Raw genomic sequence first — 144,179 nt, forward strand, 5'->3', positions numbered from 1 at the left:
CTAAATAATAATCGGTATGTACTAAGATGGTGAAGGACTGGTCTGCCATGCTGTTTTGTAATGTGTGTGTGTGTATGCGCGCGCAAACGGCAAGGTTTAGGGAGGGTGGAGCGCGCCACAACGCAGGATTCTAGACGATTCCAGGGTAAGGGATAGTTTAGACGCAAATACACACAACAATTCTTAGTCAGTACAGCTACAGTTCCTGGGTTAATTGGACAAGCTATCCTGTGCCTTTTTACCCAGGACAAATCAGAACCCCTCGTGTTTTCTGTGAATTCTCAATCACGTTGTAATCACGGCAGCTGTTTTTCATCCAGAAAAGCAGTGAGGTCTCACCCAAAATGCTTATCAGGCTTTTGACTCCTTGCCAAAATAGCTGTAAGGGTCGTGCAATGTTTAGCCCCTGGGAGAGGCAGAGCCAGGGCAGGAGGAGGACAGTCTTACTGTACTGGACTGTAACTCTACTAACCCTGCTCTCTGTCCTGCCACGTGCTACACTACAGTATTATACTCAAGTAGCTTCCATTTTTCCATGTCTGCTTTTTGTCTTCTCCATGCTGCTTTCACGCTAGCTGCCGTGGTATGCTAAAGAGTTAATACTCTCTGTCTGTGAGCCATGGCTGGCTGCAGAATGTGATCCAGACAGACTGTTGCAGCTTGACGAGAGAGAGAGAGAGAGAGCTACAGTACTGTACTGTACTGTACCAGATAAGGTTAATCATTTAACCTGCTCTCAGGACTTTTGCATATTTCAAAGGTCCTTAGGCAGGGCAGTCCACTCTGAGTGTTTGTATGTTGTCTTTTCTCGTTTACTTCTTTTTCTGTTATTTTCTGTAGCTGATTGTCGGGTGTAGAGAGTGCTAGTATGCACTGCGTCTGCGCACTGCCGGAGGAGTGCATTTCTGTGTCATTCTTCCTCCTCTACCCCCTCCCACCCTTGACTGCTTTCCGCCCTCCCACTCTCCCCCCGTCTCTCTCTCTCTCTCTCTCTCTTTCCCTCTTGGTCTCGGTCTTCCACCCTCCTTTCTCCCTCCTCCCTCTCTCAAGTGCATATACAGTTCCTTGCCGTGTTGGATGTGTGATGAAAAAGTGTCTGGCTCTCGTGCTCCGCCGCACCTCCTATTTCATCATCAGTCGAGCTTTTCTCTCCTTCACTCTGCGCTTGCTGCCTCGTCTCTTCTATCGCTCGCTCCCCTATTTTCAGCTCCAGCCGCACGCAAGGGGGAGACTCGAGCTCTGTGGGGAGAAAAAAATAAAAAAGGTCTGCTGCTATTTCTACAGTCAGGGCCTCCCCACAGCCCGCCCTTCCACAGAGGGAGAATTATTTATTTTTTTACTACTAGCTGGATTTTAACCCTCTGCCTCCAAATATCAGCACAGCGGCTCTGCAAAAACCTGACAAGTAGGTTTTTTGGGGCCTTTTCGTAGTTTTGTGCGCAGATTTTTGTGTCAGTTTGGATCGTGGTGCTATTTCTTCTATTTGGCTGTTATGTTTTCATCTGCATTGATACCCAGAGTTTTATATTTTTCTGTGAAAGAATTCGGTGGTGTTTATTTTCAATATCTTCTAATTTTTGTCGTCGTTTGGTCGAGTTTGTATCTCGCCACGTGATGGGCCTTCCTCCTGAAGCTGTGTGCGTATGGGCGCCATTCCTACTGGGTAAGCCCTCTCTCTTTTTCACGCTCTTCCTTCTAGTGACTGTCTGTGGATGACAAGCAGGAGAACGTGTCCAGTCGCTGAGCGTGTTGCACATCTTGCGTGTTAAAGACGTGCCCTTCGTGAGCGCAATCAATTCTCTCGCCTGGAAGTACTGCACCTCCCTCTTCTTCCACACTCTCACAGTTTCTCTCCCTCTTGCTCCCTCTCTTTCCCTCCCTCGTTCTCTCGTTCTCTTTCTCTGTCTCTCTCTCTCTCTCTGTCTCTCTCACTGGCTCTTTTTCCTGACAGGGGAGTGAGTGCTGTGCTGGGCTGGAGCTCTTTCTGGGACAGGTGCCAATTCCAAACAAAAGACATGAAAAGGCAATGACAGAAAAATGCAGCGATTGAATTTTGAAAAATGTTGCAGTGAAAACATAAGAAGTGATCATGCATGTCATTTCACGCCGCCGATGCATGCTTGTGTTAAGTATTAAAACTGATTTCAGGGGCTGAGACAGCTTGGATACGGAGGTTTGAATACACTTTGTCTGGTAGTGAAGGCATTCGAGTTGGGAAGACGGAGAGAGGGAAGAGAGGAGAGGAGGAGGGGGGTTCCTTTTTTCCAGACTGCTGAATTATTCATGTAGGCAGCCATGGCTGTGACTGGACTGGTTGTGCTATTTGCATGCATCAGACATGCTGTTTGTCTGTTTGCTAACATTCCTCATTCAAAGACTTGTTAACTAGCAGAGGGGTTTAGCTGGAGCCTTCCAGACAGCCTCATGGCCTCCTTTTGTTGCAGGCCCCGCCAGGCCTGGGCCCAGCCTACGGCAGCCAGGCGAGGTAGCAGCAGCCCAGGCTGGGCTACGAGGGGGACTGCCTGGGGAGTCACTGGGCCTGCGTTCCTCTCTGCCTGCCTGGCTGGCTTGCTGCTCTGCCAGAGCTGCATGGGACACAGAGGCTGATGGCTTTCTGTTCTCCTTAACAGAGATGTGGATCCCGCGGGGAAATAAGAGAGGAAGAGAGAAGCTGCTCAGAATTTCACCCCCGGATTCGGAACGTCTTCGGAATCGCCTCTACTGCAGAATATCTGTAAGTAATACCTGTTTCTTTATGTGTGTGCTTGAGAGTCTGTGAGTGTGTGAGTGTGAGTGTGAGTGTGAGTGTGAGTGTGAGTGTGAGTGTGTGTGTGTGTGTGTGTGTGTGTGTGTGAGTGTGAGTGATTGAGTGTATTCATTGCGTACATGTGTTGAATTGCGTATAGGATCAACATTGTTTATTAAACTCATTGTACAAAATAATGGACTTCATACATTTTAGTTGATTTTTTTATTTTGATGCATGTGCTGAAGCAAAAACCGCAATCGGAATCCATTGCATATAGTCGTGCATTGCACAAAGGTACTACTTTATGTCGGTTATGAAAGCATTTTTTCCATGGCAAATTACCATGTATTACTACTCACACTCAAAAAGTATAATACTGTGACCTCTGCACAAAATCTAGTAGTTATTTAATAATATTGCAAATATGTTTTTCTTAAAACCAAAGGTATCCGTTAATGGTCCATTGATTACTGCCAAGTTAATCTGATTTCGTGGTAATCACGGGGTCTATGGAAGGCCACGTTTGTGGAGATATTTCATGTGAGTGATGCGGTTTTGGGTTAGGTGACAATGTGTGTGGAGTGATACATTGTGGCACCCAATTTGTTCAATAATGTTATCTTTCTCAATGACTCATCTGTCAGTTAAGGCTGGGTTGGAATTATGATTTATTTACAGGTGTATCTGTTGTTCGTTAAAGTCTTGATTTAAATTGATATGATTTTTTATTTTGCATGAGTTATTTTGAGCAACAGGAGAAGGCACGTGTGTGTGTGTGGCTCCTGTTCCTCTATTATACCCCTTATATATACAGCAGCATAGCATGCATTTTTGTACATACCTACATTTGCAATATATGATTGCAATTATAATACAATTAGTAAAAAGTAATGTCCCTGCAATGCACAGATATTTCCGTCTGATAAATTATACTCTGCTCATTGTTCTTTACAGATCTACAAAAACTCATATTGAAGCAACTTCTAATTTACACTTACACAAATATATTCAGTGTGTCAGGGTCTGCTCATTATAATATAAGATTTTGTTATACATTTAGCTACGTCAAAATAAATGAGAATGTAATTATTTAGCAATAATAATAATTCAGACTAGATATTATGTGTTGCTGGCACAAAAATGTATTTCAGCAGATGACATTCAATACCCATCTTTTCCACAATACCCTTAAATTGTATCACTATAACGCTTGTGAATATTTCACTTAATTGTCTCATGGACAATCAAACTGAGTATACAAGCTTTTCACTCAATTATGTGAAATGCCTATCTGTGAGGTTTTGAGCAATTTGTCATGGTTTTCATGAACATGAGGAATTAGGCTACATTGGATGTTGCACTTGCTCTATTGTTTTGTGTGTTCTTTGATTGATAAACAAATCTTGCAGTGCATTGCCAATAACAACACATGCCTAGGCTACTTAAGATTCTGCATTTTAAAAAGCATAGGCCTACTCAAATTATGGGCGGAAGGCCTTTACTGAGAGGCTTCGTCTAGTAGTTTGTATTCAGTCCATTACGTACATGGATATTCATGGTCACAAAGGTAGGCCTAATTTAGCCAATGATATACTGTATGTCCCCACTTGCTTACCTTCAAAAGTACATGAATTTGACTGGCAGTTGAGTGCGCCACCCCACCCCTAAGGCCTTTTTGGCGGGGATGGCTGTCTTCCTGGGGTAGCTAGCTCCGTTGCATGTGGAGGGGCAGATGGCAGGGTCATAAGTGTTTGCAGTATTTTCTCTCTCTCTCTCTCTGTAACATTATACATGCCCAAGCATAGCTGGACAGCCCTTCACATACTGTGGATACTGTACACCCAGATACAGACAATTATTTGGGTGGACTAAGCATACGAATGTGTGCTTGTACACCACACACACACACACACACACACACACACACACACAAACGCTCATGCACACACATACACACACAGACCGTTAAAACGTGTAAAGATGCAATCGAGTGACTGAAAATGTACGAATGATTATTTTCTGTCCATTTCTAATAATTAATCATTGAATAAATGGTGTTAAACTACTGTATCTTTCCTTATTTAATTACTGTGTGTAAGCAGACCACTTACTCATTGTGTTGCAAATAGAATACCGCAGGTTTAAAATAGGACAAGTCTGTGAATTTGAACTTGAACTTAAATTTGTACTTGACCTTGCATTTTCTCTGGGTTTGCTTTCCTGTCCATTGAGGTTGGTTCTATAGATGCCATAGCATTTCAACATAATATCTGTATTGGCAGTGAAACCAAACGTAGATGTAGTTTGTGTTATTTTGTGGGTTGTAACAGTCTGGGAAATCAGGTAATAGGATTATATATGACATATTATTTTCAAAGGCCCCAACTTCGATAATTGGTTTTGATTATTATCACACACATAATAGGCCTACTGTGTTATATTTTCATTACAAAGAGTTATTTTGTCGAAATTGTATATAAATTGATTACTCATTGATTATTGATTGCAAGGTGCTTTGAAAGTATAGTAATAGGTAGCCATTTCCTTCTTTTTTTGAAAGAAGAGTTGTGTCTTATATACTGTCCTGTAAAGTTCAATTTGATGATGTAACATGTTGTGTACCGTCATTCAAATACAAGGCAAATATACACATCCAATGCAGCTTAAACGTATGCTGCTCGAATGCAAAGTGCTGCTATCTGTACAGTGGTGCTAAACGTTATAACTAAAAAACTATACAGACAATGTCGGTAGACGTGATCCTCGTTGGAAATAAAAAATGTGTCAATGCGTGTATTTAATTGCATAATTACTAGGGCTGTCAGAGTTAATCAGTTAACTCAAGTTCACTTTTTGTAATTTTAGTGCAGTATTTTTTTATCACGATTAATTGCGTTGTCTGAAAGTGTTCAAAATACACTGAATACATCCATAATACATGATCTATACAGCTAACAACAATGCCATGTCAAAACAAGTTGACTTTGAGGTTAAAGAAAGTGTGCTTTATCAATTTAACTGATTTTGCTTACCATTACTTTGGACAAAATCAAGATGTCAATATTCTTGTAATGCTTTCTGAACAAATTCTGAATTTGCGATTAATCGCGATTAATCACAGCAAATCCTGCGATTAACTAGATTTTAAAAAAACGGCCTTAATGATGACACAATGCACACACATTAGGAATGACTGTACTGAGTGCAATGACCATCAAAGACTATTTGATCCCGTAAAACATACAGTATATTCTTATCCCCTTTTGTTAATATATTGTGTGTTTAATTTTTATACATTTGGGGGAATTAAATAGGTCAATGCTGTTTCACAGAATTGTGAAATATAAATTAGGTGTGTGTGTGTGTGTGTGTGTGTGTGTATGTGTGTGTCATTAATTTCATGTTATTTATTTAACCAGGATAGTCCACTCAGTAACACTTGCCACTGTTTTCCAGGGCGTCCTGGGTTCCATAGAGTCAGTGTGTGTGTGTGTGTATCTGATGCTACTTTATTCATGGTAATTACAGTAATAGATATTGTTGATAATCACAGTATGTTAGCAGTTTATAGACTTTGTTATACTATATTAAATTATCTCATCATCTGGACTCGACTGAAATTCATCTGGACTGAGTTTCTCTTCTGAGTAGTTAGAACGAGTGTGATCAACCCAATTCACCCGTACGGTACATTCTAGACAAATATAATGTATAACTGTTAATAATTCACAGTCATCACAATTCATCTTGTCTATCATTAATCAGATATGTATATGTCTCTGTTCAAATTAAAATATGTCTTTAGCAGTCTCAGGGTTCGGAAATGTAGCCTACTGCATATTGGTTCTCACATTTCAGCTAATAATCTTTCATTGTTGCCTATAGTCTGTAATTCATACTCAATGTAGTTGTCAGCATAAAATCATTAATTCTCAGTTCATTCAATAGATTGTAGTGGAGGAATGAGATTAGCATCTTGTTTGGCATTGCAAGCTTAGTGCAATGTGTACATTGATACTTCATGTAATTAATAGGAATACTGTACAATTGTAATTCATATATCATACGACGGTGGGAAACATAATTCATTTCAGCACATAACGTTTTGATTATAGAGAAATATGTATTATTGGAAAAATATGTTTGGCCTGAACAAATTGGATTGATGATCCATGATTGGAGAAAAAAAGTTAAAATAGATTTAATCCTGTGCTTACAGTAGACCTACATTTTCTCCACAGTAACTAGGTTTCAGCATATGATGTGTATTTTTACCCAAAAGGTCTTTTGAGGCTCTGTGTGGTTTGACTCATGTGGCACATTGTTCAATGTACTCTTACCAATGCTACTCATACTGAAAATGAATCACCCACCAGCACAACATAACTGTGAACCAACAGTACTTTGTTTCATTTGTTAAATGGAGAAATTGTTATTTAGAATCATTTGATTTATATTAATTAGAGATGTTGTAGTATTATTGTGATTTCCATCCAATATTTTTCTGTTCTGATGTTAAGCACAGATCTGAGGATGGTGGCTATCACTGAACCAAAATGCCCACCAGAAATTCAATTTCTCCAATTAGGAAGCTAGAAATGATTATACTGGTTCAACCAGCCATTATTCCTATGACATTTAGTGCACTGTGTGTTTTTTATAATGTTTTATTGCATCTGGTTGATCAGAGGACCAGTAGGCCTAAATACAATGCAGTGTTGTGTCATTTTCAATCTAGGCTTGAATTATTTCAATAATTTTCTCTTATGTAATGCACTCTATCTATTAGATTAGCCAAAACAATCACATCACATTTTGAGTTATGTACAGTACCAGTCAAAAGTTTAGACACACCTACTCATTCCAGGGTTTTTCTGAATGTTTACTATTTTCTACATTGTAGAATAATAGTGAAGACATCAAAACTATGAAATAACACATATGGAATCATATAGTAACCAAAAAAGTGTTAAACAAATTAAAATATATGTTATATTTGAGATTCTTTGAAGTAGCCACCCTTTGCCTTGATGACAGCTTTGCACGCTCTTGGCATTCTCTCAACCAGCTTCATGAGGGAGTCACCTGGAATGCATTTCAATTCAAAGGTGTGCCTTATTCAAAGTTAATTTGTGGAATTTCTTTCCTTCTTAATGCGTTTGAGCCAATCAGTTGTGTTGTGACAAGGTAGGGTTGGTATACAGAACATAGCCCTATTTGGTAAAATACCAAGTCCATATTATGGCAAGAACCGCTCAAATAAGCAAAGAGAAACGACAGTCCATCATTACTTTAAGACATGAAGTTAAGTCAATCTGGAAAATTTCAAGAACTTTTAAAGTTTCTTCAAGTGCAGTCGCAAAAACCATCAAGCGCTATGATGAAACTGGCTCTCATGAGGACCGCCACAGGAAAGGTAGACCCAGAGTTACCTCTGCTGCAGAGGATAAGTTCATTAGAGTTAACTGCACCTCAGATTGCAGCCCAAATAAATGCTTCACAGAGTTCAAGTAACAGACACATCTCAACATCAACTGTTCATGGTCGAATTGCTGCAAAGAGACCACTACTAAAGGACACCAATAATAAGAAGAGACTTGCTTGGGCCAAGAAATACGAGCAATGGACATTAGACCGGTGGAAATCTGTCCTTTTGTCTGATGTGTCAAAATGTCAGATTTTTGGTTCCTGTGAGACACAGAGTAGGTGAACAGATGATCTCCGCATGTGTGGTTCCCACCGTGAAGCATGGAGGAGGAGGTGTTATGGTGTGGGTGACTTTGCTGGTGACACTGTTGGTGATTTATTTAGAATTCAAGGCACACTTAACCAGCATGGCTATCACAGCATTCTGCAGCCAAACGCCATCCCATCTGGTTTGTGCTTAGTGGGACTATCATTTGTTTTTCAACAGGACAATGACCCAAAACACCTCCAGGCTGTGTAAGGGCTATTTGACCAAGAAGGAGCGTGATGGAGTACTGCATCAGATGACCTGGCCTCCACAATCACCCGACCTCAACCCAATTGAGATGGTTTGGGATGAGTTGGACCGCAGAGCGAAGGAAAAGCAGCCAACAAGTGCTCAGCATATGTGGGAACTCCTTCAAGACTGTTGGAAAAGCATTCCAGGTGAAGCTGGTAGACAGAATGCCAAGAGTGTGCAAAGCTGTCATTACTACATGATTCCATATGAGTTATTACATAGTTTTGATGTCTTCACTATTATTCTACAATGTAGAAAATAGTAAAAATTAAGAAAACCCTTGAATGAGTAGGTGTGTCCAAACTTTAGACTGGTATTGTATATAAAACAATGTATTATATTGACCATTACATTTTTATATTTTTGTCATTAGCAGACGCTCTTATCTTATTCATCTTAAAATAGCTAGGGGGGATAACCACATATCACAGTCATAGTAAGTACATTTTTCCTCAATAAAGTAGCTATCAGCAAAGTCAAAGCTAGTAAAAAAAAAAGTAAGACATGCTGTGCTGGATAGACCTATTTAGGTTTTGGCTAGCTGTTGTAAGCTTTTTACAACGTTGGCAAAGTCCTTTGCACCTATGTGACTGTTTCCTCAACTGAATATGAGATGTAGGTCTACAGTATTTTACTTTGCAGGTTTTGTGACGATACTTAGGCCTAGATATTAAGACTGTAATTATCTTGAGAAGAGATAGTCATATACTGTACATACAGTGGCTTGCGAAAGTATTCACCCCCCTTGACATTTTTCCTATTTTGTTGCCTTACAACCTGGAATTATTTGTTGGGGGGTTTGTATCATTTGATTTACACAACATGCCTACCACTTTTAAGATGCCAAATATTTTTTTCTTGTGAAACAAACAAGAAATAAGACAAAAAAACAGAAATCTTGAGCGTGCATAACTATTGACCCCCCAAAGTCAATCCTTTGTAGAGCCACCTTTTGCAGCAATTACAGCTGCAAGTCTCTTAGGGTATGTCTCTATAAGCTTGGCACATCTAGCCACTGGGATTTTTGCCCATTCTTCAAGGCAAAACTGCTCCAGCTCCTTCAAGTTGCTTGGGTTCCGCTGGTGTACAGCAATCTTTAAGGCATACCACAGATTCTCAATTGGATTGAGATCTGGGCGTTGACTAGGCCATTCCAAGACATTTAAATGTTTCCCCTTAAACCACTCGAGTGTTGCTTTAGCAGTATGCTTAGGGTCATTGTCCTGCTGGAAGGTGAACCTCTGTCCCAGTCTCAAATCTCTGGAAGACTGAAACAGGTTTCCCTCAAGAATTTCCCTGTATTTAGCGCCATCCATCATTCCTTCAATTCTGACCAGTTTCCCAGTCCCTGCCGATGAAAAACATCCCCACAGCATGATGTTGCCACCACCATGCTTCACTGTGGGGATGGTGTTCTCAGGGTGATGAGAGGTGTTGGGTTTGCGCCAGACATAGCGTTTCCCTTGATGGCCAAAAAGCTCAATTTTAGTTTCATATGACCAGAGTACCTTCTTCCATATGTTTGGGGAGTCTCCCATATGGCTCTTGGCGAACACCAAACGTGTTTGCATATTTCTTTCTTTAAGCAATGGATTTTTTCTGGCTCTCTTCCGTAAAGCCCAGCTCTGTGGAGTGTATGGCTTAAAGTGGTCCTATGGACAGATACTCAAATCTCCGCTGTGGAGCTTTGCAGCTCCCTCAGGGTTATCTTTGGTCTCTTTGTTGCCTCTCTGATTAATGACCTCCTTGCCTGGTCGGTGAGTTTTGGTGGGCGGCCCTCTCTTGGCAGGTTTGTTGTGGTGCCATATTCTTTCCATTTTTTAATAATGGATTTAATGGTGCTCCGTGGGATGTTCAAAGTTTCTGATATGTTTTTATACCCTAACCCGGATCTGTACTTCTCCACAACTTTGTCACCTGACCTGTTTGGAGAGCTCCTTGGTCTTCATTGTGCCGCTTGCTTGGTGGTGCCCCTTGCTTAGTGGTGTTGCAGACCCTGGGGCCTTTCAGAACAGGTGTATATATACTGAGATCATGTGACACTTAGATTGCACACGGGTGGACTTTATTTAACTAATTATGTGACTTCTGAAGGTAATTGGTTGCACCAGATCTTATTTAGGGGTTTCCTAGCAAATGTGGTGAATATATATGCACACACCACTTTTCCGTTATTTATTTTTTAGAATTCTTTGAAACAGCTCAAACAAGTCCCAACTAGCTACATGGATTCTGATTTTCAACTCTTACTATTATGACAGTTAGTTGGTAGGAGGAACAACCATGGTACTTAGACCTGCATGTACTGACCCGTAAGTCACAAGGGAAGACCAGTATTTAGCTATATGTACAGAATACCTTCAGAAGGTATTCACACCCATTGACTTTTTCCACATTATGTTGTGTTACAGCCTGAATTTAAAATTGATTAAATTGAGATTTTTTTGTCACTGGCCTATACACAATACCCCATAATGTCAAAGTGGAAATATGTTTTTCAATTTTTTTTGCTAATTAATTACAAATGAAAAGCTGAAATGTCTTTAGTCAATAAGTATTCAACCAGTTTGTTATCGCAAGCCTAAATAAGTTCAGGAGTTAAAATTATCTTAACAAGTCATATAATTAGTTGCAATAATAGTGTTTAAAAATATTTTTGAATGACTACCTCATCTCTGTACTCCACATATACAATTATCTGTAAGGTAGTCGAGCAGTGAATTTCAAACACAGATTCAACCACAAAGACCAGGGATGTTTTCCAATGCCTCACAAAGAAGGGCACCTATTATTAGATGGGTAAAACAGACATTGAATATCACTTTGAGCATGGTGAAGTTATTAATTACACTTTGGAAGGTGTGTCAATACACCCAGTCACTACAAAGATACAGGCGTCCTTCCTAACTCAGTTGCTGGAGAGGAAGGAAACCGCTCAGGAATTTCACCATGAGGCCAATGGTGACTTTAAAACAGTTGTAGTTACTCCACAATACTAACCTAATTGACAGAGTGAAAAGAAGGAAGCCTGTACAGAATTTAAAAACATGTAACCTGTTTGCAACAAGGCTATAAAGTAATACTGCTAAAAATGTGGCAAAGAAATTAACTTTATGTCTTGAATACAAAGTGTTATGTTTGGGGCAAATCCAATACAACACATCACTGAGTACCAATCTCCATATTTTCAAGCATAGTGGTGGCTGCATCATTACATTTTAGTAATTTAGCAGACCCTCTTATCCAGAGCGACTTACAGTTAGTGAGTGCATACATTTTCATACTGGCCCCCCGTGGGAAACAAACCCACAACCCTGGCGTTGCAAGCGCCATGCTCTACCAACTGAGCTACAGGGGACTACCATGTGATGTGTATGCTTGTAACCATTAAGGATAAAAAGAAACAGAATGGAGCTAAGAACATGCAAAATCCTAGAGGAAAACCGGTTCATTCTGCTTTCCACCAGACACTGGGAGATTAATTCACCTTTCAGCAGGACAATAACCTAAAACACAAGGCCAAATCTACACTGCAGTTGCTTACCAAGAAGACAGTAAATGTTCCTGAGTGGCCGAGTTACAGTTTTGACTTAAATCTACTTGAAAATCTATGGCAAGACCTGAAAATGGTTGTCTAGCAATGATCAACAACCAATTTGACAGAGCTTGAAGAATTTTGATAATACTAATGGGTCAATGTTGCACAATCTAGGTGTGGAAAGCTCTTAGAGACTTACCGAGAAAGACTCACAGCTGTAATCGCTGCCTAAGGTGCTTATAGAAAGTATTGACTCAGGGGTGTGTTTTCACTTTGTCATTATTGGGTGTTGTGTGTAGATGGGTAAAAAAAAAAAATATTTCATCCATTTTGAATTCCAAAAGTGGAATAAATCAAGGGGTATGAATACTTTCTGAAGGCACTGTGTATACACAGAATCCAGCCGTCAACAGTGTTCCTTAGGGCTGACCCCAATTAGTCGACTGGTCGATTGTTTGGTCGTTAGGCTGTTGGTCGACAGAGGTTGTTTTAGTCGAGCAGAAACAAATATATATATATTTACGTCCATCTCAGTGAACTAATCCATTGCGGAGGCCTATACGAAAAGACAATTTATGCTTGATTCGAAAATGTGGTCGGAGGCTCCATATCGAGGGTGTGATGCAATTGCGGAGCCTCCAGAAGCATGCAGAGGCCAAATCCAGCTCTGTACCGCATCGCCATGCGCTTCCCAAATTCTGTATAGGTCCACATTGACATGATTGGTTGACGGTAGGTGGGGGGGGCAGTACATCCTGTACAAACACAAACAAACTCACTTCCTTGACAACAGCTTTGCACTGCTCTGCTAAGCGCAAGAAGTATGAATGCCTTGACTTCTGCTGAGGCCATTATTGCCCTGACTTCTGCTGAGGCCATATCACCGTAAATGCTGCATGGCCAATGCAGAAGTCTGATTGACCATGCGCCCAGATGCACAATGCACTTCTCTCTCCAGAATGCGCTCTTTCCCGACAATTTGTGCACATTCATTGTTTCATAACTTCATTGTGTGAATTGTTTGCGTTTGATTGTTAGTGTATATCAATTCCCCATTACATATAATCACCAGTAGTACATTTACTGTTAATTCCTATAATTTCTAATCTACAATGTTTGTTATTTTGGTTACGGTCATTTCTTTTAATGCATTCAATATTGTCTGAGTGAACACATTGTTTGCAGAGTGCACAAACTATGCTACACTTCTGAGAAACAACTTTTAGTTTATTTAATTCCATTTAAGAGTTCTGTCAATTTAGTCATTGTCTTTTGTTTGGAGCGCTCCTGTCAATGTTGAGTAAGGATGCGCATGCATAGAAGTAGGCCTATAGGCTACCTGGCCTGCGCGCAAATGTAGGCATATAAATGTTCCCATTTGGGGATCTGATAGTACTTCTGATTGGCTTAACGCACCACCACTAATGTCCTGTGGAGCTTCTCAAAGTAATGTTTTCTTCACCTCAAACAGCAAGCAAACGAAGTCTGTTTTTACATCCATTGAGAATTACAATAGTTCCTCAATGTATTTGAAAAATCTTTCCAGCTCTCTGGCTTTCGATAACCACTCAGAGTGAAAGGGAAAAATGTAATGCTCTGATCCAGTGGAAACGTCATAAAAGAGGCTTCTTATCAGTGCTTGACTTGAGCTGAAATAGGTTACGGTACTCATTTTGGGTGCTGGTACTCTTTATATTTAGGTGCAGGAGCTCCACAATACTTTTGAGCTAATATTCTATAAGAGGAACAGGAGCTCAAGCAGTAGAACATTTGAGGTGCCGGTACTCAGCTCCAGTGAGCTCCTGCCCAAGTCAAGCACTGCTTCTTATCCCTTGCGTAAATAACCTACAGCTGTGTCTGTCCCGACACGGGAAACTCTGAGGGCCCAGAATATTTTATACAATGTTGTTCGCTAGCGCAAGCTTCAGGCCAGACCCAAGTTAATAGTTGACACAATGTTTCAAGTTCGTTGCAGACAGGCCATGTGTAGGATATTTATTTTTATCAAAATATGTTCTACCTGCAGACTGCAATGTTTTTATTTGTTGGCTTTATGTAGGCTATTTTTACATAGTTGGCAATGGCAATATAAGTTACTTTTTAGTTTTGTATCATTTTCATTTAGATTTGGATAGAATTTAGATTAACCACATGACAATGATTTTGAGATATGAAGACGTTATTATAAATTAAATAAAACTGTTTCACGAAAATGTGCATATGAAAACCATAACTGGCACGCAAATAGGTAGAAATGGTAAGATAAATTGGTATTCCACATGAGAAAGGTTGCCGCCGACTCGTGTAGCCTATTACCGGCAACTTCAGGAGAGTAATGGCAGAATCTGCGAAAGCCAGCAGGAGCGGGAGGAGAATAGTTGGGTCAGGCTAAGTTTTTTTTCTTCTGGTTATCTAGATCTCTGGCGACCTCTTCAGGCATCAAACCATAATCTTAAAGCGTCAGACAAGCTCAATGCATATAGTTGATTTTATTAAAACATATATATATATGGAAAAATACATATTAATAAATGTTGAGCAATTGATTGGTCGAAAGAACAGACGACTTTCGGTCGACCAAGATTTGTTTTTGTCGGGGACAGCCCTAGAGTTCCTAAATGTATGTGTATAGATGTAAACAAACTAATGTCCTTTGTTTGTTTGTTTTCAGAACCCTTTATATTTTATTTGTCATACAATTCTAGAGTTCAATTATACTCTCCCATGTGAATGAATTAAATGAACTTGAATTTGGCATGTTTAAGGCTGGGCTCAGTTATAGATTGTGTAGTCTAGCTCGCCAGGCTTACAGCACTGAGGCTGAAGGAGACTAGAGTGGGTAACAATGGCCACTAAAGGTCCTCTAGTCTCTGTGTAAAGCAGGATTATATGCAATACACTGGGGCCAGAGAAGGCAGAAGCAGAAACTGTGTAGAGACCCCCTCAGACCCCCTAGCCCTGCCTCTCCTCTCCTCACACATGGAAGCCATTAGCCCATTACGCCGCTGACCACTGAGGATTGGGGGCCATTTTATTCTCTCTGCATTTATCGGGATGTCAGCAGGCACGTCACATGCGATTTATCCATGAAACCACACAAGCTCCGCTGAGACGCTGAGCACAGTAATAATGACATAATATTGGACTGGGGGAGAGTTTGGGGGATGATGTCGATTTTCCTCCTCTAATGCTATAAGTCCCCCATGTAGGCCCTTTTGTCTCAACTTTGACCTGCACTCAATCAGTATACCTCAGCAGACCTCATGGACAAGGCCAAATGAGCGACACAAATCACCAGCAAAATAAACTTGTGTGCACTTTTGTGTCTTGCATTTGGGCTAGTTCCAGGTACTAGTTAGTCATGTTTTAGATAGTTTGTAATGGGTAGTGTACCACGTCTAAAGGGCCCCCTAGTACTGTATGCATCGTTTGGATGGATACATGTTTTATGTACCTGCCAGGCTGAGCGATATTCCAGATAGCATTCGGGCTGAGAGCCTCTACTAGTTTTTCTTCCAGCACTCATATATTCCCTCCCTTTTTTGGCCTCAGTCATCACCATGGTGATTTTGTCATAGAAAAATTGCAGACTCTGCAGAAGTGTAAAGTTAGAGGTAGGCTACTGGAGCAGAGTGTCAGAAGACTTTTCCAGAAATCTCCCACTTGCTATTTTATCCTCTCCAATCCCTCCTCTCCTCACCACCATTTTCTCAAACTAAAGACTGCCAGTAGAAGAGTGAATTGTTAAGCTTTTAGTTGTGTGTTAGATTTAGTACTTTTAGTCAGTGAATGTATCTGAAAATGTTATGGCTTGATTACATTGTTGTAACCATTTCTAGGTCTTGCAATTTGTTGGATGGTGATGTTGTTACATTTATGTCATTAATTGCAACAACAAAAAATATTTCATATTTTCAAAGTAAAACTTATTGTGGAAATGCATGTCGTCATATAACAAGTGAATACCCTCTCACACTGTCTAGGCAAAGAAAACCAATATGGACTTATGCTCTTACTTGGAGTTTGGAGAATACAATTAAAGTAGTTTGTTTCATGCTGTTAAGAGTTGGGCATCTTTGTAAAGCCTTTATAGCTCAAATGGTTGCGCTTTACTGTGCCATCCTACAGTGTGCTTGGTTCACCCACACAGCACAGGTACAGTGCATTCGGAAAGTATTTTTCCACATTTTGTTACGTTACAGCCTTATTCTAAAATGGATTAAATACAAAACAGAAATACGCTATTTTCATAAGTATTCAGACCCTTTGCTATGAGATTCTAAATTGAGCTCAGGTGCATCCTGTTTCCATTGATTATCCTTGAGATGTTTCTACAACTTGATTGGAGTCCACCTGTGGTAAATTCAATTAATTGGTCATGATTTGGAAAGGCACACACCTGTCTATAAAAGGTCCCACAGTTGACAGTGCATGTCAGAGCAAAAACCAAGCCATGAGGTCAAAGGATTTGTCCGTAGAGCTCCGAGACAGGATTGTGTCGAGGCACAGATCTGGAGAAGGGTACCAAAACATTTCTGCAGCATTGAAGGTCCCCAAGAACACAGTGGCCTCCATCATTCTTAAATGGAAGAAGTTTGGAACCACCAAGACTGTTCCTAGAGCTGGCCGCTCGGCCAAACTGAGCAATCAGGGTAGTGACCAAGAACCCGATGGTCGCTCTGACAGAGCTCTAGAGTTCCTCTGTGGAGATGGGAAAAACTTCCAGAAGGACAACCATCTCTGCAGCACTCCACCAATCAGGCCTTTATGGTAGAATGGCCAGACGGAAGCCACTCCTCAATAAAAGGCACATGACAGCCCACTTGGAGTTTGCCAAAAGGTACTAAAGACTCTCAGACCATGAGAAACAAGATTCTCTGGTCTGATGAAACCAAGATTGAACTCTTTGGCCTACGGTGAAGCATGGTGGTGGCAGCATCATGCTGTGGGGATGTTTTTCAGCGGCAGGGACTGGAAGACTAGTCAGGATCGAGGGAAAGATTAACGGAGCAAAGTACAGAGAGATCCTTGATGAAAACCTGCTCCAGAGCGCTCAGGACCTCAGACTGGGGAGAATGTTCACCTTCTAACAGGACAACGACCCTAAGCACACAGCCAAGACAACGCAGGAGTTGCTTCGGGACAAGTCTCTGAATGTCCTTGAGTGGCCCAGCCAGAGCCCGGACTTGAACCCGATCGAACATCTCTGGAGAGACCTGAAAATAGCTGTGCAGCAATGCTACCCATCCAACCTGACAGAGCTTGAGAGGATCTACATAGGAGAATGGGAGAAACTCCCCAAATACAGGTGTGCCAAGCTTGTAGCGTCATACCCAAGATGACTCGATGCTGAAATCGCTGCCAAAGGTACTTCAACAAAGTACTGAGTAAAGGGTCTGAATACTTATGTAAATGTGATATTTTATGTCTAAAAACCTGTTTTTGCTTTGTCATTAATGGGTATTGTGTGTAGAATGATGAGGGAAAAAAACAGTGAAATCAATTTTAGAATAAGGCTGTAACGTAACAAAATGTGGAAAAAGTCAAGGAGTATGAAAACTTTCCGAATGCACTGTATGTCCCCTGTCCTCTGCAGTCTGCACCTTCTTCTTCAAGCCCTTTGACTTGTCAACACAGTACAGTTCCCCTGCCTCTGCTCCGTCGTCACAGGAATTGGGTTACACACAGCAGGGCCATAAACATGTACTGGCATAGGGCCAGCTTGCCCTACTGTAATTACAAATGTTAGAAACAATATATAAAAGACCCCTGGCTGCCTCTGCAAGGCTACGTGCTCCAACTGCAATTCATGTCCTTGTACAGAATTATCACCCTTCACCAGCACGGCTAAGTGGAGGCTGGTAATTGGTGCTCCTCTCCTCCGGTCCAATAGGAACAGGCCATTACTTCTCTCCATGCTACCACCGGGATCCTCCTCTCCTTCTCTCTGCAATTTGTCGAGAGTTGACTAATGATGACTAACTAACTACCCCCGTCCTCCATCCTTTTCACCTCCACACACTCGCCATCACATGGGAGATCTGTAGGCACACTCACATACACACACACACATACACACACACACACACACATACATTCATATGCAGTGAGTGGGTGACATAACACTATACCAGGCTGTGGACACGCTGGGTCCATACTTACGAACTCTGAGTTAACCCTCTGCTTAAACCTTTTAGAGCAAATGGAGTTGCTGTTAGCTTTTCCCATAGGAAAACATGTAACAATTAGCCATCAAGCATGCACACTTATATTTTTGGGAACAAATAGCGCATCAACCAATGAAAGAAGTAGACGGTAGTAGCACACCAACCAATAAAATGAGGTGAAATTAGATTACTATTGGTTGTGGATAACTGGCTGGTTGTTGAGTTGTTCTCTAACAACTCCACAACCGCCTAGTTGTTCCATAATGTTCCATATACTCCCTTTAATATATAACTTGCGCTACAGAGAGAGATAGCAAATCCTCCATATTCAAAGTTTAGCTGTTCCCCAAGGTCTCAGACCAAGGGCTGGAAGATATATTTTCATGCATCCTTGACAAAATTTAAATGGCATGTTTTTGCATTCTTTACAAAATTCACAATTTTTGCCAATGGGTGCTTTTACGGAAAAAGATGTAGCACGATAATACAAAATGTACATACGTTTATATTCTTTTTTCGCTATGCAAAATAAAAGAGGCACAAGGTTTTGTCAGGTAATTTACCTTCATGGTTAAAACTGTCAGGTGGCATCCTCCATTACGGCGGTAAGCTTGGAAACTTTTGTATACCATGTGGGTCCAAGTCCCACTTGCGACAAACAAAATAAAGAATCTAGTCCTTGAGTCAAATAACGCATATGTGATGAAGTAGATCATAATAATAAAGCATATAAAACATTGTACATTTAAATATACACGTATATGTAATATGTAATATTATAAGTAGTGTGTCTAGGTAAAGAAAGAATCAGTTCATCTTTAAATCTTTAATCTTCATTTCCAAGATGTTAGCTGCACTTCCTTTCTTAACACACTACCACAATAAGTGTAACTTCTACAATTCAAAGCCTTGCAGCCAACTGCTGAAATTTAGGCACCTTACACTGTGAGCTACTTCACCAGTCCTTATAAGGCATTTCATATAGGTCATTTGATGAGCAAAATTGTGTTGTGTTGTTAGTGTTGGTGTTAGTGTTGGTGTTGTGGTTGCTTGGATTTTGTTTGTGCTTTTGCGGATTAATGTTTTGGTGTTGGTGATGACTGGATTTGCGGCAGAGGGAGTTGGCGTGTGTTCAATGTTCAACGGTAGGAGCAGAGAGGGTGTGGTGTGGTACATCCTCCACTAATGAGTTTCCTTGCCCAAGCGAGAACATGGGGAGAACGTGGGGCGAGCTTATTAGTCAACATAGTACAGAGACTGGAGGCCCTGGAACCATACTGATCTCTCTCTCTCTCTCTCTCTCTCTCTCTCTCTCTCTCTCTCTCTCTCTCTCTCTCTCTCTCTCTCTCTCTCTCTCTCTCTCTCTCTCTCTCTCTCTCTCTCTCTCTCTCTCTCTCTCTCTCTCTCTCTCTCTCTCTGTCTCTAGGCTGCATGACTGACTCAGACCTTGGCCGATGGCACAGGGCTTTTGGCCAATCAGAGAACCCCATGGTCAGACAGACGGATGGGCCTAGCAGTAAGTAACTTATTGTAAGCTATTTTATAATACAATTTGTCATATATCATATTGTATAGATTTGGATTTGTTTAGTATTTATGACTGCCTCATCTTAATTTGAAACAGCATTTTAGCAAGTGCAGGTGGCTAAAACACGCACACACACACACCACACACCGTACCTAATCTTCAGAATCCTTTGGGGCATAAAAAGTCCTGCCTCTAGCCAACCACCGCTATCTCTCTGCTGTGCCTGGAGCCGTTACAAAATGGTGTCCGCTCTCTGCCTCCAGCTCCCTCCAGCTCCCTGCAGCTCTCTCATCCATTTTGTGTGTCTGTGCCAAAGTAGTCAGGTAGCAGGATGAGAGAAGAGAGAGAGAAAGAGGAGAGAGAGGGAGTAAAAGTGAAGGGATAGGGTCGGCTAGAAGGGTCGTAGAGAAGAGGGCACTAGTCCAGAGATCATTGGGGGAGGGGGGGGGGGGGTGAGGTGTGTTAATGTACAGTGACAGGAAGGAATACAGAATCTGCTCTTTTCTTATTTGGAGGTTTAATTGTTGCCGACTGACTGACGGACTGACTGCATACAAACAACAGCCTTGCAGGCAGCGCCTCTGGACCCTTCCCAGCTCCTCTTCTCAAAGAGCTGACCTTGGGCAGACGCCATAAACTGTTATTTTCCATTGGCCCAAAATGTGATGCTGGCAAGGCCTGCAGCTGCACAAACCCCAGCCTCCTCCGTACCCCGCCCTGGCCCGACTCCCCAGCAAGCCTGTGCTTGGCCTGACCCGTAACACAACCTGCCTGGCCTGCTTACAGTGAATAAGAGCCGGAGCCGGGGACGCCCTAGCTCTATCCAATACCCCTAACCATTTCCCCAGCCCTAGCTCCAACCTCAGCCCCAGTTCCAGCCCTATGCCCCATGCCCCATCCTCAGCCAAGTCCCCAGCCCCAGCTCCAACCCTGACCCCAACCTCAGACCCACGCTAAGCCCCCAGCCTCCCATCCTTAGCCAGTACTGCCCGCGGCTCTGGAATTCTGCACATGCCAGGTATTTAATTACACAAACATAATAGTGTATAGATCCCATGCTGCCTAGCCCTAATACCACGGCTATAGGGATAAGGGAACCATACACACCACACCCCCTGATCTGAGAGAGGGCTTCAAAGATCCATGATCGTTAGCTATGCTAAGCTAACTGTGCATCATTCCTTTATTAGCAATGTTAGCAAACTCAGATGTTGCCCCCTTTTTAGCAATGTGGGAATCTATAGCCTATAGGCTACCAGTAGACCCACATAGACTCAACAGAAGCCTATGTTAGGCTGTAGAACACCGTTCAGACACACTATTTTTGGGGACAGACAGTCAACACCCCCATAGCTCAGTTCTTTAGTCTGATCTCTCTCTCTTTAATCTCCTTCCTCTAATCTGCCCATGTGCTCCAGTATTTGTGGTATGAATTATAAATTATATTGCATAACCGTGCCTGTTATAGCCTTATCTGTGTATCATCTACCCAGAGACATGCAGCATGAATACATTTCCCCATGCTTGCAGTCTAGACGAGACCTTGTGGAAACGATACTGTGAAGTTGCCTGGCCTCTGGTGGGCCTGCGTTTGTTTATGGTTATACAGAGCAGATGGCCACGCAACATGGTCACATATCTCACACTAACACTCACTGCCACTGCCACATGCACACACATCCAGCCACGCACACACCCACACGCACACTCACACACTCACAAGCCTGAGGAACAATCAAGATGGACTCGAGCGCTTTTTATTTGATCTCTGATCTCTCTTTCTATTCTCCCTTTATCAATGTGTTTTATGATTGTCCCGTATGACTCATAAGGATACTTTATGTGAGTAGCTAGCTAGCATTGACAACAATGGTTTACATGGCAGACCTTATCCTGCCAAGGGCTCGAACTGTAAAGTACAACAGCTAACTGTAGCTAACTGTATGTTAGCTAACTGTATGGTAGCTAACTGTCGGCTATAGTTAACAATAGCTAATTGTAGCTAACAGTACAAATCAAATCAAATCAAATCCAATTTTATTTGCCACATGCGCCGAATACAACAGGTGTAGACATTACCGTGAAATGCTTACTTACAGCCCTTAACCAACAATGCATTTATTTCTTCATAAAAAAGTTAAATAAAACAACAATAACAAAAAAAAGTGTTGAGAAAAAAAGAGCAGAAGTCAAATAAAATAACAGTAGGGAGGCTATATACCGGTGCAGAGTCAATGTGCGGGGGCACTGGCTAGTTGAGGTAGTTGAGGTAATATGTACATGTGGGTAGAGTTAAATAAATAATTAACAGAGTAGCAGCAGCGTAAAAAGATGGGGTGGGGGTGCAAATAGTCCGGGTAGCCATGATTAGCTGTTCAGGAGTCTTATGGCTTGGGGTTAGAAGCTGTTAAGAAGCCTTTTTGGACCTAGACTTGGCGCTCCGGTATCGCTTGCCGTGCGGTAGCAGAGAGAACAGTCTATGACTAGGGTGGCTGGAGTCTTTGACAATTTTGAGGCCCTTCCTCTGACACCACCTGGTATAGAGGTCCTGGATGGCAGGAAGCTTGGCCCCAGTGATGTACTGGGCCGTACGCACTACCCTCTGTAGTGCCTTGCGGTCGGAGGCCGAGCAGTTGCCATACCAGGCGGTGATGCAACCAGTCAGGATGCTCTCGATGGTGCAGCTGTATAACTTTTTGAGGATCTGAGGACCCATGCCAAATCTTTTCAGTCTCTTGAGAGGGAATAGGCTTTGTCGTGCCCTCTTCACGACTGTCTTGGTGTGTTTGGACCATGATAGTTCGTTGGTGATGTGGACGCCAAGGAACTTGAAGCTCTCAACCTGTAGGTAACTGTACAGTAGTAGCTAACTGTATCATAGTTAACTGTACAGTAGCTAACCATCCTAGCTGCTACTGTTAATGTATATACTGTAGCCCCCTGTTCTCCCACTCTCTCAGCCAGTTCAGAGCCAGGGAGAGCGAGCAGACGAGAGGTATGTGTCCCACCCTCTATTAATAGACCTACGACAGATGCAGCTCTGTGTAGACAGGGCGCTCCGTGGCAGGCGCTAGTCTCGTCAGAGGGCCAGGGGCTGGGGCACCGTCAGATCGAGGGGGGATAGGGGGGCAGCCGGAGTGGAGGGGTGGACGTGTCAGAACTGTTGACTTGTCTTAATGGGGGCCCTCCTGGTCACCAGGAAGATGCATGGCTCCATCAGCACTTCTGTTAGCATGGTGGCTAGTGGGTAGTAGTGGGACTGTGGCCTTTACTGAGACACAAAGGACAGAGGGGCGATAAGACTTGAGGAGAGAATAGAACAGGAGCCATAGAGCAGGTGGGCGGCAGAGTATTTTGGGTCATACTGCTGATCACACAGTCCCTTTACAGTAGTTAGCCTGGAGACTACAGTTATGGCTAGCCTTTCTGGCTTATTTTTGAGAGAGGACAAAATGCCATGTTTCTCTATGCTGTAGTATTGGGAAAATCGAATTTCTATCACGTGTGTGTGTATGTGTGTGTGTGTGTGTGTGTACACATTTTACTATACTCATGAGTACCAAAAGTCCTCACAAGAATAGTAAACCAACTAAAATTCAGAGAAGTGAGGATTTTGCCGGTCCTCACTTATAAAAAAGCTATTTTAGGCTTAGGGGTTAGGTTTAGGGTTAGGTTCAGGGTTAGGGTTGTGTTTGTGTGTATGTGTGTGTGTGATGAGAAGCAGCTGGTGAGGAAAGCTCCCTGCTCTGGGTGATCCCTGCTGCGTGCCCTGTCACTGCAATGACCGAGGCCATTTTCCTTCTCTAAAGATGAGGCTGGTGTTAGGTCAGCTAACTTTGGTTAATATGGCTTCCATACAGGCCATAATAACGTCTCTCTGGGTGTGAGGGACAGGATTTGCTATGCACTAGACGTCACTTATGTTTTTTCTAGTTATAACATGTACAGCTGAATATCACTCCACAGACAGACACACACATGCACAGCATACACACCAGGATGCCTCTCAAGGCCCATATCAGCACCAGAGGTTATAGGGAGGTTAGCTTGTCTGACTTTGACCAGAATCTCCCCCACCCCCTCCCAGCCATGTGTAACTGGACCTGGCCTGCCAACCTGCTCCCTGCTCTCTGCTCCGCCCTCTCTGAGACTGGTATGAATAGATGTCCCTTAACCCAGGGGGCCAAGAAGCCATGCTTCCCTTTTTAAAATCTCTGACGCGTCTGTCTGGATACCTCCTGTCTGCACCCGGCTACCTCTCTGGGCTACACACACACAGCGATAGACACACCCACACACGTACACATACACAGAAGCTCTGGCAGGGGGAGTGCAGACAGGGGTGTATGTTTGAGGAGAGTGTGTGTGTGTGTGTGTGTGTGTGTGTGTGTGTGTGTGTGTGTGTGTGTGTGTGTGTGTGTGTGTGTGTGTGTGTGTGTGTGTGTGTAGGTACTGTGTACAGTATGGAGGGCAGGCAGGTCTGTGAGCCTCTGTCTGTAGACAGCCACTGCTTAAGTTAAGTATAACTATAATAAATCTAAGATGTGTCAAATAAATGATATCCATCTCAGGGTTCCAGCTATGCATTTGGTTTGCTAACTTGCTAGCTAAGTGGCTAGATGTCAAGATCAAGCTTCTTGGTTACAGCAGAGACATTCAGTCTCCTTCTGGATCAAGATCCCTGTTGCCTAAATTGTTTTGTGCAGGGGTTTTTTAAACGAAATAGCGCCCCTTATGTGCACATTTAGTAATACCGTATACCCCAGTATGGTACAGAAATGGTATGACGGTATGAAAATCTGAACCGCGGGCGTGTGTGTTTGCGTCTCACTGGATGTTGTCAGCTGGTCCATGTTCAAAGCAATTCCTTTACCAACATAGTGTTCACTCTGGATCATTACTCTAGAGCCATCTGCCATATTAGAAGAGAGTGTCCAATCAGTAAGCCAATGTCAAGTGTCTTTACCTTGTGAACCCAGACCTCTCCTTCCAGTAAACATGTATTAAAGTGTGTGTGTATGTGTGTGTGTGTGTGTGTGTGTGTCCATGTGTCCGTGCGTCTGTGTGTGTGTGTGTGTACCTAGAAGCCAAGCCTCCAGTGATCCACTTACCAGAACAGTAAGCAAAGCTATGTTTAATAATGCAGGCAGTAGAATCCTCCTTACTACTGAGCAGACACAATGGTCCTCTCAAGACTTTCTGTACTGTACTATCCTGCTCCTAGGGGATATAGCAGCAGAGGAGCACTATCCAATGGGATTCTATGACTTAACAGCATGCACTGAGAAGTGAATGAAAGAATGTGTGTGTGTGCTTGGATGCATGCTTATGCATCAACACACCAATTGCATTTTATTTTCATTTCACCAGGCAGTTGATTGAGGAAAAACTCATTTACAACAATTACCTTGTTGTTGCATTCGGTTGCAAGAAGCCAAATATCTAGTTGAAGTTTTCCCCTTTCTACAAATAATAAATTTTTCCTCTTGGGTCCTTTCAGATGGAGCTACCTGACAAGCTGCTTAGAGCCTGATGGAGGAGGAGGGAGGGAGGGAGGAGGTGATAGGCCAGTGTTTTCCCCTCTCTCTCTCTCTGCGTGTTAGGGAGCAGGTGAGAAACATTACGTCTCTGCACGTGTGGTTCAGGATATTCACCACACTGTCTGTCTGTCCACCAGTGTTAACTCACTCCTCTTTGGGATATGCCTAGTTTACACCAGTTACCAGGAAGACATTTAGGACAGGTTTTCCAGATGCACATTAAGTCTAGTCCAGTACTCAATAGCTCTTTCAATTGAGATTCTCTATAAGGATGCTCTTGTCCTGGATTAGGCTTAATCTGTGTCTGGAAAGCTGTCCCAGTATCTCTGTGTCAGACTGGTTAGAGGTGAATGATTCTGTGATTGTGTGTTTATGATTTAATCCTAACCATTGTTCTGTGTCTACTGAGGTGTGTTGAAGCTGTCTTCCTCTGGTACGGGACCACACATGCCCCCTTGGCGACTGGGGTTCGAGCCCCGGCTCGGCCGACTGTCTGTAACCATCTCTGTCTGTCTCTCCCTTTGTACTTACATCTGTCCTGTCAAAAAAACTATAAATTACATTAGTGGATCCAAACTCTGATCTCCTTTTAAAAAATAAAACATGTTGTCTTCCTGACCTGGCTGACTGGGACCAAGGTACTGAAGTACCAGAGCAGACCGCCGGGTCTATGACGGTCCTTTGGGGTGAGGTAGTAGGTTGTATAGTTTTAGGGTCATACCCTTCCTGTCAGACAACTATACAATTTACTGTCTTTCCTGAAGTGGCTGTAATATCATCCATCATCTCCGCAGAGCACTTGTCACCTGGACCTCGATGGGAATATGTACTATGAACCAATTAAAGTTGATAACATGTTTGTAATGTCATTTATATGGAATCTATGTGTCATTTGGTTATGTTCTGGTATGGCTCTTTGTTCATTTCAATACTTTTGTTTGTATGATGTATTTATTATTTTGCAGTGAAAGTAATCTGCCTCTCTGATGTTCGCACGGGGTGAGGTAGTAGGTTGTGTGGTTTCAGGGTAGTGATTTTGCCCCATCAGGAGATAACTATACAACTTACTGCCTTCCCTGAAGGGCAGCAATACTACACCAGACAACAGCAGAGGGCGCTGTTGGCACCACATGATAATCTAGCACTGGAATGAGGTCATCTAACTTTTTATCAGCTACAGAGCTGACTGGAGCGTTTCAGGTAAAGTCTACTGACAATCTAGTATTACAATGTAGCTACCATGTTATTGGATAACTTTGAAATTGTATGTATTCAAATAAGTAATAAAAATATTATTTTATAAATGTCAACTGTCTGTACTTTGTTTAGTTTTTTGCTGTGTTTGGATTTAACAATAATATGAAACTCTTCAATGTTTATGTGCATCAAATGAGTATCGACCATGTGACTTGATGACAGTTTTCATTTACACATTATAGTCTACCTTTTATAGATATTCAATATTCCCCATATTTTTGGTGCTTGGATCCACATGCTGTGAGGACGTGGTTTGTCTATGATGACCCAGGCAAGTCGTGAACCTAAGACCAACCAGACGTAGTGCCATGCCACTGTCTCCCCTCCTGCCGCTGCAGCGTAATTCATGTCCCAACAGAAGATAGACAGTACTCTAGCTCCCTAGTCCTAGCCAACAACGCAGAGAGATGGAGTGTGTTTGCCAGTCAGTATCGGGCCAATATGGGTTTCAGACGTGCCTCACTGTCTAGGACTGCAGTCTGTCTGCTGTATCTCATAGCAAGGACAGATAGATTAATTATGCTGGCTGGTCCAGGTTCACACTGGGCCTTCACCTTAGTGCCTGGCCAGACCACGAGCAGCTCACAGGCAGATGGGTGTAGCCCTTTCCTGCGGTCAATGACCGAAAAGCACCCTCTTTGGTCTCATGGGTGGAATGTTATTCATATTGTTCATAATTTCATAATTGATAAATTATTTATTTATTTTAACAATGAAAATCTGGTGTTTCTATGTCAAACAGTTTTGTTATATTTCAGTCTTCTGTGATATATACAGTGGGGGAAAAAAGTATTTAGTCAGCCACCAATTGTGCAAGTTCTCCCACTTAAAAAGATGAGAGAGGCCTGTAATTGAGAAACAAAATTCCAGAAAATCACATTGTAGGATTTTTTATGAATTTATTTGCAAATTATGGTGGAAAATAAGTATTTGGTCAATAACAAAAGTTTCTCAATACTTTGTTATATACCCTTTGTTGGCAATGACACAGGTCAAACGTTTTCTGTAAGTCTTCACAAGGTTTTCACACACTGTTGCTGGCCCAATTTTGGCCCATTCCTCCATGCAGATCTCCTCTAGAGCAGTGATGTTTTGGGGCTGTCGCTGGGCAACACGGACTTTCAACTCCCTCCAAAGATTTTCTATGGGGTTGAGATCTGGAGACTGGCTAGGCCACTCCAGGACCTTGAAATGCTTCTTACGAAGCCACTCCTTCGTTGCCCGGGCGGTGTGTTTGGGATCATTGTCATGCTGAAAGACCCAGCCACGTTTCATCTTCAATGCCCTTGCTGATGGAAGGAGGTTTTCACTTAAAAATTCACGATACATGGCCCCATTCATTCTTTCCTTTACACGGATCAGTCATCCTGGTCCCTTTGCAGAAAAACAGCCCCAAAGCATGAAGTTTCCACCCCCATGCTTCACAGTAGGTATGGTGATCTTTGGATGCAACTCAGCATTCTTTGTCCTCCAAACACGACGATTTGAGTTTTTACCAAAAAGTTCTATTTTGGTTTCATCTGACCATATGACATTCTCCCAATCCTCTTCTGGATCATCCAAATGCACTCTAGCACACTTCAGACGGGCCTGGACATGTACTGGCTTAAGCAGGGGGACACATCTGGCGCAGCAGGATTTGAGTCCCTGGCGGCGTAGTGTGTTACTGATGGTAGGCTTTGTTACTTTGGTCCCAGCTCTCTGCAGGTCATTCACTAGGTCCCCCGTGTGGTTCTGGGATTTTTGCTCACAGTTCTTGTGATCATTTTGACCCCACGGGGTGAGATCTTGCGTGGAGCCTCAGATCGAGGGAGATTATCAGTGGTCTTGTATGTCTTCCATTTCCTAATAATTGCTCCCACAGTTGATTTCTTCAAACCAAGCTGCTTACCTATTGCAGATTCAGTCTTCCCAGCCTGTTGCAGGTCTACAATTTTGTTTCTGGTGTCCTTTGACAGCTCTTTGGTCTTGGCCATAGTGGAGTTTGGAGTGTGACTGTTTGAGGTTGTGGACAGGTGTCTTTTATACTGATAACAAGTTCAAACAGGTGCCATTAATACAGGTAACGAGTGGAGGACAGAGGAGCCTCTTAAAGAAGAAGTTACAGTTCTGTGAGAGCCAGAAATCTTGCTTGTTTGTAGGTGACCAAATACTTATTTTCCACCATAATTTGCAAATAAATTCATAAAAAATCCTACAATGTGATTTTCTGGATTTTGTTTTCTAAATTTGTCTGTCATAGTTGACGTGTACCTATGATGAAAATTACAGGCCTCTCTCATATTTTTAAGCGCGAAGAGCCTTGGCGTGACCCTGGACAACACCCTGTCGTTCTCCGCTAACATCAAGGCGGTGACCCGCTCCTGCAGGTTCATGCTCTACAACATTCGGAGAGTACGACCCTGCCTTACACAGGAAGCGGCACAGGTCCTAATCCAGGCACTTGTCATCTTCCGTCTGGATTACTGCAACTCGCTGTTGGCTGGCCTCCCTGCCTGTGCCATTAAACCCCTACAACTCATCCAGAATGCCGCAGCCCGTCTGGTGTTCAACCTTCCCAAGTTCTCTCACGTCACCCCCCCTCCTCCGCACACTCCACTGGCTTCCAGTTGAAGCTCGCATCCGTTACAAGACCATGGTGCTTGCCTATGGAGCAGTGAGGGAACGGCACCTCTGTACCTTCGGGCTCTGATCAGTCCCTACACCCAAACGAGGGCATTGCGTTCATCCACCTCTGGCCTGCTGGCTCCCCTTCCTCTGCGGAAGCATAGTTCCCGCTCAGCCCAGTCAAAACTGTTCGCTGCTCTGGCGCCCCAATGGTGGAACAAGCTCCCTCACGACGCCAGGACAGCGGAGTCACTCACCACCTTCCGGAGACATTTGAAACCCCACCTCTTTAAGGAATACCTGGGATAGGATAAAGTAATCCTTCTACCCCCCCAAAAAAAATTTTTGTAAAGTGGTTATCCCACTGGCTATAGGGTGAATGCACCAATTTGTGAGTCGCTCTGGATAAGAGCGTCTGCTAAATGACGTAAATGTGCCCTTGAGCAAGGCACTTAACCCTAATTGCTCCTGTAAGTCGCTCTGGATAAGAGCGTCTGCTAAATGACTAAAATGTAAATGTAAAATGTAAGTGGGAGAACTTGCACAATTGGTGGCTGACTAAATACTTTTTTTCCCCACTGTATACAGTACCAGTCAAACGTTTGGACACACCTACTCATTCCAGGGTTTTTCTTTATTTGTACTATTTTCTACATTGTAGAATAATAGTGAATACATCAAAACTATAAAATAACACATATGGAATCATGTAGTAACCAAAAAAGTGTTAAACAAATCAAAATATATTTTATATTTGATATTCTTCAAATAGCCACCCTTTTCCTTGATAACAGCTTTGCACACTCTTGGCATTCTCTCAACCAGCTTCATGAGGGAGTCACCTGGAATGCATTTCAATTAACAGGTGTGCCTTCTTTAAAGTTAATTTGTGGAATTTCTTTCCTTCTTAATGGGTTTGAGCCAATCAGATGTGTTGTGACAAGGTTGTGACAGAAGATAGCCCTATTTGGTAAAAGACCAGTCCATATTATGGCAAGAACAGCTCAAATAAGCAAAGAGAAATGACAGTCCATCATTACTTTAAGACATGAAGGTCAGTCAATATGGAACATTTCAAGAACTTTGAAAGTTTCTTCAAGTTGCAAAAACCATCAAGAGCTATGATGAAACTGGCTCTCATGAGGACTGCGACAGGAATGGAAGACCCAGAGTTCACTCTGCTGCAGAGGATAAGTTCATTAGAGTTACTAGCCTCAGAAATTGCAGCCCAAATAAATGCTTCACAGAGTTCAAGTCACAGACACATCTCAACATCAACTGTACAGAGGGGACTGTGTGAATCTGGCCTTCATGGTCTAATTGCTGCAAAGAAACCACTACTAAAGGACACCAATAAGAAGAAGAGATCTGCTTGGGCCAAGAAACACGAGCAATGGACATTAGACCGGTGGAAATTTGTCCTTTGGTCTGGTGTCCAAATTGGAGATTTTTGGTTCCAACCGCCGTGTCTTTGTGAGACGCGGTGTGGGTGAACGGATGTTCTCCGCATGTGTATTTCCCATCGTAAAGCATGGAGGAGGAGGTGTGATGGTGTGGGGGTGCTTTGCTGGTGACACTGTCTGTGATTTATTTAGAATTCAAGGCACACTTAACCAGCATGGCTACCACAGCATTCTGCAGCGATACGCCATCCCATCTAGTGGGACTATCATTTGTTTTTCAACAGGACAATGACCCAACACACCTCCAGGTTGTGTAAGGGCTATTTTACCAAGAAGGAGTACTGCATCAGATTACCTGGCCTCCACAATCCCCCGACCTCAACCCAATTGAGATGGTTTGGGATGAATCGGACGGCAGAGTGAAGGAAAAGCAGCCAACAAGTGCTAAGCATATGTTGGAACTCCTTCAAGACTGTTGGAAAAGCATTCCAGGTGAAGCTGGTGAGAGAATCCAAGAGTGTGCAAAGCTTTCATCAAGGCAAAGGGTGACTATTTGAAGATTCTCAAATATAACATATACTTTGATTTGTTTAACCCTTTTTTGTTTACTACATGATCCATATGTGTTATTTCATAGTTTTGTTGGCTTCACTATTATTCTACAATGTAGAAAATAGTAAACGAAAATAAAGAAAAACTCTTGAATGAGTACGTGTGTCCAAACATTTGACTGTTAGTGTATATATATAAAGTGTGATAATGGGATGCAAACTCAAAATTAAATACATATCAACTCTATATCTGACATGGTATAGGTGTCTTCTTTTTTTAAGCCCATAACCATATGTGTCTGGTGTATACTTTTGTTTCAAAGTAGATTTGTTTAAGAACAACTCACAATTCACTCTGTGACCCTGATTTAGCCCACTGCAGTAAAAGGTTTTAAACTGGGTGCCTGCTTCAGCAAAGCTCATCACAGCTCCTTGATACAGTATCTGAAATAAAAGCATCATAGTTAAGTATAATTTACCTCAACATACAGGACAATGCCATTTACATTGATATAAATACCAGTGTATACTCCATCCCCAACTGGTAAGTGTGTTTAGTTACTCAATCCTTCAGTGCATCTTATATTAGTATGGATCCTGCACCTCTTACCAGTCCTCCCACCGGCAACATATTGAATTGATGTGAGTCTTGGCCCTGGTGACAAAGGAGAGTGAGCTGAATACTAAGACACATGAGACAATGGCTCTGTTCACTCTGTCTCAGGGAGACACTCACCAGCCTGTTTCACTAAGCATCTAGACTACATTTTTAATTTCAAGTGGTGACTGCCTGTGGGATGAGGTCATATCAATCCTACAGTGACTGTGTCTTCATCTGCATCCTTAAATAAAGTCAATAAATGAGTGTCCTCTCGACACCTTCATCTGAAATATTACCATCCCCTATTATAAACACACTATTAGGTAGTCACATAATGTGCATGATTTGGATTAATTGTATTCCACTTTAATACTTGAAACACAATTTACTGGTATGAAAAAGATCTACTCCACCTTAGTGAAATGACCGCTTTGAATTCATAAAGGTGATTAGCTCGCCATCTAGTGCCTGCTTGTGCACAAGACACTTAACAATCAAACAAAACATATATACAGTGCTACTGTCCCTAGCTGCTAAAGGATGTCTCAGAACTATCTATTTTGCAGTTAAATAGGACACATTTGACACATTTCAGTCGATTGAATTTTGATGCACCGTGTGCATTTCAGCAGCAGGTGGGGGTAGAGGGCCATTTCACTCAGTACAGAGCCTTACTTTTTTTTTCAATGGCTTTGGTGCAATTTTCACAAGTATGTGGTACATTTTGTTGTACAACTCTTAGTACAAAACTCAAAACAAATAATCAAAAAGGCAGTTGTTTCAAAACTCTAAGCACATTTTCAATTGACTAAGTAGAACATACAAAATCACAGTCACTTTTTCACCAAACGTAATCAATGTTTCATTTAGAAATACATGTTTCACATGTTCATATCAAGTCATTTCCATTCCCAATGCAATGCTCACATTAATTTTTATATGATTTTCTTCTCATTTGTTAAAATACATTTTACTATTACTTAATCCGACAGCTCTTAATTGATAATCACTTAACCGTTTGATAAACCTATAGGTTTTTTACTGGTTTGTCTACTACTGATTTTGAGAACTACATAATAAAAATGTATGTTTGTAAAGTATAAACATATAAAGTATGGTATTTACTGTAATGTGCTATTATGACTATTATGATTTTACTTCACAGTAAGTTAAAAAATATCTGATATTGACATCAGAGATGTACTGTCTTTGCAAAAAAAACAGCATAGACCAGCATACATTTCAAGCTGGTCAGTGCCACCTAGAACACTTTAATTTATCCCAGTAGGTAAGGGAACTCTTTTCACGTTCCATTTAGAACCCTCTCATAAAGAACCCTCTGGTTCCAGTTAGAACCAGTGACGGGTTCTACAGTTATAGGATACTTCAGATGTGCTTATGGCACACACTGTAAAACATTTTCTGTGATTTGACAGTAAGTTACCGGCTACTGAGTTGAATAAAGGCGTTATTGTTGTAAAATGACTTGTTATTGTTTACCTCACTTTCACTGCACTTTGAAATGTAGGTGTGGGGCAATGTGCTGGGGTGGGGGCTCATCAGCATGTTTGGGGGCATTGTCTAAAATATGTTGTATTTGTGCCAACTGTTAGTGGAAGTGTTGTACCAGCTGATATGAGATTACTGTGGATTTCTCAGCAACTTCATGGTGGTTGGTCACTGGAGAATTTACTTTTCAATAATTTGCTATCAGCTTGCTGTAAGTAGTTATTGTGAAATTCACAGTGACTTACTGTTGCCCACTGACATGATGGTGTGGCAGGAAGGCCAGTCTACTGCCAATCTCGAGGTTGAGTCCAGGTGAGGCTGGGTCCCAAGTGTGCTCGCCACAAAGAATGCTTGAAGGTCCTGAACAGTAATTCTGATTCCCATGTAAAATAGCCTTTTGAGTGACTCAAATATCACCCATAACATTTTTGTATATATAGAACATAGAAATGCTCAAAATGCAAGAAAATGTACTTCTATTTTTCTCTCATGGTTAACTACCAGGAAGTTCAAAAAGACAGGCTGAGTGGGTGGGGAGCTTATATTCATGAGCTCGCCTTGACTGACAGCTCTTTGAAACACTTATGACAAGAAACTTGAATGCAGTGAGCAGTGTTGCAGTAAAATCATCTCAAGCAAACTTGGTGATACACAAAGCAACTCAAACAGCATTGAAATTGCATCAATGATATCAATTTCCCATTTAGCATGTCTCTTATGATGTGGTTCACAGCAGCACTGACGGATGTGTTGCATGACAACTGCGTCAGAGTTTTGAACAACCCTCCTCCCCCTTTTGTTCCATGCTGGCCGAAGACCTAGCTAGCCAGTAACTAGCTTACACCAGACACAAGTGAAAGGGGAAACATATAAGTATCTTTGCTATAGATGAATAGCGTAAACTTTAAATTATATTTACTGACACATAACAGTCAAATTGTGGCACCAGTAGTAGCTAGCTAGCTAGCTATATATGCCATGCCCCTCTGCAGACATGCCTTCTCCGATGTTGGTTACAAGGCGGTACTATTCAAATTAGGTAAGAGAATATCATGTTACCATTGGTGTATTAAAATTAGAGTTAGGGTGATGTCACCCTATCCCCTTAATAATCCCGCCTCTTGAATGCAAGTGTTAGACATGGGGGAGGGGACCAGTAACTTTATGATAAAACTTCACCAATGTAGACGCAACAACCATTTTTTATACATTGGTCATCATACTGTGATCTGGTTCCATCCAATTATTACCCAACTCCATGAGAAACAAGATTTTGACTGATAATGATCTGTAACAGTACAGCACCTAAATGTCACATACCAATACAAAGACTGCAAAACTGACAATGTTAAAAGAGGTGTGCTTAGCCTTGAACAACATAACCATCAACCATTTAAACTGGGACAACACTTCCACTGATGGTTGGCACAAATACACATATATTAGACCATGCCCCCAAATATGCTAATGAGCCCCACCAGTACATTGCCCCCACCTACATTTCAAAGCACAGTGATGATTGTATTTTAAGAAATATACCATTATACTAGATTATCCACATATGTACCCTAAAAAGAACTGACCAGTACCATGTCGGTCCTATGTGTTCCTCTGAAGGTGCCTTATATGTACATTTGACCTTTTCATACCCCAGGAAACAACACTGTACCTTAACCGTACCCTAATATTGAAAGTATGTGGATATACAGTACCAGTCAAAAGTTTCGACACACCTACTCATTCAAGGGTTTTTCTTTATTTTTTATTTTATTGTCTCACAAAGACACGGCGGTTGGAACTAAAAATCTAAATTTGGACTCCAGACCAAAGGACACATTTCCACCTGTCTAATGTCCATTGCTCGTGTTTCTTGGCCCAAGCAGGTCTCTTCTTATTATTGGTGTCCTTTAGCAGTGGTTTCTTTGCAGCAATTCGACCATGAAGGCCTGATTCACACAGTCACCTCTGAACAGTTGATGTTGAGATGTGTCTGTGACTTGAACTCTGTGAAGCATTTATTTGGGCTGCAATTTCTTAGGAGCAGTTAATTCTAATTAACTTATCCTCTGCAGCAGAGGAAACTCTGGGTCTTCCATTCCTGTGGTGGTCCTCATGCGAGCCAGTTTCATCATAGTGCTTGATGGTCTTTGTGACTGCACTTGAAGAAACTTTCAAAGTTCTTGAAATGTTCCGTATTGACTGACCTTCATGTCTTAATGTAATGATGGACTGTCATTTCTCTTTGCTTATTTGAGCTGTTCTTGCCATAATATGGACTTGGTCTTTTACCAAATAGGGCTGTCTTCTATATACCCCCCCTACCTTGTCACAACACAACTGATTGGCTCAAACCCATAAAGAAGGAAAGTAATTCCACAAATTAACTTTAAAGAAGGCACACCTGTTAATTGAAATGCATTCCAGGTGACTACCTCATGAAGCTGGTTGAGAGAATGCCAAGAGTGTGCAAAGCTGTCATCAAGGCAAAGGGTGGCTATTTGAAGAATCTCAAATATAAAATATATTTTGATTTGCTTAGCACTTTTTTGGTTACTACATGATTCCATATGTGTTATTTTATAGTGTTGATGTCTTCACTATTATTCTACAATGTAGAAAATAGTAACAATAAAGAAAAACCCTTGAATGAGTAGGTGTGTCCAAACCTTTGACTGGTAGTGTATGTTCTTGGTAATAAAGATGAACCTGGTGGCACTGCTGAAACATGAATGCACTTCTGCCCAAAATATTCAAATCCTCAAAGCATTTATGCACACTTTACATCAAGTGTCTCTGAGCACTGCTATTTTTACATTGGTGTTATCAGATAATCAGACAATATTGACTTGATTCTGGGCAACATTTAGCAAAGTGCAGAACTGTGGCCAATCTCTGCCATGCCCCCAGACCTGGTGGCATAGCAGGAAATTCAGGTCATTAGCAACCAAGAGGTTGGGAGTTCAAATCCCAATTGAGGTATAGCCTCAAATAATCAGCAGTATACTGTCCTTCTCAAGCAATAACACCTGTAAAAATTTTTAATTAAAGTTATTTACCTTACTTTCACTGCCTCTAGTGTACTGCAAAATTACAGGATTCTTTCAAAGGGATACTTCAGATGAACTCGTGGATACCATTTTTAACAGTGTAGCATTTCATGGTATAAAAGGAAAACATGGTGGAGAGAGAAAGAAAAGGACGGTTCTTCACAACCATCACAGCAGTAAAGAAGCCTTCCTGATATGCCCCCCAAAAATTGTGACGCATATCACCCTCACCCCTGACAAAGAACCCCTCAATAACGTTTTTGTGTGTGTGTATGCTAGTCCAGCATGGTCTAGCGTCGGTCAAGCTGGTCTGCAAAACCACGCCCAGCATTATCATATTTCCCAGCATGCTCTATTGCGTTTAGATATATTTTTTGTTTGTTTTAATATCTGTGTTTTTGCATGTACATTGAGTAATTAATTAATCAATAAATGTAGCTTGTGCTACACAAAGATAAATAACATACATTTTTCTAAACTAATCCAATCTTTCAGTTGAATTTATTGCACCCGTTATTGAAATGGTTGTTGCAGTTTAGATGGTTTACGTAGTCTCAGTTATTTATGTTACTTTTGTTGGCAGTCATTCTAATTGCAGCTTGTGGGGCAATAAAGGTTCCAATTGTTGTATGATCCACACAGTCTGGATTACAATAGAAATTTCACTATACTTTACAGACAGCTTAATGTGACTTCATGCTGGTCACTAGTGTCCCAAAGACTAGTCACCATCAAAAACACAACAAATGCTGGAAACTAAAGATGGGGAATCCAGGCTTCCTGAAGCCTTGAGGTTTTCCAACCAATTGTGTTGAAAATAGGTTCATTACTCAAGGCTTTGATCAACACAGTGTACACTAGTGGCACCTGCTGGTCAAAATAATTTAATGCAGCCAAATGATTATAGACGACGTCCCACACGCTGTAACGCGTGCGCAGGGTAGCCTTTTGTCTTCTACCAAACCAATACCAAACCGATACCAAACCAATACCAAACCAATACCAAACCAATACCAAACCGATACCAAACCAATACCAAACCAATACCAAACCAATACCAAACCGATACCAAACCAATACCAAACCAATACCAAACCAATACCAAACCAATACCAAACCGATCAGGTGGTTGTTTGACAAAACGAAGCTTCGGACGTCATTGATCACGTGCTTCTGATAAAATGATAAAGGCATTGGCACACTGCTTCGAAGTACACTGCTTAGCGATTTCGACGCATGCCTCGGAGCTCTGGCATCAAACGTAACATCACTAGCGAAAACAACGAAGGCTGGTCTGTGCTGTTTTTTTCAGCAGGGGAATGTAATGCATCCCCTATACAGTAAGCATGTATCCTAAATGAAGTTGCTGGGGTATTTTTGATGGGGGGTTTCACACTGCTTTAATACAATTGCATTGGCCAATACAGTATTGTAATATATTCCATTCATGTAGCAGGTGTTTCTATCCAAAGTTACCACAGTGGCAATCGAGCCCACCACTCTGGTGTTGTTAGTGCCATGTGCTTACTAACTGAGCCACACAGGACCACTACAGTACCTAAATACAATACAATACTGTAAAATACAATGCATCATTACAATACAGGGGGAAGGTGTATGATTGCCATCCCCTTGAGCGTGCCAACCTCCTTCAGGCTTGGATTCGCCATGCCAAAAGGTTTTTCCCCAGGTGCATGAACAATGAGGACATTTACTGTATCGATGAGAACCAAATGGCCAAATGCTCAAGACAGGCTTGATGCAAACTAGTGCCTGCTAAACGTTGTTTCTTTCATTCATTTCATTTATTTCATTTGATTACAATACACCTATGTTGTAATTATATCTGAACAATATATTTTTGCATCAATGATTGTGAACGATATCTTCAATCACACCTTTGATCACACTTTTTTTATGGGTACATTTTGATGGGTAGTGCAAGTGTATATTGCTTAATGTCAAAACAGTGTAATGTACTGTAATTTACAGTACTGTAGTATATGATGAATGGTGGCAATTATTGCTGTCAACAAAAGGAGTCTGCTCATACTGAACATTGATCATAAGGTTTATTCAGACCACAAGCTTCAGCATGAGTTTACAGACACGCGTGGTCCGGAGAGCAGTGGCGTCCAATTCTAATGTCTGCTCTGTCCTATCTTCTTCGTGTACCCCTATTTATAACCAATGCAACAAGATGGGCTCCCTCTGCTGGCCAGTTTACAATACACTTCCTGTCTATTATATGTTACCTTATACTAAATATTGCCTTTTGATACTAACATAACCAACATTCCATTTCGTCATGAAAAACATTTAACAAAGGCATAATCTTCAGATACGATAGTACTCTAGCATAGAACACTCAAAGGGCAATTTTGAAATGTATCTTGCAATTTTTGCTATTTGGTTGTTAAAACAACTAAATTGAGATGTCATTATGTTGTGTTTTGGTAATTAAATCAATGTTATCAATTCAAATCATCAAATCAAATTTTATTGGTCACATAAACATATTTAGCAGATGTTATTGCGGGTGTAGCGAAATGCTTGTAAATTGCAAAGTTGCTTTGGAGCCATACACCTGGGCGACCATGTCTATAGGCGCCATTTGCTGCTCATGGTATTTCACAGTAAACTTATGTTTTGGATCGATGGTTGTGTGATGAAAGATGTCTCCAAACAAAATGAATGCACAATAAAAGGTTTTGAATATAAGACCAGTTTGGAGTTTTGTACTAAGAGTTTTGAAGATTTTTATTTTATTTTTTATTTCACCTTTATTTAACAAGGTAAGCCAGTTGAGAACAAGTTCTCATTTACAACTGCGACCTGGCCAAGATAAAGCAAAGCAGTGCGATAAAAACAACAACACAGAGTTACATATGGGGTAAAACAAAACATAAACAACAGAAAATATATATACAGTGTGTGCAAATGTAGCAAGTTATGGAGGTAAGGCAATAAATAGGCTATAGTGCAAAATAATTACAATTAATATTAACACTGGAATGATAGATGTGCAAGAGATTATGTGCAAATAGAGATACTGGGGTGCAAATGAGCAAAAATGAATAACAATATGGGGATGAGGTAGTTGGGTGGGCTAATTTCAGATGGGCTGTGTACAGGTGCAGTGATCGGTAAGGTGCTCTGACAACTGATGCTTAAAGTTAGTGAGGGAGATAAGAGTCTCCAGCTTCAGAGATTTTTGCAATTCGTTCCAGTCATTGGCAGCAGAGAACTGGAAGGAATGGCGGCCAAAGGAGGTGTTGGCTTTGGGGATGACCAGTGAGATATACCTGCTGGAGCGCATACTACGGGTGGGTGTTGCTATGGTGACCAATGAGCTAAGATAAGGCGGGGATTTACCTAGCAGTGATTTATAGATGGCCTGGAGCCAGTGGGTTTGGCGACGAATATGTAGTGAGGACCAGCCAACAAGAGCGTACAGGTCACAGTGGTGGGTAGTATATGGGGCTTTGGTGACAAAACGGATGGCACTGTGATAGACTACATCCAATTTGCTGAGTAGAGTGTTGGAGGCTATTTTGTAAATGACATCGCCGAAGTCAAGGATCGGTAGGATAGTCAGTTTTACGAGGGCATGTTTGGCAGCATGAGTGAAGGAGGCTTTGTTGCGAAATAGGAAGCCGATTCTAGATTTAACTTTGGATTGGAGATTCTTAATGTGAGTCTGGAAGGAGAGTTTACAGTCTAACCAGAGACCTAGGTATTTGTAGTTGTCCACATACTCTAGGTCAGACCCGTCGAGAGTAGTGATTCTAGTCGGGTGGGCGGGTGCCAGCAGCGTTCGATTGAAGAGCATGCATTTAGTTTTACTAGTGTTTAAGAGCAGTTGGAGGCTACGGAAGGAGTGTTGTATGGCATTGAAGCTCGTTTGGAGGTTTGTTAACACAGTGTCCAATGAAGGGCCACAGATGTATACAAAATGGTGTCGTCTGCGTAGAGGTGGATCTGAGTGTCACCAGCAGCAAGAGCGACATCATTGATATACACGGAGAAAAGAGTCGGCCCAATAATTGAACCCTGTGGCACCCCCATAGAAGATTCACCACATACATGTGAAAATAGCACCAAAGCGATTGTTTAAAAAAAAAAGTATATACTGAACTACAATATAAATGCAACATGTGACAATTTCAAAGATTTTACTGAGTTACAGTTCATATAAGGAAATAAATCAATTTGAATAAATTCATTAGGCCCTAATCTATGGATTTCACATGACTGGGCAGGGGTGACCTTGGAGGGCATAGGCCCACCCACTTGGCAGGCAGGCCCAGCCAATCATAATGAGTTTTTCCCCACAATAGTGTTTTATTACAGACAGAAATACTCCTCAGCACACCTCTCAGACGATCCTGCAGGTGAAGAAACTGGATGTGGCGGTCCTGAGCTAGCGTGGTTACACATGGTCTGGGGTTGTGAGGCTGGTTGGACGTACTGACAAATTCTCTCTAATGAAGTTGGAGGAAGCTTATGGTAGAGAAATTAACATTAAATTCTCTGACAACAGCTCTGGTGGACATCACTGCACTCAGCCTGCCAATTGCATGCTCCCTCAAAACTTGAGACATCTGTGGCATTGTGTTGTGACAAAACTGCATGTTTTAAAGTGGCCTTTTATTGTCCCCAGCACAAGGTGCACATGTGTAATGATCATGCTGTTTAATCAGCTTCTTGATATGCCACACCTATCAGGTGGATGGATTATCTTGGCAAAGGAGAAATGCTCACTTACAGGGATGTAAACAAATGTATGCACAAAATATGAGCGAAATACGTTTTTTGTGCGTATGGAACATTTCTGGGATTTTTTATTTAAGCTAATAAAACATCAGACCAACACTTTACATGTTGCGTTTATATTTTTGTTCAGTGTAGGTCAGTAGTTCAGACAATGATATTTTATTGATATTGATTGATATTCTATGCGTTTGGAAGCATAAAGACATTACTCTGATATGTGAATAGTTTAAACTGTCATCAAAAGGATGACAATAAATAAGTGTGGGATTCAGTCTGACTCCAAAACACCCTGCCGTGGTTTGAGGGTACCTTTATGGTAAGCATATACAAGCAGGTTGTAAGCAAATATGTGTGCAAAAGGATACTAAAGTTGTACTATATCTCATCTCCTCATACAGAGGTATGATTCCATGAATTTGTGGTCAGGAAGAACTGATCACGATCAAATCACAATGCTTATTTTAATCGTCTACTTAAAATGTGGTCACAATCAGAATGTGGACAAGATCAGGATTAAAGATGCATTCCAGGTATAAATTCACAAAACTAGGTGAATGAAGTCGGCTTTAGTAAGTAGGTACATATGGTATATCACTATGGTTGTGCCATTTTGTCTAAAATGGGTGTCAATGGGTTGTTCCTCAATGAAGGAGCTGTGGGGAAACATTCTGTGTCCATTCCCAGATTCAGATTGTGAAACCAAACAAAGAGGTGCAGACAGAGAGACTGTAAATTCAATGGCTGGATACTCTTTTTTGACAACCCCTCTGAGATATGTTGAAAAAGTGTTGAAATGAGCTCTATCTTCTTAATGTTCCTTTCTTCACAGGGAAAAACCTCCAGTGCCATGGCTGGGGCCTTGGAGCCGCTCCAGGGAATGCAGAGAGCTGCCGATTACCGCTTGTCACAGGGCCCTGTGTGTGTGTGTGTGCACGTGCGTGCGTGCGTGCGTGCGTGTGTGTGCATGTGCGTTTAACTAGAAGTCCCCACAAGAATAGTAAACGAACAAAAATTTGACCAACTGGGGACGTTTTGTTAGTCCCCACGAGGTCAAATGCAATTTCTAGGGGGTTTAGGGTTAAGGTTAGGGTAAGAGTACGGGTTAAGTTTAGGGTTAGGGTTAGGGGTTAGGGAAAATAGGATTTTGATTGAGACTGAATTGTGTGTCCCCACAAGGTTAGCTGTACAAGACTGTGTGTGTGTGTGTGTATGTGTGTGTGTGTGTGTGTGTGTGTGTGTGTGTGTGTGTGTGTGTGTGTGGGTAGCACAGTATTTGGAGCACAGGGGTCTGGAGGGTACAAACTGGCCCCAGGGTAAGGGAAGAGGAGGAAGGTATCTGGGCCAGTAGCCAGGGTCTGATGGAGCAACACACAGCACTCTGCCAATGGCACAGTGTGATGGAGTCCAGACCGGGGACAGAACATGAGGAAACAGGCTGCAGGAGAAATGTAATCAGTGGAAGGGTTGTTGCACACTCAGCACCTGGCCAGGCCTGTACAAACCAAAATGGTCCATTAATGTTGAACTTACTGCAGCAATTTATTGGTGACCTTCATGGCTTGGCCCATTGTCAATATGAAAAGCAGAAAAAGCAATATATATATGTTTTCATATTCTCCTCAAGGTTTGAATGCATGCTCTGCTAAATCATCTAAACGGTGGGTAACTTAATACACCACGCTATGATGCGTTTGTCATTCCTCACAATGATATGGACTGGTTTTCGTACTTTCCACAGCAGTGTGGCCAAAGAATTTAAGCTACATGAAAACAATTATTTAGAATGAAGTGTTTTTAACATTTTATACAAGCTATTCCTTGACAAGGTCCTCCTGCCCTGGTATACCTGTTTTGTTTGGACAGTATTTTATGACCTTGTCATCAGGGTATGGACAAAAACTACCAAATTACAATGACAAAATACAATTACAAAATACCATAAAGATCAATGTATCAAAATAAACTGGAAAATAATTGTACTTTGAAATTGATTTAATTTAAATATATGTATTTTGTATTTTAAAATACAGAAATACATTTTCAAGTAGCAGGCCCGAACAGCAAAAACATTCTCAGTAACGGTTACAGAACCGTTTTACTTGCGATGACTGAGATATGTGTTGTTTATCTACTTTAGTGACTGTAAGTCACTCTGGATAAGAGTGTCTGATAAATTACAAATATGTAAATGTTTATGTGTAAATGAACATACCAAAATAAACTGCAAAGCACACTGGGTATTACACTGAACAAAAATATAAACGCAACGTGTAAAGTGTTGGTCCCATGTTTCATGAGCTGAAATAAAAGATCCCAGAAATGTCCCATATGCACAAAAAGCTTATTTCTCTAAAAGTTGTGCACAAATTTGTTTACATACCTGTTAGTGAGCATTTCTCCTTTGCCAAGATAATCCATCCACCTGACAGGTGTGGCATATCAAGAAGCTGATTAAACAGCATGATCATTACACAGGTGCACCTTGTGCTGGGGACAATAGAAGGCCACTCTAAAAATTTCGGTTTTGTCACACAGCACAATGCCACAGATGTCTCAAGTTTTGAGGGAGCGTGCAATTCGCATGCTGACTGCAGGAATGTCCACCAGAGCTGTTGCCAGAGAATGTAATGTTCATTTCTTTACCATAAACCACCTCCAACGTCGTTTTAGAAAATTTGGCAGTACGTCTCACCAGCCTCACAACCGCAGACCACGTGTATGGTATCTTGTGGGTGAGTGGTTTGCTGATGTCAATGTTGTGAACAGAGTGCCCAATGGTGGCGGTGGGGTTATGGTATGGGCAGGCATAAGCTACGGACAAGGAACACAATTGCATTTTATCTATGGCAATTTGAATGCACAGAGATACCATGACGAGATCCTGAGGCCCGTTGTCGTGACATTCATCCACCGCCATCACCTCATGCTTCAGCATGATAATGCACAACCCCATGTCGCAAGGATCTGTACACAATTCCTGGAAGCTGAAAATGTCCCAGTTCTTCCATTGCCTGCATACTCACCAGACATGTCCCCCATTGAGCAAGTTTGGGATGCTCTGGATCAATGTGTACAATAGCGTGTTCCAGTTCCCGCCAATATCCAGCAACTTCGCACAGCCATTGAAGAGGAGTGGGACAACATTCCACAGGCTACAATCAACAGCCTGGTCAACTCTATGCAAAGGAGATGTGTTGCGCTGCATGAGGCAAATGTTGGTCACACCAGATTCTGACTGGGTTTCTGATCCACGCCCCTACCTTTTTTTAAAGGTATCTGTGACCAACATATGCATATCTGTATTCCTAGTCATGTGAAATACATAGATTAGGACATAATTTATTTATTTCCTTATATGAATTTACTGATTTCCTTATATGAACTGTAAAATCTTAGAAATTGTTGCATGTTGTGTTTACATTTTTGTTCAGTATATTATTGGCCTTGTTTCGGGGTCATGGCTAGATGGGATACAGCTTAACCTAATTGTCCTAACCTGCTACGTCCTAAACATACTATGAAACGTCCATTTTGACAAAATATGTATCCCTTCTAGACAAAACCTTGTTTTCGGGGTGGAGCTTATTGGAATAATCCTCAGCATGCTTTGCAATTGTCAATTTTTACATACACATTTATATTTAGTTCACTTAGCAGATGCTCTTATCACACCATAGTGCCATCAGACTTCTGACACCAATGCAAGGTGAAAGGGGACCATAGTGAACTGCTAGATTTTTTAAAAATAGAAAGTATTTGGTATTTTTAAAATACAAGTTACAGCTCTCGGAAGTATCTTGTTACAAAATACATTGGAGTGCAGTTCATCCCAGTGTAATACAAATGACAAAATGCTCAGAAGTAATTTAAATACATATTTCGATGTGCCACTACAACGCGGTGAGGCTGACGCTAATCTCCAACAAGGAGGCTTCCGAGGACGGAGCCGCCAATCGCCGGGGAACAGCAGGAGCAGCAACAACAACTGCCAGACCAGAAACGATGACCAGACTGGAATTCAGCAGGGCAGTTCTCCAGAGAGGTATGGGCTTTGTGCCGTCTGACCTGAACTGCCTGGTGAAACCCCTAGCGCCACAAGAATCATTTGAAGGCAGTTTCAGGACACCCCAGTTACTAGAACCGTTTTGGTCAAAATTCAGAAAGTGCAAAGATTCAGCCCCATTTAACAAACTCTGAGCATACCCACTTTCCGACACAGAATCCAAGGTAGTTACAGTACAGTTTCAAAGGACTACGACATACAAGTTTGGTTAAGCAGGTTCGCCACCCTCAAGTCAGCGGCTAGGAGGGTCCTGGACGAAGACCCAGACCCAGAACTTTCCGCAGGCACCACACAACCAACCAACTAAGATGTCTCAAACGGCCCCCATACCTGTCACCACCCAACAGCACCCAACCCTGCCGGCCACTCCACCTTTGCACCCCCAACAAATCCCTTCCTTGCCACCTCCACGCCCTCCAAACCCCTGGTCAAAGGGGAGCCGGTTTCGAGAGAGGTCATACGACGGGAAGAACCCCTCACCAGTTCTAGTTCCAGTTCTTAGATGACGACGACCCAAACTGGACAAAAATGACCAAACGGAAAAGACCAGACAAACAACAGACCAACAAGAGACCAGCCCAGAAGACCACACCAGAACCCAAACCCGACAGCAGCAAACACGACCAGCCAAACCCCCTATCCCCTTCGACAAATCGTCTCCCCCTCCCAGACCCCTCATGATACCCACCCCCCATTACTTCCTCTGATTGCTACCCCTTACTGTCCCTGATTCCCCACTCTCACCACCAATGGCCCCAGACTCCCTTACCATACCCCCTTTTGCCCTTGACTCCTCCCCCCTGCTCCGTAATGACCCAGATCCACATCCCTTAGCCCTCCATGCCCCTGATCCCACACAGCAGTAAACCAGCCAGCCTCAGTCCAGACCCCTCGTACCCTCTGAACCACCTTTTGTTTGATTGGATGACCCTTTTTTATTTCTCTAATTTAGATTGATTACTTATTGTTTGAAGTTTTTATTATTTGGAATTTTTAATTAATTATGGATTTAATTTGACCTAATTTTATACTTTAATGAATTTTGGAATAACCAAATAAAATGTACCCTAAGTGCCTATGTACAGAGCCTTCGGAATGTATTCAGACCCCTTCACTTTTTCCACATTTTGTTACGTTACAGCCTTATTCTAAAATTGATAAAATAAAACAAGGTCCAATAGTTGACAGTGCATGTCAGAGCAAAAACCAAGCCAGGAGGTCAAAGGAATTGTCCATAGAGCGCCGAGACAGGATTGTGTCGAGGCACAGATCTGGGGAAGAGTACCAAAAAATGTCTGCTGCATTGAAGGTCCCCAAGAACAAAGTGGCCTCCATCATTCTTAAATGGAAGAAGTTTGGAACCACCAAGACTCTTCCTAGAGCTGGCCGCCCGGCCAAACTGAGCAATCGGGGGAGAAGGGCCTTGGTCAGGGAGGTGACCAAGAACCCGATGGTCACTCTGACAGAGCTCTAGAGTTCCTCTGTGGAGATTGGAGAACTTTCCAGAAAAACAACCATCTTTGCAGCACTCCACCAATCAGGCCTTTATGGTATAGTGGCTAGACGGAAGCCACTCCTCAGTAAAAGGCACATGACAGCCCGCTTGGAGTTTGCCAGAAGGTACTTAAAGACTCTCAGACCATGAGAAACAAGATTCTCTGGTCTGATGAAACCAAGGTTGAACTCTTTGGCCTGAATGCCAAGCGTCACGTCTGGAGGAAACCTGGAACCGGGACTGGTGTTGGATCTGCAGAGGAGAGGAAGGACAACCTGAGCAGCAAACAGACACACCTGGAAGCCCAAGACCCGGAGGTCAGTGATGGTACTCCCCTGTGGCCTACTCACTCCGGGCTTAGGACTAGAACTTTAGTCCTTCCTCCGCGCCACTTCTGGTGTGATGAAAACCTGCTCCAGAGCGCTCAGGACCTCAGACTGGGGTGAAGGTTCACCTTCCAAGGAGTGGCTTCGGGACAAGTCTCTGAATGTCCTTGCGTGGCCCAGCCAGAGCCTGATCGAACATCTCTGGCTGTGCAGCAATGTTCCCCATCCAACCTGACAGAGCTTGAGAGGATCTGCAAAGAAGAATGGGAGAAACTCCCCAAATACAGGTGTGCCAAGCTTGTAGTGTCATACCCAAAAAGACTCGAGGCTGTAATCGCTACCAAAGGTGCGTCAACAAAGTACTGAGTAAAGGGTCTGAATATTTATGTAAATGTAATATTTCAGTTTTTTATATATTAGCACAAATTTATAAAAACCTGTTTTTGCTTTGTCATTATGGGGTATTGTGTGTAAATTGATGAGGGAAAAATATATTCAATTTTAGAATAAGGCTGTAACGTAACAATGTGGAAAAGGTCAATGGGTCTGAATACTTTCCGAATGCACTGTATTTTCCCATGTTGGGGTAATTACTGCTACCAGAACTTCACAAGCAGAGTTCTGATAAACAACACCCTCACAGACCCATTTCCCATCAGATCCGGCGTACGCCAAGGCTGCCCCTTAACCCCTCTGCTGTACATCATCTACCTAGAGCCCTTGAACTCAACTTTGGACCTCGAAGTCATTTCAGCTGCATTTTTTCATTGTTCCCCTCTAATTAGGGACTGATTTAGACCTGGGACACCAGGTGTGTGCAATTAATTATCAGGTGAAACAGAAAAACGGAGACCAACAAGCTGCTTGGGGTCACCTTCCTGAGGGATGGAGATGGCTCCATCAGCTGGGAGGAGACCATCCGCCATGTCATGTTAAATTTGCATTTTAGATTAAAAGGTGTAATGTGCAAAAATATTGAAGAAAAGTTGGAACTTGTAGTGCACAAACTTAACATGATGAACATGAATGACATTTACTCTCATGAATAGCCAAAAATAACTATCTGAAAGCCCCCTATAGGCCACACCTTTGGATTACCCAAACATGGTTAATTTAACCATCAGTTTTTTATTCACTTACATGCTGGATGTCTTTTTTGATGTAATCCATAGGTTATTTTTAGGAGGTGTGGCCTATCAGGGGTGTTGCTTTCAAATAGGTATTTTTGGCCACCTGTGAGCATACATGTCATTCCTGTTCATCATGTGATGTTTGTACACTGCAACAGTTAAGTTCCCTTCAATGTTTTTGTATATTTCATCTTTTAAATGTCATGAGCATTCAAAATCATGTTTTTCTTTACTTTTGATGGTACTTGGATTAAACAAGCTCAGAGTATGAAAAATAAAGTTTGATCATAAAGTTAATGGTCCTCTCCCTTGTGTATTCAGGAGGCGGGATTAGTAAGGGCATAGGGTGACATCACCCTAACTCTCTCATTTTAATATGCCAATGGTAACATGATATTCTTCTACCTAATTTAAATAAATTACGCCTTGTAACCAACGTCGGAGAAGGTGTGTTTGCAGAAGGGTGTGATTTATATAGCTAGATAGCTACTCTACTGGTGCCAAGATTTGACTGTAAGGTGTCAGCAAATATAAATACAAGTTTACAGTTTTCATCTATGGCAAAGATACTTATATGTTTCCCTATTAATCTGTGTCTGGTGTTAGCTAGTTACTGGCTAGCTAGGTCTTCAGCCAGCATAGAACAAAAGGGGGGGGAGGGTCGTTCAAAACTCAGATTCAGTTGCCAAGTCAACACATCCATCAGTGCTGCTGTAAACTACATCACAAGCAACATGGCAGATGCTCACTGCATTCAAGTTGCTTTACATAGGTGTTTCCAAGAGCTGTCAGTTAAGGACACTCATGAATATAAGCCCCCTGCCCACTCAGCCTGTCTTTAATAACTTCCTAGTAGTCAGACATGAGAGGTAAAGTACTTTTTCTACAAAATGTAGCATTTCTATCCAAAACAAATATTTAGGGTGATATTTTTGTCACTCAAAAAGCTATGTTACATGGGAATCAGAATCACTGTTCGGTACCTTTAATATACAATTAATAACATTGTTTAAATATCATAACAAAGTGGTAACTATCCCAACATTTGGATACACTCAACTTGTGTAAGACTCATTAAGCTACAAAAGTGTCAGTGCTCACCCTTAACATGTGTTGACAATACAACAGAACAGATTACCCAGAATTACATTTACTCTCATGGGTGGTCTTCTGATCTGACGCTGTGGATCATAGCTCAATAACCCAACTAAAGCCTTGTTCACACTGCAGGCCTTAATGCTCAAACCAGTTATGTTTTTCAAATCCGTTTTGGACTACTGACTGTCCAAACAGCAAGTTACAAGTGACCAATTCGGATTTGTGTGTGTTCAGACAGCAGTAATTTGCTGACATGGCTACGCTAGTGATCATAGTAACAACAGGTGTGTGCGCAGTGGTGTAGGTTGATTGGTGGTGGTGCTTATGCTTCCTATCGCTCAGAAGTTATGTAGCAAGCTAAGGTGGCAACAATGCCTGCCATGGACGTTTCCCAGTTGCTTTGAATGTTCAAAATTATAGTGTACGAACACTTTTAAAGCCTCAAAGGATAAGATGATCCAACTTTCAAAATGAATCATTTTTGGCTAACCACAGCAGTTAACTAGCTAGCTAGGTAGCAGTTTAGCTTTCTAGCACATTCACTAATTTCTTTGTAAACAATTAACAAGATATTTAGCTACCACATGTTCTTGTCAAACTGTCAACAGAGTAGCTAGCAAGCAACAAGATATGTCAAACAACAGTCTAAAAGCCACTTGAGGTTAAATAAATCAGATTTGACCGTTCAGACACAAGTCACATGGCCAGGAATCAGATTTGTATCTGACTTCAAACCACCTACAAAGGTGGTTTGAAATGTGGCTTGAAATATCAGATTCCATGTGCTTTTTGGCTGTTCAAACTGAATGAAAAATAACAGATTCATGTCGGATATGCAAATAAATAGGATTTGAGTCACTTCAAACTGCCAATGTGAACAAGGGTTTCAAGTGACCCAACTGGCTGAGTCAAAAATAACCCATCATATTCTGAGTGTACTCTCTTGGGCCAGTGGTGAGCTGTGGAGGCAGAAGGGGGGCATGACACAGGATTCAGGGCACGTAGTAGGGGGCAAGTGAAGTGGAATGTGTGTGTGTGTTTATTTTGCTTTTATTTAACAGGTAAATCATTGAGAACACATCATCTTTTACAATAATGACCTGTGTGTTTATGTATGCGTGTGTTTATGTTTATAACATGGTAATACAGGTATATAAACATAAAAACATTGAGTAAATGTAGATATGAGGGCATAAAAGTAGAGCATAAAAGTTATTATAATGCCCATATTTAGTGTTATTAATGCTTCTGTGACATTCTTTCCTACTAAATTTACATAGGCAAACAGCGACTAGTGGACACAGTTGGATTATGCGGACTATTCTTGCCTTGCTCCCTCCTGTCATTTCATTGTTAGGGGGCGTCGTGATCAAGGATTAAAATATCTCAATTGCATACTTCTCGAGTCCTCTCTCCTCACCTCCTTCAAAACCTATTGGAGGAGAAGGTCAGAGAGGAGGGACATCTGGCTTTCTCATCCAATGGGTGTTGAGAAGGAGACGAGGCGCGAGGACGCTAGGATTATACAATTGAGATATTTTAATGAACTCTTTCTATTCGCTGAAATGATAGGTGTGTCAGGGGGGTGTGTGCTTCTTTTGCAGCGGCTGTCAGTTATTACGTCAGTTCCGGCGGGTGGATCGCGCTCTGTGTGCTGTGTTGTGGGGGATTTTGATAGCGACAGCGCTGTTTAGGAGACAAACAAGGACGTGTAGAAGGGGACTATTTTTCCCCTCCTTGTTCCTCCGGATCTCGCACTGACAGCTTCTCAACGCACCGAGATTTCTGACCGTATGGCGGCTTCAGATCGGGCTGTCCACTGTAAGGTAGATCAATTTGAGCGCTTTATGACTGCACATATTGATGTGAATTGCATTACTTCATGACTGATATCATATAATTCCTATATGGTTTTGACATTGAATTGAAATATTAAGATTCGAATTTGACTGTGTTCATCGACTGATGTTTTTGAGGGAATTTATCCCATTCATATATGTAGTTTCAGCAAAATAATATAAATATCTATGAATGGATAGTGTTGCAACAAGTTATCTGGGGCCATTGTTGTTGTATAATTATACGCCGGCACATATCGATACATGCTTTTTGTGATGTAAAGCTGTTCATAACTCCAGTAGTGAGTTACTACTATGAGTAATGTATATAAAACTGACCATGAGAGTTTTGTAACGTGAGTTTAGTGCATTCTTATACTCCAAGTTGCACATGCATGACATTGTTAAGTTATTTCTCCCACGCATAGCCTAAGCTACATGTTGCACTGCACACTCGTTGAATCAAAGTAACAAATGTTTGCTCTAGTGGAGCCTTACCGTATAATTGGAGCTTGAGAGATATGTTTTATTTTAGGATATGCATTTAACTTATAGAAAATGTTCAGGATGTTTCTCATTGCAGAATAACTCTGTAATAATTGTGTTCAGAATGAGTATAGTGTTATGTTGAGATAAAAAACATATGTTTTATTGTCACATACACCATTTAGCCTACACTTTGAAGTTAGTCTTGATATGTCAAATAGGGGTGAGAGGCGGTGTTGAGGACATAATCAGTGATAGAGCTAAAATATGTGTCTGGGAGGACAGTTGTTGGAGCGGCAGGTAGCCTAGAGGTTAGAGTATTGGGTTCGATACCCCATTCCGACAAGGTGAAAAATCTTGAGGAAGGTACATAACCCCAATTGCTCCAGGGTCACCGTTGATAATGACAGACCCTGACTGTGACCCCACATTCTGAGGGTGGCATTCAGTGCCAAATTGCACACTTCCTCTGTGAGTCTGAAACTTGACCCAAATCCTGCTGTACCTGTCCTAGTCCCCCAAGCTACAGGAATGCTGCCTGGGTTTTTCCACATCCAGGCTTGTTGAGATTTTAACCCATTTGTTGCCTTCTTTTAGTCATCCACCATTTTTCTGAATTTGGTACACATGGGTCACAGTATTCTCTGTAAGGCTTGGTAAGGATATACTGTTAGACATTTTGTAATTTTATCAGTAACTTGTATTAATCAACAGTATGATACTGTATAAACTGAATACAATAAATTACCGTAGAATGCACAAGACCTTTCTGTAGAATGCACAGTAAAATACCATAAATGTGTTTTACAGTATTAATTATGGTGCATTGTCAGAGACTCCCCTCCCACAATGCACCATAATTCATACTGTAAAACACATTTATGGTATTTTACTGTGCATTCTAGTGTTTACAGAAAGGTCTTGTGCATTCTACGGTAACCTACTGTATTCAGTTTAGGGAGACTGACATATTTTAAGGTGTGCCTTAAAGAAGCTATATTTGGGGAAAGGGGATACCTAGTCAGTTGCACAACTGAATGCATTCAACCAAATGTGTCCTCCACATTTAACCCAATCTCTGAATCAGAGAAGTGCGGGGGGCTGCCTTAATCGACACCCGGAAGCAGTTGTTCTTGGGGGCAGATTTTTCCACCTTGCCGGCTCAGGGATTCGAACCAGCGACCTTTCAGTTACTGTCTCAACGCTCTTAACCGCAAGGCTACCTGCCGCCCCGTATTTGTTGCAACCGTGAGTGAGAATGCTGTATCCCCACAGAATACGGTAATATACTGCATTTTTGGAGTGTCAAAAACATTTTGAACACTAGTGGGTGTGTGGTATTGTTGTTTCTTACTCATTAATATATTTTGAGGTGTGTCTTGTAAGCGGCTATATTTGTTTCACATGTTAGTGCGAATGCTGTACCAATTTAAGTGATGTGGTAGTGGTTCCCTAACAATTATGTGTATATAGGGGACAGATCAGGGTGGCAGCAAAAAAATTTAATAGTTATATATTATATACACTGCTCAAAAAAATAAAGGGAACACTTAAACAACACAATGTAACTCCAAGTCAATCACACTTCTGTGAAATCAAACTGTCCACTTAGGAAGCAACACTGATTGACAATAAATTTCACATGCTGTTGTGCAAATGGAATAGACAACAGGTGGAAATTATAGGCAATTAGCAAGACACCCCCAATAAAGAAGTGGTTCTGCAGGTGGTGACCACAGACCACTTCTCAGTTCCTATGCTTCCTGGCTGATGTTTTGGTCACTTTTGAATGCTGGCGGTGCTTTCACTCTAGTGGTAGCATGAGACGGAGTCTACAACCCACACAAGTGGCTCAGGTAGTGCAGCTCATCCAGGATGGCACATCAATGCGAGCTGTGGCAAGAAGATTTGCTCTGTCTGTCAGCGTAGTGTCCAGAGCATGGAGGCGCTACCAGGAGACAGGCCAGTACATCAGGAGATGTGGAGGAGGCCGTAGGAGGGCAACAACCCAGCAGCAGGACTGCTACCTCCGCCTTTGTGCAAGGAGGAGCAGGAGGAGCACTGCCAGAGCCCTGCAAAATGACTTCCAGCAGGCCACAAATGTGCATGTGTCTGCTCAAACGGTCAGAAACAGACTCCATGAGGGTGGTATGAGGGCCCGACGTCCACAGGTGGGGGTTGTGCTTACAGCCCAACACCGTGCAGGACGTTTGGCATTTGCCAGAGAACACCAAGATTGGCAAATTTGCCACTGGCGCCCTGTGCTCTTCACAGATGAAAGCAGGTTCACACTGTGCACATGTGACAGACGTGACAGAGTCTGGAGACGCCGTGGAGAACGTTCTGCTGCCTGCAACATCCTCCAGCATGACCGGTTTGGCGGTGGGGTGGGGGTGGCATTTCTTTGGGGGGCCGCACAGCCCTCCATGTGCTCGCCAGAGGTAGCCTGACTGCCATTAGGTACCGAGATGAGATCCTCAGACCCCTTGTGAGACCATATGCTGGTGCAGTTGGCCCTGGGTTCCTCCTAATGCAAGACAATGCTAGACCTCATGTGGCTGGAGTGTGTCAGCAGTTCCTGCAAGAGGAAGGCATTGATGCTATGGACTGGCCCGCCCGTTCCCCAGACCTGAATCCAATAGAGCACATCTGGGACATCATGTCTCGCTCCATCCACCAACGCCACGTTGCACCACAGACTGTCCAGGAGTTGGCGGATGCTTTAGTCCAGGTCTGGGAGGAGATCCCTCAGGAGACCATCCGCCACCTCATCAGGAGCATGCCCAGGCGTTGTAGGGAGGTCATACAGGCACGTGGAGGCCACACACACTACTGAGCCTCATTTTGACTTGTTTTAAGGACATTACATCAAAGTTGGATCAGCCTGTAGTGTGGTTTTCCACTTTAATTTTGAGGGTGACTCCAAATCCAGACCTCCATGGGTTGATACATTTGATTTCCATTGATCATTTTTGTGTGATTTTGTTGTCAGCACATTCAACTATGTAAAGGATAAAGTATTTAATAAGATTATTTCATTCATTCAGATCTAGGATGTGTTTAAGTGTTCACTTTATTTTTTTGAGCAGTGTAGTTTGGAGGGTTAAAACTATTAAATATCAAGGCATTAAACCTCTCTCTCAAAGCTTCTCTTATACCGAAACTATATCTCAATCCAAACTGGTTTTCCAGTAGGCTACTAAGAGAGGCACATCCAATGTTTAAAAGGGGTCTCTTTGCTGTCATGCGGATTAAAACAATCAATTTTACAGCATTGAAGGGCCCCAAGAAAAAGTGGCCTCCATCATTCTTAAATGGAAGAAGTTTGGAACCACCAAGACTCTTCCTAGAGCTGGCCGCCCAGCCAAACTGAGCAATCGGGGGAGAAGAGCCTTGGTCAGGGAGGTGACCAAGAACCCGATGGTCACTATGACAGAGCTCTAGAGTTCCTCTGTGGAGATGGGAGAACCTTCCAGAAGGACAACCATCTCTGCAACACTCCACCAATCAGGCCTTTATGGTAGAGTGGCCAGACGGAAGCCACTCCTCAGTAAAAGGGACATGACAGCCCGCTTGGAGTTTGCCAAAAGGCACCTAAAGACTCTCAGACCATGAGAAACAAGATTCTCTGGTCTGATGAAACCAAAATTGAACTGTTTGGCCTGAATGCCAAGCATCACGTCTGGAGGAAACCTGGCACCATCCCTACGGCGAAGCATGGTGGTGGCAGCATCATGACGTGATGATGTTTTTCAGCGGCAGGGACTGGGAGACTAGTCAGGATCGAGGCAAAGATGAATGGAGCAAAGTACACAGAGATCCTTGATGAAAACCTGCTCCAGACCACTCAGGACTTCAGACTGGGGCGAAGGTTCACCTTCCAATAGGACAACGACCCTAAGCACACAGCTAAGACAACGGAGGAGTGGCTTTGGGACAAGTCTCTGAATGTAATTGAGTGGCCCAGCCAGAGCCCGGACTTGAACCCAATCAAACTTCTCTGGAGAGACCTGAAATTAGCTGTGCAGCAACGCTCCCCATCCAACCTGACAGAGCTTGAGAGGATCTGCAGAGAGGAAGTGGAGAAACTCCCCAAATACAGGTGTGCCAAGCTTGTAGCATGATACCCAAGAAGACTCAAGGCTGTAATCACTGCCAAAGGGGCTTCAACAAAGTACTGAGTAAAGGGTCTGAATACTTAGGTAAATGTGATATTTCAGTTTATTGTTTTTATACATTTGCAAAAAATTATACAAACCTGATTTTGCTTTGTCATTATGAGGTATTGTGTGTAGATTGAGGGGAAAAAAACAATTTTAGCAATTTTATGTAATGTAACAAAATGTGGAAAAAGTCAAGGGCTGTGAATACTTTCAGAATGCACTGTAATATATTTTAGAATAAGGCTGTAACGTAACAATGTGGAAAAAGTCAAGGGGTCTGAATACTTTCCGAAGGCACTGTATATTATAGCAAATAATATGGCTAAACTCCAATGTACTGATAGAGGATAAACCCATTTTCTTTGACAGAATTTATAAGAAAGATATTGTGTTTATGAATGACATTGTAAACAATGATGGTAGAAATATATCATACAACCAATTAATCCATGTGTATGGAGATGTATGCTCAATACAAAATTATAACCAACTCATCGCAGCTCTGCCACAAAAATGGAAAAGGCAATTACTTAAAAGAGAAAGGAATGAACTAGTTTGTCTTCCACCAATTAAAAATCATAAATTGCTTAAAAGGACTAATATAAATTGTAAAAAAATCTGTTTCACTTATGGTCAAGAGGGTTTACAACTATGCTGCATACAATTCAAGATAGTTGGGAACAGATTTTTGATGTCCCAATACCATGGCATCGGGTTTATTAACTGATATACAAAACAACAACTGATGCATCAATTAGTTATTTTCAATATAAGCTATTATATAAAATTCTTGCTACAAAAAATGCTCAGTATATGGGGTATTAAACAGTCAGACCGGTGCAGACTCTGCCATGCAGCAGAATCAATAGAGCATCTCTTTTGGTACTGTCCATCGGTGGCTTGTTTTTGGAGTCCGGTCCAGGAATGGTTGTTATGCCATAATATCAGGGTGCGGTTGGACCTGGAAACTGTATTGCTGGGGGATTTGAAGGACCACAGTCAGTCAATAGGAAATATCATTGCTGCCTTGGGTAAAATATTTATCTTTGGGGCAATTTTGGCAGAATTGTTGCAGACAATTCTCCCTAGTGAGGCACCATGGGAGAATGGAGGGATCTATTGCGAGAGGAAATGTTACAATGATGATTTATTGGGAAAGATGGGTTGATTCGTGGCTGTCTGAAGGGTAGAATTGATGAGTGTTTAAATAATTATATACACAAATGTACAGTGTAAGTGTTTGAGGTCCTCCAATCAGGGGTGAGGGTGGGCATAGGATTACTGTATGTTTTGCTTTTAGTTATTTCTGTTTTGTGGTTTGGCTTCATGCTGTGAGCGGTGTGTGTGCTGGTCTGGGTAGTTATGGGTGCGCTCGCTTCCATGCCCACCTGGGCGTCGGGCGGGACTTGGTTTTTCCCACCCTTGGAAAATCACTTTGGGCCGTGGGGTAGGGCCTTGCCGTGCCTGCGTCTCGGGGCGGGATGGGGGCGAGCACACCCTCTGACCAGAGCACCCACAGTGGGAGTGGCCATTTGTATTGTCTGTATTGTATTGTATTGTATTGTTGTTTTTAAAGAAGAATAAAATATAAAATATATATACAGTGGGGGAAAAAAGTATTTAGTCAGCCACCAATTGTGCAAGTTCTCCCACTGAAAAAGATGAGAGAGGCCTGTAATTTTCATCATAGGTACACGTCAACTATGACAGACAAAATGAGAATTTTTTTTCCAGAAAATCACATTGTAGGATTTTTAATGAATTATTTGCAAATTATGGTGGAAAATAAGTATTTGGTCAATAACAAAAGTTTCTCAATACTTTGTTATATACCCTTTGTTGGCAATGACACAGGTCAAACGTTTTCTGTAAGTCTTCACAAGGTTTTCACACACTGTTGCTGGTATTTTGGCCCATTCCTCCATGCAGATCTCCTCTAGAGCAGTGATGTTTTGAGGCTGTCGCTGGGAAACACGGACTTTCAACTCCCTCCAAAGATTTTCTATGGGGTTGAGATCTGGAGACTGGCTAGGCCACTCCAGGACCTTGAAATGCTTTTTACGAAGCCACTCCTTCGTTGCCCGGGCGGTGTGTTTGGGATCATTGTCATGCTGAAAGACCCAGCCACGTTTCATCTTCAATGCCTTTGCTGATGGAAGGAGGTTTTCACTCAAAATCTCACGATACATGGCCCCATTCTCACTCAAAATCTCACGATACATGGCCTCATTCATTCTTTCCTTTACACGGATCAGTCGTCCTGGTCTCTTTGCAGAAAAACAGCCCCAAAGCATGATGTTTCCACCCCCATGCTTCACAGTAGGTATGGTGTTCTTTGGATGCAACTCAGCATTCTTTGTCCTCCAAACACGACGAGTTTAGTTTTTACCAAAAAGTTTTATTTTGGTTTCATCTGACCATATGACATTCTCCCAATCCTCTTCTGGATCATCCAAATGCACTCTAGCAAACTTCAGACGGGCCTGGACATGTACTGGCTTAAGCAGAGGGACACGTCTTGCACTGCAGGATTTGAGTCCCTGGCGGCGTAGTGTGTTACTGATGGTAGGCTTTGTTACTTTGGTCCCAGCTCTCTGCAGGTCATTCACTAGGTCCCCCGTGTGGTTCTGGGATTTTGCTCACCGTTCTTGTGATCATTTTGACCCCACAGGGTGAGATCTTGCGTGGAGCCCCAGATCGAGGGAGATTATCAGTGGTCTTGTATGTCTTCCATTTCCTAATAATTGCTCCCACAGTTGATTTATTCAAACCAAGCTGCTTACCTATTGCAGATTCAGTCTTCCCAGCCTGGTGCAGGTCTACAATTTTGTTTCTGGTGTCCTTTGACAGCTCTTTGGTCTTGGCCATAGTGGAGTTTGGAGTGTGACTGTTAGAGGTTGTGGACAGGTGTCTTTTTATACTGATAACAAGTTCAAACAGGTGCTATTAATACAGGTAACGAGTGGAGGACAGAGGAGCCTCTTAAAGAAGAAGTTACAGGTCTGTGAGAGCTAGAAATTTTGCTTGTTTGTAGGTGACCAAATACTTATTTTCCACCATAATTAGCAAATAAATTCATTAACAATCCTACAATGTGATTTTTCTGGAAAAAAAATTCTCAATTTGTCTGTCATAATTGACGTGTACCTATGATGAAAATTACAGGCCTCTCTCATCTTTTTAAGTGGGAGAACTTGCACAATTGGTGGCTGACTAAATACTTTTTTCCCCACTGTAAAAAATAAAGTGATATGTGATAGTGGTTCCCTAACAATTACGTTTATATAGGGGACAGATCAGAGTGGCAGCAAATCTCAAACCTTTAATGTTTGAGTGGCTAGCCATGTCCTTTTGATCTGTTTTGCACTGTAGTCACTGTCAGTTTAGATGCTTTTGTTGAGGTCTAAAGTGCAAGTGATATAAAACACTAAATATCAGTTGGTATGCTGTAATATACAGTATATATATATAGTTAAAAATGCGCTATTATAAATTGCAGATTTTATTTTCAATTCAACAAAGTACTGTATTGCTATATATTTACTGCAGCATACTGTAAATGATGGTGCATTGTGGAGAAATATTGTGGGAGGAGGAAGAATCGCTGCTCATTAACATATTTTAAGGTGTGCCTTGTAAGTTGCTATATTTGTTGCACCCATTAGTGAGTGTGCTGTACCAATTGAAGTGATATGTGGTAGTAGTTCTTAACAATTAAATATATACTGAACAAAAATATATGTAACAAAAATAAAAATGCAATCATTTCAAAGCTTGTATTGTGTTTCAGTTCATATAAACAAATTAGTCAATTGAAGTAGTTTCATTAGGCTCTAAACTATGGATATCACGTGACTGGGAATACAGATATGCATCTGTTTGTCACTAATACCTTAAAAAAAGAAGTAGGGGCGTAGATCAGAAAACCAGTCAGTATCTGGTGTGACTACCATTTGCCTCATGCTGCCACCATGGGGCACTCTGTTCACAACGTGACGTCAGCAAACTGCTCGCCCACACGACACCATACACGTGGTCTGCGGTTGTGATGCCAGTTGGACGTACTGCCAAATTCTCTAAAACGACGCTGGAGGCGGCTTATGGTAGAGAAATGAACATCAAATTATCTGGCAACAGCTCTGGTGGACATTCCTGTAGTCAGCATGCCAATTGCACTCTCTCTCAAAACTTGAGATATATGTGGCATTGTGTTGTATGATAAAACTGCACATCTTAGAGTGGCCTTTTATTGTCCCCAGCACAAGGTGCACCTGTGTAATGATCGTGCTGTTTAATCAGGTTCTTGATATGCCACACCTGTCAGATGGATGGATTATCTTGACACAGGATAAATGCTCACTAACAGGGATGTAAATAAATTTGTGCACAACATTTGAGAGAAATAAGCTTTTTGTGCATATGGAACATTTCTGGGATATTTTATTTCAGCTCATGAAACATGGGACCAACACTTTACATGTTGTGTTTATTTCTTATAAACGTCCGGATTAGTGTCCCGCTCCTTGAAAGTGGCAGCTCTAGCCTTTAGCTCGGTGCGGATGTTGCCTGTAATCCATGGCTTCTGGTTGGGATATGTACGTACGGTCAAGATGGGGACGACGCCGTCGATCCACTTATTGATGAAGCTGGTGACTGAGGTGGTATACTCCTCAATGCCATTGGATGAATCCCGGAACATATTCCAGTCAGTGCTAGCAAAACAGTCCTGTAGCGTAGCATCCGCGTCATCTGACCACTTCCGTATTGAGCAAGTCACTGGTACTTCCTGCTTTAGTTTTTGCTTGTAAGCAGGAATCAGGGGGATAGAATTATGGTCAGATTTGCCAAATGGAGGGCGAGGGAGAGCTTTGTATGTGTCTCTGTGTGTGGAGTATATGTGGTCTAGAGTTTGTTTTCTTCTGGTTGCACATGTGACATGCTGGTAGAAATGAGGTAAAACACATTTAAGTTTGTCTGCATTAAAGTCCCCGGCCACTAGTCCCCGGACGCTTATGAATGGGCATTTTCTTGTTTGCTTATGGCCATATACAGCTCGTTGAGTGCGTTCTTAGTGCCAGCATCGGTTTGTGGTGGTAAATAGACGGCTACAAAAAATATAGATGAAAACTCTCTTGGAAGATAGTATGGTCTAAAGCTTATCATGAGGTACTCTACCTCAGGCGAGCAATACCTCAAGACTTCCTTAATATTAGACATCGCACACCAACTGTTATTGACAAATAGACACACACCCCCACCCCTCGTCTTACCAGACGTAGCTGTTCTGTCCTGCCGATGCACGGAAAACCCAGCCAACTGTATATTATCCGTGTCGTCATTCAGCCACGACTCGGTGGAACATAAGATATTACAGTTTTTAATGGCCCGTTGGTAGGATAGTCTCGAACAGAGATCATCCAGTTTATTCTCCAGTGATTGCACGTTGGCCAATAGAACGGATTGTAGAGGCGGGTTACCCACTCGCCGACGAATTCTCACAAGGCACCCCGATCTTCGCCCCCTGTATTTCCATCTTTTCATCACGCGAATAACGGGGATTTGGGCCCGTATATCCTTCTAGTCGGACTCATTAAAGAAAAACCTTCGTCCAGTTCAAGGTGAGAAATCACTGTTCTGATATCCAGAAGCTCTTTTCAGTCATAAGAGACGGTAGACATTATGTACAAAATAAGTTACAAACAATGCAAAAAAAACACACAAAATAGCACAGTTGGTTAGGAGCCATCACCATCGTGGGCGAGTGGTTTGCTGATGTCAACGTTGTGAACAGATTGCCCCATAGTGGCGGTGGGGTTATGGTATTTTAAGGTATCTGTGACTAACAGATGCATATCTGTATTCCCAGTCATGTGAAATCCGTAGATTAGAGTCTAATGAATTTACCAATTTACTAATTTCCTCATATGAACTGTAACTCAGTAAAATCTTTGAAATTGTTGCATGTTGTGTTTATATTTTTGTTCAGTATACAATTAGTTTCAAGACCAATGGATCCTTAACTATAACAACATTTTCAGTAACGGTTATATAAACCTTTTAATTGCTATGACTGTGATATGCGTTATTTTTATCAACCTTGGTTGAATGCAGGTACTGTAGGTTGCTAAGGGCAAGAGTGCCTGCTAAATTACCAAAATGTAAATGTAAAAATGAAAACTTGCAAAGAACATGTCGCTGCATGGGTAATTCCAGTAATATACTGTAAATTAGATTACAGTAAACATGTTGGTACTGTAAAATGGATTACCATAAAATGAATTACAATAGCTGTAGTGTAAAATAAATTACAATAACTTACTGGCCAATTGCTGCCAGTAAGTTACTGTACATTTTACAGGAATTGTTTTACATTGTAGCCTGGACAGACACTGACTGCAGTGTTAGTTGAGGGTTACATAATAATGATCTCTGGTTGCTGCCTTGGGGCCCTAGCCCATACTGCCAGGGGTGTGTGGATGTGGAGTTTGCCTTTAGTTCAAAGGTCACCCTCCCATCAGTGAAACTTTCCACCCCGGCCCTTGTCATGCTGCAAAGTTTCTACTTGGTATAAGATCCATTAATGATCTGCCATGGTTGCATTTCCCAAAGTGTTCATGTCCATGCACTTCATACAAGGAGGTCTACTCACTTTCCTTCTTATGTGCATGTAGGCTATAATGTATATTGATTGCAAGCTGAAGTTCAAAGCATTTTCAGTTGCAAAGATTTTATAGAAATCCTGAAGTCAATTGATCTGATATTGATGTATGAAATATTCCTCAAGAGCCCTTCAATGTGCACCTGCAAAACTGTTCTCTCCCCTGCACCAATGATAGAGGGGGGTTTGAGCTGCAGGACACTTGTTCTACTAGCAACACAGTTTAAGTTGCCAGTTGAGTTTGTTACTGCATGCACTGACAGAACCCAAAGGATCTTCTTTAGTTTATCATTTCTCATCAGAGCTTTCCATGCAACTTCACATCATGGTGCACAGAGATATAGTGTAGAAACACTGCAGATGAATAGTACCTGCATAATGTCTATGACCCACAATCTCAGGACATAGACCCTTCCTAACCATGTGTTGTACATGTTAAGTCTATTCCTAAAGAGCTATGGGATACTTATCCTGTTCTGTTCTTAGGCAGTACGTTTCTATGTGGCTTGGCTGCACTGTGAGAGACTTGTCTGTATGAACTTGAGACCTGTAATTGGCCTGGCTGCTTTAGACGGCTGCATGGAGACACAGAGACAGAGGGAGAGAGATGGAAAGAATGAGAGACAGAAGGGAGGGCTTTCTCTTTTCTCCTCAAACAGGACTTTCCAGTTTCCTCTTTACTGCTTTCTTGCTTGAATTTATCACCTTTCTTTCTCTGTGATCCATAAACAACATGTCAGTAAGTTTGCAACAATCATCCTCTTTCAAAAGCCTGGTATGCATGTTCATTAGGGAGCTGAGAGTCCTTCTGAAGAGACATGACACCATAGAGCAGTATCAAGAGGCTGCTGTAATACAGAGAATGTGTTCATGGAGGTATTGGAATACGTGTGAGCGTGTGTCTGTGCGTGCGTCCATGCGTGCGTTCATGCGTGCACGTGTGTACTTGTTTCTACATGTGTTCATGTGTGTGTACTTCTCTGCCTGCTCGACTGACTGTGTGCGTCGCTTAATGCCGATTTATGCTTGATCCGGCAATGTGGACCGAAGGCTCCGTACGGACAGTGTGGCACAATTGCGGGGCCTCCGGAGGTCTACGGAGGCCAAATCAAGCTCCGTACGGCAATGCCGTGCGCCTCTCAAATGTTTTAACAATGCAGAGGGCTCCATTATAGCTCCACATTGACATGATTGGTTGATGGTAGGTGGGTGCGGTACGTCCTGTATAAACACAAACTCCCTTCCCTGACAACTTCCTTCACAACAGCTCTGCTCTGCTCCTCAAAGTGCAAGAAGTATGAATGCCCTGACTTCTGCAGAGGCCGCATCGCAGTAAATGCTGTACGGCCAATGCAGATGCCGGATTGACAATGCTTTTCGCTTTACTCTCCTATCCACTCCTCTTAGATGCTAAGGGATCAATAACCCCACAGCCCTCCCATTGATGTTAGAGACTACAGGGCCCTTCTGGTATTTCTCAAGTCTGTGTACACCCAAAAGGGTTCTTTGCGCAGGGATAGGATTCTACCAAGAGGGTTGATTCTTTTGATGGCAAGAAGGATTCTTCGGACGGCAAGAACGGTTCTTTGGAAGGCAAGAAGGGTTCTATATAGAACCATATATCATATTTCCCAGCATGTTCTATTGCGGGTGATTTTCAGAATTGTTTGTTTGAATATCCATTTTTGAATATACATTGATTGGTTGATTATTTTGATGCTACACAAAGATAAATAACATACAATCTGTTAGTAGTAGGATTTATTGCACCCGTTACTGGGATGGTTGTTCCAGTTTAGATGATTGAGGTAGTCTCAGTATTCAATCTTCATTCTGAATGCATGTTGTGGGTGATAAACAATTCCACTTGATGGATATCTTAACTCTGGCTTGATTCCAATAGGAATTACACATCACTTTGCAAGCCAGCATAATGTGACTTGCAGGTAGTAATGGGGAAATGAAGTTTCCTGAAGCATTGAGCGTTTCCAGTCAATTGTGTCGAAAATAGGTTCATTACTCGAGGCTTTGATCAACACAGTGTACACTAGTGGCACCTGCTGGTCAAAATAATTTAGAACAACCAAATGATTATAGATGACGTCCCACACGCTGTAGCGCGTGCGCAGGGTAGCCTTTTGTCTTCTATCGAAACTAATACCAAACCGATCAGGTGGTTGTTCGACAAAACAAAGCTTCGGATGTCATTGATTACGTGCTTCTGATAAAGTGATATAAGCATTAGCGCACTCTATGGGGACAAACCGAAGAACCCTATATGGTTCTACATAGCACCTTTTTTTCTAAGAGTGTTGACAAACTAAAGTCCTTGGAGGACACCTTACAACAGTAAATAACAGAGAAGTCTCTCTCGCTTTCTCTCTGTCACTCTCTTTCTATCTCTCTTTGTTTTTCCCTCTATGTTTGTCTCGCTCTCTCGCTAGTAACCATTGGCTCCAGGGACTTATGAGAGAGATACAATTTGTTTTCCCCCTCAGAACATCCTCTGAAACCACAGCCTGACTTTCACCTGGTCCACCATTCCCTTAGGAATGCATCCCGAATGGCACCATTACATTTACATTTACATTTTAGTCATTTAGCAGACGCTCTTATCCAGAGCGACTTACAGTTAGTGAGTGCATACATTTTCATACTGGCCCCCTGTGGGACCATATATGCCTTGATCAGAAGTTGTGCACTACATAGGGAATAGGGTGCTATTTGGAATGCAACTTAGATCTTCCACGGTAAAGTTCCTCAGTCCCATCTATAGGATTGGGTCATAGCCAGCCTTAATGTAAGATGCTCTGGACAGGCGCTTCCCTGAGCTACTGCTCGGGCAAAGCCATCATCATGGCCCACTGATGTCAGCTGACTGACTGTCAGGGTACCTTGAACCTCAAGGGGCTTACATCTATGGGTGCTGGATCAGACAGGTTGTCCTATGATGCTAGTAATGGACTCACTTGAGTGGCTCTCTCTATCTCTGTACCTGCTCCATAATGTTGGAGTCGAGGTCTACTGTATCTGTCTGGTTGGAGCAGGGGTGTATTTGGCCGAAGGTGTGGGAGGTGGGGGTAGGGGTCAATGTGCCGGGTTAGTCGGAGGTAGGGGTGGGGTAGGGGTCAGGCACATCTGGCTACATGAGGCCCGTGTAGAGAAATCATCATCAATCACCTAGCTTCAGCCTCTTCTGCTCTAGTAATGTCTAATTCCATTACTGGGTAATGCCCTGACCAGTCTCCGTAGATGTTCGACCATAGATGTACTGACAAGCCCGACTCAGAGTGCGACTGCAACGTTGTATTAATGTTTTCCCTCTAACAGCCTGATTGGTTGATTGGATGAGCCTGGGTGTAAGTGGACATGCGTTATCAACAATGTACTATGAAGAAGGGCTCTTCCTGCTATATTCCTTCGAGCTTAATTAAGACTGTTTATAAGGGTGATACCTAAGAGACTTGGTTGGACAGGAGTGCTGGTGTTTTCCAGTGGATCTGTATGCTGCAAGTCTGTATGCTCATTTATACTGGACTGTGTGTGAATCCTTGTCAAACTGACCCGTGTTGTGAAGAGAGACATATATAAAGGGAAACTGTTGCAGTTCAAATAATCTTAGAACCTATTTGGCATATGAATGTTGTTTAGAATAAATAGAATGAATTAAGGTGACAAAATAGTTACTGTTAGTGTTAAAGTGTGAAATTAGGGCCGTCCAAGCGCTGGCCCAGGAACAGTTTTGTTTGTCAACAGTGCATAGGGGCAACCTAAACTATCACAACTCCCTCAGGCTGAAACAGTAGCAATAGCAGTGTGTGGTAATCTATATGGACAGTAGCTGTGTCATTCCATGAATAGAGTGTCTTTTGGGTAGAGTAATTTTGTCAAAAATAACTATTTATTTCACCTAATTTTAACATTCTGTCATAAAGAGCACATGTTCAACTTCATAACAAACATACTTCCCATCTCAAGAGGTTAAATTAAGAAAAATGACTATAATAGTGACCATTAAAGTGACAGGGTTGACCGTAACAGGGTTGACAATTTCATTGTAACTTCTTTTTTTCTCATTTTAATGGAAACACGCTGCTTTTGGAATTGTTAACATGGTTTAGTTTAGGTACAGCAAAGATTTATGTGCGTGCGTCTGCGTGTGGCATCGTGCGCATTTTGATTTTGTCTATCCCTACTAGACATATTCATGACCGCAGGTTAAAATACCAAAACCAACTGTGAACCAACTGTATTAATTTGGGGACAGGTTGAAACACACATGAAACATTCATGGGCATTTAGCTAGCTTGCTGTTGCTAGTTAATTTGTCCTGGAAAATAAACATTGGGTTGTTATTTTACCTGAAATGCATATGGTCCTTTATTAGCTGGATCTTTGTAGAATTTGTATCAATTTTGAGTCATATAAAATCTTGTGTTCTCTACTCCGACAATTAATCCACAGATTAAAAGGGGAAACCTAGTTAGTTTGGAGTTTTCTTTGATAAATCTCTCCTCGTTCATCTTTCTTGTTCTGTGGATTTTATATTCTTCTTCGATGAGGTTTAACAGCGGTTGGCATTCAATAAATGTTGCATTACCACCACCAACTACATTTACATTTTAGTCATTTAGCAGACACTCTTATCCAGAGCAACTTACAGTTAGTGAGTGCATACATTATTTTGTAAAAAAAAGAAAAATCATACTGGTCCCCCGTGGGAATCGAACCCACAACCCTGGCATTGCAAACACCATGCTCTACATCCCTACCGGCCATTCCCTCCCCTACCCTGGACGACGCTGGGCCAATTGTGCGCCGCCCCATGGGTCTACGACAGAGCCTGGATTCAAACCAGGATCTCTAGTGGCACAGCTAGCATTGCGATGCAGTGCCTTAGACCACTGTGCCACTCGGGAGGCTGGACTATAATGCCCTTATACTTTGCTTTAAGAATATAATTAAAATAATAATACTAATACCCTACCATCTAACACTACACTCACAAACATAACAAATAATAATAAATACCATACTCCACTATTTAAATCTATTTAGTCCTACTTCAGGCCAACAGCCTGAAAGGAATGGACATCGCCACTTAACACATCATGTAACTCTTCTTATGTCAAGTCTCGCACACCCAAATATCTCTCTGCAGCTGCCACGACAACCTCAATTGTCTGTGATTTACGTTCCATCCCTGCAGGACAGTTGATAACCATTGCTATAAATGCCAAAAATCCAATCTTACTGAAATATATATAACTTGTTGGTTTATCCCTCTGTACTGGTACAGATCTAGTACTCACACCACCCCTCTCAGGATCCCTCCCCCTTGACCCATCTTCCTCTACTTTCTTCACTGCCTCAACATCTGCACTACTCTAACCCTGGAAACCTCCACCTGCCTCTCTCACATGGGACATTTCTGATCCCCAGCCCCATGGGCACCCCCACAATTAACACATACCACTACTTTCCCCAATGCTTCACATTCCTTTGTCTCATGCCCTTCTGCACACTTCTCACACCTAGGAACCTCCCTCCTACACACTGCTTCCACATGCCCATAAGCTTCACACCCCGCAACAACGTAATGTATTCGGCACTAAAGCTCGTACAGGGTAACTTATATATCCTAACATCACTTTGTCGGGCAAAGACTCATCATCAAAACTCAAAAGAACAGACAATGACTCTTCTGTTTCTCCACTCACGCCACCCTGTCTGCGTCGCACCAATGGATTTTATATGGCGGTAGGCAACCAACTTTAAGGTGCATTACCGCCACCAACTGGACTGGAGTGTGGACCTCGGTCATCTTTCAATCACCCACGTGGGTATATGCTCTTAAAAACCATTGAGTAGATGGGAGTACCAAGTTCTATTTTAGCGCCTGGCTACGCAGACGCCTGTTGACGCGCGTGAACAATTTGGATTAAATTATTGAATAATATGTATGTGTACATTTATTTTGCAACGCTCGGGCATGCAACGCGGCCGGTCTGGACATAAAAGGCACTCTATTCGTTGAACGACCTAACTGTCCGTCGCCAGGCCTGTACGCGCGTCACTGCATGCCTAGCTTCCAACCTAACAAACATGTAGGCTGACTTGGCAGCCCGACTGGAGGAGTACAGGACTCCAATGTCATGCTGGAAAATGTAACAGGACCCACATAGCTGTCTAGTGGGGAGAAGTACTCCCAATGTCCATCTCCCAACGTTTGTCCTTGTAGTAGTGGTATTTACCTCAGAAACAGACAGAATTCACACATCGGGAGGTCAGACCCTGTTCTGTTGTCAGCCTCCTCAGGCTTTCTGTGTCTGTCTGTCAGTTTGTTTTCATGCACATGCTGTTCCTGCTGTAATCCGAAGGGGAGAAAAGCTCATTGTTGTGCGTCTGCTATTGTTTTACCCCCGTCGGGTGTGCTATAAACAAGTAAGAAAAAAATGAGGTGAGCTTGCTTCAAATCTGTGACCAGCGCCCACCATTTACCCGCTCCACAGAATAAAGAGGGACCTTGGACCAAATGCTGCCCTTCATGCACTGACAGCAAACTACAGTGCCTTCAGAAGGTATTCATACCCCTTGACTTATTCCACATTTTGTTGTGTTACAGCCTGAATTCAAAATGGATTACATTGATTTTTTCTCTCACACCTATCTACACACAATACCCCATACCAACAAAGTGAAAACATGTTTTTAGAAATGTTAGCAAATTGATTGAAAATAAAATACAGAAATATTCATTTACATAAGTATTCACACCCCTGAGTCAATACATGTTAGAATCACATTTGGCAGCGATTACAGCTGTGAATCTTTCTGGGTAAGTCTCTCAGAGCTTTGCACACCTGGATTGTATAATATTTGCACATTATTCTTTTTTAAATTCTTCAAGCTCTGTCAAGTTAGTTGTTGATCATTGCTAGACAGCTATAGATTTTCAAGCCGATTTCAGTCAAAACTGTAACTAGGCCATTCAGGAACATTCAATGTCATCTTGGGAAGCAACTCCAGTGTATATTTGGCCTTGTGTTTTAGGTTATTGTCCTGCTGAAAGGTGAATTTGTCTCCCAGTGTCTGTTGGAAAGCAGACTGAACCAGGTTTTCCTCTAGGAATTTCCCTGTGCTATTCCGTTTCTAGTCCTTGCCGATGACAAGCATACCCATAACATGATGCAGCCACCACTATGCTTGAAAATATGGAGAGTGGTACTCAGTGATGTGTTGTATTGGATTTGCCCCAAACATAACACTTTGTATTCAGGACATAAAGTTAATTTATTTGCCACATTTTTAGCAGTATTACTTTAGTGCCTTGTTGCAAACAGGATTCATGTTTTGGAATATTTTTATTCTGTACATAGTATTGTGGAGTAACTCCAATGTTGTTGATCCATCTTCAGTTTTCTCCTATCACAGCCATTAAACTCTGTAACTGTTTTAAAGTCACCATTGGCCTCATGGTGAAATCCCTGAGCGGTTTCTTTCCTCTCCGGCAACTGAGTTAGGAAGGACGCTTGTATCTTTTTTTTAACCATCTACCAATAGGTGCCCTTCTTTGTGAGGCATTGGAATTTATTATGTGACTTGTTAAGCAAACGTTTACTCCTGAACTTATTTAGGCTTGCCATAACAAAGGGTTGAATACATATTGACTCAAGACATTTCAGCTTTTATCTTTAATTCATTTGTAAACATTTAAAAAAACATAATTCCACTTTGACATTATTGGGTATTGTGTGTAGGCTGTAACAATTCAGGCTGTAACACAACAAAATGTGGAAAAAGTCAAGGGGTGTGAATACTTTCTGAAGAAACACAACTCACCCTGTCAATATCAGCGAAATCCTAAGCTTTACCGTAAAGCATTCTTATCAATGTTACATATGCTACTCCATCCTCGTCAGTCAGAGAGCACGTGTAGACAACGGCTGATGAAATTTGGCTGTCAGCTGCTAGCCAGGGCTCCTGCCAACCCAATCCACACATTAATAGCCCTGGTAGATAGGGGGACATTGTCTGCCCTGACCCTCCTGTGCAACTCAATTTCCAGGCCTGAGCAGCTTGGCACAGTTGGGACAGTGGCTGGTTAGGGGTAGGGACACAATTGTGCATGTCTCAGTTAGGCAAGATAGGAGGTATGTACACTTGTCTTGTGCTCCTCTCCATTACAGTTGTATCTCTGTGTATCTGGGAGTGTGTGTTCACACACAAGAAGTCAGCAAAGACAGAGGGAGTAGTAAACAGTGAATGTTGTAAACAGATCATAAAAACCTACTTCCTTCTTTACCGTAGGTGACTAATGATGTGAGCAATATATAGTGTATTATGGTTTTGATATTTGGCCTTCTAGGGCTATTGCGTTGCTCTTACTAGAGAATAAAGTGTATAGTGACTGACTGTGCTGTGCTGTACAGATATAATTCCTTCCTCTTCAGCCAGTCCTCCAGCTGTCCAGTGGATAAAATAGCTGGGATAGATTGCTGCCGTTTTTTTCTTTCCCCACTCTGAAATGTACAGCACAGTTGCAAGGAGCACAGAGTTGTTTTGTAACGCTGCTCTGCATCTGATCCTGCTGACTGATTTGGAAATAAGCTCAACATGGCCGCCAAGAGTTTGGCACAGAGCTGAGGTGTAGCTTAAGGACATTGTTGTTACCAAGTGCTGCTTGGAGCAACATGAAGAGAGAGAGAGAGAGAGTGAAAGAGAGGAGGGGGGGGGTGAGAGAGGGGGAAGTAAAGGCTGCTACTGGTTCAACTCTAAACATTTCTGGCATTACGGGACAGTGTGACCTGACATCCCCATGTACCCTCATCGTCACTAACTATGCCACATCTACACACTGGCCCATTCAAGGCAGCAGAATACCAACTGAACTGAATATCCACCTGTATCTGCACCGGCGTGGACACATCCTAATTAGGGCCAGGAAAGACTCCAGACCATTATTCTGTATTTAGGTTATTACTAGGGTCCCACGTTTATATACACTGCTCAAAAAAATAAAGGGAACACTTAAACAACACATCCTAGATCTGAATGAATGAAATAATCTTATTAAATACTTTTTTCTTTACATAGTTGAATGTGCTGACAACAAAATCACACAAAAATTATCAATGGAAATCAAATGTATCAACCTATGGAGGTCTGGATTTGGAGTCACCCTCAAAATTAAAGTGGAAAACCACACTACAGGCTGATCCAACTTTGATGTAATGTCCTTAAAACAAGTCAAAATGAGGCTCAGGAGTGTGTGTGGCCTCCACGTGCCTGTATGACCTCCCTACAACACCTGGGCATGCTCCTGATGAGGTGGCGGATGGTCTCCTGAGGGATCTCCTCCCAGACCTGGACTAAAGCATCCGCCAACTCCTGGACAGTCTGTGGTGCAACGTGGCGTTGGTGGATGGAGCGAGACATGATGTCCCAGATGTGCTCAATTGGATTCAGGTCTGGGGAACGGGCGGGCCAGTCCATAGCATCAATGCCTTCCTCTTGCAGGAACTGCTGACACACTCCAGCCACATGAGGTCTAGCATTGTCTTGCATTAGGAGGAACCCAGGGCCAACCGCACCAGCATATGGTCTCACAAGGGGTCTGAGGATCTCATCTCGGTACCTAATGGCAGTCAGGCTACCTCTGGCGAGCACATGGAGGGCTGTGCGGCCCCCCAAAGAAATGCCACCCCACACCATGACTGACCCACCGCCAAACCGGTCATGCTGGAGGATGTTGCAGGCAGCAGAACGTTCTCCACGGCGCCTCCAGACTCTGTCACGTCTGTCACATGTGCTCAGTGTGAACCTGCTTTCATCTGTGAAGAGCACAGGGCGCCAGTGGCGAATTTGCCAATCTTGGTGTTCTCTGGCAAATGCCAAACGTCCTGCACGGTGTTGGGCTGTAAGGTAGCGGTCCTGCTGCTGGGTTGTTGCCCTCCTACGGCGTCCTCCATGTCTCCTGATGTACTGGCCTGTCTCCTGGTAGCGCCTCCATGCTCTGGACACTACGCTGACAGACACAGCAAACCTTCTTGCCACAGCTCGCATTGATGTGCCATCCTGGATGAGCTGCACTACCTGAGCCACTTGTGTGGGTTGTAGACTCCGTCTCATGCTACCACTAGAGTGAAAGCACCGCCAGCATTCAAAAGTGACCAAAACATCAGCCAGGAAGCATAGGAACTGAGAAGTGGTCTGTGGTCACCACCCGCAGAACCACTTCTTTATTGGGGGTGTCTTGCTAATTGCCAATAATTTCCACCTGTTGTCTATTCCATTTGCACAACAGCATGTGACATTTATTGTCAATCAGTGTTGCTTCCTAAGTGGACAGTTTGATTTCACAGAAGTGTGATTGACTTGGAGTTACATTGTGTTGTTTAAGTGTTCCCTTTATTTTTTTGAGCAGTATATATTTTTTTTTTACCTGTGTTGGAGTTATGGGGTCAAGTTACAGAGTTACAGTTCATGCGTTTGCTTTTTTCATGACCTCTCTCTGACCTATTATAGTGTTACAGTGATTATCAGTATGACACTGGACCTGCTGTCAAGTCATGAGACAAAGTCCAGTGGAGGAGTTTATGTAACATTTGGGTTTAATGTTTTATTTCTCAATGCTTCTATGCACCAGCAGCTGACTGCACATGACAATTGGCCTGAAGGAGAGGCAATGGGACATCTAGCCTCTTCGCTCCAGGAGACCTGTACACATTGCTGAAGGCTACATCCCATATCCCCGAAAACTTACCAGCCCTCTGGTTGACCTATTTCCGAGAAACTTTTCCCGACACTGAAGGCAAATCTATAACCCGGAATGCCTTAGCAGTCGTCACGATTTATAAAATGTGTGAACTACGGTAAAATAATAATTTTCCGGTGCTCACTCCCTAGTCCCCATACTCCGTAGTAGTTGCCATGCGTGATTACCGCGTGATCCCAGATGCCAGCGCACCTTTAGGGAGATATGGAGTGAATTTGGTCAACTTTGGAAAAGTTGTATATAAATGTTTCTTTTCACACATTTCCGGATTCCGGATTATAGATTTGGGCAATTGCGCTGAGACTAAAATGTTTACTTAAAACGCATGCCAAACGAAAAACCATTGATTTCCAAGCTAAACAATCCATACAACTCTATGCACAAGGACTACTTTTAACAATTTACACTGAACATTTTACAAAAACACATTTACTGGAAGAACTGTGCAGAGGAAAAGTTTGGTAACAGAATTTCGGTAAAATCTCCCTCAGTGTCCACGTTTTCGAAAAACTCTGTTAAATATCTGCACCAAATTAAGATTAAATGATGTCTGCAGAAAGAATGGGGTGTCAGCTATGGCATGACACATTGATTTTTGAAAACTTTTTTGGGTTATTCAACTACAGTAAGTGAAGTGGATTTACACCAGGTAACGGAATTGCAGTAACGTGTCCCTGATCTGTACTACACATAAATGCATAATTATGGATATGAAAGTCATGCTCTTCATGGTGATGTATCCTAAATAGGTACACAAAGGTATAAATATGCAATATCCTCCTTTGCATATTTGGGCATTATGCTACACACTGGCTATTATTTTAATGAGCTCTGTCCCCAAACAAGACCAAATCTGAACCAATCATAGACATCTATGTTTCACAACTTTGGACATCAAAGTACAGCACAGCACAGAACAGTAGAGTAGAGTACACTCTTATAAAAAAGGGTTCTTTGGGGTTTTATATTGAACCTTTTGGTTCTTTGGACGAAATTATAGAACCCTTTACTAAAAAAGCTTTTATATACATTGAGTGTAGAAAACATTAGTCCTAATATTGAGTTGCACCCCCTTTTGCCCTAAGAACAGCCTCAATTCGTCGGGGCATGGACACTACAAGGTGTCAAAAGCGTTCCACAGGGATGCTGGCCCGTGTTGACTCATCAAACTCTGAAATGACAGCTAACATTCCCTTTTAATTTGTTTCACTATATTTTTTCCATGGCAAAAATTAAAACACGAAGCAGATCCAACTCTTTGGTCCTTAAAAAACTTGCTGTAGCTTGGAAAATAAATACATGTGACTATGGATGACAACATAGTGATGTTTATTTCCAACATTATGGCTGTTTTTCTAAAGAAGTTAAATCCGGTTTGTGTGTTGTTTCCTTGCCACACTACTAACGAGTATCGCGATACTGGTATCGACCCGGCCCTAATAATAACGCTGATTAAGCAATTGGTTAAGTTTGCTTTTTTTTACAGCAGATTGAATTACTGTGTAAATGGAGTAAAGTGACTGAGATGGTGACAGACAGTGGAGTCCTAGTGACCTAGCTACAGTGCAGTAGAACTGGGACATATATCTACTGCCTCCATTCATCAACCCATAGAGTAGGCCTAAGGGAGCATTGAGTTCATGTTGACATTTAAAAAAGTGACCTTGACATGGGTTAGGTAAACAACCCATTAGTATTGTAGTTTTGAACCTTCAGATATCCCATCACATGGATGACCCCATCATAAACCTACTAAACTACTGCTGAAAAATCCCCCAGCCAGTGCAGTGTCTAACACTGCACTTTGACCGGTCTCCTTGGAGATGACAGGGCGCTGGGTGGCTGGCATATCAGTGTGCTCAGATAAGGACCACTCTTCTGTTTGTTCATAAAGGAAACACTGCAAACGCATAGGCTGCGTTCGAAATCCTCCCCTATTCCCTACATAGTGCACTACTTTTGACCAGAGCCCTATGCGGGCCCTGGTCAAAAGTAGTGCACTATGTAGGGAATAGGGTGCTATTTCGGACGCAGACATAGACAGGCAGAGCTTTGTCCAGCTCTATCGACCCATATATCCCTCAGTGGTTTAGGTTGGTGAGGCCACCTTTGGCTCCAGAGGCCTCTCAGTCTAACAGGCCTGTGTTGCTCACACCATGAGACTGAGGGGTTAAACATTAATGCTAGCTCTTCTCAACCGCTCACATACACACACACCAGGGCTCCAGACTGTGACCATTTAGTCACATTTTGCGACCCTTTGACTTGGCTCTACGAGTGACATTTTTTACTGGTCGCATCGTTGCGAGCTGCACATCCTACATGGTCACCTCACTCAAAACGTCCTATTTTTTAGAAGGCTAAAACCATGATTTGGTCAAACAGTAAAGTACAGTATCCTCATGATTCCTGTAATGAAAGTGTCTGCCTGTCCCTGTTTTAGTCGGGCCTACTGCTGTGTCAAGCGAGCCACTCTCTCTCCTTTCCCGGGGAAAAAATGCTCAGGGAGAAAAAGTGTTCTGATTGTATAACATTTTAAAATCCAGTTGCGGGGAAAACACAGCTATCCTGTTGTCACAGTTAGAGAGAGAAGGTTCTCTGCTTTCTGTAGGTATACCTTTTATTTCTCAACTCAAATGTTTACAACCAAGATATTTGACATGGCTTTGAGATACGGAGCGCGCGAAATGCACATTGGCCATTGCGATTGCATAGGACTCATTGGGCGGTAGGCTACAACTGCAACGTTTTTTTGGCATTAAATGTACTGTTAGATCAGCGGTTCCCAAACTAGGGGTCACAATCCCATGTGGGGTCGACTGATATAAAAATGGGGTCACGGGAGAATTTCCAAAATCCTGGTAAAATAAATAAATAATAATATCATCTTTGTCTCTCAAAATCATTGTAATGTGGTAAACCTTAAAAATCTAAATGAAAATTATAAAATCTAAAAGTTAAAGTTCAACCAGAGAGTGCCCTTTAATCATTCCCACGGTGAATGGCTAAGCCCGCTATGCTATGAAAACACACTATTGCAGAGACTTTGATATTACCGGCCACAGATTCATTGACTTTAGTTCGCTACATGTCGTTGGATGCTATTCACGAGGACATATTGTTCTGTCTCACAATTCCCGAGCATGAAACGGCACAGGGGATGTTCAGTGTTCTGCGTGGCTATATTTACTCCATCTATCACGGGTGGTGGACAGGCCTCTGCACTCTAGTTATGAATGTGTCTCCCTCTGCCATATGGACGCATTGTATGATACACCCACTGAGCTATAATGGATGCACCAAGAGCAACTGGCGGCAAAAGAGCTGAGCGCAGAACTCGGAGACATGAGCTGAAAAAAAAAATCCCTGACATTTTCTATATGCACAAAAAGCTTATTTCTCTCTAATTCTGTGCACAAATGTATTTACATCCCTGTTAGTGAGCATTTCTCACTAACAGAGCATTTCTCCAACAATTCAGTTCATCAAATGTCTGCCCTGCTAGTGTAAGTGCTGTTATTGTGAAGTGGAAACGTCTAGGAGCAACAACGACTCAGCCGCAAAGTGGTAGGCCACACAAGCTCACAGAACGGGACCAAAGAGTGCTGAAGCGCGTAGCGCGTAAAAATTGTCTGTCCTCGGTTGCGACACTCACTACGAAGTTCCAAACTGCCTCTGGAAGCAACGTCAGCACAAGAACTGTTCGTCGGGAGCTTCATGAAATGGGTTTCCATGGCCGAGCAGCCTCACATAAGCCTAAGATCACCATGCGCAATGCCAAGCGTCGTCTGGAGTGGTGTAAAGTTCGCCGCCATTGTCCGACGGACTAATCTGGATTTGGCGGATGCCAGGAGAACGCTACCTGCCCGAATGCATATTGGCAACTGTAAAGTTTGGTGGAGGAGGCCCCTTAGTACCAGTGAAAAATGTCTGCATCATTAAAATGTAAATGTAAAAGGACCCATGAGCACCAACATGTGAAGTTCATAGGAACATGTCAAATTGGGTGTCAAATGAAAGCTAAAAGTCTATATTTTCCGTCCCAAAAATGTTGAATAAGCAAAGGCTTTGATTTCTTGCCAAGCAGATGGAAAAAACACAATAATGTTTAAGTAAAGACTCCTGCCAACTAATATCAACACCTATAATTAGTTTAGGATAGAAAAACTTTGTGCCTTGAAATTCCGTTACCAAAAACCCACATATCTTTAAGATATTTAATAACTTCTCTCTCATGTGGAAGGGAGGATATTGAAAGTAACCCTATCAATTAGTCATAATGTTGTACTGATATCAGTTTTGTTTATTAATTCTTAAGTGATTAAAACTTGGCAACAGAATTTCAGAAAAATCGGTAACGGAATTTCTGCAATTGAATTGGCTACAATGGGAAATAATAGTAGTCATAAACCACAGTTGGGTCACCTGTACTGTCCTCCCTTCCACTGGCATACTGTTATGTTCAGTTCATAACTGTTTTCTTTCTCTTTCTGTCATCTGGTGGTGAAAGCAAGAATATGAAAAGTCTGGACAACTCCATCTCTCTCTCTCTCTCTCTCTCTCTCTCTCTCTCTCTCTCTCTCTCTCTCTCTCTCTCTCTCTCTCTCTCTTCTCCCTCTCTCCAATTAATGTCACCTCTCCCGGCTCTTACTGACACCTACCCATGAGCCCCCTCTTTCCATTTACTGTTACCAGCATCCTCACCCACTAAGCGCCGACCGACACTGGACGTCCATGGACGTTGAAAAGTAGTTGACATTTGGTCAGTCCGCCCTGGCCTTGAGAATAAGAAGACCTACCTTCCAAAAATCTGTGATAATAGCAGCGTGATTTGATAAGCAATTGTCTACCATGGAATTCTGCTGAAGTAAATTGTTTTGTTTTATGGGGCAGTAATATTACTGCGTGTTCAGTTGTGTTCTACCTGCAGCAAACAAGCCTGTACACATCTGTGTTGGTCTGCTGCCAGGGTTGTAAAACAGCTGTCTACTGTTTTATTTCCTCCTTTGGGGAAGCTAAATCATGGGCTCTCTTAGTCCTAGATCAGTATTGGCTACGACTGGTTAACTATTTCAGGACATGGGTACGTCCTAGATCAGTATTGGCTACGACTGGTTAACTATTTCAGTACATGGGTACATCCTGGTCACCTTTATTGGAACGTAGCAACACACGTAGAAAACAAAGGACCTAAAATGGTTATTCGGCTGTCCCCATAGGAGAACCCTTTGAAGAGCCCTTTTGATTCCAGGTAGAACCATTTATGGGTTCTACATGGAAACCAAAAGGGTTCTACCGGAAACCAAAAAGAGTTCTACCTGGAACCAAAACGTGTTCTCCTATGGTGACAATCGAAGAACCCTTTTGGAACCCTTTTTTCTAAGAGTGCAGTAGCTGTGTGCCAATATGTAGCTGTGTGTTACCCTCTGTGTGTTCTATATATAGCATGTATACCATACTGTTCCAGGATTCAATATTCCACCAGCACTCTGCACTATGAGACAACAGTCAATAATTCAGCTGAACCATAAAAGCTCAGCTTGCTATGGTTCGAAGGCAACAATGATTTTACACAGCTCTGCCTAGAAGCCCTCTGCCTGTCTGCAGTCTGCATGCATGTATCATGTTTAGAACTTGCCCCTATAACAGCTCTCCCCCAAGCTGGGGACTGCTTTACAGGCTGTCTCAGGACTGTCTTAGGGCAGGGCTGTCTCAGGACAGGGCTGTCTCAGGTAAGGCTGTCTCAGGACAGGGCTGTCTCAGGGCTCTGCAGTGGAGAGAGGGCATAATGCCTGCGCAGTGATACTAAAGCAGGGGTATTAGACCAACTAGACTGCATGTGGGCTTATACTTTCTCTGTTTTCTGTTTGTTCATTATCATGTTCCTAATACACCTTTCTGTGACTCATTTATATGTCATATTGGAGAACAAATAGAACCAGAAAACTGATAATAGATTGCAGTGGTAGTAGATTTTGGAACGTTTTCCCCTCCCGATTTTGAACATGATCTGTGTGTCATCATGGCTATCCCAGTGGCTGATGGGAGAGGTGTTTTGTCAGTCCCCGTGGGATAGACCAGAGCCCTCCCCTCCCCCTCACAACCCTACACACACTCACTTGCACGCACACACACATGCACGCAGATGACCTTGCCTGTCCTCGGTGCAGTATGTGAGTGCCCTCCTCAGCAGGCTTGGTTGACCTCTGGGACAAAGCACTGCTGTTACCGTAGGAACCGCCTGGCTTCCTTTCTCCCTCTTCACCCTCTCTTTCTCTCTCTCTCTGTCTCCCTATGTTTTTCTGTTACTGTCTCTCTTTGTCTCTCACTGCCTCGATGTCTCTCTCTGTCTCAATCTCTCCGCCCCTCTCTCTCAATGTATCTATCTGACTCTCTCTCTCATTCAGTTTATCTGACCAGCCCACCCTACCCCCTCACATCTGTCAGTCTAGGTTAAAGGGGCAATCTGCAATTCAAACAATAACAAAGTGACACCCCACCAGTGTTTTGGTTAAAAAAAGCTGAGGGATGGGCCTGTAGAAATGTAAGGACTGACCATCCAGGATATCAAAATAATATTGTATTACCATGTTTTGAAGCTATACAGTGTTTGTTGACAATTACATTGTTTATGGAGTAAAACAGGCTCAAATGTTGGGTTCTGATGGGGTATGACAGTTGAACTAAGCTCATGAGGCATTTCTAAATTATATTCGTGGACTAGGGCATAGTGGAATAGGGCAGTCCCGGAGTGCATAGCTGCTGCTGCTGGTGGCGGTCATGTGGTCATTGAGTGTGTCAGTCATGTCTGTGTAGACTAAACATAAAGGATCAGCTGTGACCAGGGTCCCTGTCCCTGTGTGACAGGTGTCTGTTTACACAATGTCTCTAGTCAGTCAGTCAGCCTGCCAGCTAGCCAGTCTGTCTGTCTGTCAGTCAGCCATCCAGTCAGTCAGTGAGCAAGTCAGCCATTCAATCAGTCAGCCAGCCATCCAGTCAGTCTGTAAGTCAAACAGTTAGTCACTCAGTCAGCCAGTCAGCCAATCAGCCAGTCAGCCAATCAGTCAGTCAGCCAACCAGTCAGTCAGAACCAGCATTGGTAGTGTCACCTGCTATGTACTGTTACATCAACTATCAAACTTTGTTAGTTGTTTATTATCTACATTGGCACAGCAGTGTCTAGCTTAGGTACTGTAGTACTTCACTACCTGGCACTGTCCATTTCATGGGAAGGCCCAGTGCTGTAATGACATAGTAATGAGAGAAATGTATGTCCTGAAACAGGGTGTACTCTAAATGAAGACCTCTGGGAGCAGGAGGACTATGTTAATTAATGAGGCCAGCTCTATTTCTCCTGGGTTAACCAACACTTCCATAATACCCGCTGCAGTGCCTACTTTGACCTGCAGCTATTATATACCCACAGTATGCTTCAATGAAATGCAATGCCTTTCAGTGTTGTCTTAGATCTACAGCTATACACTATGCTTCAATTAAATGCTATTTATTTATCTTATTGGTATGTCTGTGACATGGGAATACATTGAGAGGTGTGGGGCTGGAATTCTCTTTGAAGTTGCACGTACTGTTAGACACCATTGACCAGAGGCCAAAATGGACGTGAGTACTGCATGGAGTCTGTTAAGGTTAGACTTAGCCTCAATAGGGTCACGCCCTGGCAGGCAGCTTACTGCAGGCTGGTTTCAGATGGAATAGCTGCTAGCTCCTTGCTCCATGCCCCCTCCCCAATTTTCACCAGGTCTGACCGGGGAGTTTTACTCCAGCTTGACCCAGTTTTGATGTGGATATGGGGTTGTTGAAAGACTGATCTAAGGGCAATGTAAGGTTAGGATTAGCTGATCCTAGATCTGTGACTGAGGGTAACTTCTACTCTGAACTATTAGGTCTGATGCCTTCTCTCTGTATCACCCCTCCAGCCCCTCCCCTCATCCAGTCCAGCCCAGAGTCATACATTCTGCCCCCCTCTTCCCCTCCCTCTCCCCCATAACAGTGGGTATGAGGGATCAGGTTGCTGTCTCTAAAATTAGGAGTCCATTGAGGGACCAGACCTGACCAGGCTGTGTTGTGTCACTAGATATGTGTTGCAGAGCTGAAGGCTCCTCCTACTTTTATGGCCCACATATACATATACACCATCGTGCCAAATGCATTGTACATCAGTTGTACAAACTGAGTGTGTACAAGGCCTGTGATAGTATGTAGAACAGAGTGTGTTCCATCCTTGTCATTAGGAACGCTTATTAGTGTTTAGACATTCCATTAACTAACCCTCTTTCTCACTCTCCCCTCCTGTCTCTCTCCAGTCTGATGAGTGATCCTCCCCCTGGTCCTGTCCTCCATTATGGTCGACATGGAGAGCCACTACCGGCCACCGTCCCCCCTGGAGGATTCGGTGCTGGGCAGCCCGCTGTGTGAGGACTTCATTGGGGGCATGGATGAACTGCAGGATATCCCCCAGTACATCGACGGTGACGCCCTCTGCTCCTTGGACGTCCCTGAGTACCAGTCCCAGTCGAGTAACGGCTCAGAAGGATCCACCGTTCTAGGTAAGATAGATATACACTCACCAGATAGTTTATTAGGTACACCCATCTAGTACCGGGTTGGACCCCCCTTTGCCTCCAGAACAGCTTGAATTATTTGGGGCATTCTTCAAGTTGTCGGAAACGTTCCACAAGGATGTTGGTCCATGTTGGCATCACGCAGTTGCTGCAGATTGGACGGTGGTACATTCATGCTGCAAACAGCCCGTTCTAGCTCATTCCAAAGATACTCTATTTTCCACTCTTCAATTGTTCAGTGTTGGTGATCACGTGCCCACTGGAGCCGCTTCTTCTTGTTTTTAGCTAATAGGAGTGGAACCCGGTGTGGTCATCTGCTGCGATAGCCCATCTGTGACAAGGATCGATGAGTTGTGCGTTCCGTGATGCCGTTCTGCACACCACTGTACTGTGCAGTTATTTGTTTGTGGCCCACCTGTTAGCTTGCACGATTCTTGCCGTTCTCCTTCGACCTCTCTCGTCAACGAGCTGTTTTCGCCCACAGGACTGCCGCTGACTGGATGTTTTTTTTTCTTTTTTCTCACCATTCTTGGTAAACCGTAGACACTGTCGTGTATGAAAAGCCCAGGATGGCGGCCATTTCTGAGGTACTGGATCCGGCACACCTGGCACCGACAATCATTCAGTCGCTCATTTTCCCATTTTAACGTTCAATCGAACAGTAACTGAATGCCTCGATGCCTGTCTGCCTGCTTGCTTTATATAACACGCCACGGCCACATGACTCACTGTCTGTAGGAGCAATCCATTTTTCTGAAGGGGGTGGTGTACCTAATAAACTGTCTGGTGAGTGTATACTTTATTAGTCCAAACAAGATGGAAATGTGTTTTCATCCAACCCCCCGATATACACACAACACACATTAGGTTGGAGCACCCAATGAGCAGTTTAGGGGGTTATTTCCTTGCTCAAGGGAACATCGGTGGTTGCCAGCTCACTCCCCGACAGATCCACAGATACACTCCACAGAACTGGGCGTTACGGAAGAGTGGCCAGAAAAAAAGCCATTGCTTAAAGAAAAAAATAAGCAAACACGTTTGGTGTTCGCCAAAAGGCATGTGGGAGACTCCTCAAACATATGGAAGAAGGTACTCTGGTCAGATGAGATGCTATGTCTGGCGCAAACACAACACCTCTCATCACCCCGAGAACACCATCCCCATAGTGAAGCATGGTGGTGGCAGCATCATGCTGTGGGGATGTTTTTCATCGGCAGGGACTGGGAACCTGGTCCGAATTGAAGGAATGATGGATGGCGCTAAATACAGGGAAATTCTTGAGGGAAACCTGTTTCATTCTTCCAGAGATTTGAGACTGGGACGGAGGTTCACCTTCCAGCAGGACAATGACCCTAAGCATACTGCTAAAGCAACACTTGAGTGGTTTAAGGGGAAACATTTAAATGTCTTGGAATGGCCTAGTCAAAGCCCAGACCTTTGGGGGAGGGTGAATAATTCTGCACGCTCAAGTTTTCAGTTTTTTTGTCTTATTTCTTGTTTGTTTCACAAGAAAAAATATTTTGCAACTTCAAAGTGGTAGGCATGTCGTGTAAATCAAATGATACAAACTCCCCAAAAATAAATTTTAATTCCAGGTTGTAAGGCAACAAAATAGGAAAAATGCCAAGGGGGGTGAATACTTTCACCTAAATCAACCATTTATCGGATCATCAAGAACTTCAAGGAGAGAGGTTCAATTGTTGTGAAGAAGGCGTCAGGGCGCCGAAGAAAGTCCAGCAAGCGCCAGGACCGTCTCCTAAAGTTGATTCAGCTGCGGGATCGGGGTACCACCAGTGCAGAGCTTGCTCAGGAATGACAGCAGGCAGGTGTGAGTGCATCTGCACGCACAGTGAGGTGAAGACTTTTGGAGGATGGCCTGGTGTCAAGAAGTGCAACAAAGAAGCCACTTCTCTCCAGGAAAAACACCAGGGACAGACTGATATTCTGCAAAAGGTACAGGGATTGGACTGCTGAGGACTGGGGTAAAGTCATTTTCTCTGATGAATCCCCTTTCCGATTGTTTGGGGCATCCGGAAAACACCTTGTCCGAAGAAGACAAGGTGAGCGCTACCATCAGTCCTGTGTCATGCCAACAGTAAAGCGTCCTGAGACCATTCATGTGTGGGGTTGCTTCTCAGCCAAGGGAGTGGGCTCACAATTTTGCCTAAGAACACAGCCATGAATAAAGAATGGTACCAACACATCCTCCGAGAGCAACTTCTCCCAACCATCCAAGAACAGGTTGGTGACGACCAATGCCTTTTCCAGCATGATGGAGCACCTTGCCATAAGGCAAAAGTGATTACTAAGTGGCTCGGGGAACAAAACATTGAAATGTAGGGTCCATGGCCAGGAAACTCCCCAGACCTTAATCCCATTGAGAACTTGTGGTCGATCCTCAAGAGGCGGGTGGACAAACAAAAACCCACAAATTCTGACAAACTCAAAGCATTGATTATGCAAGAATGGGCTGCCATCAATCAGGATGTGGCCCAGAAGTTAATTGACAGCATGCCAGGGCAGATTGCAGAGGTCTTGAAAAAGAAGGGTCAACATTGCAAATATTGACTCTTTGCATAAACTTAATGTAATTGTCAATAAAAGCCTTTGACAGTTATGGAATGCTGTAATTATACTTCAGTATACCATAGTAACATCTGACAAAAATATCTCATAACACTGAAGCAGCGAACTTTGTGAAGACCAATACTTGTGTCATTCTCAAAACTTTTGACCATGACTGTAGATCAGGGTTTCTCAAACTCGGTCTTGGGACCCCAAGAGGTGTGGTTTTTGCCTTAGCACTACACAGCTGATTCAAATAATCAAATAATCATCAAGCTTTGAACATTTGAATCAGCTGTGCAGCTCTTGGTGTCCCCAGGACAGAGTTTGGGAAACCCTGCTGTAGATGACCAGCAGGGTCAAATAATAATCACAGTGATTATAGAGGGTGCAACAGGTCAGCACCTCAGGAATTGGCTTTTCATAACCGAGTATTCAGAGGTTGAGACAGCAGGTGCAGTAGAGAGAGAGACAGACAAGGTAGCACGACTAGTGAACAGGTTAGAATTCCATAGCTACAGGCAGAACAGCAGAAACTTGATCAGCAGCACAACCAGGTGGACTCGGACAGCCAGTAGTTGTTAGGCCAGGTCATCCTGAGGCATGGTCCTAGGGAGGAGAAGGTCTTTATTGCCACATGCACTTATGTAAGCATGTACAATTCAGCGCTGACATGCTTGAAGTTAAATAAACATAACTACAGACCACTTAAACTGGTACAATACTTCCACTCATGGGGGGTGGCCAAAATTAACTAGTTGAAAGCCTTTTCGAGTGAATCGTGTCGTTACCACCCATGACTGAATTTGTTAGTGACAGAAACATGGTTGTTGAATTCATTCATTTCCAGTCCTGTGGACTTCGCCAAGTGAGTTCTTACTCTAAATTTATGACAATACATTACACATATCATAAGGCCTTACTTTGACAACCAGGTTTTACCCTAACCAGTGGTGTTAGGAACCTCCTGGTTTGCCAACACATGGCTAACCTTTGTTTAACCATGTGTTTGGAGTAGGCTATGTTAAAGTTTACACTTCATCTTCCAATTACAGACGTAGGATCTTAATTTGAGCCAGTTTGCTAAAGCAAGAAAATAATCCTGCAGAAAAAGTAAATGTGAATTATTATGTGGATTGTAATTCATGAGCATTGTTGTTGGGGTTGATACATGGGGCGGCGCACAATTGGCCCAGCGTCGTCCAGGGTAGGGGAGGGAATGGCCGGCAGGGATGTAGCTCAGTAGAGCATGGTGTTTGCAACGCCAGGGTTGTGGGTTCGTTTCCCACGGGGGGCCAGTATGAAAAATATAATATAATGTATGCACTAACTGTAAGTCGCTCTGGATAAGAGCGTCTGCTAAATGACTAAAATGTAATGTAAATGTAAATGTTTGCAAAGTGATGTGTAATTCCTACTGGAATCCAGCCGGAGTTAGGACAGCCAACAGTTGGAATTTTTATTAACCCGCAACTTGCATTCCGAATAACTGAGAGGGTTAGAAAGAGTGATAATGGAGACTACCTAAACCATTTAAACTGGAACAACCATTTCAGTAACAATTACAATACATCTAACTAACTGATTGGATTAGTTTAGAAACAAATGATGTTATTTATCTTTGTGGAGCATAAGATCAATCAATCAATGTACATACAAAGACATTAAAAGAGAGAGAGAGAGAGAGAGAGAGAGAGAGAGAGAGAGAGAGAGAGAGAGAGAGAGAGAGAGAGAGAGAGAGAGAGAGAGAGAGAGAGAGAGAGAGAGAGAGAGAGAGAGAGAGAGAGAGAGTATTCTCTTCCTGTTTTTTTTTTTTGTAGAGTATGGTGTGTGTCACGTGCAGCTGGTCGAATATGTATCCCTGTTTTGGCTTCTCTCACCCAACTCATGTGGGATGACTTAGTGCTGCTCTATTTTGCACCATCCCTGGAATGCTGGTGTGTTTGTATTCAGGTAACAAGAAAGATACAGTGTGGTCCTCTGTAGCTCAGCTGGTAGAGCACAGCGCTTGTAACGCCAAGGTAGTGGGTTCGATCCCCGGGACCACCCATACACAAAAAAAAATGTATGCACGCATGACTGTAAGTCGCTTTGGATAAAAGCGTCTGCTAAATGGCATATTATTATTATTATTATACAGTGTGTGTATCATGGGCCAATATTTGACTCATCCCCTGAATTTAGAAGTGTTGCTCATCCACTTTTAGTGGTGTGTATGACGGTCTCTACGTATTTATAGAGATGTAATGGAACACATATTACATGTGCTCTTCCTCTGTGTTGGGCCAAAGGCATGAGACACCAGTGACTTTCCACTGGTACTCATATTCTGCCAGCTAGGGCAAAGAAGCTTCACAGTCGAGACACTAATAGGAATGTCTCCAGGTTTATTCGTTTATTCGTTATAAGTATGTGTGTCTGTTATCTGGGCATGAGTTTATTAATGTGCCTGCCTGCATGTGTGTGTGTGTACGTGTGTGTTGTCTGTGCATGCATAAGTGTGTTTATTCATGTGTACTTTGTGTGTTCTCCAGATGCTCTGACCCCAGCCTCCAGCCCGTCGTCAGGGGGGTATGGGGCGGCTGCAGGGCTGGAGGAGTTCTCCTCCACCTCTCTCAACCTGGAGTGTCGGGTGTGTGCCGACCGCGCCTCCGGATACCACTACGGAGTTCACGCCTGTGAGGGCTGCAAGGTGAGAGTGACCAGCCATCACACACACACACACACACACACACACACACACACACACACACACATGCACATATGCAGAGCATGCACAAACACACACACACACACGTGCACGCACACACATTAATATATGCATACATACACACACACCTGGTCAGAGTGCACTCTAACACATATTGTACAACAAGGACACTGGTGTGGATGCTTTCTTGGTTAATTATTAATGGGCCTGTTGAAGAGAAACCCAAGGCTTATGTGTTTTGTCACAAGTCACTGGAGGACAGAGCAGATCTTAATGTGCCACTAGATGACACTGTAAGATAATGTAGTTTTGGTGTAATTATGACCCACATACCACTAACCACTAAGGAAGCATATCCCAGTCTTTAGTTGTGACCCAAAAGGAAGTGGTCAATGTGCTACATTGCTACTGTATTACTTCTTAGCCTTTGAATGGTAATGGCAAAAATTATTAATCAACATTTTAAAATGAATAGATTTGCTGGAGAACTTTCCTGTAATTAAGGAAATGTCTAACTTGTAGTCATGTAGGAGGTTTAAAAAGGCTTCAAACGTTTGTAATTTCCACTAAAACATTTGACTTGATTTTCCCTTACGGAAAATGTATCAACCCCAACAACAATGCTCATGAATTATAATTACATAATAATTCACATTTACTTTTCTGCAGGATTATTTTCTTGCTTTAGCAAACTGGCTCAAATTAAGATCCTACGTCTGTAATTGGAAGATGAAGTGTAAACTTTAACATAGCCTACTCCAAACACATGGTTAAACAAAGGTTAGCCATGTGTTGGCAAAAATGAATGTCCAGGTCATGAAAGATTACAAGCAGCCAGCAGCACTTGCTGCGACTGGTACTTGCGGGTGCTTTTTCAAAGCCAATGTCAGATACTCCAGTGATTGTAATTAACTCCAATGAGTGTAATTTACACAATATTAGGAGTTGAGAAATAAAGTTGCCATCATTCGAAATAAGATATTCTCCTCTTTTCTACTGTAGGTATGTAATTCATTTATTCTGTTTTTGCTAGCGATATTCATAAAACATTAGAAATATTTTCGGGGACCCCTGCAGTACCTCCGCGGGACCCCAGGTTGAATAACCCTGCCCCAAGGAGAAGAGTAAATTCTCACCCTGCTATGAAAGTCAGGCAAAGATAGTGGGTTTTCATCCACTACATTTCCTACATACTCTTTCACCCTGAATGTATGGGTGATGTCTTCTGGATCCCTGGCCAGCCCATCTATCCCTGTGCCAGGACTGTCTGAGTATGGATGTCACATAGCGAAGTTGGCGGTGCTTTCAGTCACTCCTTCCCCTCATGTCAACATACTGTTACACTGAGTTCCAGATGGCAGGGCCACAGCAGAGAACGGGCTACAGTGTATCCTACCCTGCCCAAACTGGACCTGGCTCAGGGCTGCTGGAGGCTAGAGTGGACATTTTACTGAACTAGTTAAGCATAGCTGTCCCAGATTAGAACTTCAGCTATGTGTGCTACGTGGTCCATGGAGCAGGCCTGGTATGGGGCCATAAACCAGAGGTCGCAGTTGCTCTGACAGTGAACTCTGTGAACCTTCCTCTTGACCAATCAGAGGGGCAGCACGGAGAGGGCCGGTGTGGCATGGAGACATACTGAAGGGCATAGCTAGATACACAAACATACAGTACATAACACACGTACAATACATACACACACAGATATTTAGAACCTATGAGGAAATTCAGAATGATTCAGAACTGTAAGTTCGGATCCTGGATGCTGATAGGCTAAAACAGCATTCCAGCTGTCCCCTCTCTGATGTCACATACCTACGTGTGCCCCGCTCCTCAGCTGTCTGGTCACCTGAGAGTCACGGGAGGGGAGAGGAGGGGACTGACCACTGGATAGGACGACGGACAGCAACACGAGACAGGCTTGGCATGAGGCCGTTGTGTCTGACAGGCATTCTGCCCTTGCCTCATGTCATCCTCGAGGGGTGTGTGTGTGTGTACGTGCATGCCATGTGCAGGGACACATTAAGGAGATCTTTCACAAGAATGGGGAGATGAATGTCTTGGGATGGGGGCGGCTGAATATGTTCTTCTTAAGCAATTCCCTGTCCATTTCACTACGATCAGTCTGGACATACACTGTTGTTTGTCAGGGTTGTGTAATATAAGTGAAATCCCATTTAGTCGTGATAAGCATGAATGTCCAGACTGATAGTGTCATGCTCCAGTCATTGGGTCCATTCTCTGTATTTCACTTTTTTAACAGAGAAAGTGGCTGTTGGGTGATTGGAGGTTTCCTAGTGTCATGTTCTAGGCCAGGACACTGCCATCACTTCGCTGATAAATAGCTGAGATTGAGAGAGTCTTAGATGACGGAACACATTTAATAATGTTTGCAGTTGAGAGATATCAAGATACCAGGTATGAACTGACAATAGTCTTCTTTTATCAAGTCACTATAGTGGATGTGGTTGAGTTACCCTACTGAGTCGAGGCCGAGTTTTTTCATGTGTGCAGTCTATTGGGTCTCGACCTGAACATTTATCTCTCTCCTCTTTCTGTCCCTGCAGGGTTTCTTTCGGCGGACCATCCGCCTCAAGCTGGAATATGACAAGTGTGAGCGCCGCTGTAAAATACAGAAGAAGAACCGTAACAAGTGCCAATACTGCCGCTTCCAGAAGTGCCTGTCTGTGGGCATGTCCCACAACGGTGAGGAACACAGACATAGCCAGAGCCCTGAGTACTGTTTACTGCATACAGCACAACCTGCCAGCAGCAACCAGAGAGGAGCACACACACACACACACACATACGCATTTGCACGTAGACATATGCACACATACACGTACGCCATTCAAACCCACACTCTTGAGGAACCGGGAGTTGCAATTTTACACCACATCAACATATACGGTTGCTTTTCAAGACTAATGAGAGTAGGTAATCATTTGAGAGACAGCCGTGAATACTACAATTATCATTACACTTTTTTATTTTTTTTACATTTGCATCATTTCATATTTTGCTGTATCCAGACAAAAACGATGCAGAACTGCAATTGATGCATAAGTCTCTCTGCCTATATGTGGTGGTGTCTATGCAGACTCTCTGTGGTGTTTCATTGTGAAGGTCAGTAAAACTATAAGGTGGGGTTGTATTGCGTTAGCTGAACCCTCTCACCCTTTAGCTGTTGATGTGTGAACAGAGAGACATGCAGTGGGAGTCTCAGCCTGGGCCTGCCGGTCATGTGACCAGAGCTGTATCTGCACTGGGTTAGGCTGTACAGTACATTAGCCCCACTGATCAATGAGCTGACCTAGTTGAGAATTGAAGGTCATTTAGACTGATAGAGAGCTTTGCAGGGTAGCGGAGGCGGTCTTTCAATAGGATACATTACTAGTGCAACAGTGTAAAAAATCGTAAAACAGATTTCACTGTCCAGAAAAAATCACAGACATGCACCCTCATACAGTGAGGGAAAAAAGTATTTGATCCCCTGCTGATTTTGTACGTTTGCCCACTGACAAAGAAATGATCAGTCTATAATTTTAATGATAGGTTTATTTGAACAGTGAGAGACAGAATAACAACAACAAAAATCCAGAAAAACGCATGTCAAAAATGTTATAAATTGATTTGCATTTTAATGAGGGAAATAAGTATTTGACCCCCTCTCAATCAGAAAGATTTCTGGCTCCCAGGTGTCTTTTATACAGGTAACGAGCTGAGATTAGGAGCACACTCTTAAAGTGAGTGCTCCTAATCTCAGTTTGTTACCTGTATAAAAGACACCTGTCCACAGAAGCAATCAATCAATCAGATTCAAAACTCTCCACCATGGCCAAGACCAAAGAGCTCTCCAAGGATGTCAGGGACAAGATTGTAGACCTACACAAGGCTGGAATGGGCTACAAGACCATCGCCAAGCAGCTTGGTGAGAAGGTGACAACAGTTGGTGCGATTATTCGCAAATGGAAGAAACACAAAAGAACTGTCAATCTCCCTCTGCCTGGGGCTCCATGCAAGATCTCACCTCGTGGAGTTGCAATGATCATGACAACGGTGAGCCCAGAACTACACGGGGGGATCTTGTCAATGATCTCAAGGCAGCTGGGACCATAGTCACCAAGAAAACAATTGGTAACACACTACGCCGTGAAGGACTGAAATCCTGCAGCACCCACAAGGTCCCCCTGCTCAAGAAAGCACATATACAGGGCCGTCTGAAGTGTGCCAATGAACATCTGAATGATTCAGAGGAGAACTGGGTGAAAGTGTTGTGGTCAGATGAGACCAAAATCGAGCTCTTTGCCATCAACTCAACTCGCCATGTTTGGAGGAGGAGGAATGCTGCCTATGACCCCAAGAACACCATCCCCACCGTCAAACATGGAGGTGGAAACATTATGCTTTGGGGGTGTTTTTCTTCCAAGGGGACAGGACAACTTCACCGCATCAAAGGGACGATGGACGGGGCCATGTACCGTCAAATCTTGGGTGAGATCCTCCTTCCCTCAGCCAGGGCATTGAAAATGGGTCGTGGATGGATATTCCAGCATGACAATGACCCAAAACACACGGCCAAGGCAACAAAGGAGTCACTCAAGAAGAAGCACATTAAGGTCCTGGAGTGGCCTAGCCAGTCTCCAGACCTTAATCCCATAGAAAATCTGTGGAGGGAGCTGAAGGTTAGAGTTGCCAAACGTCAGCCTCGAAACCTTAATGACTTGGAGAAGATTATTATTTTTATTTTTTATTTTTTTTGTCATTTAGCAGACGCTCTTATCCAGAGCGACTTACAGGAGCAATTAGGGTTAAGTGCCTTGCTCAAGGGCACATCGACAGATTTTAAGATCTGCAAAGAAGAGTGTAACAAAATCCCTCCTGAGATGTGTGCAAACCTGGTGGCCAACTACAAGAAACGTCTGACCTCTGTGATTGCCAACAAGGGTTTTGCCACCAAGTACTGAGTCATGTTTTGCAGAGGGGTCAAATACTTATTTCCCTCATTAAAATGCAAATCAATTTATAACATTTTTGACATGCGTTTTTCTGGATTTTTTTGTTGTTATTCTTTCTCTCACTGTTCAAATAAACATACCATTAATATTATAGACTGATCATGTCTTTGTCAGTGGGCAAACATACAAAATTAGCAGGGGATCAAATACTTTTTTCCCTCACTGTACATGCAGACAGACTAACTACAAGCACTATAAACATAAGGATCTTTACTTTATGGAGAGTTCATCTACAAACAAAAACCTTGATAAAGGACAATGAGTTCAAATTCTTCGACCCTATTGGATGGATGTTGTTTACCTGTGTGTTTTATGTCAACATAAAACATGGCCTTCTGAACCTTAGCTAAGATGGATGTCCTGCCGTTTACAATGGACTGAAATAGAATTTCGAGGTTGTGTGTGGTGTGGAGTGTGTCAGTGTGGAGCGATGTGAAGAGGGGCTTAGCAAGATCACTGTAGTAGTCGGTCAGAGTTGACAGACAGACGGACTGACGGACAGACATACACATACAGATGTAGGATCTTAATATTATCACTCTTTTGTTGCAGGAAATGCAAACTTGTAGTGTATTTGGGTTTTAAAAAGGCTTGTAAAGTTTGTCATTCCACTTTGAAATTTGAATGAACCCCTATTAATGAACCCCTACATTAATTATAGTTCACATAATAATTCACATTTCCAGTTGCTGCAGGATTATTTTCCTGCTGTAGCAAACTGGCTCATATTAAGATCATACAACTGTAGACCTGGGGACAAGTGTCAGTGAACTCATGGACACACTTCAGGTTGTGATATCACTGAACTGAACACTATCATGCTGGAGAGCAATCCAATATGTGGACTGATGCTCAACATTAGTATTTATTTCACATCTGGGAGCAGCACTTGTGTGTCCAAGACGAGTTTCCCCTTGTGGAAACACGTGTTGTGTTTCCTAAATGTAACAGTATACAGGTGAAAGTACATGGAACCTGATACACTGAGGCCCACCCCTCACTTTTGAAAGAAAATTGCACCACAACAAACCTGCCAAGAGAGGACCGCCCACCAAAACTCATGGACCAGGCAAGGAGGGCATTAATCAGAGAGGCAACAAAGAGACCAAAGATAACCCTGAAGGAGCTGCAAAGCTCCACAGCGGAGATTGGAGTATCTGTCCATAGGTCCTCTTTAAGCCGTAAACTCCACAGAACTGGGCTTTACGGAAGAGTGGCCAGAAAAAAAGCAAACATGTTTGGTGTTCGCCAAAAAGCATGTGGGAGACTCCCCAAACATATGGAAGAGGGTACTCTGGTCAAATGAGACTAAAATTTAGCTTTTTGGCCATCAAGGAAAACGCTATGTCTCGCCAAACCCAACACCTCTCATCACGCCGAGAACACCATCCCCACAGTGAAGCATGGTGGTGGCAGCATCATGCTGTGGGGATGTTTTTCATCGGCAGGGAAACTGGTCAGAATTGAAGGAATTATGGATGGCGCTAAATACAGGGAAATTCTTGAGGGAAACCTGTTTCAGTCTTCCAAAGATTTGAGAATGGGACAGAGGTTCACCTTCCAGCAGGACAATGACCCTAAGCATACTGCTAAAGCAACACTCTAGTGGTTTAAGGGGAAACATTTAAATGTCTTGGAATGGCCTAGTCAAAGCCCAGACCTCAATCCAATTGAGAATCTGTGGTATGACTTAAAGATTGCTGTACACCAGCGGAACCCATCCAACTTGAAGGAGCTGGAGCAGTTTTGCCTTGAAGAATGGTCAAAAATCCCAGTGGCTAGATGTGCGAAGCTTATAGAGACATACCCCAAGAGACTTGCAGCTGTAATTGCTGCAAAAGGTGGCTCTTCAAAGTATTAACTTTGCACGCTCAAGTTTTCTGTTTTTCTTGTCTTATTTCTTGTTTGTTTCACAAAATATATATATATATTGCATCTTCAAAGTGGTAGGCATGTTGTGTAAATCAAATGATACAACCCCCCCAAAAATCAATTTTAAATCAAGGTAGTAAGGCAACAAAATAGGAAAAATGCCAAGGGGGTGAATACTCTCGCAAGCCACTGTAGGTTGGGTTGTTTGTTGCTTGATAGACGTTCTGACAGATTGTTGTCCCACACCATCCCTGTTCTCTGCTGTAGAGGGTCAGAGAGTCATCCTCTCACCCTCAGCTTAGTCTGATGTTCTTATCCTGGGTATCCTGATCCCTACTCAGAGCATCTCTCACTTCCTCTTTCGCTAATGAATCTTTCAAATACATTCAGCGTTTGCTTTAGCCTGCCTGGAGAGCCAGGTGGTTGCCTCTACACCTGTGAAATCGTGATTTGTTCAAATAACCAGTGATGGAAAAACCCAAGCACCGGAACTATTGCTGCTTGTTAGCTATCGGTGCCCATAGTATAAAGACAGTTATAAACTGGGTGGTTCAAGCCCTGAATGCTGATTGGCTGTATGCCACGGGTATGACAAAACATTTACTTTTACTGCTCTAATTACGTTGGTACTGTAGATTTAAGCAATAAGCCACCTCGGGGGTTTGTGGTATATAGCCAATATACAAAGGCTAAGGGCTGTGTCCAGGCACTCCGCATTGCGTCGTGCGAAAGAACAGCCCTTAGCCGTGGTATATTGGCCATATACCACACCCCATCCGTCCTTATTGCTTAAATCTACAGTACCAATATATGTTTACATAGTCTGTCCACGAGAGATGAAGATGTATGTAATAGGTGCACCTACTGTTGTGCACCCTATGAGGGAGGTGTGTGTGTGTGTGTTTGTTTTTGTGTTAGACCACTGTGTCAGAGGGAAGGGGTTATAGGTAGTGCAACTGTAATCTGATTAGCTAGACACTTAGTATCAGACTGTCTGAGAGAGTCAGAGTCACTCTGTACAAAAACAATACACACACACACATACTAGGACTAGCTACCTGATTGGTCCTATTTCCTTTAGCGGTCTAACACATTGTTCCTCAGCTGACTCTCATCCTGCCCCCACTTCCCTCAACTGTCTCCAGGGATCCATAGCCTGTCTACATTTTACTTATTTTTTTAAAACAGTTAGTCATTTAGCAGACGCTCTTCTCCAGAGCGACTTACAGTTAGTGCATTCATCTTTAGATAGCTAGGTGAGACAACCACATATCTCAGTCGTAGTAAGTACATTTCCTCAATAAAGAATATAAAACATAACAAATAACACAACAGAAACAAAAGGCCCAGGACGTGGGGCAGCCCAGGAGGCAGGCGTCCATCTTGTCTCCCATAACTTCCAACGTATCAGACTCCATTACCCCATGCTCCTGGAAACAACCATACTTCTGGACTGCAATCCCTCTGTGGGCGGCTTCCAAGTTACACCCAGAAACATTTGAACAACAGTGTTCAGGATTTGGTAAACAAATAAACAATACACATTGACTTGAGCCTCAATATACAATTGTCTTGAGTCTCCATATCTCGCTCAGCAAAACAGATGCATCTTTGTAATGTAAATGCAGTATATTATTTTTATCATGTCGTATGTCCTCATCTGTACAATCTCCTCTCTTTTTTCTCTAATTAGCGATCCGTTTTGGTCGGATGCCCCAGTCTGAGAAGCTAAAGCTGAAGGCAGAGATCCTGACGGGTGACATGGAGGTGGAGGACCCCCAGCAGGCCGACCAGAAGACTTTGGCCAGGCACATCTACGAGGCCTACCTCAAGAACTTCAACATGAACAAGGCCAAAGCACGGACCATCCTCACCGGCAAGACCAGCACTCCAGTAAGAGCAGTGTGTATAAGTGTGTGTGTGTGGTGGTGGTGGTGGGGGGGTGCATGTGCATTCATGCATGTTGGATCAAAAATGAAACTAACTCTCCAAAGGGAATCATTCAAATATTTGTTGCAACCCTGATGGTACTACATGTGTCTTCTATGCAATCAGATGGGTCCAATATTATATTTTGAATGATTCCCTTTGGAGTGCGTTGGCTGCATTTTGATCCGGTTAAATGGGATGAAATGTGCAAACAAACAGTCCTTTTGTGTCAACATAACCTATTGGCAACCACTACCCACTAGGAGCCAAAGAACCATGCAACGACAGAAATAACTTTCTCAATCAATGGCATTTAGAAGCCAACATGTCTGGACAAGGACACATCTGTCTGAATACATGAAGAGCATCTCTGTATGATCCTGACTCATAATGGACCATTATTAACAGTGTTTGAAGACCACTGTACCACTCCCTCCCTGCCTCCCTCCCTCTCTCTTTCTTTCTTTAAAGATGGTCCCCTTAGATCTGTGGTCTCCATTCATTCTTTCATCACATAGGATAATAAATGGGTGGGGTAAGGGTGAGGTTTCTGGTGAATTGGTGAAATCCATCTTCAGTGGGCATAGGTGTGGCAGAGGTCAGAAAGGAGAGGTCAGAAAGGAGGATCACAGTGTTGTAATCCGTGAGCAGAAGCGGTGGATCAACTACACAGTAACGCTATGGATAGACATTCCGCTCAGCTTTAGCATAGCCTTTAGCAATGCCTTGTAGTGTCTTCCGCACAGATTGACCTCGTTTTCTGTTGTTGATTAAGCTGCTCTTACCCAGCTGCCACCTTCAGCAATAATATTCTGGCCTGCATTGCTAGTCAGATGTTGGGAGCGTATCATATTGTGTTGAGTAAGCTGTGTGTAGCATACAGCTTTAGTTAGGAGCAAGTGCTGGATTGGCTCCTGTGGGAACTTTCAATACTGCAGCTCTGGTAGTGAACTTACAGCCCCACCAACACGGTGACCCAGATATGTGTTGTTTAGCAGCCTTCCACTCTAAAAACCAATGTGTTGAAAACAACTCATGAGAGTTAGTGATAACAGTTGAGTTTAAGTTCACAGTCCTGTATTTTCTATTGGAAATATGTGGAGCTGGTGTCCTTGCAGTGCTTGCTTGAAGAAGCGCAGGCAGCAGTGTTTTTGTAAGATGTGGCTCAGTATCTAAGGGTACACACCTGATAAGATTAGATTGGCCTGTTGTTTGTTTTGCTACAATGTAGGACATCACAGCTAATCTAGACCCTGTTTGCCCTGTCCCCTGTTGTCAGATTTCTGACAACAATAGACATTTTTCAGGATAAATAAGTTACTGTAACCTTCACAGCTACATAACGGCAATAAAATACATTTTAGGTTTTGAAACTGACACAGGAACAGAGGTGTTCTATAATTTACTCTAGAGTCAAGGACAGGACTTGGATTATGTTACAATGAGGATTTACAACTACATGCAGTAAAGGCTATCTTTTCTTTCTGTCAATAAATGTTATATAGGCTGTCTATCCCTACATGTAGGCAGGACTGTGTGTGTAACATATGGTTCCTCACTCTAGTAGTAGTAATATTTCAAATACCTATCTTTTCCACAGGGTCTAGGTAGGGGCTAGGGTTCGGTTTGAAATAGGACAATTCCTATCTACCGGCCTTCCTACATACAGGGCTGTCATTACACATGGCTACAGACTATGTCTCCTCACCGCCCTGTCTCCCTCCATGCCCCTGCAGCCCTTCGTCATCCATGATATGGAGACCCTCCAGCTGGCAGAGCAGACCCTGGTGGCTAAGATGGTGGGCACGGCCGGGGGCCATCTGCTGGAGAAGGAGGCTGAGGTCCGCATCTTCCACTGTTGCCAGTGCACCTCTGTGGAGACGGTCACAGAGCTAACCGAGTTCGCCAAGTCTGTCCCCGGCTTCTCCAGCCTGGACCTGAACGACCAGGTGACTCTGCTGAAGTACGGCGTGTACGAGGCGCTGTTCGCCCTGCTGGCTTCCTGTATGAACAAGGACGGCCTCCTGGTGGCCTACGGATCAGGCTTCATCACCAGGGAGTTCCTCAAAAGTCTGAGGAGACCCTTCAGTGACATGATGGAGCCCAAGTTTCAGTTCGCCATGAAGTTCAACGGGCTGGAGCTGGATGACAGTGACCTGGCCCTGTTTGTGGCCGCCATCATCTGCTGTGGAGGTGAGAGGGAGAGCGGGAGAAGCTTGGATCTGGGGTTAATGATCACTAATTGGTACACTAATTGGTTTTAGTGTTAATTACTATGCATCTTCTTGATGGATTTGCTAGTCCCCTCAATGCCAATCATAATGTCTGTTCTTGGGTTGACATAATCCACCTTCTTTCTCTAACTCTCCTCTCCTCTTTTCTCTCCCTCAGACCGCCCTGGCCTGGTGAACGTGGCCCACATCGAGTGCATGCAGGAGAACATTGTTCAGGTGCTGCGGCTCCACCTGCTGGCCAACCACCCGGACGACACCTTCCTCTTCCCCAATCTGCTGCAGAAACTGGCCGACCTCCGTCAGCTGGTCACCGAGCACGCGCAGTTGGTCCAGGAGATCAAGAAGACAGAGGACACGTCGCTCCACCCCCTGCTGCAAGAGATCTACAGGGACATGTACTGAGATATTGAGCCGAGGGAGGAGGGCTAGGGGCTGGGAACACACACCTCACCCTCCATTTTGGGGATGTACTGAGCCTAGAAAGGAGGTTGTCCGCCATTTTGGGGACACAGGCGTGAACAGTCTATCTGAACAGTCCCACGGTGATAGGGTTGAACCACTGAACCCCCAGATGCAGGGTTGCTCGTCTTTCTCAGGAGAGAGAGTATTGGTGTTTATGAGGCCCAGACATCACAGGACAAGACAGAACTACAGGACTATACTCTGGGCACCTGCAGTGGGGTCCACTACTCCTACAGGGACCTATAGGGCCGTATTACATGTGTGGAGGGGCAATGTGGAGCTGAATTTAGTCTCCTGTCCTATCCTAGTGTTTGTCCTAATGCAGCTCCCAGCTAGAGAACATGTATCGGGCTGGGTATAGACACCTTCAGGCCAACGTCAGAAGAAGTACACGGATCAAATAATAAATTGCTGGTTTGGGTAACTAAGATTCAGTCAGACTATAACCACTAGAATCCCTGCTTAGGTACACACTTAAAGGGGCCTGCACTGAGCCATACTCAGGCCATAGAGTGAAGAACAGCAGGACTTACTCTTCAGAATCACCACTCCAGCAGTATGTTTTTAACTATGCCATTTTGTACCGAACGTGAGAGTGAGAGGAAAGAATAATAATGATGCACACCTACTTTGCAGTAAAGACACCCAAGTGACTTCAATGCCGACTACAGATTTTAGATGTGAGTGACTGTGTCTCACGGTAAGGCAGCTTTTTCAGCGATTGGCTGTGCTCCCCTAGTGAGGTACAGATGCAGGATCTTAATTTGAGACAGTTTGCTACAACAGGACAATAATCCTGCAACAACAGGAAATGTGGATTATAATTAATGGACATTTTTGTAGGGGTTGATACATTTTTCGTTAGTGCCAATCAAGTCTGACATTTAAAAGTAGAAATTACAAACTTTAGAAACCTTTTACACTACAAGTTTGCATTTCCTGCTGTGCAGGCAAATTCTCAGCAACAAAAGAGTGATCCATCAAATGAAGATCCTACATCTGTAATGGGATTGCATGGTCCGTTTCCAAATACACCATACTGTACCTGGCTATTGGCCCTCAGATGCGGCTCAAAATCCAACTCACAGGACAAGTAAATGGAACAGATTGCTTCATTCATTTTGGGAAAGCTCTCCTGTGCCTTTTCAAATTCTTACTCCTGCTTAGGCTATAATTAATCATGTATTAGAAATGGGATTCCTCTGGAAAAACTTTAACTATAACTATAATTTAGCCATTGATTTAACATGGGCATATTCACTAATGTTATCATGGATGAGGCTACAGAGTTTCAGTAATTGCTCCCTCTATATCTCTCTGAATATTTTGTCCTTTGCTATTTTCGACACAAGACCCACAGCCTCAGTTGGACAGACACACTCTTGGCCTTAACAGGCTTCCGTTGTTCAAACGTCAGTTACTCTTCAGTCATTCTACAGATAATTATTCCCCATGTGCTGTATAGTGATAGTTTTCACATACCTTACCATCCATCTCATTTTCCTCTCCTATCTAAACCTAACTCTAACAGGGAGGCTTTGGTGTGCATTATATTCATTTCATAAAACCAATGTGAAGCTCAATGAACTTTTCAGTACTTTCACAAACAAAGGCAAACAAACTACCATGTCAATCGTGTTTCCCCCACCCTTCAGAACATGGCTCCATCCGGACATTTTGTTTGTAAGTAGTTTGATTTCCTTCATAACAGACATTCAGAAATTACCACAGTCAGAGATTCACTATGTAAATGCACCCACAATGCAACACTAAAGCACAAGTGTGCTTCCGAGATGTGATATGAGACTATTTTATGTACTGTACCTCCGTTATTACGCCTTTTTGACAAACACACACACAAATATTTGTTTTGTATTCTGGTATTAAAGGGCTTATACGACGTTAAACTACATTAAAACATTAACACATGCAGATTGAGAGCAGATTGACCACATTTTAAGCAATTTACCAGAAAGCCTGTTATTTTACTCTCTCTCTCTCTTTCTCTCTTTCTCTCTTTCTCTCTTTCTCTCTGTCACAGTGCCTCCTTTGGCTTGGCTTGGCTTGGTCCTCCTCTTGCTCCATAGGTTAAGGGCTCGATTCAATCCGTAGGGTGGAAGATCTGCGTTGTAGCGTAATTGACATTTAAAGTTAATTTCCGATTGAGCCGACAAACACAGCGTTTAGCGTGAATGCAATCCCCACAAACACGGTAACATTGCCTTTAAATGTTAGATCTTCCAAGCCCTACGGTTCAGGGAATTATGCTACACAATGGTAATACATTATTTTGCATTGATGACAGATGAGCATTGTTGCGCTCTCATTTTCTTACAGAATAGAATAACAAACGTTTAAACTCTTGACTGGTATAATATGGAATGTCAACTAACCCAGTATGGGTTCCTCTCTGCTCTCTCCGTGATTTGCAATATGCATGGAAAACAACTTACAACTGGATGTTAGAGTCTAGTAGAGATGAAATACTAATATTGCCTCATCAAACCAGCCATCAATCCCTCACAGAACTATTGGGAATGTTGCAAAAACAGAATGAAATAATCATTCATGTGTGCATGTTTGTCTGATGGAAATATGTACTTATGTGTATTTTCTGTGAGGGAATGTTTTTTGTTCTTTGCTTACCGTACCAAATTCTCATCTGAATCCACAAATCAATGATTTGGTTTGGTATAATGGACCTAGCTTCATTCTCTGCACCACATTGTATAAATGCTTTGTACATAGATTCAGTGATTATGTGATTGCTTGCCCCAACTTTAACCGGAGGTATACAAGACACTAACTATTATTGGATATGTTTTGTATTCCTCTTTGTCTGGTAAATACTTTTCAATTTTTTTAATTGTACAGAAATGCAGTTATGGTTTTGCTTAAAGGCCAAATTCACTCAAAAACTCTCTTTTTTCATTAGTCCACTGTTGATACAATCTTGCTTCTTGAAAGTTTAATATCTTGAAAACTTGACTGCTGACATGCAAAACATTTTAGGACTGTATTAACAGTGGACTAATGAAAAAAATACCAAAAGAGAGGTTTTGAGTGAATTTGGCCTTACCTAATTTGACCATGTTATAATTTTTATACTAAAGCTAAAGCATATCTATGAGTAGATCTGAAATTGTTTTCCTTGAATTACAAGGTTGAAGAGTGCAATGTCAATACAGTAACTTAGAGTAACTAAGTAACTGGTGATATAACCATAGATTTGTTTCCCAATGGGGACATTCCTTCTGTTAATTCCCCCTCTATAGAGGGAGAGAGTTACCATGTTATGTACAGTATGTGCTGTGCTTACTTTAGGGATACAAAAAGCACTCATAGCAAATATCAAGACTTGACTACGAAACCTGCTATGGGTTATTGGCACTATATTTTCACTAGATAACATGATCTGGATATATTCTTTGTCTTGAACAGACATAAGTAAATAATTGGTGTTAAGACTGATAATAAGCTATCTTGGCACAGATCATACAGTACTGCAAGTCTCCTATGTTGTCATCTCAGGTTGAAGATTAAGTAATAGAGGGGATGGTTAGGGCGTAATTTCACTATTCATTAACATAAATGCTCCATAACTGCCTCATCATGTACTTCAAGCCAACCCGTTTGTCGTTTTTATGGCCCTGTTATATCCCTTCTCTGTATTGATAAATATATACAACATTATGCACTCATAACTTGTCCTCTTAGACACAATGAACAGCGATTTCATAACAGCTAAATGCAGTTAAAGAAAGATGCAGTAATACGATACAATATATTGTTTATTAACACACTCCCATTGTATCAAGCTTTTTGCGCCCTTCCGTTCTCCTCCTCACTAACTGCTATGTTCTAACTTAACTATAATCATGCCATATGTTAGATAACTGATTTTCAAGCTCCCTGTAATGGCAGTTCTATAGTATGTATTCCTCAGGAATGTCAGGCCTCCATAGAACGCAACGATGCTTTAATCCACTGCCACCTGGATCTAGATTCTAGAATCACCAGGTGAACTGAATACATTAGGGATTAAACACAACCCGTGCCTTAACCCATGCCATACAACATTAGACACAATACAGTAAAGTCCTAAAGACGCGCACAGTTCTGTACAGTTCTGTGTCACCAAGGTGCTGGTATGGATATGACACTACACAGTACAGAGATACACAAAGAGAGGATATGACATCATGACAGAATTAGGGAAGGTATCAGAATTGTGATAGGCAGACGGATTATTGTTGAATCTGTGGAACATAATGACTGCTTGGAATCATATTCTTCTAAATTAGAGAGATCGCTCTCTTGCAATAGTGAAAATACAAACAAGCTAATGTAATGGTTCAAACACTAGAGATTTCTGCTACCATTAGTGATGTATATTGTTTTGTGTTGAATTGTCAAGAAACTTTTGACATGTATCAGGGAAAATGTTGTCTTCCTTAGTTTATAGTAGTTTAGGACATAGCGAGGTACTGTTCTTTTTTTTCTTTTTTTCAAGTGCGTTTATAGTGCTCTACCATACAGCACACAAATAATAATAACAATAAATAAATAAAACTATGTAGAAATGACGACGGCAGCAGATATAGGAAATACGATTTTTATTCTGTGTTAATTTACTACATTTCATGGAGTTGATGCAGTGGTGTTATGGCTAGTGTCATGCAAAGAGACTGGAGACCGTCTTTGGATGTTTTGTTTATGTATACTGTGGCTTGGTAGCAATACTGTAAATGTTTGACGAATGTATATCTAGTCATTTAAACAATAAACAAGTTGACTTTTAATGGATTTTAAAATAAAATGATTTTAAAATCCAACATTATTGTCCATCTATTTTTATGTGAATAATAACATCTTATTGATGGTGAAAGCTGAATATATGAAAGAAGTAGAGGCGATTCTATGATTTTTTTGATGGGGTGGCCAATGGGGGACCAAGAACCAGTCATGGGTGGCCATGGGAAATCAGCAAATTGTATCACAAATAGCATTGAAAATTGGCTTGAACTATGATTAATTGTATTAAATAACTGTTTCAACTTTTAATTTGTATCTGCCCTAATTTATTCAAATAAATCCATTTGAAGAGATCCATATTGATCAATTTTCAAGCTAGATCCATATTCAGTAGTACCTCTCCCTCCAATGATTTGTTTTTTGAAAGTTGATGCTAATATACTGAATTTTTACATGCTATTTGCTATTTGGAACAGCAAAAACAAGCAAAAATTACTCCAGCCATTACCACCGTGGCTGCTGTAGATTCATTTCACTTCAGTCGATAAGGGACATATACACTGAGTGTACAAAACATTAGGAACACCTTCCTAATATTGAGTTGCACCCATTTTGCCCTCAGAACAGCCTCACTTCGTTGGAGCATGGACTCTACAAGTTGTCGAAAGCGCTCCACAGGGATGCTGGCCTATGTTGACTCCAATGCTTCCAACAGTTGTGTCAAGTTGGCTAGATGTCCTTTGGGTGATGGACCATTCTTGATGCACAAATGTTGAGCGTGAAAAACCCAGCATCGTTGCAGTTCTTAACACAAAAAGGTGTGCCTGGCACCTACTACCATACCCTGTTCAAAGGCACTTAAATATTTTGTCTTGCCCATTCACCCTCTGAATGGCACACATACACAATCCATGTCTCAATTGTCTCAAGGCTTAAAAATCCTTCTTTAACCTGTCTCCTTCCCTTCGTCTACACTGATTAAAGTGGATTTAACAAGTGACATCAGTAAGGGATCATAGATTTCACCTGGATTCACCTGGTCAATCTATGTCATGGAAAGAGCAGGTGTTTCTAATGTTTTGTACACTCAGTGTATAACATTCTAGAACAAGCATGCCATAACCTACAGCTATAAGCTAGCTCAGCACCGGGATTAAAAACAAGTTTAGTTTTCTGTCAAGTCAAACAGCAGTTACCTAGCCATCTTCCACCTCTGCACTGCTGCCATCAACTCAACTGAGTTGTTCTTCTGCTAAGATCAGGTTTAACGGTGGTTGGCATTAGAGGTCTTCATGGGTACAAAAAGTTGGGCCCGCTCCGAAATGGACCTGGGTCTTTCCCACCCGGACCTGATAAGCATAAACACATCAAATATATATAGAGACCCGTTCCGAATGGACCCAAGAGCAACTAGACCCGTTTCCGTATAGACCTGGTCGGATGCAGACCCCGTCCGATCCCATCCGATCCGAGTGAGGGAAGCAGCAGAAAAGTAATTTTCTAAGCTACTTTATTAACTGGAGCTGATAAAGCACAAGAGATGCTGCTCTAGAAGGCGGGGGAGGGGCTGTACTGTGAGCAAGTGACATGGGGAGCAGGGAGGAGTGAGGGAGAGACAGCAACCAACTATGCCGACTCACGCTATAGTAGACTAATTGCTGCCATAGCTACGTTATTTATCATCAAATATGATTACATAGTATCTGTCTTGGACTGCATCAAACCGAGAAGCTAGTTAAGCTAGCTAACATTAACCGTCTAACTAAGCTGCAGTGCATTTGCTTTCTCATCTTACAGTTACAAATAACAACTCCACTTAGAATATTAAGTAGCAGCCTACTGTGGCTTTTGGTCGTTGTAGCCTATCCTTCTCCTTTAACTTTGAATTCTGTCATTTTAATTCCATCTTCCATTGATTAGATATCTCCTAACTTTTGCCACACATGGAGCTAGGCTCTAAGAATGTAGCCTATTGCCGCTTTGATGACTTATGATTGGCCAACAAGCTACACGCACCATAAATTATACAATTTGTCTCTGTCTCTCAACTGCAGCATTCACGTTTGGATCTGTACAGGCCCTTCCGGACAAGTCGGTTAAAGTTACACATACCCGAGACCCGTGACAATCATATCAGACCCCACCCAGACCCGTGACATTATTTAGAATTCTGGATCCGGACCCAGAAACACAATTCCAACTAACCCTACACTCATTAAAACCCACTACCTCATTCCACTACTTTGACCCTATCTGCTCCATGCCAACGGCCTGGGAGGATGGGACACCACCACTCAACACACTCTGTAACTCTTATGAAGTCAAATCTCGTACACCCAAGTACTTCTCTGCAGCTGCCACCACAACATCTATTTTCTGTGATTTACGTTCAATTTCTGTGGTACAGTTGATAACTATTGCTATAAACACTAAGAAGCTAACCTCTAACAGGGTAATTGATATAGCCTAACATGTCACAGGTGAAGAGAGGCGTAGGCAGGAGGCAGTCGCAGGTTTAGAACTACTGAATTTATTTAAGCACCAGAGATCAAAGCGGGACAAAACCCAAACGCTGTTGTGCTCAAAATATATCTTCATAAACAAAAAAGCACAGGGCGAACCCAAAGTGCAAAATATAAAGTCCTCAGGAAATAATAGGAGAGATTTCTCTCAGGAAAACAAGTAACATTTACAATGACCGACAAAGACAAATGGCAGAGGGAGTATATATACAGTGGGGATTGGAACCAGGTGTGTGTAATGATGACGAGACAAGTCCGGGGTTGATGAGTGAAGGGCGTTTGCCAGCAGTAGGTTCGGCAGCAGCTAGAAGGCCGGCGACGCCGAACACCTGAGCTGGACAGGAGGGCGAGCCAAAGCGAAGGCTGGTGTGACATAACATGACTTTGTCATGTAAAGATTCAAAACTCAAAAGGACAGACTGTGACACCTCTGTTTCACCACACTCCCAAGTCGCGTTGTTCAATCGATGCAGCTGTGCTCTCCAAAGATCTAAAGCCAGCTAGCCAATAAAACAGCCTTTCCACTGGCTCTGAGCCGTCCGCATGGTCCTAAAGCCAGCCCTTATAAACTGCCAAAACAGACGTACTGTCTTTTCTCTCCAATCTGAGCCAGATTGACAGCGCTCTGACCCAATGAGAATGGGGGGGTTCTAAGGGTGGCCAATCAAATTTCGGGGGCGTTAACACCACTGCCACCCCTCTAAAACCGGCACTGGAAAGAAGGCAGTGTGAGGGCAAATGTCCTAGGTGGTGCATTTGCAGCGGTTCAGAGATGTGAGCACCTGTGTGATGAGAGTAAGAGGAGATGTAGGGAAAAGTTAAAGGAGCATGGAGATGTCTTAAAAATAAAAGGAGATTCAGGAGAAGCTATGTTTGAGATGATGCTGGAGGGCTGCGGGCGGACTGCTCCTGGAGAAGATGGGTGTGTTGTGTGATGTTTAAGCATGCACCGAACAGTGTGTTGGAAGCAGTGTTAGGGTTGTATAATAAGGTGTGGAGGACTGGGGTGATACCTGCCGGGGAAAATGTGCGGTGGTGTTGCCGTTTGTAAAACCAGGTAAAGATTCCGCTAGGGTGGGCAGTTACAGTGGGGGGAAAAAGTATTTAGTCAGCCACCAATTGTGCACGTTCTCCCACTTAAAAAGATGAGAGAGGCCTGTAATTTTCATCATAGGTACACGTCAACTATGACAGACAAATTGAGAAAAAAAAAAATCCTGAAAATCACATAGTAGGATTTTTAATGAATTTATTTGCAAATTATGGTGGAAAATAAGTATTTGGTCACCTACAAATAAGCAAGATTTCTGGCTCTCACAGACCTGTAACTTCTTCTTTAAGAGGCTCCTCTGTCCTCCACTCGTTACCTGTATTAATGGCACCTGTTTGAACTTGTTATCAGTATAAAAGACACCTGTCCACAACCTCAAACAGTCACACTCCAAACTTCACTATGGCCAAGACCAAAGAGCTGTCAAAGGACACCAGAAACAAAATTGTAGACCTGCACCAGGCTGGGAAGACTGAATCTGCAATAGGTAAGCAGCTTGGTTTGAAGAAATCAACTGTGGGAGCAATTATTAGGAAATGGAAGACATACAAGACCACTGATAATCTCCCTCGATCTGGGGCTCCACGCAAGATCTCACCCGTGGGGTCAAAATGATCACAAGAACGGTGAGCAAAAATCCCAGAACCACACGGGGGGACCTAGTGAATGACCTGCAGAGAGCTGGGACCAAAGTAACAAAGCCTACCATCAGTAACACACTACGCCGCCAGGGACTCAAATCCTGCAGTGCGAAACGTGTCCCCCTGCTTAAGCCAGTACATGTCCAGGCCCGTCTGAAGTTTGCTAGAGTGCATTTGGATGATCCAGAAGAGGATTGGGAGAATGTCATATGGTCAGATGAAACCAAAATAGAACTTGTTGGTAAAAACTCAACTAGTCGTGTTTGGAGGACAAAGAATGCTGAGTTGCATCCAAAGAACACCATACCTACTGTGAAGCATGGGGGTGGAAACATCATGCTTTGGGGCTGTTTTTCTGCAAAGGGACCAGGACGACTGATCCGTGTAAAGGAAAGAATGAATGGGGCCATGTATCGTGAGATTTTGAGTGAAAACCTCCTTCCATCAGCAAGGGCATTGAAGATGAAACGTGGCTGGGTCTTTCAGCATGACAATGATCCCAAACACACCGCCCGGGCAATGAAGGAGTGGCTTCGTAAGAAGCATTTCAAGGTCCTGGAGTGGCCTAGCCAGTCTCCAGATCTCAACCCCATAGAAAATCTTTGGAGGGAGTTGAAAGTCTGTGTTTCCCAGCGACAGCCCCAAAACATCACTGCTCTAGAGGAGATCTGCATGGAGGAATGGGCAAAAATACCAGCAACAGTGTGTGAAAACCTTGTGAAGACTTACAGAAAACGTTTGACCTGTGCCATTGCCAACAAAGGGTTTATAACAAAGTATTGAGAAACTTTTGTTATTGACCAAATACTTATTTTCCACCATAATTTGCAAATAAATTCATAAAAAATCCTACAATGTGATTTTCTGGATTTTTTTTTCTCATTTTGTCTGTCATAGTTGACGTGTACCTATGATGAAAATTACAGGCCTCTCTCATCTTTTTAAGTGGGAGAACTTGCACAATTGGTGGCTGACTAAATACTTTTTTTCCCCACTGTATAGGCCTATCGTGCTGATATCCAACATGTGTAAATTGATGGAAAAGATTATAGTGAGTAGGATTATGTATTTCTTGTAAGTTAGGGGTTTGATGAGCGTACAGTAGCACAGAGTGGGTTCAGGAGAGGGAGGTCTGCCATGGATGACCTGGTGACAGTTAGTACAGCGATAGCCAAGGCCCTGACAATAAAAGAGGTGATGAGTGTTGTGTATTTTGACATTGAAAAAGCTTATTATACAATGTAGAGGGAAGGATTGTTGATCAAGTTGAGTGCATTGGGCATTGGGGGACATCTGTATAACTGGATCATGGACTTCATGCTCGATCGAGTCATACGGGTGAGGGTGGGATCAGAATTGTCAATGCGGTTTGAATTGGACAATGGTACTCCTCAGGGAAGGGTGGTTAGTCCGGTGTTGTTCACCCTGATGATAGATGACATATTTAAGGAGGTGGGACAGGGAGTGGGTATGGCCTTGTATGCCAATGATGGGTCTGTATGGAAGAGAGGTGGGAATGTGAAATACAGTGGGGAAAAAAAGTATTTAGTCAGCCACCAATTGTGCAAGTTCTCCCACTTAAAAAGATGAGAGAGGCCTGTAATTTTCATCATAGGTACACGTCAACTATGACAGACAAAATGAGAAAAAAAAATCCAGAAAATCACATTGTAGGATTTTTTATGAATTTATTTGCAAATTATGGTGGAAAATAAGTATTTGGTCAATAACAAAAGTTTCTCAATACTTTGTTATAAACCCTTTGTTGGCAATGGCACAGGTCAAACGTTTTCTGTAAGTCTTCACAAGGTTTTCACACACTGTTGCTGGTATTTTTGCCCATTCCTCCATGCAGATCTCCTCTAGAGCTGTGATGTTTTGGGGCTGTCGCTGGGAAACACAGACTTTCAACTCCCTCCAAAGATTTTCTATGGGGTTGAGATCTGGAGACTGGCTAGGCCACTCCAGGACCTTGAAATGCTTCTACGAAGCCACTCCTTCATTGCCCGGGCGGTGTGTTTGGGATCATTGTCATGCTGAAAGACCCAGCCACGTTTCATCTTCAATGCCCTTGCTGATGGAAGGAGGTTTTCACTCAAAATCTCACGATACATGGCCCCATTCATTCTTTCCTTTACACGGATCAGTCGTCCTGGTCCCTTTGCAGAAAAACAGCCCCAAAGCATGATGTTTCCACCCCCATGCTTCGCAGTAGGTATGGTGTTCTTTGGATGCAACTCAGCATTCTTTGTCCTCCAAACACGACTAGTTGAGTTTTTACCAACAAGTTCTATTTTGGTTTCATCTGACCATATGACATTCTCCCAATCCTCTTCTGGATCATCCAAATGCACTCTAGCAAACTTCAGACGGGCCTGGACATGTACTGGCTTAAGCAGGGGGACACGTTTCGCACTGCAGGATTTGAGTCCCTGGCGGCGTAGTGTGTTACTGATGGTAGGCTTTGTTACTTTGGTCCCAGCTCTCTGCAGGTCATTCACTAGGTCCCCCGTGTTGTTCTGGGATTTTTGCTCACCGTTCTTGTGATCATTTTGACGCACGGGGTGAGATCTTGCATGGAGCCCCAGATCGAGGGAGATTATCAGTGGTCTTGTATGTCTTCCATTTCCTAATAATTGCTCCCACAGTTGATTTCTTCAAACCAAGCTGCTTACCTATTGCAGATTCAGTCTTCCCAGCCTGGTGCAGGTCTACAATTTTGTTTCTGGTGTCCTTTGACAGCTCTTTGGTCTTGGCCATAGTGAAGTTTGGAGTGTGACTGTTTGAGGTTGTGGACAGGTGTCTTTTATACTGATAACAAGTTCAAACAGGTGCCATTAATACAGGTAACGAGTGGAGGACAGAGGAGCCTCTTAAAGAAGAAGTTACAGGTCTGTGAGAGCCAGAAATCTTGCTTATTTGTAGGTGACCAAATACTTATTTTCCACCATAATTTGCAAATAAATTCATTAAAAATCCTACAATGTGATTTTCTGGGAAAAAAATTCTCAATTTGTCTGTCATAGTTGACGTGTACCTATGATGAAAATTACAGGCCTCTCTCATCTTTTTAAGTGGGAGAACGTGCACAATTGGTGGCTGACTAAATACTTTTTTTCCCCACTGTATGTGATGAGGAAGATGCAAGAAGCTGTGGGAAGATTGGTCTCTAACATGGGGGTTTAGGATATCTGTGGCCAAGTCCTGCTTCATGGTGTTTTCTAGCAAGAAGGTTAAAGATGTTAGGGCTGCAAATATACAGTCAGGATATAGGTAGGGTGTCTGAGTTTAAGTATTTATGTATGTGGTTTGATGAGAGGCTTACGTGGACATGTTGAGTATATTGGAATTAAGTGTAGGAAGGTGCTGAACATCATGAGGGCAGTGGCAGGCAGTGGAGGCTGCTGAGGGGAGGACTGCTCATAATAATGGCTGGAACAGAGGGAATGGAATGGCATTAAACACATTTAACTATGTGTTTGTAGTATTTGATACCAATCCACTGATTCCGCTCCAGCCATTACCACGAGCCTGTCCACCCCAACTAAGGTGCCACCAACCTCCTCTGTTAGCAGGATATGATTGGGGGTCGGATAGACAAACATTATTGTATATGTACCAGTTATTGATCAGGTCATCTTTGGATTATGGGTGCTTTGTACAGTATATGGATCGGCAGCCAAAACTGTACTACAGCGCCTTGATAGGATACGGTCAAGGGCCTTGAGATTGTGTATGGGTGCCTTCAGAACGACACCTGTTGAGGCATTGCAGCTTGCAGGTGGATATTGGGGAACTGCCACTGAGGATAAGGCGGGACAAACTTGCATTAGCGTACATGGGCGAGGTTGAAATGGAGTTCAGAAGGACATCCTGTGGTCATGGCAACTGGGGAATGCTGGGAGCGAGGAGGGGGTAAGCAGAGGGCGTACGGTTGGACAATCGGGCAGAAGGTGGTAGAATATGGACTGGGGGAGAGAGAGATAGGGCCGGCAATTGCATTGGGGAACATTCTTCCGTGTCTGTTTCTGAAACCAAGTGTAGATGTGGACATGATTGAGGGCAGGAAAGAATGGGGTGAGGACGTGAGATGGTGTGTGGAGAGATATATATTGTAAAAAAAATTAAAATATATAGATAATCATTTTTATTCGTTTTTAAGGATATATACAGATGGTTCAAAGGATCCAGTCAGTGGTAGGGTGGGGGCTGGGGTGTATATTCCAGATTTCAATGTTAGAGTATGTAAGCGGTTAACTGATGTGTCAGTGTATGCGGGACTAATTAAGATAATTGTATATAGTTAGGCAGTGACTGGCCTCACACTCCAGTACAGTAGGTGGCAGTGTATACACCTTAAAAGTTGGATGCGATCCGCTAACCCAATCCCAAAAAAGAAGAAGGCCATGTGAGTCTATGAGGCCATGGGAGATTGAGACTCCATCTGCTGGTCTTCAGATATAACTGCAAATGATGTCTTGAATGGTGTAAACTCTCTTGGACAGACGCTGATGGTGCGCGGGTCAGCTGTTTGTTCACCCAAATCAAATCAAAATCAAATCAAATGTATTGGTCATATACACATGGTTAGCATATGTTATTGCGAGTGCAGCGAAACGCTTGTGCTTTTAGTTCCGACAGTGCAGCAATATCTAGCAAGTAATATCTAACAGTTCTACAACAAAAACCTAATACACACAAATCTAAGTAAATATATGGATGAGCAATGTCATTATCAGAGTAGCATAGTCTAAGATGCAATAGATAGTATAGAATACAGTATATACATATGAGATGGGTAATGCAAGATATGTAAACATTATTAAGATAGTATAGAATACAGTATATACATATGAGATGGTTAATGCAAGATATGTAAACATTAAAGTGGTATTATTAAAGTGACTAGTGTTCCCTTTATTAAAGTGGCCAGTGATTTTCAAGTCTGTATGTAGGCAGCAGCCTCTCTGTACTAGTGATGGCTGTTTAACAGTCTGATGGCCTTGAGATAGAAGCTGTTTTTCAGTCTCTCGGTCACAGCTTTGATGCACCTGTACTGACCTCGCCTTCTGGATGATAGCGGGGTGAACAGGCAGTGGCTCGGGTGGTAGTTGTCCTTGATTATCTTTTTGGCCTTCCTGTGACATCGGGTGCTGTAGGTGTCCTGGGGGGCGGGTAGTTTGCCCACGGTGATGCGTTGTGCAGACCGCAACACCCTCTGGAGAGCCCTGCGGTTGTGGGCGGTGCAGTTGCCGTACCAGGCGGTGATACAGCCCAACAGAATGCTCTCAATTGTGCATCTGTAAAAGTTTTAGGTGACAGACCACATTTCTTCAGCCTCCTGAGGTTGAAGAGACGCTGTTGCGCCTTCTTCACCACACTGTCTGTGTGGGTGGACCATTTCAGTTTGTCAGTGATATGTACGCATAGGAACTTAAAACTTTCCACCTTCTCCACTGCTGTCCCTAACTGCACATTCAGGCATTCTCTCAAGATGCTGAAATAAATAAATCATATTTCTCCACTCCTTTACATTTGGTGTATCAATTTACTGCAAGAAATGCTTAATTCTACAGGAGTCAATATAAAGGCTATGTGAGAGGTTATAGACCTACAGTCAGTGTCCAGATTTCAGTTTCCATTTAACCCATCTGAACAGTAGGCTACAGTTGTATAGCTTATCACAATCATCACACATAACATTCACTGCTACCATGCTCTTTTACCACTTCACTAAATCTTTCCTGAACATTAGTTTCTGGCTCTACCTTCTCACTGTTTTCAACTCTCCATTTAGCAGCTTTCCTCTTAGGGACAGATCGAAATTTACTGGAGGTGGGGGGGACCTGGTCCAACTCCAAGAAGTCCACAAAGCATATTGCATGTACAGTAACAGACAGTTACATGTCCTACAGCATGGTCAAGCAAGATCATGTTTCCGACATTTTCGGACCACTAAACAACTATTGATTTAGAACCACAGAGAGTTACCGCAAGTCGCAAAGAAAACAGGAGCTTCCTCCACTATTCCAGCAACATTTCAATTTCAACATCATCAAATCATCTATGCTTAGTCTAATACAACTAATAGATACCAAAAACAATTTAGTCCAATCAACGTAAGCTAAATATGATGTGGCTGTCCATGATTCTGATTTCTGTGTGTGCGTGTGCGTGTGCGTGTGCGTGTGTGTGTGTGTGTTTATGTGTGTGCGTGTGTGTCCGTGCAAGTAGAAAAACATGTTGACTCACCCTACTTGTAGAGAAACGCCAATGCCATCCTCCTCTATGTCATACAGTACACACTTTTATTTTTTGTTGTCCTAGGCTACCTGGCTAAAATGCTTGCTCACTAGCCTAACTTCCATTCATGGGCAACGTTAGCTAGTTAACATTAGCCTTCAACATCTAGCTACATATTGAACTTCCATCCTCTCAGGCCAGGGGCAGAACAATGTATGAATTAATGGTTGGATCAGAATCGGCGTTATAATCATTGGTCAGTACGGAGAACATGTCGGACATACGCACCACCAACACAGGCTCTCCTCAGGGATGTGTTTTGTCCCCACTCCTGTACATATTGTACACTAATAGTTGTACTAGTTTCCATCCTGACAGACACCTCGTTAAGTTCGCTGATGACACTGCCTTGATCAGCCTGTTGCATGATGATCAGGAACACCATGGCCCTGTCCTAAATGACTTTGTAGAGTGGTGTGACGAATCACACTTGTTCCTCAATACCAACAAGACCAAAGAGATGTGCATAGACTTCAGGAAGCGTATAACACCTACCTCTGCAACATCTATCGGAGGTCAGAACATAGAGATTGTAGAGGAATACAAATACAGTGGGGAAAAAAAGTATTTAGTCAGCCACCAATTGTGCAAGTTCTCCCACTTAAAAAGATGAGAGAGGCCTGTAATTTTCATCATAGGTACACGTCAACTATGACAGACAAAATGAGGAAAAAAAATCCAGAAAATCACATTGTAGGATTTTTTATGAATTTATTTGCAAATTATGGTGGAAAATAAGTATTTGGTCAATAACAAAAGTTTCTCAATACTTTGTTATATACCCTTTGTTGGCAATGACACAGGTCAAACGTTTTCTGTAAGTCTTCACAAGGTTTTCACACACTGTTGCTGGTATTTTGGCCCATTCCTTCATGCAGATCTCCTCTAGAGCAGTGATGTTTTGGGGCTGTCGCTGGGCAACACGGACTTTCAACTCCCTCCAAATATTTTCTATGGGGTTGAGATCTGGAGACTGGCTAGGCCACTCCAGGACCTTGAAATGCTTCTTACGAAGCCACTCCTTCGTTGCCCGGGCGGTGTGTTTGGGATCATTGTCATGCTGAAAGACCCAGCCACGTTTCATCTTCAATGCCCTTGCTGATGGAAGGAGGTTTTCACTCAAAATCTCACGATACATGGCCCCATTCATTCTTTCCTTTACACGGATCAGTCGTCCTGGTCCATTTGCAGAAAAACAGCCCCAAAGCATGATGTTTCCACCCCCATACTTCACAGTAGGTATGGTGTTCTTTGGATGCAACTCAGCATTCTTTGTCCTCCAAACACGTCAAGTTAAGTTTTTACCAAAAAGTTATATTTTGGTTTCATCTGACCATATGACATTCTCCCAATCCTCTTCTGGATCATCCAAATGCACTCTAGCAAACTTCAGACGGGCCTGGACATGTACTGGCTTAAGCAGGGGGACACGTCTTGCACTGCAGGATTTGAGTCCCTGGCGGCGTAGTGTGTTACTGATGGTAGGCTTTGTTACTTTGGTCCCAGCTCTCTGCAGGTCATTCACTAGGTCCCCTCGTGTGGTTCTGGGATTTTTAGTCACCGTTCTTGTGATCATTTTGACCCCACGGGGTGAGATCTTGCGTGGAGCCCCAGATCGAGGGAGATTATCAGTGGTCTTGTATGTCTTCCATTTCCTAATAATTGCTCCCACAGTTGATTTCTTCAAACCAAGCTGCTTACCTATTGCAGATTCAGTCTTCCCAGCCTGGTGCAGGTCTACAATTTTGTTTCTGGTGTCCTTTGACAGCTCTTTGGTCTTGGCCATAGTGGAGTTTGGAGTGTGACTGTTTGAGGTTGTGGACAGGTGTCTTTTATACTGATAACAAGTTCAAACAGGTGCCATTAATACAGGTAACGAGTGGAGGACAGCGGAGCCTCTTAAAGAAGAAGTTACAGGTCTGTGAGAGCCAGAAATCTTGCTTGTTTGTAGGTGACCAAATACTTATTTTCCACCATAATTTGCAAATAAATTCATTAAAAATCCTACAATGTGATTTTCTGGAGAAAAAAAATCTCAATTTGTCTCTCATAGTTGACGTGTACCTATGATGAAAATGACAGGCCTCTCTCATCTTTTTAAGTGGGAGAACTTGCACAATTGGTGGCTGTCTAAAAACTTTTTTTCCCCACTGTATATCTCAAATCATCAGTCAGGAAGTTAAACCTTGGTCGCAAATGGGTCTTGCAAATGGACAATGTCCCCAAGGATACTTCCAAAGTTGTGGCAAAATGGCTTAAGGACAACAAAGTCAAGGTATTGGAGTGGCCATCACAGAGCCCTGACCTCAATCCTATACGAAATTTGTGGGCAGAACTGAAAAAGCGTGTGCGAGCAAGGAGGCCTACAAACCTGACTCAGTTACACCAGCTCTGTCAGGAGGAATGGGACAAAATTCACCCAACTTATTGTGGGAAGCTTGTGAAAGGCTACCCGAAACATTTGACCCTAGTTAAACAATGTAAAGGCAATGCTACCAAATACTAATTGAGTGTATGTAAACTTCTGACCCACTGGGAATGTGATGAAAGAAATAAAAGCTGAAATAAATCATTCTCTGTACTATTATTCTGACATTTCACATTCTTAAAATAAAGTGGTGATCCTAACTGACCTAAGAAAGGGAATTTTTATTAGGATTAAATGTCAGGAATTGTGAAAAACTGATTTTAAATGTATTTGGCTAAGGTGTATATAAACTTCCGACTTCAACTGTAAATAGGCTAATGTTATTTATTTTACAACATACCTACTTATAACCTATGGTAAACTAAATACAGAGAGCACAATTAAAAAGACAGATCAAATGTAATTTAGCCAATTAAAAAATGTCTTAACAGAATTACACAAAACAGGTTTTGCATATTAAAAGAACTGGTTTCGATTAATAAATAGGCTTACAATAATAAAACCATGATATACAATAATAATAATGAAAAAACAAATGATTATAAACAAATAAATGGATTCCTACCTGAATAGGGAGTTGCACAGTAGCCTGCATTATTCTCATCTTAGTCCACTACATTATTAAAACGTGTGTAGGCTTTTCACTATAGGCATACACTTTGTCCTCTAACTTTTGTTTTACTTAAAGAAAAAGGCCTCCTCTTCGCAATCAACAGCAGCCTAGGCCAAGGCTCCTCTGTTGCTCTCTCTCTCCTCAGCAGCAGGCACAAGGGCTAGCAAGGTGTGAGAGAATGTTGCTGAAGCATGAATTGGTGGTGTAGGCGACAGCCTCTGCTGGACTATATGGCCTGCTACAATTCTATTTATCTTTAAAAATATATATATTGGTCAAATGCCATCAATTATCAGCTAAGAGAAACCCTGGAGCATTTTCCCATCAGAGTTTTGTTTCCATCAAATTGACTTTTTGCAGTTAAAAGTATGTGTGTAAATATATAGTGCACATAAAAATACCTTTTGAGGTTACATTTCCATGTACCAAATAAAAAATACAAGTTAAATGTGTTTCCCTCGCATTTTCAACTCTAGGTTTACTGATGGTTTAGTCACAAAAGAAATTGGTAACATAGCCGCGGGAAGTAGTTTGGCGATGGGGGTGCAGCGATTTTGCCGAGATGCCGGGTTGTTGCGATTTTGCCAGAGCAACTTACAGTAGTGAGTGGATACATTTTCATACTTTTTCGTACTGGTCCCCCGTTGGAATCGAACCCACAACCAATGTTCCCTCTAATTATTTTCGTCACTGAGCAAATTTCAGGTCTGCTGAGCACAAACCTGAATGTTGGGAAAATTCTGTGCAACTTCCGGCGCGCGTTTACTGTGAACCCTGAGGATGTACCCGCTTTAAGTTACTGTAGGCTACTGTGGCTATTTGATCATAATGTAGGCCTACCACAGTGGCCTACTATCAAAAACAATGGAGAAAAATGCATCCCATAACATTTTAACATAGAAATAGCTGTTCTATCATTCAGCCTGCAGTAGCAGCCAATGTGTGGTGTTCAATGTAGGCCTACATTCCATGAGACTTTTGAAAAAAACATGCAGGGTTTGACATTAACCTGTTTATCCACTTCAGACAAGGTGACTGAAAATGTTGTCTTGTTTGATGCAAGAAACCACTTTACAAAATACAATTCATTATTATTCCCATACCATTATTACAGAGAATCAGACAAATTATGCTACTCTGTGCCTATTGGCTACTTAGCGTATTCAAGACCTTCTCAAAATACAACACTGCCCCTTTAAGACATACAAAAAGCTCTTTACCTGACTGGCTTTTCAAAGATGGCAAGAAATGTTGTGCTCTTGTAGGAAGCAACCACTCCTACATTGTTGACCAGAAATGATCTATAACTAGGCTAATAACTCACTAACTACCAAAGAATATGAACAAATGTGCACACGTGGCTACATGCAGCTCTTGCTTTGATCTCAAAACAAGCACATCTACTCGTGACCGCTCATACTGTAGCCTAAACACAGACCAGACAGGCCTGAGTCATGCTTGTCAATGCAATAGAATCCTACTCCAATGCGCTCTACCTACAAGAAAATCTATTGGACAGTTAGTTTTGCATACTAATCCTTGCATAGTTCGTTTTGTTTCAGTATGTTACATTGAAAGTGGCTAATATTGCGTTGATTCAATCACAATTCCCACAGTAGAGCGAAATGTTAATAGTTTTAACTAAAGGGGAAAACACTATAGAAAGTTGAGTGAAGTTCAATCTTGTGCTTCTCTGCACGGGCTGATATTTCTTCTGTGCACAGTTTAGAGGGAACATTGCCCACAACCCTAGCATTGCAAGTGCCATGCTCTACCAACTGAGCCACATCATCACAACACATCTTCACAAACCACTTAATGTCTCAATTTACTCAATTACTGTATTGTGCATTGTTTTTCTACATGGTGATGCAGATACAAACCTAGATGACCATCCTATGTACAATACATTTACCATCCTATGTACAATACATTTACATTAAGTGGTTTGTAAGGATGGTAAATTAATACCGCACAAAAAGTTTTTTCTTTCTGTTATTTTTTTTCTTTCTGGATTCAATCGCAGAGAAAGTGACAGGGCAACAACTCTTCCAATACCTTTTTTGCCAAAGCAGAGATCCTGATTCTTTTTTTCTTTTTAAATTATTATTATTTGTATTTGTTTTCAGCTTTTTCGGGGGGAGCTGCAGATCCCCTACTTCCTGCGGCTATGGTTCGTAGGCTATAATCTGCCCACTCTGGTATTGGCTAGTGGGCTCTAACCTACTACATGATGAGATCAATATGGACAAAAGTGTGAGATTATATTTATTTGTCAAATGGCAGCCAAGCATCAATCATGTCACCAGAATAAGAACCTCGATATTTACAGTGAGGGAATTAAGTATTTGATCCCCTGCTGATTTTGTACGTTTGCCCACTGACAGACATGATCAGTCTATAAGTTTAATGGTAGGTTTATTTGAACAGTGAGAGACAGAATAACAACAAAAAAATCCAGAAAAACACGTCAAAAATGTTATAAATTTATTTGCATTTTAATGAGGGAAATAAGTATTTGACCCCTCTGCAAAACATGACTTAGTACTTGGTGGCAAAACCCTTGATGGCAATCACAGAGGTCAGACGTTTCTTGTAGTTGGATACCAGGTTTACACACATCTCAGGAGGGATTTTGTCCCACTCCTCTTTGCAGATCTTCTCCAAGTCATTAAGGTTTTGAGGCTGACGTTTGGCAACTCGAACCTTCAGCTCCCTCCACAGATTTTCTATTGGATTAAGGTCTGTAGACTGGCTAGGCCACTCCAGGACCTTAATGTGCTTCTTCTTGAGCCACTCCTTTGTTGCCTTGGCCGTGTGTTTTGGGTCATTGTCATGCTGGAATACCCATCCACAACCCATTTTCAATGCCCTGGCTGAGGGAAGGAGGTTCTCACCCAAGATTTGACGGTACATGGCCCTGTCCATCGTCCCTTTGATGCGGTGAAGTTGTCCTGTCCCCTTAGCAGAAAAACACCCCCAAAGCATAATGTTTCCACCTCCATGTTTGACGGTGGGGATGGTGTTCTTGGGGTCATAGGCAGCATTCCTCCTCCTCCAAACACGGCGAGTTGAGTTGATGCCAAAGAGCTCGATTTTGGTCTCATCTGACCACAACACTTTCACCCAGTTCTCCTCTGAATCATTCAGATGTTCATTGTCAAACTTCAGACGGGCCTGTATATGTGCTTTCTTGAGCAAGGGGACCTTGCGGGCGCTGCAGGATTTCAGTCCTTCACAGCGTAGTGTGTTACCAATTGTTTTCTTGGTGACTATGGTCCCAGCTGCCTTGAGATCATTGACAAGATCCTCCCGTGTAGTTCTGGGCTGATTCCTCACCGTTCTCATGATCATTGCAATTCCACGAGGTGAGATCTTGCATGGAGCCCAGGGCCGAGTGAGATTGACAGGTCTTTTGTGTTTCTTCCATTTGCGAATAATCGCACCAACTGTTGTCACCTTTTCACCAAGCTGCTTGGCTATGGTCTTGTAGCCCATTCCAGCCTTTTGTAGGTCTACAATCTTGTCCCTGACATCCTTGGAGAGCTCTTTGGTCTTGGCCATGGTGGAGAGTTTGGAATCTGATTGATTGATTGCTTCTGTGGACAGGTGTCTTTTATACAGGTAACAAACTGAGATTAGGAGCACTCCCTTTAAGAGTGTGCTCCTAATGTCAGCTCGTTACCTGTATATAAGACACCTGGGAGCCAGAAATCTTACACAATGTATAATCTCGGAAACCCAGAACTAAAATATTGCGTAATTGCATCAGATGCTCGATTTTCTGGGGGCAGATGTGTTAGAAAAGGAACTAGAGCAAGTGGAATCAGGTCTGTAGCTTCACCCCCTCTCTTTGCAATTTATGGCAGGTCTATGGGCCAAATGTCCCCTCTACCCCCCTTGCAAAATTCCCAAGATGCAAGCACCTGCGAAATCGCTGAATAAAAAGAACACAATACATTTAAAAAATCCATAAATGTATAATTATTGTGAAATGTATATCTATAGGCTACATTGGGGATTTTCTTTCATAATTTTTTTAATATCTGGCATTAGCGTGTAAGTCTACACTTTAGGGTCTAACTGTAAACACGCCAAATAGCCTACACGCCAATCGCCAAAATGCTTTTGGGAACGGGCAGAAAAAGTCAGGACAATAACCAGATTTCCTTCCAACCTTTTTATGCTAGTACAGTAGCCTACATGTCGGATGAAAAATGTAATGACAGGCCTGATGGAAACAGGTAGGCTAAACTTTCCAAATGTCGACAAAACAAAATACGCTAGACAAGGTGGGACCTTTTTGTGTCGGTAAAATAAATTATGTGAGAAATGTTGGTGGAAACGCTTGTATGCGCAAATATTGATATACCGTAATAACCATCAAGTCGAAGTAAACTTGGAGTCACGTGATGACATGTTGTGTGGTCCTCCCACTACCACTCGTCGGGAAAGCATGCAGTTTACTACAGATTAAATAATTAATTATGATGAACTTCACAGGGTGGTGAAAGTGCACAGTGATGAGGGTGATGCTCCTTTCAATAAAAAGGCCACAGGTCAGGAGGAACAGGCAGGGAATGGTAAAGTTGCACAATACACTAGATGGCGCTATATTTTTACTGTCATACATTAGTCCCTTTCATCTTCCTGTCCAGTGTGTCACAGTTTCCAATATGGCGGCATCCATAGCCGGGTATTTTTCACGTGTATCGTGGCATGGTTCTTGTATTATTTTGAAAAACACACTCCCATGTATAACGTTAAGATACAGGTTTAATCGCTCTGCAACAACCCAAAGTGGACTTCTTTTTTCTCTAAATAAACGGGGCATTTTGAAGGACGCTTTCCCCGAAAACGCAGCCCAAGATCAACTTCCTCAACTGCTGCAGTCTGGGTGCCAGACCGTGTACTGCGGATTCGACCCCACAGCAGACAGCCTTCACGTGGGTAATTTACTCGCCATCATCGGGCTATTGCATTTTCGAAGCGCAGGACATAATGTCATCGCTCTAATCGGTGGTGCAACAGCACAGATAGGGGACCCAAGCGGGAAAACGAGCGAGAGAGAGCAGCTACCCTCTGATGTATTGGAGGACAATACACGGGCTATCAGGGAGAGCTTGCAGCGAATCTTCACCAACCATGAACTGAATTTCCACAACGACTCTAAAAAGCTTGGCACTGTAACCCTATTGAATAATTTAGCTTGGTACAAAGACTGGAATGTGGTTGCTTTTCTGTCAGAAGTTGGCAGACGTTTCCGAATGGGGACCCTGCTCAGTAGGCACAGTGTCCAGTCCAGGTTGAAGAGTGCAGAGGGCATGAGCCTAACTGAGTTCTCCTACCAGCTGTTTCAAGCCTATGACTTCTACCACCTGAACCAGAATCACAGCTGTAAGATCCAGCTGGGAGGGACAGACCAACTGGGCAACCTGATGTCTGGGCATGAGTTCATACACAAGTAATGTTGCATCAGATTCATTGGACACACACACACACAGAGACATTTGCAAATGAATTGACCAATTATCACATTGATTCCAGATATTGTAGCCTAGCATCTGCATGATGCATCAGACACCAGAGTGATGCTTCAAGTCCATAAATAGCCTATAGTAATAAACATGCAATAACACACACTTGCCTCAACATTAACTGACCAGTGATGGTCTCTTTAATATCCATTATATCAATTTCTCTGTGACAGGGTGACTGGACAGGACGTGTATGGGCTGACCATCCCACTAGTGACCAGCTCTGCGGGGGACAAGCTGGGGAAGACAGCAGGCAATGCAGTGTGGCTGAACAGGGACAAGACGTCTCCGTTTGACCTCTATCAGTTCTTCCTCAGGCAGCCTGACAGCAGTGTGGAATGGTAGGTGGCTGGAGACTGAGACCCCAATAGAACTGGACCCACTTATCAGAGCATTCTATTTAGGCTTATATTCATTCTCGTATAATTTGATGGTTTGTTTGTATAGACTAGGTCCACTTGGCTAAACCTGAGTTTGTGAAACCGGCCTTGGGCAGTATTGAAGCGTCTCAGAGTAGGAGTGTTGATCTTGGATAAAGTCCCCGCTCTATGATTTAAAAGGCGAAACTAGATCAGCACACCTACTCTGAGACACTTTGTGAACATGGGACCTGATAGTATTAGCACCTGAGTGTAGCCTATGTATGGTGATGTTGGAGACTGAGTCAGTGTTGATTGATTGTGCTACCTGCAGGTATCTGAAGCTATTCACCTTCCTACCCCTGGCCGAGGTGGAGAGGGTGATGGAGCAGCAGAGACAGGAGCCAGGCAAACGGCCCGCACACAAACGCCTCGCTGCCGAAATCACCAAACTGGTCCACGGCAAGGAGGGTCTGGAGAGTGCCAAAAGGTGAGGAGTGTGTGCGTGTGTCCGTGTGTGTTGTATGAGTGCACATGTGTATAGGTCATTTGGGTGTCATTAATGAGGTCTCGCTTGGCACTATTAATAATGCTATGTGTGTATGTGTTCCTCTCCAGGTGCACCAATGCCCTTTACCACTGTAACATACAGGCCCTGGAGCAGATGAGCGATGCTGAGCTGCAGGAGCTTTTCAGAGAGGCCCCCTTCCATGAGCTGCTGCTGGAGCCAGGGACCACAGTACTGGATGCCTGCCGCAGGGCAGAGGCCATACCCCAGGGGGCCAAAGGGTAGGGCTCCCCCTTTACGTTCCTCTGTTCGTTATACCTGACCCGACAACCTCACATGGAGGGTCGCTCACTCTCTGTTTCACTACTTCCACCCAAATGGCTTTTACACGCTATCTCTCTTGTTCTCTATTTATTTTTTCCTTTAACACAAGGACCGCCTTTCAGCCTGTAAGAATGTTGAGAACATTGCCAGGCATCCCCTTTAGCATACGCATCAGATGCATATCAACCCGCAAGGCGTACAGAGGCCCATTATCAGCAACCATCAGTCCTGTGTTCCAATGGCACGTTGTGTTTGCTAATCCAAGTTTATCATTTTAAAAGGCTAATTGATCATTTATGTTAGCACAGCTGAAAACTGTTGTGCTGATTAAAGAACCAATAAAACTGGCCTTCTTGAGACTAGTTGAGTATCTGGAGCATCAGCAATTGTGGGTTCGATTACAGGCTCAAAATGGCCAGAAACAAAGAACTTTCTTCTGAAACTCGTCAATCTATTCTTGTTCTGAGAAATGAAGGCTATTCCATGCGAGAAATTGCCAAGAAACTGAAGGTCTCGTACAACGCTGTGTACTACTCCCTTCACATAACAGCGCAAACTGGCTCTAACCAGAATATAAAAAATAGTGGAAGGCCCCGGTGCACAACTGAGCAAGAGGACAAATACATTAGTGTCTAGTTTGAGAAACAGACGCCTCACAGGTCCTCAACTGGCAGCTTCATTAAATAGTACCCGCAAAACACCAGTCTCAACGTCAACAGTAAAGAGGCGACTCCGGGATGCTGACCTTCTAGGCAGAGTTGCAAAGAAAAAGCCATATCTCAGAATGGCCAATAAAAAGAAAAGATTAAGATGGGCAAAAGAACACAGACACTGGACAGAGGAAGATTGGAAAAAAGTGTTATGGACAGACAAATCGAAGTTTGAGGTGTTCACATCAAAAATAAGAACATTTGTGAGACGCAGACCAAATGAAAAGATGCTGGAGGAGTGCTTGATGCCATCTGTCAAGTATGGTGGAGGCAATGTGATGGTCTGGGGGTGCTTTGGTGGTGGTAAAGTGGGAGATTTGTACAGGGTAAAAGGGATCTTGAAGAAGGAAGGCTATCACTCCATTTTGCAACGCCATGCCATAACCTGTGGACGGCGCTTGATTGGAGCCAATTTCCTCCTACAACAGGACAATGACCCAAAGCACAGCTCCAAACTATGCAATAACTATTTAGGGAAGAAGCAGTCAGCTGGTATTCTGTCTATAATGGAGTGGCCAGCACAGTCACCGGATCTCAACCCTATTGAGCTGTTGTGGCAGCAGTTTGACCGTATGATACTTAAGAAGTGCCCATCAAGCAAATCAAACTTGTGGGAGGTGCTTCAGGAAGCATGGGGTGAAATCTCTTCAGATTACCTCAACAAATTGACAACTAGAATGCCAAAAGTCTGCAAGGCTGTAATTGCTGCAAATGGAGGATTCTTTGACGAAAGACACAATTATTATTTCAATTAAAAATCATTATTTCTAACCTTGTCAATGACTACATTTCCTATTCATTTTGCTATATTTCCTATTCAAACTAATTTCATGTATGTTTTCATGGAAAACAAGGACATTTCTAAGTGATCCCAAACTTTTGAATGGTAGTGTATACTGAACAAAAATATAAATGCAACATGCAACAATTTCAACGATTTTACTGAGTTACAGTTCATAAATGGATTTCACATGACTGGGCAGGGTGGACCTGGGCGGGCATCGAATCAAATCAAATCAAATTTTATTGGCCACATACGCCGAATACAACAGGTGCAGACATTACAGTGAAATGCTTACTTACAGCCCTTAACCAACAGTGCATTTATTTTTAATAAAAAAAAGTAGAATAAAACAACAAAAAAGTGTTTAGAAAAAAAGAGCAGAAGTAAAATAAAATAACAGTAGGGAGGCTATATATACAGGGGGGTACCGGTGCAGAGTCAATGTGCGGGGGCACCGGCTAGTTGAGGTAGTTGAAGTAATATGTACATGTGGGTAGAGTTAAAGTGACTGCATAAATAATGAACAGAGTAGCAGCAGTGTAAAAAGATGGGGTAGGGGGGGCAGTGCAAATAGTCCGGGTAGCCATGATTAGGTGTTCAGGAGTCTTATGGCTTGGGGGTAGAAGCTGTTGAGAAGTCTTTTGGACCTAGACTTGGCACTCCGGTACCGCTTGCCGTGCGGTAGCAGAGAGAACAGTCTATGACTAGGGTGGCTGGAGTCTTTGACAATTTTGAGGGCCTTCCTCTGACACCGCCTATAGAGGTCCTGGATGGCAGGAAGCTTGGCACCAGTGATGTACTGGGCCGTACGTACTACCCTCTGTAGTGCCTTGCAGTCGGAGGCCAAGCAGTTGCCATACCAGGCGGTGATGCAACTAGTCAGGATGCTCTCGATGGTGCAGCTGTAGAATTTTTTGAGGATCTGAGGACCATGCCAAATCTTTTCAGTCTCCTGAGGGGGAATAGGCTTTGTTGTGCCCTCTTCACGACTGTCTTGGTGTGTTTGGACCATGATAGTTTGTTGGTGATGTGGACACCAAGGAACTTGAAGCTCTCAACCTGTTCCACTACAGCCCCGTCGATGAGAATGGGGGCGTGCTCAGTCCTCTTTTTTTTTCTCCTGTAGTCCACAATCATCTCCTTTGTCTTGGTCACGTTGAGGGAGAGGTTGTTATCCTGGCACCATACGGCCAGGTCTCTGACCTCCTCCCTATAGGCTGTCTCATCGTTGTCGGTGATCAGGCCTACCACTGTTGTGTCGTCGGCAAACTTAATGATGGTGTTGGAGTCGTGCCTGGCCATGCAGTCATGGGTGAACAGGGAGTACAGGAGGGGACTGAGCACGCACCCCTGAGGGGCCCCCGTGTTGAGGATCAGTGTGGCAGATGTGTTGTTACCTACCCTTACCACCTGGGGGCGGCCCGTCAGGAAGTCCAGGATCCAGTTGCAGAGGGCGGTGTTTAGTCCCAGGATCCTTAGCTTAGTGATGAGCTTTGAGGGCACTATGGTGTTGAATGCTGAGCTGTAGTCAATGAATAGCATTCTCACGTAGGTGTTCCTTTTGTCCAGGTGGGAAAGGGCAGTGTGGAGTGCAATAGAGATTGCATCATCTGTGGATCTGTTGGGGCGGTGTGCAAATTGGAGTGGGTCTAGGGTTTCTGGGATAATGGTGTTGATGTGAGCCATGACCAGCCTTTCAAAGCACTTCATGGCTACAGACGTCAGTGATACGGGTCGGTAGTCATTTAGGCAGGTTATCTTAGAGTCCTTGGGCACGGGGACTATGGTGGTCTGCTTGAAACATGTTGGTATTACAGACTCAGTCAGGGACATGTTGAAAATGTCAGTGAAGACACTTGCCAGTTGGTCAGCACATGCTCGGAGTACACGTCCTGGTAATCCATCTGGCCCTGCAGCCTTGTGAATGTTGACCTGCTTAAAAGTCTTACTCACATCGGCTACGGAGAGCGTGATCACATAGTCATCCGGAACAGCTGGTGCTCTCATGCATGCTTCAGTGTTGCTTGCCCACCAACTTGGGAGACAGGCCCAGCCAATCAGAATGAGTATTTCTCCACAAAAAGGCTTTATTACAGACAGAAATACTCCTCAGTTTCATCAGCTGTCCGGGTGGCTGGTCTCAGACGATCCCACAAAAAATTTGTCAAAGACTCCAGCCACCCTAGTCATAGACTGTTCTCTCTGCTACCGCACGGCAAGCGGTACCGGAGCGCCAAGTCTATGTCCAAAAGGCTTCTTAACAGCTTCTACCCCCAAGCCATAAGACTCCTGAACAGCTAATCAAATGGCTGCCCAGACTATTTGCATTGTTCCCCCACCCCCTCTTTTACGCTGCTGCTACTCTCTGTTTATTATCTATGCATAGTCACTTTAACTCTACCTACATGTACATATTACCTCAATTACCTCGACTAACCTGTGCCCCCGCACATTGACTCTGTACCGGTACCCCCTGTATATAGCCTCGCTACTGTTATTTTACTGCTGCTCTTTAATTATTTGTTATTTTGATTTTTTTAGTTATCTATTTTTTACTTAACACTTATTTTTCTTAAAACTGCATTGTTGGTTAAGGGCTTGTAAGTAAGCATTTCACCTGTTGTATTCGGCGCATGTGACAAATACAATTTGATTTGATTTGAGGTGAAGAAGCTGGATGTCGAGGTCCTGGGCTGGCGTGGTTACACGTGGTGTGCGGTTGTGAGGCCGATTGGACGTACTGCCAAGTTCTCTAAAACGATGTTGGAGGCGACTTATGGTAGAGAAATGAACATTCAATTCTCTGGCAACAGCTCTAGTGGACATTCCTGCAGTCAGCATGCCAATTGCACACTCCCTCAACTTGAGACATCTGTGGCATTGTGTTGTGTGACAAAACTGCACATTTTAGAGTGGCCTTTTATTGTCCCCAGCACAAGGTGCACCTGTGTAATGATCATGCTGTTTAATCAGCTTCTTGATATGCCACACCTGTCAGGGGGATGGATTATCTTGACAAAGGAGAAATGCTCACTAACAGGGATGTAAACTAATTTGTGCACAGAATTGGAGAGAAATAAGCTTTTTGTGCGTATGGAAAATTTCTGGGATCTTTTTTTTTTTAACTCATTAAACATGGGAACTTTACATGTTGCATTTATATTTTTGTTCAGTATAGAAATCAAAACGTTTTACCTGCATGTGACTCTGAAGGACGATTTGATAAAGTGATGCTCCTTTCCCTGGATCTGTCAAATCCAAGCTGCGCCCATCTCTACATTTTGACAACTGATAATATTGTCACTCATCAGACTATTGTCAATTTAATCTTGTCTTTAGGATAACTTTTATTATGTGTGGAAGTAGTTTTGGTATAGTTTAGGTGTAGTTTCGTTGGCCGGCTGCGAAAGCTGACAGGTATCGTTTGTTTCCCCATCAACTTGGATAGAGTCAAGGAAATGTTTTGCATTATTCTAAAGGGCTACAGCAACACGCAGCATGTTTTAGTTTCCCTTACAATACATTTGATTTGTAATAGAGTTATAGTAAATAAAACATTCCCGTAACATCTTCGTAAAGAGAATGGTATCAACCTGCAGTCAAATGATTAACATGAGCCCCAACGCTGATAAATAGACATAACACAAGCTCTTCATTACACTATTGTTGTTCTAAATTAAATCAACTTCTTCACCCTCCTTATCATTCAGTTAGGCCTCACTTAAATTTGATTGTGAAGTAACGTGCATAGGGCTGTGGCGGTCATAAAATTCTGTCAGCCGGTTATTGTCATGCAAATCTCACGGTAATTGACCATTAATGAACATAAACATCTTTAGCATCTCCAGGCCTCCGCATACAAGTTGCTGATGCGTGCCTTTGGAACGTCTGCATTTAAAAAGTCTAATAAATCAGTTTAATATACACCATCAATATAAATCCATTATTTATTTTAGGCAGCTTTAAAGAAACATTATAATATGAAGAAAATGTACACTACATGACCAAAAGTATGTGGACACCTGCTTGTCGAACATCTTATTCCAAAATCCCCTTTTGCTGCTATAACAGCCTCCTCTCTTCTGGGAAGGCTTTCCACTACATGTTGAAACATTGCTACGGGGACTTGCTTCCATTCAGCCATAAGAGCATTAGTGAGGTAGGGCACTGATGTTGGGCGATTAGGCCTGGCTCGCAGTTGCCGTTCCAATTCATCCCAAAGGTATTCGATGGGGTTCAAGTCAGGTCTTTGTGCAGGCCAGTCAAGTTTTTCCACACCGATCTCGACAAACCATTTCTGTATGGACCTCGCTTTGTGCACAGGGGCATTGGCATGCTGAAACAGGAAAGTGCCTTTCCCAAACTGTTGCCACAAAGTTGGAAGCACAGAATCATCTAGAATGTCATTGTATGCTGTAGCGTTAAGATTTCCCTTCACTGGAACTAAGGGGCCTAGCTACTACGCGCTTCAGCACTCGGCGGTCCCGTTCTGTGAGCTTGTGTGGCCTACCACTTCGCGGCTGAGCCGTTGTTGCTCCTAGACATTTCCACTTCATAATAACAGCACTTACAGTTGACCAAGGCAGCTCTAGCAGGGTAGAAATTTGACTTGTTGGAAAGGTGGCATCCAAGGATGGTGCCACGTTGAAAGTTACTGAGCTCTTCAGTAAGCCCATTCTACTGCCAAAGATTGTCTATGGAGATTGCATGGTGGTGTGCTCGATTTTATACACCTGTCAGCAACAGGTGTGGCTGAAATGGCTGAATCCACTAATTTGAAGGGGTGCCCACATACTTTTGTATATATAGTGTATGTTTTGCATTATTCTAAAGGCCTATGCAACACATAGCATGTTTTCGTTTCCCTTACAATAAATGTGATTAGTTATAGTAAATAAAACAGTCCAGTAAGTAACAGCTTCTAATATACAAAGTAAAACCTAAAAGATAATGATATCAGCCCGCAAATCGCATGGTCAAATGATTTGCTATAAACATGAGCGCCAACGCTGATAAATAGGCATAACACAAACTCATCATTACACTGTTGTTCTAAATTTAATCAACCTCTTCACCCTCCTTATCATTCAGTTAGTCTGAATTTAAATTAAATTGTGAAGTAACGTGCACAATTATTGCCCATTCATCCATTTGTCATTCATTCAGTGAGGAGAGAGAGGCACATTAGCGCTTGGCTGGGTACCAATGTCCTACAACGCATTGTCTTGGTGGGTTAAGTTGGGAATAGGTGTGGGGGGGAAATTGTAAAAAGGCTCTAAATACTTTTCTGTTTGTGATTTTAAAATTCTGACAAGTGAGCGACGTAAAATACAAACATTTTAAGAAAAGTCAGGGAAGGAGCAGGACTTTTTTTGGGGGGTCGATTTTAATTTTATTTACAAAATGAAATGTCAGTGGCCGTTGCTTTCTGTGTTTGTTTCTCTCTCACTCTCTCTATTTCTCTCAAATTCTTCATTTTTTTGTCTGTCTGGCTTTCAAACGGTGTTAACTGACTATTTCTGTGTTGTGTTGTGATGTGTTGTGATGTGTTGTGATGTGCTGTGATGTGTTGTGATGTGCTGCAGGTATCGCATGGTATCAGAAGGAGCTGTATGGATCAACCACAGTAAGACAGACTGCCCAGAGCAGGTACTGATCCCTGGCCAGCACATCCTGGCCAACGGACTTTCTCTCCTCAGAGTGGGCAAGAAGAACTTCCACATCATCAAGTGGCTGAATCTGTGAGTGGCACTGGGACCTTAGAACTCCTATGGACTGTTTGTGGACTGGAGGTAGGACCGCAAGCTGGGAGGCTTAGGTGAAGGGAGATGGATATTGGAAATGGACCTGTATTGTTTCAATACATCCCTGTTTGTGTCTGAGGGAATGTAGTGCACTATATACGTGTGGATTGAATGATACTGTAAGATATGGTATTAAATATATTTGTTGGAAGGCTTTTTTTCTTGTTAGTTGTATGTTACCTACTGTGTCCGTAAACAGTTTTATTTTTGTGATCATTAGATATTAGATAGCAGATTTGCCTAGTATTGAATTTCACCACTAGGGGTCAGTATCGTCTTGTCTTTAAATGAGGATCAGGAAAAGCCTCCTGGAGCAAGCCTGAAGCAAAGCTTGGTTGTAAGACCCTAGTTACATCCAGGAATTAAAATTCAATGGCAAAAATATCTGACAGCTAAAATAAATGATCATTTGAAATGAAATAAAATGACAATAGGAATAGGGAACTAGAGAAGTACATTTCCTGAAGAAAATGTGTGCTTGCTAGCTTGTTTTAAAGTATTTATGGTTTTGAAATAAGTTATAGTAGTGGTACTGACTAGTGTTGCGCGGGTCATCTGTTTGTTCACCCGCACCCGCCCGCAATTGCTAATAACCCATCCGCAACCACCAACTATATGTGTTAAAGTGAAAATATAGAAAATGCGCTATAGGCTACAGTCAAAGACAGCAGAATGATTTCTTGACGGGGTGCTGATTTTTTTTCTTCCTGATTTAGATATATTTCTGCTTATAATTTCTGACATATTGGAAGGCTATTTGTTAGTCAACTTGTCTATTATTAGATACATGTAGCTTATCTTCTGTCATTATATGTTGCCTTAGAAGAGTAAGTAAACCCTTGCTCAACAGAATAATGTAATAGATCGCTAGAATGAATGCTTCAATCTAGTTGACATTGGTAAAGTTTTCTCTGTCATCTTTCGCGGAGCAAAGACGTTTAGGGAATGGGGAGAAAATACAATAATGCAAAAAAAAGATTTTCTGTGCAAAATGTCCAAATGACATCAGTTTGTCCGGTTGTAAGAAAAAAGAAAGCTGTGAAAATGACCCAAAGTGTTTCTGATAATATTTCAGTTCGGCTTCGATTAATATTTTATGTGGTTGAAATACTATCAGCTTTTATGTTGCTTTTATGATGAAGAAGACATCACCTCTACAGATGGTATCTAACTGAGCATTGCATTCTATCAAGATGCAGAAATAAATAAATCATATTTCTCCACTCCTGTTCCCAAGTCCAAATTTAGCCTACATTTGGTGTATAATTTTACTGCAAGAAATGCTTAATTCTGCAGGAGTTATTATTAAGGCTATGTGAGAGGTTATAGAGCTAGAGTCAGTGTCCAGATTTCTGTTTCCATTTAACCCATCTAAACAGTAGGCTACAGTTCCCTTGACGTGCCATAGGCCTATTTGAAGTCGCGTCTTGTGACTGTCAAATTTGTATAGTGCCTCATAATCATCACACATAACATCCTCTTTTACCACTTCACCAAATCTTTTCCAAACATTTCTTTTCTGGCCCTCCCTTCTCTTTATTTTCAACTCTCCTTTCACAGCTTTTGTCTTATTGAATAAAACTTTGACAATGTAATTTTTGCCTCCATGGATTGACATTCCGTTTTTCTGCCCGTTCCCAAAAGCATTATTTGGCGATTGGCTGTGTAGGCTATTTGGCGCGCGTACAGTTAACCCCTAAAGCTTAGGTTTATGCACTAATACCAGATAGCCTAAAATAATGAAAGAAAAACCTCAATGTAACCTATATATATTGCAGAAGAATTATACATTTTATGGATTTTTTAAAGTATTGTTTCTCTTTGTTCAACCCGTCCACCACGCACCCACCCTTCAGCCACACAATATTTAGTGACCCAAAACCCGTCCGCCCCACGGGTATAACCGCGGGGCCTGCGGGTTATGAGTCAACCCGCGCATCACTAGTAGTGAGTCCAGTCGTAATGGTGGTGACTGGTTATAGTTGGAAAAGTAGGTAGATGGAAAGATTGGCTGATTGATTGAATGGATAGCCTGAACATGGTGTCTCTAGCTTGAACAGTTCAATAGCTACTCAGTGTTTCACCTAAGATGTCTTTCAGCAGCGGTGGCAGGGTTAGCGGGGTGGGGGGGTGCATATAGGCAGAACACAGTCTTCGTGGTTGGGGTATTTTTTTTATTTGGTTGTTATTCAAATAAGCTGTTACCGCGTTTCAACACACATGCTTTCTGTTTCATAATTGTAACAAAGGCACTCCATGAATAAAATTGATTGAACACTTGAATGTTGGTGTTTTTTGTGGGGTTTTAGTTTTTACATATAGCCTACAGTAACATAAACTAATGAAAATGTTAAATAAAAAAATTAAAAAATCGTATTCTAATGTTACCTAAGACCTTCATAAACACAACCAAAGTATTATTTTTGCAATAGCATATATGACCTTTATTAATTACACTGTTAGAATGTTGCAGTCAGAATGACTCCTCATTAGCTTGAAGGGGGGTCCCTCGAGACCCAGCGGTTCTAGTGTTAAATGGTTCAGGAGGAGTTGCGCTGCCAAAGTTTCCCTATGTAAGTCTTTAGCCCTTTTATTGCCATTGAAGTGCATTAGGAGCTCATTTAAATATTGTTGTAGTACAAAAAGTATAGATTCTATCAAAAATATGTAATAATTTATCTAGCAATCAAAGTTGGGGTGGTCTGCCCGTTTGAAAGTTGGTTTCGTGTTTATAGCTTATACGGTTATAGAATTTATGCAAATGTAAACTGATTTAAAGGATGGAGGAATCAAATAATTTATGAATCTATGAAGCGTTTCCATCATCCTGAAGTTGGTTTGGAGTTTCTAGCTTGAATGGTTAGAAAGCAGTGGCACTGTGAATACTGTATCTACCTCTCATGGTCACCATTGACTCTAATGTTAATATTGCACATTTTAAATCGTTATAGTTCAAAAAGTGTAAATGGCATCAAAAAGCCTTTGACATGCAATCTAAGTAAGGTCAGTCTGAACATCTCAACGTTGTTCTGGTGTTGATAGCTTAAACGGTTCAAGAAGAGATGTGCGGCCAAATTGTATCATTTTTAACATTGAAGTCTATGGTCATTTGATTCCCATTGAAATGCATGGGAAAATATTTTCTCAAGCAATGTAAGTTGGGGCCGTCTGCACATTTGAAAGTTGGTTTCTTGTTAATATCTTAAATTGTTTCAGTTCTAAAGCGGGCAGAAGAAATGTAATAAGTAGAAGAATTATGTAAGAAATCTAGTGTCTTGCTTTCAGCATGCACACTAATTAAAAACAAGTGTATGTTTGTCACATTTTGATATGGGTAAAAAAAAATATTATACACTCTTACTGCAAAGTCTGTTTCTATTGCAGATGGCAAAGGAGTTATTGGAATGTATTTAAGTAGTGTTTCATTGATGGTTTGATAATTATTTCTAAATTGTCTCATTTAGATATACTGCAGAAAATATTGTTTTCCCAATGAGATATGCTTGCCACTACTCTTATACCTATCCCCTTTGACCTTGACCTAGCTCAGATAAGTAAATATTCTCATCTAAATCATGGAGAGAAATAACAAGTCACTGCCATGTAAAATAATTAAAATGTTCCGATTTTATTTTATTTTTTAGAATGATTGACAGATGCATGACAATGGAAGTTTACCATACCCCAAGCAACACGTTGCTTCACACTGACGTGTGTATTTTCAAATGTTTCAAATCATTAAGGTGGTATTACAATCTCCACATTTATTAAAAAACTATTATAAATCTATAATTAACATATAACATTTGATTTCCCCCCCCGTATATTTATTGTTCCATTTTGGTGCTGAAAATCTCTGACATAAAGATAGACCACATTGCCATTCAAATATTTTCTCCACATAAACTATCTATTATTAGTTTGTTTTACGTTTCCTTATAATGACCCTCTATTTAGTTACATCCACTGCTACAATGTTACAGAAGCCTATTGTGGTTACAGCAGGTTTCATGAAGTTAAAGTAAGGTATTGAACTGTGACTTTTGTTGCAAAGCCTTTGTAGAGTGTAGATAACCTTAAGAGAAATGGGCGGGCCTATACTCTTTAACCAATGAATGCCCTTCTTCGTTTTAAATAGTTCTCTGTGTCAATCATTTTTTACCACAGTCAGCCTCCCCTCAATCGCCATATTGGGTACTGAAAAGGTTTGTCTGTTGTTTCTTCTCTCTTACTACGAGACGAAATTGACAGGAGTGGCTTCAGTTACTGCACTTTGTTTTGATGGTCTGTCGAGACTACTTTTGCTCGCATTGCCACATTGGAAGTTAGCTTTTCTATACAGACCTATGCATGCGTTTGTGTTGATAAGCCGTTTTACTCTTGTTTTGGATCGCGGTGAGCAAGGAGGAAATACGCATTTTTAAGTGTTCTATTTGGACGTTCTTTGATTCTCGGAAAATGTCAAATGTTCGTGTTTCAAATGGGAGCCCTACGTTTGAAAGGACCGATGCTCGGTTTTCGGATCACCCCAAACCGTCAGCCTGCAGAAACCTTTTCGGCCGGGTTGATCACGAAGAGTTAAAGAGGGATTTAAAGGGACATTTGCTAGAGATGGAAGAGGCGTCTTCAGCGAAATGGAACTTCGATTTTTCAAGTCACACACCGTTATTGAACGGGAGATTCGAATGGGAATTAGTGGATAGTAAAGACATTCCACATTTCTACAGCAAAACTCAACGATCGGTTAAGGGCCTTTGCCCCTCTGGGAATAACAATGTGGATCTTAATGGGAATAGTTGTGTGGTGGTGACTCCTCGGCAGCCCTCTGAAAACACAGAAAGGTCGGAGAGCAAAGAGCAGTGCACCGGGCAGAGAAAAAGACCAGCCAGCCATGGTACGCGTTTATGAATGATGATAAATTCTAATCATGATATCAGTCTGTCTGCTTTGTCTTTCTGCCTTCTGGCAATTTTTCCGGTGCTGGCCCATTCACTGATGTAATTTGTATCAGCCAGGCTCGACGTTGTAACCTTGTAGTATACTGTTTGTTTGCTACATAGTCGAAAGTTACCAGTTAGATGACCCACTTTATCAGTTATTCTAAATAAAAGCGTTACAGCAATTATTCTCATCGTTTTCAGTAGGCTTTACTGGTAGCATATGACTGCCTACTTGTCAGGTTGTGAAGGCATAGGATCTGATAAGCAAATCACTAAAGATGGAAAAAATGTAACGCTATTCGCGATACTTAATTTTCGAGAATATCATTTTGACCTATATAACGTTATATTTAACTTTTTGATTTCTCTTCCAGACCCCTCGTCCCAAAATAAAAGGTCACACAGCAGTTCGGATGAAGTTACTCGTTGCCCAGCCTTGGCGCATTCTGTAGAACATACACCCAGGAAAACCAGTCCCAGGACTCAAACGTGAAGATGACAAAGGTGAGCAACTTATCTGATACAAATGGACAGAAGGACTATGGTCTCTTGGAGCTTGGAATATGCTGGGGTTTCTCTATTTCTAGCTCAGGCAACTAGTTTAATAGTTCGTTGGATATTGTCAGGCTTTAGTGAGACGGAGTATACTGTTCTGGAATTATTTTCTCAACTCACCCAATATATTGGCAAAAAAATGTCAGATTTTCCTGCATAATGCAGCTGTTAAAGTTGGGTTTTGTGACGAGACAAATCACTTGACGTGTTCCTGTACGCATTTCAGACGTGCTGTCTAAATAATGTGAAGCAGTTGTGAATATCCCACATATGCGCAATTGCCAAGTGGCCATTCGCTTTAATGAAGCTCGAAATGTATGATTAACTATATCGGTGTGACGTTCAGTACGGTTTAGTAAAAGGTTAAAGTTCAAGAGGCTACACATTGGCAACATTTACTACTGCCACGGTGAGGTTGAGGTTCCGACGAAACTGTAAACAAGTCTCAGAACAACACTATAGTAACACGTCAGCAACCACTGCCCTCACTAGAGGGAGAAGAGGCTGGTCTCCTCAGTAGTGCCCTATGCAGGCTAGTCCCCTCTCAACATCTGTCCATTCTAGTGAATGAAAGCACAGTAGCCTATCCACGTTTTTTTTAATAGGCCTAACGTTTTATTGAAACTTGCAATAAAGTATGTGTATTAGAGATGGAGATAACCAATTATAATTTGGAAAATGAAAGTATTATGGTGACATCTTGGTGCTTTGAATGAGTCAGCAGGGTTTCTTTTTGACTAAAGTATTTTACTATCTTTAGCCTATTCTTAGAAATGTTTTGTCATGTCAAAACTACTACCACATCTGTTTTTTATGCATTTGTATGTAATCATGTTCACAGTTGTAAATTAGAACTGATCTCACAACTTTGTTTTTCATTTCTCTCTGCAGAGCTGAAGATGTATTTCCCCTTTTGTCATCGAAAGCCTCAGTGTTGGTTGATTTTGAAGAGGAACTACAAAGAAAATGAAACATATCAATTCTCCCAGAGGATGGAGATGCTGTGCAAGCACTGAATATAAACACTAAAGTTTTGGCACTCATAAAATTACTGCCTCTAAAAGCGGTCAATGTAGCAGTGTGCAATTAGGTTTTATTTCCTTTTTTGCTCATTTTTTTTTTTTTACTACCTGTGTATATATTTCTTTTCATATGTAGCACATAAAACGAATTATGATTTGGAAAAACATCCGTTAGGTAAAAGGCGTGAATTTGACTTGAAGAATTGCAGTGTAGTTTTGTTTTCAAAATGCTGTGTATCTTAAGGCAGTGAGTGTAACCTGTTTAAGTATAATAAATCCTGCTCCATTTAAATGATTATGGATTAAATAATTGTTCCTCATCAATATAGATCTTCATAGGTCATCCCTGTATGTAAGGAGAGAAGGACGGTACTTAATTTGTAGCCTTGTATTTCTTTTTTTTTCAGGTCATTTAAGTGTCACTCAACCTGGGTTCTCAGCCACCCCACAAACAATTTCTGTTATGACCAAAACATTGATGTGAAGTCAGCCAAGATTTTTTGTATTTTGTTGAGAGATAAAAATCTGTAGGCCTATATCTGTAACTTAGGCAAAATTCTGGAATATCAATTTCTTTAACAAGTGTTCCTCATCGTTTTTGAAAGTCTAGCCAATTGTGTTTTTCTGAAGTTGTGTGAGGTTATCATTTGCTGAAGGATAGTCTGTTAACTGTACTGGTAGTATGAATCAACTTCATCCTCTCCCTGACATGCTCAAATATGTCTTTATTAATTTAACGGTTATTTTACTTTTTAATGAGGTGTTTCCATATGGCTGGAATAATGCCCTACAATACCAAATACATGGTTGCTTAAATATGGCTGTGTCGACGCTTTCACTTACCATCAGGTTGCCTTGACATAGTACTCCTGTGTGATTTAAGAAAGATAATATAATTTGTTCATATCCCCCTTCTTCTCCCTGACATTGTTAGGCTGCTGATCATGCAAATGTAGCTTCGAAAATAACTTTTATTTCACCCAGTTACAATTGACCTTTGTTCAGAGTCTAAGAATTGTCACAAAAAAAAAAAAGCAGTCACTCTACCTGTGTATTTCGTGTAAATCTTTGAAGTGTACATAACTGTGTAAAAACACTGAGAAATTATACTAACTTATTTATGTCAGGCTTTTTTTTAATGTAGAATAAAATGTGTTTTTGATTACGGTTATCCAAAGTGGCATTTACATTATACAAATTATTTTTTTGTAAAAGCATATTTTTGCTAGTTTTTATTTTATCAAATAAGGTTGCAACCTGAGCCTGATAAAAATATTTGATGTGCATTTTGTATTGTGTGGTTATAAGATATGTTGCAATCAATTAAAGCTGAGAAATTACATCTATTTATCTGATTTGTTGGTCATGTTCGCACTGTTGATAGGAATGCTCTCCAGCCTACACACTAATCTCTCTTTCTCTCAGCCAGTAGTATAAATATGTTATATTTAGATTACACTCATATCATCCATATTCCTTTGTTTCATAACTTGTTTCATTATACAGGTTGCATAGAGAACCTGCGCTCTGTCTATATAGCCTACTCGTGAATCACAAGTAAAAAAGCCTGTCAGGGCTCTGCTTTTAGGCAACAAAACCTACCTTAAATTCAGTTTAATAGATTGCTGTGATTGTTATACCTCAGTTCTCTCCATATCCACTGCTTTTAGTATGATATTTTAGATCATTTACAATCCTGGAATGAAGTCAAAGGCATGCAAAGATTTAACTCGATAAAAACGTATTTTTGTGGTGGTTTTCATAGCATTTATGATTAGATACAGTATTTTAGTAAATTAAATGATCGTTTTATCAATTGGTGTATTCTCTTCGGCTCGAGGACAAACTGGAACCAAACCGTGCGTATTGGATACCATTTGGCACATTACGCATGTATGTTTGAAGCTTGAAGTAGCACGTAATAGGATCCGGTAAATACAAACGACGTTGTTGCTACTACTACAGTTACAAAATCAGGCTATTTCAATATATTTTAGCTTGTGTTAAAAATCGACTGTGCCGCCGTCTGCGCAGTGACACTCCCAATATGATGAAATCGTGAAGTATTTCAAAAAATGCCTGGTGATTGACGTTTGGGTCCTCCAATCCGGTTATGTCTAAGGTAAGCACACCACTGTTGCATCCAATTACATTTGTCTAATGGCATGTTTGAAACGTAGTAGTTTTTCTGCAAGGTTTCCCCACCAAAAAAGACACGTAAAACGGTTAACTTTAATGCTATCCACACAGGTCCACAATTGAAATACTTAAATTAGGCTTAGAACATGCATTTTTTAATATATTTAATCTCAGATAGTGCATAATTATTACATTTTACATTGACATTTTAGTCATTTAGCAGACGCTCTTATCCAGAGCGATTTACAGTTAATGAGTGCATACATTTTCATTGGTTATATTATAGCCTATAGTTTTATAGATTAAAACTATACAAACAATATGTTGATGTAGATTGTTCATTTGCCTTATTTTGTAGCCAATTAGGTAATTTGTTTAAACAAAAAATATGAGTATCCTCTGTTTCATCATGAAGACATGTTTTGTCCAAGATGTTTTACTGGGCTACTTGAAATACAATTTCAGCCTTATTTGGAGAGTTGTTTGCAACAATTTATAGGCCTACTATATTTTACAACTATAAAATGTAGCCTATATTTTCAACCAATATATTTGCCTACACAAATAGCATCAATTTTGAAAATAAATCTGGTTCCCAAATCCTTTTAATATTTTCTATTTTTTAAATAATCTATTTTGGTAATCATCAATGACATTGTAAAGATTTGCAACAAAGCAAAGCAATAAAAACATGTTCACAGTGATATTTGAAAGTCTATTGCATAATTTGTCATGCATTTGTCAAGATGCACACCTGTGCCATTTATCACCAAATTCCATCTGATCAGTTCCATGGCAATTTAAGACCTTGACCTTCTGGAGTGGTCAATTCAATCCATTAGTCTGATTCACACCCACACACGTGCACCAACCATCCACTACAATTCTAAAAAGGTTTATTTTTAAAGAGGAAATTGAGTGTTGAGTTGGTAAGGGCTCCTTCCTCTCCTCACCCTACTACAGCCTGAAAGCACCAGAAAGCAGGATGCAACAGGAAGACACCTGCAGCAGCAGCTCTTAGAGGGCCCCTGATTCATTCTGAAGTGTGCAGGTGGGTAACCTTAGCTCTGCTGTTCACCCCCACTCAGAGCTGGGTCCATTGTCCATGTGTGTGTGGCTTTGTGCGGAGGGCCATTGTGAGGGGTGGGCGCTCGGCACTGTTGTGTCTGAGGCTCCCAGTCAGACAAAAGGGCCCGTCTAGGAGCCTCCGCAGTGCTCCGCCCTGCCGGCCGAAACACTGGAGAGGAGGAGGAGGAGGAAGTGCTGTCTGCAGTCTGAGAATACCACACTGAGAGTATCGCTGCGGGACGGGGGGATGGTTTGTGTCATTAAGTCACATTGGCATGGATAAAGGTCAAGGTCAATGTTGGGTTATTAGTGCCAAACATTGAGTACACTAATTTGTTGGTTCATTTAAAACAGGAGCCCCTCTGTTTTTATAATGCTCACCAGGAATTCTGTCATGCAATGCTGTTTTTTTTCTTTCTGTACAATTAAATAATTAATCTATAACTAAATGGTAAGTTTGACCATGCAGGCAATCCTGGTTATTCTCCAGAGGCCCAACCAACAGCTGGACTGGAAATGTTCAACATGAATGTAGCCTACACTGTTATTACATTGTTATTATCCAGGGGCACAACTTTCACTGGGGACAGGGTGGGACATGTCCCCCCACATTCTGAAAATGCATTTTTGTCCCCCGCAGTTTTATCATTGGAATGTGAAACAAAACGTGTGCTTTAGGACCATGCGGACGCCTCTGAGCAGTCGGTTAGGCTGTTTGGAGTGTTTATCCGACTGGTTAAATTAAATAACAAAATAAGTTATGTCCCCCCCACTTCTAAAACCAAAGTTGTGCCCCTCTTATTATCTGTGGTTTGACAAGCAACTTCTCAGGTTTGATAAAGACAGTCATTCAATGAGCCATAGACAAGACTATGGAGGCCAAAGAATGTAATCCACCATTTTTAAGTCCCAACTTTCAGCAATGGCCCTTTGCTATCTCCTTGAAGTGTTTCAAATTCACACACAAAACAACGCATAGTTCTCTACTTTATTCTTATTCACTCTGACCACCATAAAGAAAACCGCTATGAAGTTGAGGAAATTCCAGAACATTTCTTTGTCTCAGTTTTATATTTGCCAAGCCAGGCAGACAGACTGAATTCACACTTCCTAGTTATATCAACAGCAGCAGGTTATCTTTTCCTGTTAACCGCATCAGCACTTAATATAAAACCACTAGTTCCTCCCCATGTTTCCTGAACTGGCCACAACCAACGTCATAACCCAATCCCCTGGCACCATCTCCTACGGGGGAAGAGCGCCCACAAACAGACACCTGCCTGTGTTCCCTCTTCTCTGAAACATACAGCACAATGATGGCCAATGAGTAGTTGGAGATGAATGATTGGAGAGGGTGGAAGAGAGAGGGTGAATGCTGTGTAGAGATGAGAGATGAGATGCTGCATAGCATCAAATGGAAGATGTACAGATGTGTCTATGGCATGTTTGGTTTTCGGGGGGAGCGATGGTTAGGCCCTAATGCTCATTAAACGAGCGCACCTGCAGTCTATCAAAGAGCCTTTATCTGTTATCGGCACATAGCTGCTCAAGTACACAGATAGAACCGCGAAAACAAGCAAGGCAAGGCACACTCTGTCCCTCTCCTAAGTACCTCCTACCCCATGATCAGTCTGTCTGTCTATCTGTCTGTGGTAGGGGAGAGTGGGGTAAGTTGAGCCATTTTTTACATTCATCATCACTCCGTCAAGGTAAATATAGACTCACTGGCCAGTTTATTAGGTACACCACCACGCTCCTACAGACGGATGAGTCAAGTGGCCGTGGCTTGCTATATAAAACAGGCAGACAGTCATCGAGGCATTCAGTTACTGTTGGATTAAACGTTAAAATGGGCAAAATGAGTGACCTAAGCGACTTTGATCATGGTATGATCGTCAGTGCCAGGCGCGTCAGATCTAGTATCTCAGAAACTGCCGCCCTCCACTTTTTACGGACAACAGTGTCTAGGGTTTACAGAGAATGGTGCGACAAACAAAAACCTTCCATTCAGCGGCAGTCCTGTAAGTGAAAACAGCTAATTGATGAGAGAGGTCGAAGGAGAATGGTAAGAATCGTGCTAGCTAACAGGCGGGCCACAAACAGATAAATAACGGCCCAGTACAACAGTGGTGTGCAGAACGGCAACTCAGAACACACAACTCGTCGATCCTTGTCACAGATGGGCTATTGCAGCAGACGACCACAACGGGTTCCACTCCTATCAGATAAAAACAAGAAGAAGCAGCTCCAGTGGGCACACGATCACCAAGACTGGACAATTGAGGAGTGGAAAAACATTGCCTGGAACATGACAGCAAGTTCAGTTTACTTGAGTGGCATGCGCAGTCCCCAGACCTCAACCCAATAGAGCATCTTTGGGAATAGATGGAACGGGCTGTTCGCAGCATGAATGTACCGCCGTCCAATCTTCAGCAACTGCATGATGCTATTGCGTCAGTATGGACCAACATCCCTGTGGAACATTTCCGACACCTTGTAGAATGCCCTGAAGAATCCAGGATGTTCTGAAGGCAAAGGGGGTCCGACCAAAAAAAGTGGCCTCTTGGCACAACTTACCCCATGTATGGGGTGAGTTGTGCTGTGGGACAGGGTAAGTTAAGCCGTCTACACATTTCTGTACTGAATGAAATATTACCACTACCTTTTTAAAACCGTGTCTATCTTTATTTCCCAAACACAATTCAACACAATCACAATCACTTTTTTGTCTTTTAATCATTTTAAGTATCTTTTAACACAGGCTTTACGCCTAACAAACACTTTCTAGTTTTTTAACACTTTTAACATAGGCCAGGCCATGTTGTTAACTCATATCCCAGCGAAAATGCCTTGCATTACACCTGGGAAGAAAACACTCCAATTGGCTCAAATATTGGCTCAACTTACCCCATGGCCATTAGCTCAACTTACCCCAAGGCAAACATTTTTACTACAGTGCCTTCGGAAAGTATTCAGACCCCTTGACATTTTCCATATTTTGTTACATTACAGACTTATTCTAAAATTGATTAAATATATTTTTTTTCTCAGCAATCTACACACAACACCCTATAATGACAAAGCGAAAACTGGTTTGTAGAAATGTTTGCAAATGTATTTAAATTTCTAAACAGAAATACCTTATTTACATAAGTATTCAGACTCTTTGCTATGAGACTAGAAATTAAGCTCAAGTGCATCCTGTTTCCATTGATCATCCTTTAAATGTTTCTACAAGTTGATTGGAGCCCACCTGTGGTAAATTCAATTGATTGGACATGATTTGGAAAGGCACACACCAGTGCATGTCAGAGCAAAAACCAAGCCATGAGGTCGAAGGAATTGTCCGTAGAGCGCCGAGGCAGGATTGTGTCGAGGCACGGATCTGGGAAAGGGTACCAAAACATTTCTGCAGCATTGAAGGTCCCCAAGAACACAGTGGCCTCCATAA

At 42.4% G+C, this 144,179-nt stretch overlaps 3 protein-coding genes and 1 long non-coding RNA gene across 4 annotated transcripts; all 4 read left to right on the forward strand.

The window, feature by feature from the left end:
* Positions 1–1,291: 1,291 nt before the first annotated feature.
* Positions 1,292–20,378, forward strand: LOC121531307. Its single transcript, XR_005994120.2, has 3 exons — positions 1,292–1,663; positions 2,631–2,734; positions 19,867–20,378. It is a non-coding gene; the product is annotated as an uncharacterized LOC121531307 (long non-coding RNA).
* A 30,668-nt stretch (positions 20,379–51,046) lies between these two features.
* Positions 51,047–99,484, forward strand: LOC121531726 (peroxisome proliferator-activated receptor alpha). Its single transcript, XM_041837130.2, has 7 exons — positions 51,047–51,197; positions 81,618–81,860; positions 86,975–87,132; positions 89,718–89,856; positions 95,734–95,933; positions 97,706–98,162; positions 98,361–99,484. Exons 2-7 carry the CDS (start codon positions 81,656–81,658, stop codon positions 98,603–98,605), a joined length of 1,404 nt encoding a protein of 467 aa, XP_041693064.1. The 5' UTR covers positions 51,047–51,197; positions 81,618–81,655; the 3' UTR covers positions 98,606–99,484.
* Positions 99,485–121,651: 22,167 nt separating this feature from the next.
* On the forward strand, positions 121,652–131,160 carry LOC121531727 (tyrosine--tRNA ligase, mitochondrial). Its single transcript, XM_041837131.2, has 5 exons — positions 121,652–122,442; positions 122,689–122,856; positions 123,209–123,364; positions 123,493–123,663; positions 130,786–131,160. Exons 1-5 carry the CDS (start codon positions 121,655–121,657, stop codon positions 130,943–130,945), a joined length of 1,443 nt encoding a protein of 480 aa, XP_041693065.1. The 5' UTR covers positions 121,652–121,654; the 3' UTR covers positions 130,946–131,160.
* A 4,002-nt stretch (positions 131,161–135,162) lies between these two features.
* LOC121531728 (cyclin-dependent kinase inhibitor 1B) lies at positions 135,163–138,867 on the forward strand. Its single transcript, XM_041837132.2, has 3 exons — positions 135,163–135,898; positions 136,319–136,448; positions 137,391–138,867. The coding sequence occupies exons 1-2, from the start codon at positions 135,463–135,465 to the stop codon at positions 136,435–136,437; spliced, it is 555 nt and encodes a 184-aa protein (XP_041693066.1). The 5' UTR covers positions 135,163–135,462; the 3' UTR covers positions 136,438–136,448; positions 137,391–138,867.
* The last annotated feature ends 5,312 nt before the right edge of the window (positions 138,868–144,179 follow it).

This window comes from Coregonus clupeaformis, chromosome 19 (genome assembly GCF_020615455.1).
Source record: "Coregonus clupeaformis isolate EN_2021a chromosome 19, ASM2061545v1, whole genome shotgun sequence".
Classification (NCBI taxonomy): domain Eukaryota; kingdom Metazoa; phylum Chordata; class Actinopteri; order Salmoniformes; family Salmonidae; genus Coregonus; species Coregonus clupeaformis.

What these genes read in the sequence shown, in the direction of transcription:
- LOC121531726 (XM_041837130.2), top strand. Translation starts at nt 81,656, where the DNA reads ATGGTCGACATGGAGAGCCACTACCGGCCACCGTCCCCCCTGGAGGAT. An exon ending in TGTGGGCATGTCCCACAACG is followed by an intron (nt 89,857 to 95,733) that starts GTGAGGAACACA and finishes TTCTCTAATTAG; the next exon opens with CGATCCGTTTTGGTCGGATG. An exon ending in CCGGCAAGACCAGCACTCCA is followed by an intron (nt 95,934 to 97,705) that starts GTAAGAGCAGTG and finishes ATGCCCCTGCAG; the next exon opens with CCCTTCGTCATCCATGATAT.
- LOC121531727 (XM_041837131.2), top strand. Translation starts at nt 121,655, where the DNA reads ATGGCGGCATCCATAGCCGGGTATTTTTCACGTGTATCGTGGCATGGT. An exon ending in GGGCATGAGTTCATACACAA is followed by an intron (nt 122,443 to 122,688) that starts GTAATGTTGCAT and finishes TCTCTGTGACAG; the next exon opens with GGTGACTGGACAGGACGTGT. An exon ending in GGTCTGGAGAGTGCCAAAAG is followed by an intron (nt 123,365 to 123,492) that starts GTGAGGAGTGTG and finishes GTTCCTCTCCAG; the next exon opens with GTGCACCAATGCCCTTTACC.
- LOC121531728 (XM_041837132.2), top strand. Translation starts at nt 135,463, where the DNA reads ATGTCAAATGTTCGTGTTTCAAATGGGAGCCCTACGTTTGAAAGGACC. An exon ending in AAAAAGACCAGCCAGCCATG is followed by an intron (nt 135,899 to 136,318) that starts GTACGCGTTTAT and finishes TTTCTCTTCCAG; the next exon opens with ACCCCTCGTCCCAAAATAAA.